The 144,179-nt window shown below is 34.8% G+C and overlaps 1 protein-coding gene across 2 annotated transcripts; it reads left to right on the top strand.

Moving 5' to 3' along the window:
* The first annotated feature begins 48,095 nt into the window (after window positions 1-48,095).
* LOC145663059 (uncharacterized) lies at window positions 48,096-131,844 on the top strand. 2 transcript variants are annotated; one of them, XM_081729220.1, is made up of 4 exons: window positions 48,096-48,622; window positions 59,713-59,913; window positions 70,760-71,040; window positions 126,577-131,844. In XM_081729220.1, the coding sequence occupies exons 1-4, from the start codon at window positions 48,449-48,451 to the stop codon at window positions 131,177-131,179; spliced, it is 5,259 nt and encodes a 1,752-aa protein (XP_081585346.1). In that variant the 5' UTR covers window positions 48,096-48,448; the 3' UTR covers window positions 131,180-131,844. The 2 variants fall into 2 exon arrangements, with proteins under 2 accessions (XP_081585346.1, XP_081585347.1); XM_081729221.1 differs by lacking the exon at window positions 126,577-131,844 and adding an exon at window positions 100,168-105,134 and having other exon boundaries at window positions 48,101-48,622.
* Window positions 131,845-144,179: the final 12,335 nt, after the last annotated feature.

Genomic DNA, 144,179 nt, shown 5'->3' with positions numbered 1-144,179 from the left:
TAATGTATTCATTAACACATGGTGAAATTTCACGTTTACGTTCCAAGAAAAAGGGAATAATTTATGCAACAAATTCCATGTTGTTTAAACATTCACGCGCTTTTCGTATAAAATTTATACTGGAGATTTCAGTATGTCGTTCTTCAAACACTTCAAACAAATCAATAAGTGTTATTTCGTTGAATAAATGTTCTACAGCAAAAGTTCCAATATCATGAAGAAATAAGCAGTGATGTTCAATATTCAACACGTAATGTTCACAAGAAATCTATATATATATAAAAGAGAACGTACAAATCCTTTGTCCGCTCATCACGCTAATACGGCTGAACCAATTTCTTTTATTTTTGGGGGGTTATTAGGATTTGGACCCTAGATGGTTTTTATCATATCACTTTAATTTTCAATTACCAGTGTCTTGAGATAATTGACCATTCAGGTGTCCATTACGTACAAATCCTTTGTTAGTTCATCATAGGTATAAAAATAAACGTATGTATATGCAACCCGCATGACCGTGTCACTCGGCGGGTTAACATAAATGACAGGCGTTATAATGGTTTTTATCATATCACTTGAAAGCGAAAAAGTAAAAATTATCTAAGTAACAAAGTTTATTGCGTTCGGGGGTGACCGCAGCGAAGCGGGGCGGGTTAACATAAATGACAGGCGATATAATGTTAACATTTACTGCAATCTTCTATGGTTTTTATCATATCACTTGAAAGCGAAAAAGTAAAAATTATCTAAGTAACAAAGTTTATTGCGTTCCGGGGTGACCGCAGCGAAGCGGGGTGAACGCTGCTAGTATTGTTTAAACGTAAGTATACACTTACGATTTTTAAAACTCAAACTTCACTAATATGTTCTTCACTACATAATACAAAGGCATTACCATCAAAATATATTTTGCACAGTACGTTTTCTTAACACACTTCACTATACTCGTTCGATCTTTCTTTTTCAAGAAAAATACGCAAAAGATCTTCTCTTGCATTCATATCAATTGTTAGTTCCTCATATCTAATATTAAAATAGTCTCTTATTAATGGTCCAATAGTATGTGTTTCTCCATAAATGTCAAACAATTCGTCCTGTACACGAGGACTCAACAGCACAGACCAAACACGTAAGCCTAAAATATCGCCATCGTAATAAAAGCGTTCATGAGCCCATTGAAATGTATCATCCCAATAGCATGCGTAACATATCAAATAATCATCTGGATTCCATTTCACAATGCAGTCTCTAAAGCAGTTAACATCCACGTAGTCAACACAACATTCACACTTCCAGCCTAATTCCGCTGAAGCAGGTTAAGGTAGCAGCGTACCCACATTTGATACAAGGGCTTCGTCTGATTCCGCCTCAGAATCCACGTTATTCTCCGGAAAATCGTACACTTCGTCATCGGGTAAATCATATGTCTCTTCCCTATCAGATGATAAACATGGGTAATCTTCTATATTATCATTTTTCATATCTTTCTAATTCCGTTTCGCTAAATGATGAATCCGGAGAATCTGGATAGTCTTCTATTTTTACTTTCTTTTTACAAAATTTATCATTCTCATCGTCTCCGACAAACTAACGGTTCTCCATCGCTAACAAAATTATACATGTAAATTTTAAAAATCAATATTTAAATAAAAAATTCAAATGACGTCACGCGTTTGCGTCCGCACACACGGGTGTTTTCCGTTCGCGCAGGCCTCCGCGTACCTCCCCGTCCCGCCCGCGCCGCGTTTCCGTCACCGGCCGCCGAGGTGCGTGTCCTAACAAGATTTTTTTTTAAAATTATAATAATAACCTCTATGTGTGTAGTCCATAGCTCAATTATTATTTTTTTCATAAACATCCCACCTGAAAAGCAATGTATACATATTATGTTCCCACGCTATCAACATCTGGTACTATTCTTTCTTTTTGTTTATAATTCATCTTTCGCAAGTCAACAAGTCTTCTCACTCCTCTTTTCTCAATTATTTTCTTAAAACATACATCTGCATAGCGTTTGTATACATTATTTCTGTTTTATCCTCTATTATCCTTTTCTTTTGTTTAGTGTTCAAGGGTCGCAAGTCAACAACAACCATTCCCCCCAAAAGCAGTGTATGCACGATTTCACTTTTACTATCTATTATTGTTCCTTTTTCTTTTTGTTTACATACGATCAAAGGACTCCCCACACCTACCATCACCATTTTCTATTTTTCTCTTTTGTTTACATGGTTTCATACTACTACAAGGCAGGTGCTTAATTTTGTCAATATTTCGCTATATAACTACTCTGCGCTGCACAAGGACTGCAGATCTTCAAACAAAACTTCATCATCGTCTTCTCATTTGTCTGCATTATTTGATTTACCCACAGATTTGTCATATACTTGTATATTGCATCTGTTGTTGCTTTTAACATTTTCAGGGAGAGTTTAAATTTGTTACAACCTGCAGGCTGGAAGCATTCAGCAGCTAAAAGAATTCCGGTGATTCCTTGTTTCTTATCTTTGTTTCATTAAATTGATTTTTAGGAAAACCCTCTCACATACTGCATTAGAATGAGGGAAAAACTAGTTCATTTAAGGCAAAGTGTCCAAATTATAAGAACACCTTTTCCCCTTATAAAGCTATTAAGATGCGAAATTCCCCAGAATTTGCCCACTTCTTAGTTACTCCATTCTTATACAAATTCATCGTCGGGTAACTTATTCCAAAATTATCCACTTTTTGGATCGTTTGTGGATAATTTGTGATGCGAAGAGGTGACATAGTAATCGAACAATTGACTCCAGTCTTACTTAGTCAGTACTACTTACAAGGGACGTATGCGAATCGTAACAGCTAGATATTTATGAAAATTGGTACCCTGACTAATTGCGGATTGCTAATCATCGTGGTGATAGTCACTCGGTGCGGTAATACTTTGTTTACCCGCTACGTATGATACCTATACCAAGCAGTAACCTGGTGAGGCTCTGCCGAGTTTTACCTCAAAAACGTCGGAAAAAGGCAGGAAATGAAACCTGTGTGCAAGTAACCTGATACCTACGTTAGGGGGACACGTGACTGAGAACACGACAGTAGTATCACACAAGCAGTGTTGCCACCCAACACAAACTTGTAGTTTGTCAAATAGAACGTATACCATTTTATGACATTAAAACCATTGGCATAAAACGCGAAAGAAAGTAAACAAAAGGTGGGCTATTAGTGTTGCCAAATAAGGGAGATATGATACTCTAAATTTGAAAAAATATTAGGTCCGTACAGAGAAATGAATAAATGTACAACAACAACACTATAGAAGGAATAAATGTGCTGGAGGGAGTAAAGTCAGCATGTTCAGCATCCAGTGACTAACGAGCTTGATAGAGGATTCACCCCCAAAAAAGGACACATGATATAGTACCGTAGAAAATATGGTCCCATGTGACATAATGCGGAAATGTGAGTAGCATGTCTTCCTGTAGCGGAGCAATTCCAATATCGTTTGTGTGAAATCGATGACTCAAACCGTTCCCGAAAGCAATCAAACGAACCGCCTTGGAGTTGCAACACTGCCTAAAACTTGGGGTGCATATCTTCCAAACCAGAAAGACGACGTTGTAGCGCCTAAAAAGAGTACAGAAAAGTTGTGGCACGAAAGGTAACAAATCTGTGACAAGAAAGTACGTCAGAATCGATTTGCAAAGATTAATGATTTTTGATAAGTGCCAGTCGAGAGTATAGGAAATATTAACATGTGAGACAACGATAAAGATAAAGCACACTGCACTCAGGTTATCAGTAATATACAAGCACAAAATATTTTAACATAATATACCAGCACATACTACAGAAAAGCCATAGATAGTGTGAAAAAATACATACATTTCTCGCTCTAGCCCACACTGGGTACGAGTATCAAGCCTGATAGTCACTGGATGTTGTACATGCTGATTTTTACTCTCCACTATTCATTTGTTCCTTCTCCAGTGCTGTTGTGGATTTGTTCGTTTCATTGTACGGACCCCATAATTTCTGAAATTTAGAGCCTCATATCTCCCTTATTTGGCAACACTGATAACCTACCTTTTGTTTATTTTTCTTTCGCGTTTTATACCAATTCTTTTAATGCCATAAAATAATATAGGTTCTATTTGAAAAAAACTATAAGTTTGTGTTGGGATGGCAACACCGCTTGTGTGACACTAGTGGCGTGTTCTTGGTCATGTGTTCCCCTCCTGTAGGTATCAGTTACCTGCGCACAGTTTTCATTTCCTGCCTTTTTCCGACGTTTTTGAGGTATAACTCGGCACAGCCTCTCCCTGTCACTGCTTGGTATAGGTATCATACGTAGCGGGTAAACAAGACATTTCCGCACCGAGTGACTATAACCACGATGATTAGCGATCCACAATTAGTCAGGGTACTAATTTTCATAAATATTTAGCTGTCACGATTCGCATACGTCCCTTGTTAGTAGGACTATGCGGAGTGTTAACCAACCCAATTTTTGAAGTACTGCATCCGCAAAACAATAAACTTTTTTTTTTACTTAGCTGGAGGTAATGATTAAAAATTTTCTGCATGTTTGTCTGAACTTAATAATGGCGTCACTGTCTTTCACTATATTTCCCAAAATGTTATTTATTTCTATTCCCAAATATATACAGGATGGCGCAAAAGTAGGTATACCCCTGCATTGATCAAGTACAACATTCTAGTTTATGTGCTTATTTTCTTCGGCTGTTCCGAGCTTAAGGTATAAGTAAGAAAAAAAAAACCTTTATAACAAATAATAAAGAAACTGATAGATAACAATAAGAAATGATATGAAATACAGTGAGCTGATCAGTACGGAACCGTATATCTACTTTTGGGCCACCCTGTATACTCCAATGTCCACTAATGCCAACTTTTGTATTCCTGATTTACATTTGTCAGTTCGACCCGTTGTAATTTCACATTATCCATACTGGTTCACATCAATTGATTTTTAGAGATTCCACATTCGAGAGTCTAATGCGTTAATAACTACTTTGTCACTTTGAAACAATTTTGTTCTCAGTGATAAATTTGGGCAAAGCGTAGGCCAAAAACCGAAAATATAATTTTGTAATTGAGTATTTTGAGTTGAAGAAGAAGGTGGTTTGCTTTTTTGATATTTTCAAAAGACTTCATTATGAAAAAATGCAGTTAATTCCTACCACTATTCAACTACTTGAAGCAGAGACAGCCAGCGAGTCTGAGAAGTTTCTAGAATTTTATAGATGTGTGTATCAAACAAATCTTGACAATTGAGCTTGCCGTTTGCTGCTATGTTTGAAATAAGCACAATCTCTTTATATGGTAGTTTGTTCGCAAAATTCTGAGTTAGTTAAAATTTGAATTTGAGGATGTCACACTACAACTAAATGAGTCCACAAAGTTCAATATGGCTCTCCTTCGCATATTTAAGTGGTACAAAATTTATATTATTGATATAAAAATACAAAATAGTATAAAATTTTGAGCTGGTTAATTTCGAAGATTTGCATCACGAAAAATTGGTCTGCTACTTTTAAAACGACCCTTCTTCGCTCATTTGAATGATATAAAATGTACAAAAATAGTACAAAATTCTGTGCTAGTTAAAATTTGAATTTGAAAATGTCGTAGCACAACTAAACAAGCCGTCTAAATTTTGAAATGATTCTCCTTTTTTTTTTTTTTTTTTTTGGAAATGTACATTTTTTGGTGGTACGATAATGTACAAAATTCAAATTTAAAGATATTGTACTATAGGTGATTGAAGTGGCTAAAATTTTGAAATATATCTCCTTCGTTTATTGAATAGTATGATTTTTCTTGGTGGTACAAAAAGGAAGAAAAGTAGTACAAAATTCCGAGCTAATTAAATTTCGAATTGCAGATTTGCACCACAAAAATTCATTTGCAGATTTTAAAATGACACTTCTCCGCTTACTTGAGTGGTACAAAAATAGTACAAAGATTTGAGTTAGTTAAAATTCGAATTTGAAGATGTTGCATCACAACTAAATGGTCATATTAAAAAATTCAACTTGTAGTAGTATTACTAACATTAGTAGCTGTAATTGTAAAAGGTACAAAAATATTGAACTGTTTGCGAACTGGTAAGTAATAGGAACAAATTAAACAAAATTAAGTTTGGTAAGACTTGGTGGTTGAAGGGCTTACTTCACAAGTATAGATGAAATAGAGTTACGAACGGGGATAAAGTTAATCAAAATAAACTCTAAGGAATGAACATACAGTAGTAACCAAGTTGTATAGATTTAGAGACTAAAAGTAGGCTCATTCAGAGGGAAAATTGACTTTCGGTAAGGGAGAAATATAGATTGGTATAGATACCTTAAAGAAGAAAGTAAGTTTTAGATTCTGTGTACCTAGCCAGTGACATACAGAAACACATGAATAGAGAAGCAAAAATGGCACCTTTACACACACACACACACAAACATACAACAACTTACACTCAAACTACGCGACTTATGGCCATAAAGTAATAATATAGTATAAGAGGTTTCAGCTGCTCTTCCCGCTGAAACTGTGGCGACTGTGGCGCCGCCATCCAAGGAAGTTGGGTACTACGAACTACTAAAAGCAAGAACGAATCAAATCATTCAGAGCGCGTGAGTCTGATAGAATTAGCCAATGATACACTTAGCTACTTCTAGTAGCAGACGATAAAGTTAGTTACAACTCCAGCCAGTAGTGTCGCCGAGTCACTTTTGTTGCATTGTGAGATAGATTTGAATTTCCATCACGAATAGGGAGTGGTTCATCAGAGTAATCTTATGGTGGTGTGTTACTGACATTACAGAAGAAGTGAAATGGTTCTTAAAACTGTGTGATCACTACGATATAGTGCTGTATGACCTATAATATGCTCTACTACTTTGGATTTTGATAGATCAGTATTAGAAACGATAAGGAAATTATAAGGGGAGATGTTCCATTTATTTTTACGATATTAAGGCCAAATGGGTACTAAGTAAAAAAAATGTCGTTAAGAGACTTCAGGGGACTTGGCTTTGTGGTTACAGGTCAAACTTGAAGACAATATGGAATAAGATGTGCACTTGGAATGGAAATTAACGTTAAGGGATATAAATAACATTGGCTACTATCTGAATTTCCAACCCTAGGTTCTTCGTTGTCTCCGCTTTTCAATGCCCTTCTACCAAATATGAAAACAGAATTTCAATGTTTCGATGTTTACAAGCTACACCTGATTAAATATTTGACCTTTGATGGATCTAAAACCTATATAAAGCGTGTCCAAAAGAGGCTTTATAGAATGTAATTTGTAGGAGTTAAAAATGAGACCAAGGCATTTTTAATGGCTGTATAGGAGTTGAAAGTTCGTTATCTCTGCTATGTTACATACAAGTCGTTAGAAGGGTTATAGTCTTTCTTGTGTACTCTCTGCCGTGTTAAAGAAAGGTTCCGAAAAAGAAAAACGAGGCTCTATATAAAAAGAGAACACAAACGCCGCTCACGTATCCCACAGTACGGTAATATTCGCCTTTTTGTATAATCTCTATTATGTTAAATATTGTTAGGTAAATGTTTCATACCCTTATAAAAGCTGACTTCAGGTCACCACTATTTGCTATCTTTATACCGAAAACTACAGAATGTTAATATGTTGCACTGTTTATGCGATATATGTGGTTAAATTTTTGACTTTTGATTTCGAGATCATAGATTTTTGACAAACTATTTCCTGACCTTATCTTAAAACTGCAAACAGAATTTTAATGTGTTTTACCGTTTACGAGTTTTTACGGTTAAATATTTCACCTTTGAACCTGAGGTCACCGTTTCTGTGGTATGTTGTAGTTAGTATCCCATTTCTAGATGTGAAAACAGAATTTTAATATGTTGCACCGTTTACGAGTTATACATTGTTAAATATTTAACCGTTGATCGAGGTCATGAGTTTTCTGGTAAGTAGTAGTCGATGTCACATTGCTGGATCTTGAAAACTGAATTTTAATATGTTGTACCATTTACAAGTTATATATGGTTAAATATTTGACTTTGACCTCGAAGTCACGACATTTGTGGTATGTAGTATTTTAGGTCCCATTGCTGGATGCAAAAACAGAATTTTAATATGTTGTACAGTTTACAAGTTATACATGTTTAAATATTTGAACTTTGACCTCAAGGTCACAACTTTTGTGGTATCTAGTAGTCAGTGTTTCATTGGTAAATGTGAAAACAGAATTTTAATATGTTTACCGTTTACGATTTATACATGGTGAAATATTTGACTTTGACCTCGAACTCACATCTTTTGAGGTATGTAGTAGTCCATGTCTCATTGCTGAATGTGGAATTAGAATTTCAATATATGGTACCGTTACGAGTTATATGGTTAAATATTTGACCTTTGACCTGGAGGTCACAACTTTTGTTGTATGTTGAAGTCGATGTCCCATTGCTGGATGGTGAAACAGAACGTTAATATGTTTTATCATTTACGATTAAAATGTTTATCGATTAGGAATGTTTCATACTGAGTTCGCAAGTTTGCAAACAGGTGACAGCAAACGTGGCACATTTACTCATCGAAGCGTCACACATATAGTGTTGTGAGAATGTCTGCCTGAAACACATACACATTTGTAAGCTGCTGTTGTCTGGATTGTTTACGAAGCATTTCACTTGCAGCTATATAAAACTGCATCGAAATACACAAATGAGGAGTATGCAGATATAACGTTTGTGTACTGCTTTTGTAATGGAAGTGTTCGCGCTTCTGTTGAAAAATAAAGGAGGCAATTTCCATTACGTAGGATAACAACTAAGATAGTTTTTGATAATACGTTTCATTCATTAAGAGAGCGTGGAACAGTTCCCACTACTAAAGTGACTTCCATAAATGAAACCAGACAATCTGTGGAAGAACAGAAGGAAATAATTCAACAAAGTCCTACTACAAGTAGCAGACAAATGTCAAGATGTCTAGGTATTCCACGTACCTGTGTGTAGCGGACATTACATGTGGGTAATTTGTACGCATTTTACCACCAACCGGTACAACATTTATATCCAGCTGATTACATTTCCTACCTTCAATTTTGATATTGGTTACTACACAATGCAGTTTAAGTACCATACATTTTATTCACTGATGAGTCGACCTTCACTCGTATCGGTGTGAGTAATAGCCGTAATAGACATGCTAGGGCTCAAAAAAACCTAACGCAATCCTTGCCATAAGGTACCAAAACAAATTTTCCATTAACGTAAGATGTGGCATGGTTGGCGACATTCCTGTTGGCCTCTTTACCCTTCACGAACGCATCAATGTAGATTTTTACATTATCTGCTACAGAATAATTTGACGGAGCAGTTAGACTATGTTCCTTTGCATACAAGGCGGCATCTCATCTTGCATCCTGACAGAGCACTGTCTCATGCCATTCGGTTGATCAGTGAACATCTCAATGCCATCCATCCTAAATGATGAATTCGCTGTGAAAGTCTGGTTACTTGCCCATCTCGTTCTCCTCACCTCACTTCTCTTTATTTCTGTTTATGGACTTATACGAAACACGAGGTCTACCAGGAAACCGTGAATAAAAGGGGTGAACTGAAAGTTCGCATTATGAATGCTAGTACGTTAATCCACAAACATTATCGGGAGTTTCGTAGTCCGATGTCCTTCGACGCGTTCAGAATGGCATTGATGTTGATAACGGCATATTTTAGAATCTGTTGTGATCTATTATCTGACCTTTCAAATATGCAAGTACTAGCCAGCACGTATTAACATTTTTTTCCCATTAATTATTAGCTTAATTACTTAATTATCATGTACTAACTACTGCCGTACCACAAATTAATGAAATAACAATTACTATCACCATGTCCCTTCTAATATGTACTTACACAAGTACTTCTACATGACTATGTTTTACAAAGGTTCCCTCAATTATGTTGAACCGAAGTCAGTGTCCACTGACACTGCCGTGAGATTCCACGAGGCAAGCAACTGTATCTCGTATTAGTCACATAGTAGATTGACTTGGTCGAAAGTAGTAGTATGATGTCGCCGAAAATCAACAGATTCTGGGAGGGGTTCATTTTTGTCCTTTCCGACGCTAAGTTCAGGGCGTCATGCGCTGTTGAGATGTGTCAAGTGCGTAATTTTCGTGTAGATAGTGCCACTAGGAATCGTATTATACGGAAATATATCTATGGCACAGAGTACTGGACCCACCACACCGACGACAGCAGCTAGAACTGTTTTCCAAAAGGATTCACGATTGTGGTCGGTTTCTCGTGCAAGAATTAACTGCGTCTTCGCAAGATGGAGCGAAATTTCAAAATCAATGCTGCGTACTCCCAGACTCATGTCCTGACTGAAAGGTACCAACGTGAAATCCTGCATTGTACCAACAAGACGTGAACCAGGTTGAACTGCACCAAGACAAGGCACAAGCCACACGGCGAAACTATCGCTGTAATTTTATTGGCTTATGGAACAGGAAACTGTAATTTCGGCAATTCATTTCTCTGACATCCCTGTCAAGAGTCCAGATGCCGGCCGAATGAATTATTGTGCTTTCGAACTCCTAAGCAGCTATTATCCTGGAATCCGCACCGCCATCGGCCTGTTGAAAGCCTGTAGAGAGAAGTGGATGCAATACACACAGTTCAGTTGCAACGCAGTCTCTCGCAGTGGAAATTCCAATACCGGACAATAGTCAGTAGAGGTGGTCTGCAGATAGAACACAACCAGTGGTAAAAGCATAACAGTGGCACAATCAAATTCGTCTCAACATATGTAAATCGTGTTACAAGCTTTGTTTACGTTTTACTACTTAATTTTTGTTCCTGTTCATATTTTGTTTATTGTTCAAAATCGAATATATGTCCATATAAACTTTTAAATTCATACTACCATTTCCCAAAGTATTGCCACACAGAAATTAAAGAAGAAAATTTAACACCTTCGAAATGTGTTGTTTGAGGTAATTGGAGAAGACAAAATGGACAGAGAATGAAAAGTGACCATGTTGAAAAACAGATAGGAGAGAAGAGGATGTTCCTTCATGGGAAGGTGAACTGGATTGGACATAGGAAAGAAATTTTCTTCATAACGCCAAAGAAGGAAAACGGAAAGGAAAGTGAAGAATAGGAAGAACATAACTGATCGATGACTTGATAATTAGAGGAAATATTGGGAATTAAAAGAGAAAACTGAAGATAAGAAAATCCCCAGATCCAACCTAAGAGAGAAGAATAAAAAAATCTCAGTCATAAACCTACAGAACACATAATAATAATAATAATAATAATAATAATAATAATAATAATAATAATAATAATAATAATAATAATAATAATAATAATAAAATTTTGGAAGTTTTCATTGTTTTGGAATGCGAAACGGAACACTTTTCTATAGATCTATGATAATACTAAAGGTCTTACCTCGTAGAATAAATTTGGTAGCCAAGAAGTTAAGACAAACACTTTTCCTGGTAAAACCCAAATATGATTCAGATGTGTCTTGATGGTCAGCACTCTCTTCTTTTTATGCATGGAACTTTTTTATCGTTTCCATTATCGCAGACCGAACGAAACATTGTCGCTGATCACCATTTGGTCATCACTGGTTGAAAACACGAGCTGTGTAGGGAATATGGTGACGTCAAATAAACCGCCTGAAAAACGAACCTGATCAATTGCAATTAAGTAATAAAAATCCATCACTAATATAGTAATATTAATTACATAATTAATACATATAAACTATACAAGAAATGGGTATTCTTTTATCATGATACAAGAATACTAAAGAAAGAACTTTAAAAATTCATGTCAAAGTTGTCCTTTTTATCTGTTGCAAAGGAGAAAGAGGAAACCAGAATTCGTTATAGACATATATATATATATATATATATATATATATATATATATATATATATATATATATATATATATATATATATATATATATATATATATATATATTCGACTCACTTTTAAAAATTTTTAAATTATTTTTAACAGGCGAAAGAAGAAGAAATTTGTTAAGCACAAAACGTACATTTTTATCTAACTTTCAGGAAACGGAAACGAAGAGAGATAACTCCTTCAACCTTTCGTTTATCTCCTGAGACCACAACAGAGGTCAAACAGGGGATGTGGCAGTTGAGAAATGATCCAAGAAACGCCTTTCATTCCTAACAAATAAGTAAAATATAAGGAACTATCGTATTAACACTACGATTTCCGAGAGAATGACTTGCCTAGAATGCCCCATGGAGTAATTTCGACCAGTGATGCCAACCTGAAATACTATAAAATCCCATCTTGAGAGGCAAAAACTCCCATTCTGCATCTTAGTTTCCCACGTTGTATTATTATTATTATTATTATTATTATTATTATTATTATTATTATTATTATTATTATTATTATTATTATTATTATTAAAATTATTATTATTATTATTATTATTATTATATTTATTATTATTATTATTATTATTATTATTATTATTATTATTATTAATAATAATAATAATAATAATAATAATAATAATAATAATAATAATAATCAGTGGCTTGCTTATTTAAGGTGGGCTTCCGAGCTTAAGGCCTCCGAAATTTTATTTACTATTTTAAAGTAAATGAAATATCTTGCGGAATTTTCACATTTCCAGGAATAAAGTTAGCAAAGCCCTTCCCGAAACAAAATCGTAAATACATCACTGATAATAATAATAATAATAATAATAATAATAATAATAATAATAATAATAATAATAATAATAATAATAATAATAATAATAAACTAAATTTCTGTATGTTGTGGGGTATTTTTTTTTTAATTTTGGAGTGAATTATCAATAAATTTCGATCTTCCATGTTTATAAAACAGTTTGTGAACTACTGTTTTTCTTAATAAAAAACAAGCATATTTTTAATGTCAGAATTCCGTCATACCTTTGTATGTACCATCAGTTTATACCGAACCGATTGATAGTACAAAACTGTTTTCCACACATATCCTGCGGAACATTTGAAAATTGATTCATTCTTGTTTGATCTTTTAGTTCCTTTCATTCATTCATTGTTTGTTTTCTTCTTTCTTAAATACAATGCACAGATTTCGTTTCTTGTACTTGATTTGTATGAATCACTCCCATGATTAAGTCGCTCCCATTACTATAGACTTAATGGGCTTAACTAGTGTGGACTTTGTCGATAAGAAAGGAAAGACTTCAGACTAACAGTTGAAACATTGGCACGGTTGTTGATGACATTACGTCTAGTTCCCACTCGTAGAGAATTTTGTAGACGTGGATTATAGATATAGTGAAAAATCCCATATATGTTGCCAATTTCAACGAAAATTCCCTTTATCCCATTCCGAACAGTTATTTAAAAATTCCCACAACATAGAATTTTTCCCACGGGTTGGCATCACTGATTTCGATTGCCTCGGCAATTCGTTGATTTCAGATTGAAGTTTGTCCTCTATCTTTTTTTTTTTTTTTTTTTTTTTTTTACTAAATTCATAAAGTTCTTACAATCATCGTATTTCATAGAATTCAGATACAATTTTTATAATTTTGAATTTGATTTGATTCTTTATATATAAAAAAAATAAAGTCTACAGAAGTATGACATCTTGCTTTTTTTTTAGAATGATATATTCAAATGTGAACACGGAAGCAAATCCACTTATTATTAATCATTTCAATATAACTGAGTTATAAATTGATGAAATTACTCAGAACATTTAATATAATAATAATAATAATAATAATAATAATAATAATAATAATAATAATAATAATAATAATAATAATAATAATAATAATAATAACTCACTTACTAAAACCTTTCCTTACATGCGGGTACAAAAGTCACTTACTGAATCTAACAATATTTAATTAAATTTAGCAAAGAATAATGTATTGCATAAACAAGACTCATAACTGTACACATACATTGAAAATATCTTCTATAAACTATTTCTATATCTTTTTCTGGTCTGAAATTACTAGTGATGCCTACGAGACTAGACGAGCCAGGATGTTTGTGACGATATACGAGACGAGACACCACTTTCACGACACCTTTTCGAACCAAGATAGCTCAAAATCTCATCTCTTGGAAAAACTACAAATCCCACACGTTTCCTTTCTTCTGCATTGTGTTGCACAATTACATTAAACATCATATTCACTTGTGTCAGCTACATTCTTAGTAACTTGATGAATACCTGGCTTCTAGTAATTTTCTCGTTATTCAATTATGGAGTAATGAACTGTTTTGGCTGCTAGATCCTCGTTCTGAAATGAATAAACACACCATATTATAGGCCCTGTTTTTACTGAGTATTTCCTTGGAAGCAGGTTGACAATGTCCACAACAAATGCGTAGCTGTAATGTTTCACTGTGTCTGGAGTTCCCTTTACGTTGTTTGAAATATCAAGATGTAAGTATATTGTACGTACACATTCCAACATGTTTCTAAAACACAGTGGAATACAAATGAATTTTGTTAACTTTTAGAACAGTATGACCTTCGACCACCTGCTTTGGAAATCGGAAAGAAATAGGCCAGTTATTTCTATTGTTCTATTGTTTTCTTTTGTTGACAAGATTCTCGTACAATAGTTCTTTTTTGATAAGGTGTTCGTACAAAAGTTGAAAGATTTTGAGTGCACACACGTGTGCGTGGATAAAGGATAGTTTTCTTTGATTTTTATTGACAAGATTCTCGTACAATAGTTCTTTCGTTGACAAGAATGTCGTACAAAATGTGAGTGACATTGTGTGGAGATACCTGTGCGTCACGGTGACCAGACGTCCCGTTTTAGCCGGGACAGTCTCTTATTTTCAACCGCTGTCCCGTTTTTTCTGAATCTCAAACGAGACGCCTAATGTCCCGTTTTTAAGCAAAAATGACCCTTTTGTCCCGTAATTATTATTCAAAATATAAATGGTCAATGCAAATTCTACGCCCTTCCGTACCGACACTCATTGGGAAGGTTCAGCCGTGCCTAGAACTTCTGAATGTTCCAATGGGAATTGACTGTTCTGTGGTTCAAGTGGAAATTGAGTTGGAATTCTGAGTGTTCAAGTAGTTAAAAGTATTGTTGTGCTGTACTTAAGTTGGAAACGCTGTGTTATCACTCTTACTTGTATATTTTGTAAATTGAAAACTGCTGAGTCCCAAAATGCAATGTGAAATTCCCTATCCGCCCCCCTCTCCCCCGTCGCCGATTCGTATGCGTCCCGTTTTTTAAAGTAAAAGTTCTGGTCACCTTGGTATGCGTGGGAACATGCCAGTTTTATTTGTTCTTTGTTGACAAGAGTCTCGTATAATAGTTCTTTTGTTGACAAAATTATCATTTGAATTTTCGAGAATAGGGTGGATTTCTTTATACATTGTTGACAAGATTCTCGTACAATAGTTCTTTTATCGACAAGAATATCGTTTGAATTTCGGAGAACAGGTCGGATTCCTTTGTTCTTTGTTGACAAGATTCTCGTACAATGGATGGAAAACTTGTATGAACTTGTTGTTAGGGCACCATTTTGTTCTGATCCAAATGCTTAAATACACAGTTTGAGAAGAATGTTGAATGTAATTCACTATGAAACCAGTGAAAAAGTTAGTTTTCACAGGCATTGACAACGAAAAGACGTTATCCTCTCCTCCAAAGGAGAAGCAGAAGTCCGAAGGTCCGGAATCACTGGGCTGTGCAGAAGTTGTATATATATCTTCGGATGACAAAATTTATTCATGATCGTCAGATGAAGAAGACGAACTTGAAGAACCAGAAACACCATCAACGACGGTTTCTCATTCACCACCGGCATCATCATCAGTGAAATTTTGGAGCTTAAACTGTTCATGAAGTAGCCAGAAAGAGGATCTCAAACGTATTACATTAGCAATAAAGGTATGGGAAACAAATAGAACATTATTTTGACTCGGATGTGTTAAGGGTTACGAGAACCAGCTTGGTCACGACTTTGTCTTTATGACAAGCGAAGAATTACGAGAAGCGGCAATAAAGGCAATATCTAACATTGATATAGAAGATATTTTCTACACGAATCCTAAGACTCAGTTACACTCAAGAAATTTTTTTAAAACATTTTTCGATTTATTACATGAAAAAGACAGTGAATTTGTATGTGACAAGCATTCTTCCGGTTAAAGACATGAAGAAAGGTTTTGATAAAATGTGAAGCGATAATATTCTTTTGACTATGAATGTGTAAATAATTTTTTGTGTAAATAGTTTTTTCTTGTTTTAAAATGTATTCATATATTAGTGGACTTGGTGATAGTGGTCATCATATGTGTGTATCTTGTATTGACAATGATGTTAGTGACCTATGAGTTTTCAAAATTATAAATCTATACTTACGTTTAAATATAATTTCCTTTGAACAATGTATATTGAATCTTCAACATCAGTGCTTGTTTCTTCATCATACTGGAACTTTTGCTGCACAGCATTTATCAAATGAGAGAACTCTTGTTGAATTGTTTGAAGAAAGACATAGAGAAATCTCAATCATATACTTTAAACGAAAAACATGTAAGTATTTAAAGAACACTGAATTTATCGGACAAATTATTCCATTTTTCATGCGTTGCTTGTGTGAAATTTCATCATGTTTTAATCAATATATTATAACATACAACGATCTAAGATTTCAAACAACGAATTTATTTTCCGTGAATTTTCTTTAACTGCATGTGATGATACAGTAAACTTAAATTGTATAGTAAAATCCCAGTTTGAATAAAATCAATTATTTTACGATATCAAAAACAAATTGATTGATGAACAAATAAATTGCATGGAAACTGGTATATTGTATCACACATACATAACCTTGTATATCAATTATGTTTGCAAAATTTAACCTTTTATTGTAAAGTGCAGAGAAATCCATTTACATAAAGAAACTATTTCTGTTAGATAATGCTGTTGATCGTGAATCGAAACAATGTCCACCATTAAATGAATTATGAGGTAATGTTTCGAATGAATGTTGCTCTTTTCATGAACAAATTGTAAAAGTTGAGGAAAATCAGGTTGTGCATATGAAAATACACAAAGTAATTGTTGGTGGAAGTTCCAGTGATCAACACCATTTACTAACGCATTTTCAATGCTCTAACATTGCCTTTTCTTTTTCATGATTGATAATGGACATGAAACAGAAGAATTAAAAAGATAAAAACCATTCATTTAAAAAATCTTTTGACTTTATATTTATGTACATAAAATATATAGACAAATAAACTTATTATTTCAGATAAATATTTAGTTTTATTTTTAAAAATTAATTTACATGGTTAATACAATCTTATTATTCTATTTATTTTTTCTTATGAAACAAAGTTTTTCAAATGAATTATTGCGTACTATATGATACACGAAAAATAATACGAAATATCCACACAAAATGGATTCTTCATGTTGGTATGCTTGACCATTTACATAATAAACTTTACTAGTTTTACATAAGAATGAATGTATATTTTTTGACGTTGACTCGCGTAAAGTATCAAAGTAAAATTCTTCATGATTTTTGTTTATCTTGTAATGAAACCATGAACTAAGAATTTAAAAAATCATTTTTATTCATAAAAATCATAATGGCAATTTGGTAGGTGAAAATTGTTTTTTGTGGTAGGTTTTTTGTAATATCTTAGCTGTTGGATACGTGTGTAACATTAATTTTAAAAATCATATTGACAGTATTTGTAATCAAGAAATCGTTGGAAGCAGAAGCAAAATAGTCAAGAATCACCTGTAGTCAAATAACAATGCTTGTCAGTAGTAATTAACAATTCGGATAAAATCACGAAAAGGATAAAAGCAAACTCCAGGATAAATTAAATTTCAAAAATAATTATTTTTACATCATTAGATAATATTTTTCAGAAAATGTAATTAGGAATTTCCTAAGATTTCGTAAATTTTTATATTGGCTTTTGGCAAAGTAAAAAGCAAAAATAATTAAGGCAAACAAGGACAATAGTCCATATAAAATGACCAAGTTTGCAACTAAAAACTCATTATGCATTGTGGGTCCTGCATACTACATCGCAATGGAAAGGTCTATAAGAAATTATAAATGCCGCAAACGGGACCATTGTTTGGTCAAAACCAAGCGAAATATGCACTAAGGTAAAGTATGACTACAGATAACTTTATCTGTATATTTTACATGTAACATGATATTAGGTCTCTGAAAATGACAGGCAAATTTGAATACTTGAATAGTCCACTTATTTATGTCAAAATTGGCTAAGCATTGAGTAAATTTATAGTTATATGTTATGCAGTTAAGATAACATACTATGTCTCGTTATGAACTCAATACTCTTGAATATTTATAGTTGACTAATTTATATTGTTACAAAAATGTCCACTATTTTACCATTATAAGTCAGTTGTTTCATTAATAAAACATTGTCACTTGTGACAATAAGAGATTGCAACCATTCGTTTAATTTCACTCTCCAATTTGATTCACTAAATCACTGTTTCCTTTTTAATTATTGATCTTTATTTAAATTTACATTTTATTCTCTTTTTCGAGGTACGGTACAATGTCCATCCCAATCAGTTCCTGCTTAATCTGATGTGTCGAGTTGATGAGTAGTCCAACACGAATTTCAGCTGTTTGTGGAATTGTATCTATAGAATAAATGCCACTCACATAGGTTTCAGTTATTTTATCACTTAGTAGAACTTTTAAAATTTTATCAATGAACATTTTGCACTTTATTCCTTTATCGGAGTTGGAATATATTTATTACTTGTATTGTTCACAAACAAGATTTAGTCCTATACCTTCACATATTCACTGTATAACAAGGCTTCATGTATGATCTGTCAGGAAAGTAAATGTACACCTATTTTTCGAGTCTGGCATTCCTGCGCTCCATCCGTGGAGAGTATGAGAATTAAATCAATCAAATGTTTACTGAGGGGCAAAAAGAAAAGCTTAATCTGAATAAGACATTGCAGAGGGGCACAAGCTGTGAATACGAATAGTGCATTGTGTAAATAAAGGACGACACCGAAAGAGAAAGCCAGAAACAGCTGTTAAACTTACAAAAAAAGAGTAAAAATTGTCGAAGTGGGAACATAAAACAAATACAACAAATACGCCGACAACTAAACGGTCACCATGCCATGATCTTGGTGTAGTGGTTAAGGTGCTGGCTTACAAATGCAAAGGACGCAAGTTCGAATCCTTGGCAAGGACATTTTAAAAAATTTTTGTTAATAATACATACAACTCATGAGAGATGGTAAAAGAGGTCGTATTTAGTTTTTCGTAGCAATTATTATTGGTAATGTTTAGTACTGATAATACTTTTTGTCTTTGCGTATTGCTTTTATTCTTTTCTTCATTTCCAAAGAGAAGAATATCCGAACAAATGCCACCAAAATTCCTCATATTTTGAATGTAAACGCCATTTGCAATTAGTAAAGAATAAAAATTGAACGTTCCGAAGTAGCTGCAAAAAGTAAAAGGAAAAACATGGAAGTCGACCATACTCATGGTTACTAAAAATACAATTTCTACATGCCTTACACCTCCCGACCACGTTTCTACGTTAGCAAGTAAGAGGTTTGTGTTTAGGTTAGGTTGGTCAATACGTTTTGCAAAGGGGCCCGGTTTAGCTCTGACGCACCACAGGTGCGAGAAGGGAGAGAAACGCTTTTTCTCTCTCCCTCTGTGTGTCTATTTATCTATCTATTTGTATATATATAACGCTATTTGTGAATGCCATAACCACCCTAATTTTCAGCGGATTGAGACGAAACTTGGCACAAACATTAATTGTTGAAATATCTTGATGAGTTCGTTAACCAGAATAATCAGATGAAAATGTTCAAAATGGTGGCCCTTCAAACTCTTAAAAAGTTCCAAGGGAACCAAATTTCGCCCATAAATAGGTATTCAGAAACTTTGAATAAATTTTCCTCTTTTACTGAAATATTTGTGTGCAGAAACTTATTGAAATATTGGACCCGATTAATCGCCTAAAGAAGGTTCACGCCCTTTCGCTACGGTCAGGTTTTTTTTTTTTTTTTTTGCAGGAGGGGGTTATTTTCCTATTGGAACAAGATGATTGTTAGTGATGATATGAAATTACACATTGAAAGTGAAGTAACTTGTGACACGTGTTATTTGAAAGAGTAATATAATAAATGTGCATTCCTCTAACACAGAGAACTGTAAATCATGTATTTCGAGTTCGGGAGCCTGAATGGCGAGGAGTGTTATTTGATTTGCTTTTTAGTAACACATTGCATTGCAAATAAAGGTAGGCAACATTAGTGGTAAGTAAAACAATAATAATAATAATAATAATAATAATAATAATAATAATAATAATAATAATAATAATAATAATAATAATAATAATAGGTGTTGTTTGTGGCAAGGTAATATCTTAATCAATTCTTCTTCAAACGTAATGATTGTAACGCCATATCTCCCTTACAAACAAAATATTAGCAATTTATATCGAGAGAACGGGAAACTGTAGAGCGATGGGAGCAACGTTGGACAGTATGCACTCATAGTACTCAGAAAAGTAAGCGATTTCAATGCAAAATGAACGAAGAGTCATTGTCATGGGTACTCATGGGGCCACGGCAGAGCCCTCTTTAGGCAAAATGTCGATAGCTTATATCGAGAAAACAGGAGGTGATACTGGGATGGGACCAACGTTGGACACCGTGGACCCATAAGGCGTATCGAAAAAATTAGGGAGGCGGGCGCCAGCCAGCCTTACTTATTTCCACATAATAATATAAAATTATGTTGTCGAAATACACACACGAGTTAGCTACTAATATTTCATATTATTATTATTATTATTATTATTATTATTATTATCATCTACAGCGTCTTTTCATTACGTGAGCATGTTTGACATGAAACCAAAGAGAAAATCCATCCTGTAGCGAAAAGAAACAATACTTTCTCTCAAATGGATAAAATATCAAGCCGAGATTGATTCGAACTCGCATGGACGGCGCGAAAAGCCAGTGCTTTGTCCACTATTTTTTTAACTGACTCACCGAACGCGTTTCAGTAACTTACTTATTGCTAATTTTACTTGCTTTACTCGTTTAACTTGCTTTTTCTAATAACTTACAACGACAGGGACACCAACACAGAAACATCGAGAACAGTTAAAAATCATAGATGCTCTCCCGCCGGGAATCGAACCCGAGACTCCATACACCCAAGGCTCACGTGCTAGCCTCTACACCAGCGGCGATGGCGTCGCTCACTTCCTGTGTCGTTAGGGATTACGACCACTGTATTGCCAGCTATCACTTCTGTGGGTTGTATACTATGATCACATGTTTCTTCTTTGCTGGAAGAGTAAAACCTACATTATATGTAATACATGAGGTATTTAGACCTACATGCTCTTCATATAATGTAATAAAAGGGTCATGGTGTCGGATTTTAATACCTGACGTATTGCAGTATACAACATGCTTTGCATTACTTGTTTGTTTGTAGACAGCTACTAGCTTAGTGTTCTGAAAGGTTGTGTATAAACTAGGGATAGCCCGTTCCGGAATTATTAGTTTTCGGACTCCCGAAAGTAAAGCCGGACAAATTCCGGAATTCGGAAAATTCCAATTTTGTAATAATTTCGGAATTCGGAAAAATCCGGAATTTAGAAATTTCTGATTTCGTTAACATTCTGGAATTCGGAAAATCCGGATTTTTTCGAAAGTCGGGGTTTTTCTCAATTCCGGAATTTTCTAAATTCCGGATTCTTTCCGAGTTCCGAAATTCTTCTGAATTCCGGAGTATAACTGAATTCCATAATTTTGCGAAATCCGGAAAGTGAAAGTTCCGCTCCCGAAAAATGAATTTATTTTGGTTAATATGAATCGTGGCGGAAATAAGTCTTTGACCAGGTAATGGCGACTGCTTTGAAAGAAATGGGGAGTATGAAAATTCAATCTGTCATATTTGTAGTTTCGTGTGGAGAAAGAACGAACTTGTGAACCAGTGGTTTAAGAAAAACTCAAGTTATTGATATAAACTTTGCCGACTTCATAAAAGAAATACAAAAGACATTTTGAATCGAAAAATATAACATACAAGTTTGCAAGCCGAGACAAAGAAACCTAACGTAACCAGTCTAAAGACGGATCGTTTACCGCGTAGCGATCGCGGTTCAGTGGTCAAGGTGCTTCTACGAATGCACGTTGCAATTTTTTTTCTTACTTTAGAATTTTTGATGGCGATTGATCAGCGATAACATACGTTTTATTATATTCAGATATTTGAATACTCGGATGTTTCAATACTTGAACTATCAAATCTTCAGGAATAATAATAGTAATAATAATAATTATTATTATCTCGTAGAAGATTAAGAGCTAGAAGCTAAATTATCGCTCAGGTCATACCATTACAAGGAGAAACGTGACATTTGGAAAGAATAATTCGGTTTGGTTTAATGTTGCTCACGAGAAGAGGAGTTTCTCATCTCGTTTCTAAAACAAATAAAATAACATGAGAATTAACATTTTACATTCGAGACGGGTCAGGGCTAAATCAAAATTTTCGTCTCTCTTTGGAGATGAGAATCGAGACGAGACGAAAAGTATCGTAAACATTTCCCGTCTTGTCTCGATTCTCGAAATAGTGTATGTCCATTCTTTAAGTAACAATTGCTCTGTAGACTGAATCTCATAGGCTATTTCGTTACATTGTATTTCAGAGCTCATTGAATTATGCTCTGTGTAGGTATTTTTGTAGCAAAGCTTTTATATTTACCTCTGCATATTCTAAAAATTAGTTTATTATATGCCTTACTGTCGCGTGATATTCAGTTATATTTATTACAGTTATTTTCCTCAAAACATACTTTCTACATGAAACTTCAATAAAAGGTTCTAGTTTAAAATGTTGGTAGTTGCAGAGGTGTGTCTTGAAGGTACGGAACCCTTTCCCCGAAATCTCTACTTTTAAGTAAGTTTTGCCAAATTTCAGGGCAAGTTTAAAACTATTATTATTATTATTATTATTATTATTATTATTATTATTATTATTATTATTATTATTATTATTATTATTATTATTATTATTATTATTATATCAACTCCATGTATAATCTTTAAAAGATATACGGTTTGTATCTGAATAGTAAAAGCTAATTGACTGTCGATCTCGGTCGTCTGGAAGTCTTCAGGAGGCAAGGACATCGGTCACGTTCTGGGTTTGAGTTCCGAAGGGGCAAGTATTCGGGCTCGAGCAAAAAATTGTTAAAAGTTATAGGCTTCATCCAAACATATTCAAAACAGCTGGGACCGGGTTTGGGCTTCTCAACGGCTCGAGCGGCTCGGCTTACAGCTCATTCAATATCGAACCGAATCGAGAAGTGAGCCGAGCCAACAGCTCACCACACCGAGCCGATTTGAGCCATCGGCTTAGTTGAGCTGAGTCGAAACGTGCCGATGAACTAGTTTCAACTTAGCTGGCTCGAACCGGTTCACATGAGCCGAGTAGGTGACCCATCCCAACCGAGAAAGCTCGAGCCATCGGCTCAATTGAGCTGAGTCGATGGCTTGTTCCAACTAAGCCGGCTCGGGTCATCGGCTCATCCCAACCGAGCCTTCTCGAGCTGTTCGCTCAGTTGATACGAGCCGAGTCGGTTGATATCACTACCCGAGTTGGTCTTCTGCTTGGGCTCAAGAATTCGACCGTGCAGATCTCAGCCTTGATTGTAAGAACTACAGTATATACTTATATTGGTGATTACGACATTTAAGGCTGTCTCGTAATAATAATAATAATAATAAACTCTTGTCTTCTCGTTATCTAGACGAGACGAGATACACTAAAATTGCCCCACGAGATGCACTAAAATTACGAGATGAGACGCACCTCTGTCATGAGCAACACTAAAAGTATTCCACATTACTGCTTACATTTCTCATTGCTTTTGCTTTCCAGTCTGATCAGGCCAATATTTCAAAACGAGTTAAAACGAGCTGAACGAGCGAGATAGCCATTATCAAACTCAACTCAACTCGAAACTCGACCTCGAAAACAGCGACTTGGCTCGGAAATCAATTCAAGAAAATTACCTTTGACTCGACTCAAATTGTACTCGAGTCGAATTGAATTTTGGCTCGACTTGTGCTCATCCCTATTCGTGTTTGTATTTTATGTTTCCACTTCAACAATGTCTACACTTTTTTCTCCTTTTACCTGCTGTTTCTGAATTTCTCTTTCGGTGTCGTCCTTTATTTACACCGTGCACTATTCTTATTCCCAGCTTGTGACCCGCTTCAATGTCTTATTCAATTTAGGCTTTTCTTCTTACATTGACTTCACATGTGATTGATTTAATGCTCACTTTCCGCGCACGACCGATGAAAATGTTTTATTATTATTATTATTATTATTATTATTATTATTATTATTATTATTATTATTATTATTATTATTATACTATTGAACTTGCACGGCGAAATTACTGTATAATACGATATCATTTCTGTAATTTTACTCCATTGTATGTTATTTAGTTTATTAATGGGCACTAAATTGTCTCCAGATCGACGAATAAATTAACTACGGCTTGCACTTTGGTGGAAATATCATTGCAATAAGATTATTGGTTCGTTCCAAACATGTTCATGTAATGATATTTCCACCAAAGTGCATGCCGTAGTTAATTTATTCGTTGATCTGGAGACAATTTAGTGCCCATTAATAAATTAAATAAGATATAATGGAATAAAATTACTGAAATGATATCGTATTATACAGTAATTTCGCCGTGCAAGTTCAATAGTATAATAATAATAATAATAATAATAATAATAATAATAATAATAATAATAATAATAATAATAATAATAATAAAACATTTTCATCGGTCGTGCGCGGAAAGTGAGAATTAAATCAATCACATGTCAAGTCAGTGTAAGGAGAAAAGCCTAAACTGAATAAGACATTGAAGCGGGTCACAAGCTGGGAATAAGAATAGTGCATGGTGTTAATAAAGGACGACACCGACAGAGAAATCCAGTAACAATAGGTAAACGAAGAAAAAAAAGAGTAGAAATTGTTGAAGTGGAAACAAAATACAAATACGAATAGGGATGAGCAGGAGTCGAGCCAAAATTCGACTCGACTCGAGTTCAATCCGAGTCGAGTCAAAGATATTTTTCTTGAGTTGAGTTCCAAGCCAAGGCGCTGTTTTCGAGGTCGAGTTTCGAGTTGAGTCGAGTTTTATAATGGCTCTCTCGCTCGTTCAGCTCGTTTTAACTCGTTTTGAAATAATGGACTGATTAGACTGGAAACCGAAAGCCATGAGAAATGTAGACAGTAATGTGGGATACTTTTAGTGTTGCTCACGGCAAGGGTGCGTCTCCTCTCGTAATTTTGGTGCATCTCGAGGGGCAATTTTAGTGTATCTCGTCTCGTCTAGATAACGAGAAGACAAGAGTTTTATTATTATTATTACGAGACAGCCTCAAATGTCGTAATCACCAATATAAGTATATACTGTAGTTCTTAAAATTAAGGCTGAGACCTGCACGGTCGAATTCTTGAGCCCAAGCAGAAGACCAACTCGGGTAGTGATATCAACCGGCTTGGCTCGTATCAACTGAGCAAAGTTGTTGTATTACTATATATCTGCTTCCGCCCCTGTCAAATCTGGTCGATCTCGTTGACGCGACATATTTGCTTTTTTATACCCCTTTCTTCGTTTACTGAACAAAACAGTAACTATTCTGAAATATACTACTGCGCATGCCTCGTAGATAAATATTTCTGATGCCAATAGTTTCCGTTTTGTCCAAGGAATGTTCTTTTTCTTATTCCCAGCATGACCCTTTTATTACATTATATGAAGAGCATGTAGATCTAAATACCTCATGTATTACATATAATGTAGGTTTTACTCTTCCAGCAGAGAAGAAACATGTGATCATAGTATACAACCCACAGAAGTGATTGCTGGCAAGACAGTGGTCGTAATCCCTAACGACACAGGGAGAGAGTGGTGCCCTTCCCGCTGGTCTAGTCGCTAGCACGTGCGCCTTTGGTGTATGGAGTTCCGGGTTCGATTCCCGGCGGGAGAGCATCTATGATTTTTAACTGTTCTCGATGTTTCTGTGTTCGTGTCCCTGTCGTTATAAGTTATTAGAAAAAGCAAGTTAAACGAGTGAAGCAAGTAAAATTAGCAATAAGTAAGTTACTGAAACACGTTCAGTGAGTCAGTTAAAAAAAAAGTGGACAAAGCACTGGCTTTTCGCGCCGTCCATGCGAGTTCGAATCAATCTCGGCTTGATTTTTTTATCCATTTGAGAGAAAATATTGCTTCTTTACGCTACAGGTAGTCAACTCTTTTCGTATTTTTCGCTGTCGTTCACAGTTAAAGTAACTGACTATTATTCTTTCTACGAATGATGGATCTTCTCTTTGGCTTCATGTTAAACACGCACACGTAATGAAAAGACGCTGTCGATAATAATAATAAGAATATGAAATATTAGTAGCTTACTCGTGTGTGTATTTCGACAACATAATTTTATATTATTATGTGGAAATAAGTAAGGCTGGCTGGCCTCCCACGTCCTGTTTTCTCGATATAAGCTATCGACATTTTGCCTAAAGAGGGCTCTGCCGTGGCCCCATGAGTACCCATGACAATGACTCTTCGTTCATTTTGCATTGAAATCGCTTACTTTTCTGAGTACTATGAGTGCATACTGTCCAACGTTGCTCCCATCGCTCTACAGTTTCTCGTTCTCTCGATATAAATTGCTAATATTTTGTTTGTAAGGGAGATATGGCGTTACAATCATTACGTTTGAAGAAGAATTGATTAAGATATTACCTTGCAACAAACAACACCTATTATTATTATTATTATTATTATTATTATTATTATTATTATTATTATTATTATTATTATTATTATTATTATTATTATTATTGTTGTTGTTGTTTTACTTACCACTAATGTTGCCTACCTTTATTTGCAATGCAATGTGTTACTAAAAAGCAAATCAAATAACACTCCTCGCCATTCAGGCTCCCGAACTCGAAATACATGATTTACAGTTCTCTGTGTTAGAGGAATGCACATTTATTATATTACTCTTTCAAATAACACGTGTCACAAGTTACTTCACTTTCAATGTGTAATTTCATATCATCACTAACAATCATCTTGTTCTAATAGGAAAATAACCCCCTCCTGCAAAAAAAAAAAAAAAAAACCTGACCGTAGCGAAAGGGCGTGAGCCTTCTTTAGGCGATTAATCGGGTCCAATATTTCAATAAGTTTCTGCACACAAATATTTCAGTAAAAGAGGAAAATTTATTCAAAGTTTCTGAATACCTATTTATGGGCGAAATTTGGTTCCCTTGGAACTTTTTAAGAGTTTGAAGGGCCACCATTTTGAACATTTTCATCTGATTATTCTGGTTAACGAACTCATCAAGATATTTCAACAATTAATGTTTGTGCCAAGTTTCGTCTCAATCCGCTGAAAATTAGGGTGGTTATGGCATTCACAAATAGCGTTATATATATACAAATAGATAGATAAGTAGACACACAGAGGGAGAGAGAAAAAGCGTTTCTCTCCCTTCTCGCACCTGTGGTGCGTCAGAGCTAAACCGGGCCCCTTTGCAAAACGTATTGACCAACCTAACCTAAACACAAACCTCTTACTTGCTAACGTAGAAACGTGGTCGGGAGGTGTAAGGCATGTAGAAATTGTATTTTTAATAACCATGAGTATGGTCCACTTCCATGTTTTTCTTTTTACTTTTTGCAGCTACATCGGAACGTTCAATTTTTATTCTTCACTAATTGCAAATGGCGTTTACATTCAAAATATGAGGAATTTTGGTGGCATTTGTTCGGATATTCTTCTCTTTGGAAATGAAGAAAAGAATAAAAGCAATACGCAAAGACAAAAAGTATTATCAGTACTAAACATTACCAATAATAATTGCTACGAAAAACTAAATACGACCTCTTTTACCATCTCTCATGAGTTGTATGTATTATTAACAAAAATTTTTAAAATGTCCTCGCTTAAGATTCGAACTGGCGACCTTTGCGTTTGTAATCCAGCACCTTAACCACTACACCAAGATCATGGCATGGTGACTGTTTAGTTGTCGGCGTATTTGTTGTATTTGTGTTTTATGTTCCCACTTCGACAATTTTTACTCTTTTTTTGTAAGTTTAACAGCTGTTTCTGGCTTTCTCTTTCGGTTTCGTCCTTTATTTACACAATGCTCATGCTACTAAACCGATCAAATTTTAAAATTAATTATGACTTGTGCATATTCGTATTCACAGCTTGTGCCCCTCTGCAATGTCTTATTCAGATTAAGCTTTTCTTTTTGCTCCTCAGTAAACATTTGATTGATTTAATTCTCATACTCTCCACGGATGGAGCGCAGGAATGCCAGACTCGAAAAATAGGTGTACATTTACTTTCCTGACAGATCATACACTACACTTGTAATAGCAAATGGCAGTTTTTATAATGTGCACACTTTGAAATATGGAAGCCTAGAAATGTGTACCTGGGACAGTCCAAATCTTCGAAATTAAGTGTCACGTCCTAGAGCTTCCTGCAAAAAAGTTCCCGCGAGTTCTGCCAAAAGTATAAACTGATGTAATTTTCGTACATTTGCGAAGAATTTCCTTAAGTTGTGAATATTCGACAGGTACTTCATGCCATTGAATACCATAAAAATTATCACATAAGTATATGTTTGCGTCTATTTTTTGTTTCACAAAGTTCAGTAATAGCGCACGGAGGTTTAAATATTTAGCTTTGTATGAATGGAATATTTGGATTAGCTATTGCTAACTCTTTAACAATAAGTTTTGCATCATCTTCACCACAAAAAGCAGAGAAGTGAATAACAACCCTCATGCTACTAAACCGATCAAATTTTAAAATTAATTATGACTATATACATTTCTATCTATATCTATTTCTATGAGAGAATCAAATTGTGCATATTCAATGCAAGTGATTGCTTGTGCCGATGATACTTTAAGTGATAATTCTAAATTAATTGACGCGACATGTACAACGTCCCAAGTATTATCATCTAATGTAGCAGTAGGGGACAGAGCGTAAACAGTGTATTTAAGCAGAAATTTATCATATGTAACATTATGGTTATCATCTTTTTAAAATATCCCTGTACTGGAGAACAGAGTATGGTAACTTAGAAAATATAAATTATTTTTAAAATCAGGGGGAGAGAGTTGAGAGGAAATGATTTTGAATCTACTTGTAGTTGCAACCGGTTAACGTTAAAGATTTGAAATTCAAGAGTTAACTTCTGATTTCCCATTAAAGGCTGCGTTACTGATAAATCCAATAAGAATCGTTTTAGGTACATTTCCAAGGAACAGATTATCGAGATTGTGTTAATTTATTTGTTGAGGTTTTGTATAAGATCTAGTATCGACTCTTGTCAAAGATAATTTGGCCATTTCATTCACCATTTGTGTATTTATTTCCATAACAACTTATGCAGACATATCAACATGTCTTGCAAGCATCGTAACTTCTTCAAGCACTATTTTATAAGTTGCATTTGAAGCATGCATTAAACAAAACACATCTTTTGTACGATTTAATTTAATACGAAGACCAACTTTTTTTGGAAGAAAACCAGCTAAACTGGCAATATCAAACGAAATACGACCATACATTTCAAATGGTTTACTATTTTTAACAAAAGCAGGACGTTTATTAAAACCAGTATTTGTGTCATCTAATTTATTAAGTTGTTTTGTGGTCCATAAAGAAGATGTCAAACGTGTTTGCGATGCAACATTCGAATAAGTTAACAAGGTTTCAATGTATGCGAAATAAGAATATGATCCCCATGATGAACTAATTAATTTATTTAATGAAATATAAATTTGACTAAATAATGAATGTAGAAAATTGTTTACTGGTGCAACCAGATTATTTCATCGAAATTGTTAGCATTAGATTTTGTAATTTTAAAACGTACGTTAAGCCAAAGGTCTGCTGGACAAATAAATTCCATCGTTTCACCAGGAGTAACAAATTTGATAAGTCGTTCAGAAGGTAGTGTAGAAATTGGACGATATTCCACATGCGTAGTTGTGTCTATAGCAGTTTGTGTCATTGGAATGGAAAGTAAGTCAAATTCCGAAGTACAACACAAATGGCAATATGAATTAAGTAGAGTCATTATGAAAATATGTCTATAGATGTCCTTTTTGTTTTGCGTTTAACACTACGAGAACGTTTGCGCTTGATCGGTGGTCAAATCGTATTGCGGGAGCTTTACGTTTTCGTGGCCATCTGTTACCGCTACCTGATAGTAAGTGACCAACTTTATTAGCAGCTTTTGTTTTTAATGTTTCACCAACCTCTTTTACACGCGTACTAACACGTTCCTTTAACAGACGATTAACTAATACGTCCTCCGCAATCTAAGTTCCAATTTTTAATGCTTGTAGGCCTAATACTTTGGCACCTTGGCTAAGGAACGGTAATGCAATGCATGCTAGGTCTTTTAAGAAATTACCAATACCATGCCACCATTGATAAAAAAGACTTGAAAAATAAGGCATACCTCGACCGCGTTGATGGCATATACGTCTATATTTGAATTCTTCTTAGCAACAGCAGCAGCAGCAGCGTGTTTAAAATTAGAGCTACTGTCAGTATCCCGGAAAGGTATGACGAATTTCGCCGTGCATGGTCCTTTAGTAGTATTTCGATAGTGTTAAAATTGTGCAACTGGTAAATAATGAATATCTTGAAATGTGATTGTTTGGACTTTACTGTATGTTACATCACAAATTGTGCAATACGTAATAATGATGCTTTGGTATCACCCAAAAATTGATATTGTACATCACTATACACGAAAATTTGATGTGGATATCCAATATTAACGTAAAGTTTTTTATATCCACGTTTATGTAAAAGAAGATCTTCATTTTCGGGGAAAGCTAATTTTAAAGATAATGTTGGTGACAATGTAAGTGATTCAACGCGATGATCACAATCTACAAATACTGCACTTGACACACTAGGTCTTATGAATTTGGGAACTTTATTTAATTCTTCGATTAAATGCTACACACTCGGATAATACCCAGGTGCAATTCTACTTTTCTGAGGTTGTGTATCTTTCAGTGTAAGCCAAACAACATTTTCCCCATCGGCAATGTTATAACACGTTTATGGATTATGTATTTCACTTAAACCGACACCAATCAGATTCAGATAAACGGATAGTATTATTTAATTAATTAATAAACGTGATAGATAATTTTTAGGAAATACATCACTACTAGCGTTTGAAACTAGTGTAATGTAAAAAACTATCATCGATACTATCAGAAATCATTATTGCTATAAGTGTAGTGTTAAGTTTGGAGTTCCGAATTGCAAGGGCAGTTTTCGTCCATGTTCATCTTCTAAGTTTACATTTATCGTGTCAAAATACATTCTCTCTACTTTAACGTAGTGCGGTGTGTGAAACAGAAAAATATTATGTGTGCATGCTCTTCGTCATAAACAGTTAGTTTTCGAAGTAAAGGTGAAACGTCTTTGTTTTACATCATCAACATATACATTTACTTTAATTCGAAAAAATATAATTTTCACGGGAATTATCCACATAGAAGTATTCTATCTTTGTATTTTCAGGTTTTAAGTATACAACAGGAGAAAAATATGTTGAATATTCATTAATAGATACTAAAACATGTTGTAATTCTTTTGTAATAGCAATTATACATTGATCGGCTACTTTTAAAATATGAGATAGAAATATTTAAATTTTATTTTTATATCTTACTTTACGTAAATGCTCAGGTATCATATCTAAAATACTTTTAATAGAAGAATAATATACTGGCGTGATGTTAATTTCGTGACGTTCATATTTACATTCAATTACATTATTTATGATAATTATATCGTTTTCACCTACATTATAAAATCTTCATGGAATATTAAGTCCATGACAACACTCCATTAACCATCCCTTAAATCAATAGGTTGTGCAAGTTTTACTATATAGAATGGTGTTGTATTATTCAAAAGTTAAATACTTGCATTTGAAGGAAGACTAACGTTAAAATCGTGTCGAATTCATTTTGAAGACTGAACAGACTTCGTTATAATCCACGAATTTATACTAGACGGATAACCTAACCACATTACATAGATCCATTCCTTTTTCCGTTTAAGTACTTTTTCAATCAAATATTTTTTGTTTGAATTGATTATTACTTTTTATAATTCTTGTGCATAAAATATTCCTTTAATTTTATCACCATTCCAATCTTTTAATTTATAAATTACTGGATTCAATTTAATATAACGATTTACAACAAATATCTCTTGTCACCATTCTAGCAAATATTCTTTTCAAATTGATGTTTGTATTTACTAACACGAACATAATCACCCGGATTAAATTTACATGTAAATTTATTTTGTTGTTCCCAGTGCCGGATTTACGTATAAGCTAAACAAGTTATAGCTTATGGCCTCCACTCTGCTGGGACCCCAAAACATTAAAGAAAAAAGGAACAGGATATCCAATTTCAAAACATACTGAATAATTAAAAAACAAATAAAAGACAACTTAAATTTAGCAGCAGTAATTTGTATTGTGTAGGCACGTATGAAGTAAGCAATGGAGCTCCCTTGTTCTCCCTAAAATATCATTCGTTAGCTCAGTGGCGTAGGGAAGGGGGGGCTCGGAGGGGCCGGGCCCCCCCCAAAGAGGTCCGACAATCTACTTTGGTACTTAGATGTTTGTAATTTTTTACATATTTTTATGTTTATATATTGTTTTGTTTGTAATTTTTCTATATTTACCTATAACAGCACTTGCCCCCCCCCAAACACACATCCTGGCTACGCTACTGCGTTAGCTCATTTCTGTATATAGTGTCCCTACGTTCTGCATGGACTCGTTGCGAAACTGGACATACAGAGGGCACAATTTCCTTAAAGAGCTTAGGGCCTCATCAAATTTAAATAGGACTCTTGTTGTTCTGTATAATGTATTTTTACTTGATTAATGTTTGAATCATTTACTTCTGCCGGTGCCATTTTAATATTTCTGTAATAAGAATAATTATAGTTATGTTAAATTTTGTTCAGAATATCAATGTAGCGATAATTATTTTTTGCTGTAAAGTATCGAAACAGTTTTTAATGTTTGTATAATACGTTTTGCTAATGCACAATTGATTTCCGAATATACACTATAATGATTAGTTTCGTTTTCTTGAAACAACCCTTTTACATGTTGATTATAAAATACACCTCCTAAATCGGTTTTCACATAAAACACGGGTAACGTTAATTTTTATTTTTGACTTTTTTAACCATATAGAAAATAGACGTTTTAAAAGGAACATAATACGCATAATCTGCAAAATATCAATACAACTTAAAATATATTTATAATTATTATTATATTTACAATATTTTTCATATATGCTAAATCCATTTGTAATGTTTCATTCGGCGCTTTAACATAATATTTCTTTCGCTCGGAAACTTCACATGCTGGTGCATACAATGCATACGCATCTCGTGATGCTAACCATCCTTCTTTCTTTTGTGATAACACGGATATATTTTGAAATTTAATTTCATGAAAATGGCTTATCTTTATGTTGTCGGGTGTCCTGAAACCGAAAATGCAATCTGTCTTTCTCCATCAAGTACAGTTTTTTTCAAAAGCCTACACACACACACACACACATATATATATATATATATATATATATATATATATATATATATATATATATATATATATATATATATTAAATTTGTAACAGATTGTGTTTACAATTATAATTAATTTAATTGATAAATTAAATGATAACTGAATAAATAAATAAAGTTGTTTCATCTTCAATATCTTGACACCAACTAAACATGAACTGCAATAGCTTTGTTTTTTTACATTTCTGTAGAGGTACATTGTTTCATCGGGAAATATATTTATAAAACATGTAATGCATCTTTTGTTTTCTGTGTTAAATAATTAATAAATGTGAAGTGAACGTGTTACTTTATGAAACAAATCCAGTATATGTTTACTTTGCGTGGCATGATTTGTCTCGCTAAACACTAAATTTGTAATTCATCAGTGGATTTTTAAATACCATAATATAAAGTGCATTTAAACTAATATCATGCGTGTGTTTTCCTTTTGGAAATAAGTTTTATACTATAAATATTACAGTTAATGTTTTATGATGTGCATATTTTGTAAATAAATTTGCAACATCACCATTTGTTTCAGACATTAAATAATCTAATAATAATAATGAATTTTCTTCTATGTGGAAAGTATTCATATCTGGAATACCATGACATGACAGATATTTTTTAGTTTTACGTCCCACGGTTATGCCGGTTAGGCTAAAGGAGACTGTGATGATGAGAGGTGAATGAAAATGGTGGAATGAAGAAAGTGGGAGGAAACGGGAGAACCCCCTAGAAAACCCACGCGTGTTTGTCCACCATAAAGTTCACTTGGCAGAAGCAGGGTTTGAACCTGGGACCTCAAGCACCAGAGGTGAACGCTCTACCACTGAGCCAACGCGCCCCTGGAATACCGAACCGAATACCTGCACAAACCGATACCTCTACAAACCGAATACTGCACATGAATCTAAGTTTGGTATTACTGCACCATAGCACCACACAAAATAATCATTTGATTACGTTCATTCAATAATTAATTTACAAAACAAGTTTTACTAGCCCTTGAAAGACCAGCAATTAAAATGGTAGAGGGATGATTAAACTTTAATAGCTTGATGTCAAGTGAATAGATGCAATAGATGCAATAGAAAGCACATCTTTTCTACATTAACTCATCCACACACTCACGCATAAAACAGTATACACAGGAAGCAAACCAACTAAGTTAAAATGACTAGAATTTTAACTACTAGTTATTGGAAGAAAATAAAGTAATTAAAGCTTTTCATGACTAAAATTTATTTACTCATACGAAACAGTTTCCACTGAGCTTCAACAGGAATTACTTAACATCGATCTTCTGCAGGAATTATTTATCACTGATAACAGCAATTTTATAAAGATCGAAAACATTGTCTTTTCAAGAGCTTCTATAGGACGCGATTCGTGAAAGATTAACATTTGACGTTTGTGGGTCAAGCTTATGTCTTGAAAAGATCTGGGACCAGCGTTTCCGAATAATATTTGTGGGACTTTCAATCACCATGGAATCAATTTTTTCCCGTACTAACGCGTAGAAACGTTCAAAATTATTCCTTTCAGAGGTTCTTTGGTTCAGTATAATCCTACTAATTTTGTAAATGTGCTGAAACTTACGAGAGGAATTTCTAAGCCCCACAAAATAACGTTTGGGTCCAAGAGCAATAAGAGTGATGAATCCTCATCCCACATCTATTTCATCTGTTAAGTCCCCAAGGAAATCACCCACTGTAACAAGTTCCTCATCCACAGTAAATGGCTCGATCCGATCCTACAGCAGTCAGGGCGTATGTTCCAAGTCTGGCCCACGAAGTAATAAGCCTGGCCAAGACGACATTGGAAAATCCTAAGGGAGTGTTGTAATTTTCCAAGTCCTTGTAGTTCAGTGAGGTGCCTAGCACTGACTGGAATCGCAGAATGAACTTCATGTCTTGCCGATGAATGGTACAGAAAAGTCTATGGAGTTCTTAAGGATTGTAAACTGAATTGTATCGGGGTGTTGAGCTCGTCTCCCATGCAATAAATTAAAACATAATTTCGCTGTGGAGCGCAATCCCGGGTTCTTCCCAATATTATTATAATTTAATGCCTTCATGGTCACACTATTCATCCATATATTTTCGTTTGTCTTCTTCAGTGGAACAATAAGCATGAAAACCTGAGGTTTCATGCTTCATCTGAAGAAAGGAGTGCAATTAAGTCCCGAACAGACAAAATGAATTGCCCTCTTCAGGAACCATGATTTCAAATTCCAAAATTTCATGAATATCGATAATTGTATAACATTCTTTAAGAGCGAGGTAAAGCTCAGGGCTACAAAACGGACTTGTTATTGCGCTATCCATATCATCATGTGTACAATCAATATCAACTCGATTCTCTTCTTCCATACATGCTCGACAATATTCAAAAAGTAAACATACACCAGTCACATACGGAAGAATGGGAAAACAGATTTGAAGATGACGTAACGGTACATTTGACAATCCCACGATTATTTCCACTTCTGGAAAATCCAGCCCTTATGAAACTTAGGCATTCCAATCGGCATCGTTCTACGTGCCATTACGAATGGATATAACGATGTAATATCGAATGGTCTCAATATCCTTACAGTTTAATTACAAACGAAACCCTTCAGAACGATCCCCTTGATACGGCATCCTTGGAACAATATAATCCGCTAGATTTTTGCTTTGTTCTTTAAGGAACTTATGTAAAACTTTATTTGTCTTCACTATATTGTCCCAAATACCTAAGCGAATATCGTGTGACATTACACCAAAATTTTGAATGTATTCTCTGCGAGCATTGGTTTGTTCGTACCGTTTTTCGTACGTATCGCAAGAATCCTGAGAACGGTGAATGATTTCGTCAAGGTTGGGATTAATACACGAGATAGCCAAGATTTTAACTTCCAAAAAATTCATAGGCTGTATTGAGCTCCTCATTAAATTCGTCAGCATTCTATTTACCGAAACGTACCTCTCGACCAGCACTGGAGTACGGGGTATTCGTCCCAACTTGATTTTCAACATATTTTAACCATAGCAATGCTTTTGCACTTTGTTGTTCATTATGCTGAAAACTATTGAGGGAATTACTGCAATAGTATTTTCCGATATGTACAAAGTACGGTACGTTTTAATACTTAACCCTGCAACCGATAAAACACAGGAGACCTTTCATTTTATCTTCCATAATTTTATTAAATTTAATGATAGCTTCTGTAAAAATTCTAACACTCTTTAAAAGCAAACATTTCCTTCTGCATATTATACTGCTCACCGCTTACAACACGCTCTTGGTGCCAAAGGATAAGTTGCATTCATCTTTCCGTGCTCTGCGAATGAGGGTAAAAGTATACTAAATCGGGTACTGAACCAACATAATTTTGAAGTGTTAAATAAGTATGGGAAATAACCCTCGTTGAAGCCTAAATTCTTCGGGAGTTTCGACAGCTTAATTCCCAAGAACAAGTACGTTGCATGGAAGAAAAATCTGTTCGAAATTTACATACAAAATATGTTTGACTCTGTACTACTTCTTTAAATCTCAATAAACAAGAGTAGCTCTTAAGAATGTTGAATACCTGCATCATCATTAATTTATATGAGAAAACTATTTATTTTTTGAAATAAACAAGAATTTTAGCCAGTTAATTTTACTGACTTCTTCTTGAGATCTTTAAATGTATTCTATGCGAAAGCTAACTACTGTATTATGTAATTTTTAATATTTATAAATAAAAACAAAAACAATATTACTTTAACATGTAAAAATATTTTTAAAGCAAGGAACACTTAAATAGGCCAGAAGGAGAAATTAGTAAATTTGAACTACTAAAATCTCGTATATTTATAAGAAAAATACTTCCTCATATAAGTCAGTGGACTAGGAATAAAAGAAGAAAGATAGCAATTCAATATCCAAGAAAGTACACACACACACAAGCGACTCAAGATCCAAGAAAATAACACACACACACCTCCTTTCGTTAAATTCTTTTTCGAAAGTTACCCTGAAACGATGGCGTGTCTTTTGTTACAACGAGAGGTAAAAGTGAGGGAAACCAGGAGGACGTGGTCCTCCACTTCCAAAAATGTCTATGACGTCCCTCCATTTCCTAAAACTATAATGGGCAGATAGGCACAGTGGACGGTGAAACGTCATTTTCCCCCCAACCTTTTTAGATCCATTTCTACCCCTGGTTACATTTTTAGTGTTGTTTGACACAATATTTTCATTGCGGATTTAACAAATCTTATTACCGTGAAGATTAGAACATACCTGACGAAATACCTAAGGGTTGCCAGGCACTTATTCACATTGATTCACTGTGAATAAGTGATAAATATTCTCATCTTCCAGATGAACGAGGTCTCATATAATCTCACTGCCGAAAAAGAATATTAAACTACAAACAAACGCACATAAAACATTCTAAATTTTACGATAGTTTCGTAAATTGACATAATTACATTTCCTCTTTTAACTCAATCCTTAATATTACCTCATTTTATATAATGTCCTACTTTTCCGTTTTGGTATGTGATTAAAGAACCGGCTTTAAATATACTTAAGGAAATGTACCGAAGAATCGAAAACTAGAACCACACTATGTTTACCATATTCAAAAGTATTACACATCTTGACTCAAACTGATGTTATGACGTCAATTCCATTCATATAAATCTTAATTGAGCTTTCATTAACTTTTAATTTTCTTATAATACGGGCTATAATCACGCATACTTTCAAATTTTCAGTTTTAATACTCTTGGCCAAAATTAAGAAATGAACATATTTAATGTATTTTAGCTGGACAATACGTCTTCAAATACATAATTAAAAGTAGAGGCTGTTCCTGGGGGAAATCACACCGTTAAAAAGTTAAAGTTTTCTTGCTTCAAAGCGAGGAGGAATAGTATAATGGACTTAGAAGATGCGGGCCCAATTGGGAGTACTATTGTGGGGCTCCAGATTTAAAAAAAAACATTTAAAGGAATCGCACTAAGACTACTATCCAGGTATTCATGGAGGTGTAATATCACTTAATAGCCTTATTTTTAATCAGAAGTTGGAAACGTAAAGAAATAAAGAAACTACCGCAGAATTAACTTTTAAAATATTGATTGTTTCCAGAAACACCATATTTGAACCCTCTGAAGATTCTGTTGAAGTTTTACGCAGTCATCAATTGAACTTATTTTGGAGTATAATTTAAGATCGTCGGCGAGAAGATCTTGAGAAGTTTTTATATACATAGTAATATCATTACTAACAAGAAGAAACAACGGGGGACCTAGATTAGACTCTTGAGGAACTCCCGATAGAGTATTGAACTTTTGAACTTTTCAGTTGCAAATTCTTTGTATGAAACATTGTTTCCGGTCATGCAAGTTAGATACAAGATACTCCATTGTTTGTTTCGAAAATTTCAGAGATGCTACTTTTAGTAGCAAGACGTCATGATCAATGTCAAATGTCTTGCTAAAATCAATATGGGCGACATCTACTTGACCGCCTATATCTAATTTTGTTGCTATAAAATTTGTTAAAATTGATAAATTTTTCGAAGTAGATCTATTACCTAAGAAGTCGTGTTGATAAGTTGAAAAAACGGATTTTACATTATTTAAAATTCACGCACATGATATACTTTCAAGAATTTTGGCAAAGGGTGCCAATAGCTATTGGCCTGAAATGTTCTATTTCTCTCTTGTTTCCAGATTCTTGTAACGGACAAACTAAACTTTCTTTACATTTACGTGGGAAAGTGTTCTGGTAGAAATATTAAATATAATGCGGAGTGGGTATTTAATACATCAGTGTAACCTTTCACAACAATAAGGAAGAATGTTATCAGGACCAAAAGATGCTTTTGGTTTCAACGGGCGTATTGGAGTTTTATTTCATCTCATTGAAAGTTGTTTAATATATTACATTCGGTCTGATTAGAAAGCAGAGTCAACATTTGATGTGGCGGGTACATTGTTGTAAAGTGAATGATAATAATGTACAAATGCCTATGCTATTTCATTGGCATGGTGGATATCATGGACATTGTATGTAAGGGTGATTGATGAGAAATGTGTTTTGCGTTTAATAAAACAACAGATCTGGCTTGAGTCTTTTCCGATAGAGCATTCTGAGTTTAAAATAAAAGTTTTGTAGGCTATTTTGTATCAGATTTTATTTCTTTAGGCAGTCTTTCAAATGATAAAGTACATTTATTGATCCATTTTCCACTAGTGATGGTGGTACGTCTTGAATTTTATTTTCTTAATTATATTATACGTAAACCAACATATGGATAACTTCCGCTGATATGGCCTTTGGTTGGAACACAGAAGGAAAACATGTTAATCATTTGATAGAAGTTTGTTAATGCAATATTTCCATCATTCTATTGCGAAAGGCAATCCGAGTTTACTTTAGAGTTCTATGAACAACTTTTAGAAATCTGCTTTTCTAAAATTAAAACCGGATTCCTTAACTTCTTTCGTATGTTTCTGCAGGTGTTTAAACAGGAAAGAGATAAGTAAAGCTGGGTGATGCCTGTCTTCACTAGAGACAAGAGAACACTTTTTTTATCACAGAAACGTCATTAAGATTTGAAAGTACTAAGTCTAATCTTCTACCATTACTATTTTGAATGTCATTATGGGACATTGTCATAATGACATGAAGTTATTTAAGTCTACATTTATTTGTTGAAAGTAGGTCAAAATTAGAACATGTTATTCGATTTATATTAAAGTACCCTATGCAAAGAATGGTACTTCCTATTGGAACATTACTCAATAATTCATAAAGCAATTCATATGTCGTTACAGTTGTATTCAGAGGAATGTATACTGAACAAATAAACATCTGTAGTGAGTGACTGGAAAGCTTGAAAATTACACAAAATTTAGATCAAGAGTTTATATAGGACGTATTGTAATTTTGATGTACTTCTATTATTATAACCCTTCTCTTACAATTATTTGATAGTTCAGGATTTCTGACTTGACAAAAAAGTAGGCATCTTTTATCAAAGAATTACCCATCATCAATATGACAGTCTGTTAAATAAAACTGTTAGTGATTGTGATTACATCATATTTATTTGATAGGGCTTTGGATGTAAGACAAAAGTATTTTAATAAAAGACTGAAAACAATTTAAAGTATGGTTTTGAAGCATGGTTTCGGATACATAGCTATTATCTACATAGCACGACAATAAATGAGCCTCGGGGCTTTGTAATACAAAAAACTTGAAGGTGAAGGTCTGCTTTTAACACACCTGGGATTTACTAATTTTCTTGTACTTACGAATTGATGCAGTTCCTGAGCACAAACTTTACATCGGTTGTAGGTCGATTTCTGCTTCACTGACTAGAGGTTGGGTAGTTGGTTTCTTAACAATGGGGTTAGGACGGGGGAGGGTTATCATTCTTCGGAGCACTAACACTTTCACTTTGAATGGCTTAGGCTGACTTGGTGGTTCAGAGGGTGTAAGCTGGATTATGGACCACACAATGGTTCAATACTTGCACTATCAATACTATCAGTATATCATACTATAATTTGGACATCTTCGTTACGCTGATTAAACGATAACAAAATCGGCTATAATTTATTCTTAATAAAAATCATTAGACAACAGTATTACAAGCCATCCCCACTGGTCTAGTGGCTAGCACGCTTGTTTTGGTGATCGATTCCCGGTGGGAGTGTATTGAACGACAATGGTACAAAATTCCAAGTTAAAACTAAGTCCACGTCTCATATAGCCTCGCTGATGAAAGGAGACGCTAAGCGATTATCAACCAATCAATTAATCAATCAATAGTATTGCAAATTTCAGCTGCATAAATAATCTATGACTTGTGGAAGTGGTTAAATTTAGTTTGTTAAAGCAGTTGTTTTAACGAAAGTTCAGTATTAACGTGTCAGGTATTTCTATGAGATAAGAAAAAACATTATTTTGTAACTAAATGACAGCTCTATCCACGCAGTTCCTCCAAGCAGGAACAATAAAAATCGATACAATAGTGACTAACATTATTTTAACAAGTCGATAGGTGTAGTTTGGACTGTCGCAAAAAATAGTAAAAGTTAGAAAATTCCGATTAATTTTAACAACTGTATCAGGGGTGGAAATTGGAGCGCAGAGTACGCCACTAATAAGCCCATTTGATAGATGTCCAAACTCCCGAACCCGACGCTCGCGCTCAACCGGCCTCGGACTCAATAATTGAGCACGAGCCCGAGTAAGCCCGAGATCCAGTGAAATAAGTCAGCGCGATTCCAACTGAGAGAAGTGAGTCCGAGAGCAAGTGAGCGCGAGCCCCAATGAAATACGTGAGCGCGAGCCCAATTGAGGAACAGCCCGAGCACGAATAAGCGCGAGCCAAGTTGAGAGTAATGAGCCTGAGCGTGAGCGCAAGCCGAGTCCAGAAAAGGGAGCGTGAGCCCGAGTGAGTGTGAGCCCAGATAAGATTAATGAGTGCGAGCGTGAGTGAGCGGGATTTCAGTTGAGAGAAGTGATAGCGAGCGCTAGTGAGTGCGAGCCCAGCTGAGACAGGTGAGCGCAAGCCCGAGTGAGTGCGAGTCCAGCTGAGACAGGTGAGCGCAAGCCCGATTGAGTGCGAGCCCAGTCAAAATACATGAGCGCGAGCCCAAGTGAGTGAGAGTCCTGTTGAGACAGGTGAGTCCAAGCCCGGGTGAGTGCGAGCCCAGTCGAGCGAGATGAGCGCGAACCACTCGAGACAGGAGCGCGAACCAGTCGAGACAAGAACGCGAGCCCGTATGAGTTTGAGCTTGGTTGAGAGAAGTGATCTTGAGTGCGAAAGAGGGGGAGTCCAGTTGAGACAGGTGAACGTGAGCCCAAGCGAGCCCAGTGGAAAATGGCCATCTATGGTAGTAACATATTCAAGCTATGTAATACTCGTCTATATCTTCTGCGCATAATTTATACGTAGCATTGTCTGCTGCAGAACAACAATTAAGTGCGTACTTGCTACGTGCCGCCGATATTTACTTTAGATTGAGTACAAGAGAATTTCGTAAATTGGTATTTCAAGTTACTAAAGCAAATGCCGTCAAAATGGCGTGAAAATAAAATGGCTGGTGCAGATTGGTTGACTGCTTTTCTGAAAAGGCATCCTGAACTAGCTCTTTGTGTACCAGAGACAACTAGTTTAGCAAGAACTTAAGCGTTCAACCGCACAAATGTAGAACATTATTCTCGCAGTCTTTCTGACGTCTTGAAACAGGCACAAGTTTCTGTCGCAAGATATTTAGAATATGGATGAAACAGAAGTAAGAACGCTGCAGAGGCCAAAGGGATCGCACGACGGGGATTCAAGCATGTGGGAACCATGGTTTCGGCCGAAAGGGAAAACTTAGTAACTTGACTACAGCAGTGTTGGCAGTCGGAAATCACATACCACCTTTCGTTGACTTTCAGCGTGTTCCCTTCGAGGATAATTTTATTACAGGTGGATCTCCAGGCTTCAAGGGATGTGCTAACCTGTCTGGATGTCTGGATGAATGACAGAATCACATTTTGTTACATTTCTTCAACACTTTGTTTCTGTAGTTAAATGTTCACCTGGGAAACCAGTTTTGTTGTTCCTGGACAACCACACTTCCCACCTAAGCATTGAAGGTCTTGGCTTCGCAAAGGAACACGGTGTAATCATGTTATTGATCTTCCCACATTGTTCCCACCGCCTATAGCCCGTGGACAGAATTGTGTTTGGACCACTAAAAAAGTACATTAATTCTGCATATGACTCTTGGACGCGCAACAATCCTAGTAAGATGATGACTATTTATGGCATGCCTAAGATAATGGCTACTTCTTATCCCCTTAATATGACACCAGCAAACATTCAATGTGGTTTTCAATGCACTGGCATTTACCATTATAATGAACATAGTTTCTTTCTGAAGCCGACTTCCTTCCATTGTATGTAACTGATCGACCAGAATCACAAATGGAATTACCTCATAATACTTCCAACCAAATTTATTCTGACGTTGGACCCAATCCTGATCTTTCAACTGATGGCAACCTTGGTATATCCTACCGATCAACCTCAACCTAGTAAGAACTCTGAAATACATAGCCCTGCCCAGTCTGATGTAGTTCGGCCGAAGATAACCAGTCCAGTTGGAAGCTCTATTGGTGGAGTAAACCAACCTCTACAAAATTCCTCTGAAATGATTAGGCCACTGCAAAAAGCAGAATAACATAGTACAAATAATAATAATAATAATAATAATAATAATAATAATAATAATAATAATAATAATAATAAACATTCGCAAAAGAAAAACTATCTTGACAGACACACAAGTGAAGAGAAAATTGGAAAATGAACAAAAGAAAAGAGAGCACAAAATTAAAAGGATTCAAATCAGACACTTCCAACGAACAAGGACAAAAATCCAAAGAGAGAATGACTGAAAGTTCACAACAACGTTTAGGAAAACAGTTGCTTTCCGAAAATGGAAGTTTACATAAATCTGCAGCCACTTCGGGCAGAAGAGGTAGGCCTAGGACAAAATCCGACATGACAATGACACTGGGTGAAAGTGACGAAGAATGTTATTGTTTAGTTTTCTAGAACCATTTTCAAATAGTTTGCCCAAAGAATGTTGGGTGCAATGTATTGAATATAAAGAATGTTCGTACGACCAGTGTATCCCTGATCCAGGATCTAGTTGTTATGTTTGTCATAACTGTGAGTCCTCTATTTCTTGCGCAGAATCTGACTAATGGGCTAAATCACAGCTTTTCGTTCTTCTTTCGTACTTATATTTCAGTTGCGTTCATAGGCGGCGATTAGGGGAGACAAGGGGGGGGGGGCAATTGTCCCCCACTTTTTGAAGTGATCCCTTAATACATATAGTTTCATTTGGAAATATACCGCCTTATGCAGAGTCGTTTTGAGGTATGATTAGCGTCATACTAAAGGCATTACTACTGCAGGGAACATAAGTTAGTAGAACACTTTAGTATGACACTAATCGATCGTCGGAACGACTCTGCATAAAGCCCATAAAGTTTTTGTATGTATTACTGGTTCATAGAAAAAAGTTGTGCCATATACTTGCGGTTGCGTGAGTAAATACTGGTTATTTGTCTTCCCGCGGAGTTGAGAAAGCTACAAGAATTTCCTTTTAATTGCAATTCATAATAATTACTGTTGCAATTGCATATTTCTTTAAATGTAGTAGCATAAGATTGTAGTATTTACTGTCTTTCATTTTCTGAGTAATAACATACATTTAATAGCATGTGTGAAATTAAAAATATGTTGTTCATTAATCCTCAGTTTCAATGTAACTTCTACAAAACAAGTCTCATTATTCATTACTATTATTAACATTATCCTTTCTATTTATTTGTTTTGCAACTTCGTTATTAAATAATCTGATCACTCAATTTTCCGGACAGAATTTTAAGATGTTCATGAGCAACGAACCAAATCTCTTCTTACACTTTCGTTGTTTCAGAATACAAATGGCTAGTACCTACTTCCGTTGCCCTTGTCAATTTACGTAATAAAATATAAAATACGATATACGGTATTTTAACTGAAAAAGATAGCATCCATTATTAGTTATTAGTTATACAATCTTTCCTCGTACAAAGTGTTCGAAACAATCAGGAAAACGGACATTGATATACAAATATTTAGATCATGTCTTGCCCCCCCTACTTTCAACGTCCAATCACCGTCAGTGGTTGCGTTAGTAGGCCTATGAATTAGGTAACACCAAGTTATTTTGTCTTTAAATTCTAATACATATTATTTGTCCTTCTACGAACTGTATTATATGTAATTCACATTTATTATTATTGTAGGCCTACAATTTACTGGTTTCTTGAAGTATACTTTTCCATTATTGTCTTAATGAAGGTCAAGTACAATTTAAGATCTCTAATAACGGAAACAACTGCCCTTGCACAAAGCATGTCTTTTCTATTATATTTTATAGTTTAAAATTTCTTACGGGTGAACAATTTTATGAGTTTTCTTTGCCGTACTTTTGAAATAGATTATTTTGTTTCAAGTTAAAATTTACTGAATTTTCCATTTAAAATAGCTGGGACAACCGACCCTGTTCCGTGAGACAACCAACCCAGAGACGGGGCAGGTTGTCACATATGGAATACATTTTTCAAACTTTCAAAATGACTCTTTCGTAATAAAATTTATCAAGAAAACCATGGTGTTGTGTAAAGGAGATAACAAACTTAACAGAACAATTGATACTTTCATAACTTTCTTTCCTGGGAAGTTACATTCCGAAAAACAAAAACTGTGACAAATAGTCCGGTCTCCCCTAATAAAAGCCATTCTTCTCATTGCAGAAATATCACAACGACTGGAAAAATTGAAGATCAACTTACTCTACTGTAATATGTATACAGTAAAATAAATGCTATAATATGTATACAGTGTATCCGTAAAGCTGGGCAACTCAAAATTTGATTCTGTATATCTTTTGAACCAAGGGAGATAAAGACCTGGGACTTGAAACAAATGTAAGCGTATTCTATGTAGATATTTTTGAGATCATTACCAATATTGGTTTTTGTGGCATTTTTTGTGTAGTAAAAAAAGAAAATACCGAAAGTGTGAAATAAAAAATGTACAAAAGGAAGAAAATCAATATTCAGTTGCAGAAAACTGATATCCTGCGGGTGAATCCCTGTGTATATGAGCAGTATGCATCAACATTTATCCATTGGTGTCAAAATGTTACAAAGTTGCTGCAGTGTTTCCATGTACAAAGGCTATTGAATGCAAATCCGTAAAATGGATTTTTTTTTTTTTTTACAGAAACGTGGCCCTTTCAAAAGTGTTGTCCTAAAATTACTGCAACAAGTGTGTTTTAGGTTAATTAATGATAAGCGATGAGAATTTGTACATAATTGATAACTTGAATTTTTATACAAAAATTTACGATAAAAATACTCACCTACAGCTGGCATCCCTGGAATCCCCGTGGAAAGGGAAGGGCGCTTTAGAGCAAATGCTCAAAATGGCTGCCATGTTCTTGTAAACACCAATTTACACAGTCTACCATGTTTCTTGACACCTTTTTAAGAGTGCTCCTGGTGATTGATTGACTTTCTGTTTCAATTTTCGTCTTCAGTTCAGAACTTAACCCAATGAATTTCGTCTCTTTTTCAAATACTGATTACTATCAGTGATTTTTCTTTATTCCATTGATATATGGGGCCGCGGTGGCTCAGTGGTAGACGGTTCACCTCTGGTGCTTGGGGTCCCAGGGTCGATCCCAGCTCGTACCAAGTGGACTTTGTGATCAACAAACACCCTGTGCATGGGTTTCTTCGTGGTTCTCCCGTTTCTTCCCACTTCCTCCATTCCACCATTTTCATTCATTTCCCATCATCACCATCTCCTTTAGCCTAACCAGCATAACTCTGGAACGTAAAACTCGTGGGTTCACATTTCGAAACTGTCTTTGTAAAACTTCCAGTACCGGTACAGCAAAACATCGGAGAAATACAAAAAGTCATTATAACTGCTCTGCAAATTTCGCAAATTTTCCGTTGCGTTGATGTAAACCGTTGCCGAATGTGCCCAGTAGAGTTCGGATGCGCCTCCATTATATCCAAATGCGATTTCGATGGTTCACACTCTCTAGTGCCTACACTGGAACCGAAAACCTTAGAGCAAGGGCGCCAATTTCTCTGTAAATGGAGGAGGGGGCATTCAGATGCAGAAGTTATATATATGAGAATTTTAAGACAAATTGCATTCAAATTATGCCAAATATTGTATATTCATAAATACAATATGGGGCCTTATGAGTTTTGGAGGGCCAGGTCCCCCAGGATCGGCGCCCTTGCCGAGAGAGCGTTTTAGTTCAACGCAGAGATGCACGCTGGGAATTTGGTCCGAACCATACAGAAACCTACTAACTCTACGTACGTTTGTACATTTTCTTAATAAAACTATACTTATTTAGCAGATACATAAATTATCTGGATTGAAGATTTGACTTTACTCATTATCAGTATTATTTCTCTTCCAAATTCATTTATATGTGTTGGGAAATTCAACACATATAAATGGGAGCATTCACATTCGCAATCGCATTAGAACGCAAAGTAGGCGCCCTTGTACGGAGCGAGCTACTTGTAATTTAGTATAGGTCCACAAAGTATTCCAATCAGAAGTAATATTTGTTATTGTGTCCACTGTTCTGGTCAGCATTGCCAGGGGTTGTCAAAATTATGTCGAGTATCCTGTGGTACTAAAGTAACAACCAACCCTGCAAGTGGTAATGGAGTAAGAGGAGGGAAAATATATTCAGGGTTGGGGTTCCAATAATGAATAATGAGAAAAATTCTACAAATGCCGGATTTTCATAAGTATGGTATAACTTGAGACTCCAAATTTACTGCAGATAAAATATTTTTGAATTTTGTTTCTTCGAAATTTCAAAGTTAAGAATCTGGGGTCCATCGAAGTTCGAGGCGTCGGCATATTCGAATTGCCTCTATGAAGAGGGGAATTATTGATTTACTAAACTTTCTTCATTATTTTTTGAGATGAATATTATTATGAATAGAGGTTCTTTAGACGACAGCATGTCACTTGTGACAAATTGGATTAATTCTTGTCGTTTATGTTTAATGGATGACGGTATTCAGCTGGAAATATTTGGAGAAGAAGGTGTATCTAGGGAAGTTGCTCATAAAATACAAGCTTGTTTTCCAATTGTGGTAAGTATAAATCCAATTTAATTATGTATGGTTGCTTTGTATGTAGTTAGTGATTTCTGTGTGATAAAATGCTGATATACTGCGGAATATTACAATCGCGCGCTATTAGTGCGCGTGGGTTTGGATCCTACGGCCTGTAATATACTGACCTAGTATTTAGGGATATTGTTTCGCAATGGAGGGCCAGCTTTTTCACCTACTTTTGTTTGGGATATTCTCCTCAGATTTGTTCATTTTATGGTTCTATACGTTAAATAAAGTTAGGTTACCAATACTTAATTCACACTATTGTCGAGCGAGCATTAGCGAGTGAGGGCGGGTTAGTACTCGCAGGGCACATTGTTTTATGTCTTCGTTACAAATAGTTTACTTTCTTTTCCCACATGAATCACTTCTACTTACATTTACGGTTTGTCAGGTGCCCTACGATATTTTCTTGAGTGATTGAACATCGAAACAGGAATTTCAACTAACTTCTGTAAATCGCCCTGTTATTCTTTACTAATTTTGGCTCCCCATCTGGAAAGTGTTACCGTATTTGGTTTCCGTTGTTGATACAGCACCAAAATCACAAGGGTCTTTCTTACCTACTTGGAGAATACTTTGATGCAGATTAAGAATAGTCCGTCAAATTACGAAAGCGTTTTTCTTTCACTTGTCTTGCTTTAAACGATTCCCAAAGACATTTTGAAATAGTGTTATCCTAGCACATGTCCAAATGATTCAGTACAGATTGATAATATTCTTGTAACTGATTGTGTTCTTAAAATTAATACATGATTTAATTTTTTTTTTTTTTTTGCTATCCTATTATATTCAGTTATTTTATAATGGAACTCACTTGTAGTGCCTTAGAAAATGTTTCGGCCTATGTTTAGCAGAAGGGGTCCAGCTCTTTTCTCTAAAAAATGTTACAAATTTTGGTAATTTCTGTTCACATTCGGTTAGTTTAGGGTAGGATTGGTTAGTTTAAGTTAGGCTAGGCAAGTTTAGGTTACGTTAGGTTAGTTTAGTTTACGTTATATTAGTATAGGAATCCCGCAAAATTTTCCAAAAAATCATAGAATTTCGCTTATTTCTACTAATATTACGTTAGTTTAGGTTAATTCAGGTTAGTTTACGTTAGTTTGTGTTAGGTTAGGTTAGATTTGGTTATGTTATGTTACGTCTAAGCACTTGCATCACTCATTTCTCCTGTAAATTTTGTGTGCTTCTGGACCCCTTGTACTAAACATACCCCAATGTTTCTTACGGTAGGAGCATCCGTGCAGATTGAGAATAGGTCGTAAAATTAAAACATAACTTCCTTTCACTTCTGTGGCTTTAAGTGATTCTTTAAGACATTCCGCACTCTTATTTCTTTGACAAATGCGCAAATAATTGAACAGCTTGGTAGTTGATAGTATGATAGTAAATGCAAACGGATGTGCTATGAATACGATTATTGATGCAAACTTGCACCAGCATGTTATAGTACGATAGAAGAGCTGAAGTTAGTAATATAGGGATAGGTTAGATTAGGTTAGGTAAACATAAAATACAGCTTTTATACACAGTGCAGGAATTATTTACAGGCGAAAAATAATACCTACTGTTGTCGTGTTTCATATGCACTCAGTCATTTTAACCGCACTAAAGCACTTGTCATGGTTTCATACAAATAACCATACCGTACACTTGTAAACATAAGTTAAGCTCTGCTACACTGTGCAACAATACTCTGCTCGTAAAAATTAATATCTACTGCAGTCCTTTTTCATATGCAATGTCTCATTTTTAGACGGACGGTCTGTTCTTAATCAGTACCGAGATTTTCATTCAGGCAGCCCATTTTATTATAGAGAGGAACGTTTAGTAGTTGTTTTATAATTATGACAAAGTCTAATCCAACTTAACCTTAAACAGTCTCTCTACGAGTCAGGGAATTTCATTGCGTGTCAGGGTAAAATCTTTCGCAGGCTGTGAGAGTTGAAGGTATGCCACTAATAATAGTCACAAATTACAGGTAAATGAACTGGTTCGTTTGTACGTTCGTAGAATATTGTATAAGCATATAAACAATGATGAAAACTTACAGTTCACTTTAAATATAAGTTATTTTTCATGAGTTATACTAAGAAGAAAAGGATGACAGGGAAAATTATAATTTTGTCAGGGAATTTGGTTATGCTTGCTTGATAGACACCCTGTTAAATTATCGAGATATTGATATGAGTATTTACTTTAATGTTACCGGCTAAAAACGGTTGAGTGTCATTTAGTTTCTCCTCCAAATTACTTGATGGTGATTACGGTTCGTTATTTATAATTGTGATGTGATGTGTATAAACAAAATGTGAACGTATGGCATAAAAGCTACAGTGCATAAAACTGTACTATATAGGCCCCCGAACAAACTTGCACTAGTGACCACTAAATATACGGATTTATCTAACCGAGTCAGAGTAGAAGCGCAGCTAGGGAGCCCGAACGGCAGCGACGGAGTGCGTCCGTACGAGAAGGCACCTCAACAACGGTGAGTATGCGCATAAATAAGATCATTTACAACGACTCACTATAAGTTATAGTACCGGCTCCGGAGCGTTGATGGTTTTGAGGGAGATACTAAATGCCATCTGGTCGGTTAATCATAGATTAACAGTAACAGGAAGAAGTATATATTTCCTGGAATATTGACTCGCTATCTTCAACAGTCGTTTAAACAACGTTGCATTCCTCAGGCATGCTGTAGGGTGGCATAAGTATTGTGATTGTAAATTCAGCATTTTCTGGCCAAAATTATTAACTTTTATCCATCTTTTACTAGGGTACAACTATATAATATTGGAGTATGGAATTAGTTTAGTGCTCCAGCGGAGAGTGTAGGAATCCGAGTGCCCCAGAGATTTTGAAATCTGCGACGGGCCGTATTTACAATCAATTATATTTAAAATACAGTTGCTTATCTACTCTAGTTACTGTTCCTGTGTGTTTTTCCGCACAGAATACACCTTTCATTGAAACTTACATTTTATTTATTTTTGTGTACACATTACTACGTTAAACGATTAACATAATAAACTTTAATAGGTTAGATCTTGATTACATTTCACGAGATCTTGGAGTCCTGATTTACATTTTGAACGCTTGAAGGTTTCGAACAGTATTTCGAAACAGAAAGGAATAAAGCACGTTCATTCTTCATAGAGCACATTGTCTTGCTTATTTTTTTAAAAAATCCATCGTATTTATTGAGTTTTTTCTTTTTTAATATTAGTTCACAGACTGTCACATGCATGAATTAATGCTTACCCAATTATCTTTTCTTCTGCTTCATCACATAGCGTCATTTCAGATTTTGTCCGAAAGAGGGGAGTTTATCCACCAACAGAAGGGTTTAACGTTTTTTATTAATATACAGATATACAATTTATTAAAAAGCGTGTGCTCTGAAACTCCGGGAGGGTTACTCCGTGCCTTCCTCAAGTGACGTCTTCTGTATGTCACTTACAAATTCAAATATTGACGAAACTGTTCTTTATTGTTACCACCAGTGAAATGACTGAATTATGTGATATCTGAAGACGACTTGGATTACAATTTTCGGGGTTTAAAGCCAGAAATAACATGGAAGTGATTAGGTTTATAGGCTGCTTATGAACAAGTAAGGAAGTAGTCTGGCTCAAAATGTCGAAGGGACACAGGATTTTGTGGACTTAATTTGTAATGGAGCTTTCAGTAAAGTAGTTTAGTGTATTGTCTATGCAGCAACGATTATTTGTATATCCTACCAATAACACTAGTTAACAAATTTAAACTTTTTGTTTGTTACATGAGAAAAATCACCTGATCTTAAAGGAACTTTTTGCGCTGAATTCGAATATGCACTCGGTTTCTCTCCATCACGTACAGTTTTCCCGTAACAGAGGGATTTTCGGGAAATTCCCTCAAAAATTTCCCTTTTTCAGATATTTTATTCCCCCAGCTCCTGTCCCCTTACATATAGTAACAGAAATTATACCTAAGTATACCTTGATTTATATTTAATAAACCCTAAAAGTTTCCTAAAAATCGCTTTGTTCTTTCTAGAGAAATAAACATATTTGTATGTATACTGTGTGCACTGTTTATTGCACCTGATAGTAATGCTTTCAGATCTCCTGAGTTGGGGTAAAAATGATTTGCTTTATTACTACAAACACAGACATAAAAATGAATATTTACAATAGTCAACAACACACTTGTATTGCTCTCTAGAAACGTGTATAAAAATAGAATGTACTTCCAACGTATATTTTTTTTAAACGTACAGTATATGTATATCTTAATACATATATATACAATTCTCCAAGTTTTTTCGTTTTGTTCATGAAATGGTTATCAATATTTGTTATCAAATGTAACAGAATGCAAAAGAAAGAAAGAAGCTGATGACAAACATTATGAAGTGAAGGAATGGGAACCTAGAGTGAATTACGTACCTGGAGAATGCAACGTCAAATACGCTCCTTTGGTAGATCCTAATAAGATATTACTACCGCCACTTCATATCAAGTTAGGACTTATGAAAAACTTTGTCAAAGCCATGGACACATCTGGTGAAGGTTTCAAGTATTTCCGAGATAAGTTCCCTAACCTGAGTGATGCTAAGATTTCAGCGGGAGTGTTTATTGGTCCCCAAATTAGGAAATTAATGCTTGATGATAGCTTTGACAGCAAGTTTAACAGTGCTGAGCTAGCTGCCTGGACAGCATTTAAGTGTGTTGTGCGCAACTTTCTGGGCAATAACAAAGCTGAGAGTTACACAGAAATCGTACAGGACATGATACAGAAATACAAAGAGTTGGGTTGTAGGATGTCTTTAAAAATCTACTTTTTGCACTCCCACCTCAGCTTCTTTCCTGCTAACCTAGGTGCTCTCAGCGACGAACAGGGGGAAAGATTCCACCAAGATATAATGGCAATGGAGAAAAGGTACCAGGGACGATGGGATCCTTCAATGATGGGGGACTATTGTTGGGGTCTTGTTAGAGAATGCAACATTTCTTACAAAAGAAGGAAGTAGTGTACGTTTTTGTAACCCAATGGAAGTTTCATATATTGTGATAGTTTTGATTGTCTTTTCATGACCTTTTGGTACATTTCTATTATTGTTTATTGTAAATTGTCACACTTGTAAATTATATTGTATTATATTTTATATATGTGTTTGTGGTAATAAAGCAAAACGTTTTACCTCAACTTAAGAGATCTGAAAGCATTTCCAAGGTGCAATAAACAGTACACACAGTATACATACAAACATATTTATTTCTCTAGAAAGAATAAAGCGATTATTACGAAACTTGGAGGGTTTGTTAAATATGAATCAAAATATACTTAGGTATAATTTCTATGTTAGTATATGCAAGGGGACAAGATCTTGGGGTGTAAAATAAACGAAAAGGGAAATTTTTGAGGGATTTTCCCGAAAATCCCTCTGTTACGGGAAAATCGTACGTGATGGAGAAAAACCGAGTGCATATTCGAATTCAGCGCAAAAAGTTCCTTTAAGAACAGGTATTTCCTTTTATGTAATAAAACCTTTGTTAACTAGTGTAGTTACACTTGTTTCCGTTTTCCTTCCTTACTCCCCACTTTTCTTCCATAATATGCGTTGTTATTAGGTTTCTGTGTATTCTGATTTAATATTCATGCCACTATATTATATAATTGCATAATGGTAGTGCCCTTGAGCTGTTTCCAACATATGGCCTACTGTTCTTTCAAATTGACCGAATTACTTACTTTGAGAGAAATTACAAGAGTGATTTCTTTACCTCTTTATTATTGTGATGCAGAACCGAACTTCGAAAATGCTAACAAAATTTCGTGAAAATAATTAACCTTGATACATAAAGGGTGGAAAATTGCACGACTGAACCGGAAACTAGCTACTCGACCTGCGTTTTTGACCTATCGTGCCAATGTATTACCACTACGCTACACAATCTGTTCTTTGAGTGGCCTTACATTGTACCACTCTAAAATCAGTGTTCAAACCAGTTAGATTGTGCTACAATTCCTATTGTGCTCGAATATCTGTGCACATTCAGAACACCTCTTATGATTGAATCACATATTATATTGTTAAATGTAGAATCCAACGGATTTTGTATCACAGAGAATTTCAGTGATTGAATAGGTATGGAAATATAGTGTGTTTGTCAGGAGCGAAGTGTATAGGTTTTGTAAAAAAGTAGAACAAAATATAAAATCAGCGATTTGATTGACTCTTTAAAATACTGTTACCTGGATGATTGTCAGCAGATAAATAAAACATCGAAATTATCGGTAGAATTAAGAACTCCAACATGTATAAGGTAAAATAATACATTTTCCGTATACACATAAATTCGTCTTCAAGTACAGTAATCGGGGGGGCGGGGTTCGAATGTCAGTACAGTCGTGCGTTATTTTACTGTGTATCAGTGAACGCACTTAAAGGAAGTTGGTATAGTATATAATTATTGTTTTCCCCCTTTGTCAATACAATATGTGATTCAACCACAAACACAACTGGAGTTGACTTAATTGAGCATCAGTTTCAAGAATGATAGAATGTATGGCTACTTAAGGGAACGGACTGGTTGGTCTAATTGTTAACGTATTGGCACGGTAAGCCAGAAACCCTAGCTCGAATCTCGGTTGCGTCGTGCATTTTTCACCCATTTCTGTGTATCAATAAATTCGCACTTAAAGAAGAATTGGTTATTACCTCAGTTTATCAATATAGGATTAATTTTGTTCATTTTATGTTTGAAGAGGCAGTTCTTTTAACGTGGTGTTTACGCTTAACTTCGAGGGTTTGGACGGAACCCTCTCCCCCGAAAAGAAGTATATGTCCTATGTTTGAAAAGCTACTCTTTTTATGTAGCTGTTCTGTTTTAAAGCAAGGTTTGGGGAGCATAGTCCCAATTAACCACTACGTGCAAGTTTACATTATACCTGCTTTAAGAAAAGTCTCAGATGCAACTTTGTTATGTTATGAATTATGGACATAAGAGACCTCTTAATCTATTCACAGTATCCATTGTATAGTAATATTCTTTGATCTAATTCAGATTTAGATTCCAATTGACTTGTGATGTCCTCCTCGAATGAAACCAATCTACACAGTCGAAGGAAGAAATCTGGTTTTATGAACGATTATTTTGTGTAGTAATTCCTTGATGTTTGTTTTCCAAATAATTAGGGATGAATTTATCGTTTGACGACTGAATTTCATATAAAAAATTGAAAATACTATTATTTTGAAATTCAATTGTAAATTTAATTTTTGGATGTATTTGATTTAAAATGTAACAAAAGTATTATCTGGCAATCTCGTTTCCGTAACACTACCTAATCTGTATTATGTCATAATATTTAACAGGATGGAGTTATTTTGAGAGCCATTTTTCCTGTCTTCATCTGTCGCATTGTTACGGTGAACGCTTCCGAAGAACTCACATTCGTGTTTGTTCTTTTCTAACACTACACCTAAAGTGGGTCGTTCTATTAAAAACTAGCTAGCCAGGTGGATCTGTTCTTTAGTACGGACACTAATAACTCTTTGCGAACGTATTTTAAAGTAGTGTTCTTCAGGCATGGAGAAATTTTGGTATTTACAAAAATTTGTTTAAAACAATTCGTTTAATTTGCTTTTATTGTAAAAGCATTATCTTTCAAAAGATATATAGCTTGTTTTACTTAAAATAATTATTGTAACATTTAAAATTCTTCGTTAATACCTTTTGAGAAAGGAAAAACAAATGTAACATTGTATTAGAATTTATTATACAGGTATTGGCAATAATAACACAAATAATTGATACGAATATCTTAAAAATTGAATGTATTTTTCACTGTTCATTACAAACTTATCAGAACCAGAATCCTCGTGAATAAGTTCCAAAATCTTATCAGGTCAATCCGATTTTCAACAGCATAAACATGAACACGATATACCAAGTAGGTTTTTCCTGTGAAAAAAGGAAAGGAAGAAAGTACTACCTAGCGGCTAAAATTTAAACAAAGTAGTACCAATAAGTGTACCGAGAATATACACTGTCAATATATCCTTAGTTCATTTGCAATAGATAGTTAAATCACTCGTCAAAAAACTGTTAAAACAAACCGAAAGACAGAATATAACGAAGTTATATTTAATTTGCGTAGAATAAATGTTGCCAAGTCCCATACGCTATAAGCAAGTTGCTCGTATGTAGTGCCTTCCAGCTTAAATGGGAAAAGATAATGCTAATGGAACTATTAGCAACACAGTTTAGGTACTTATCAAGGGTATCATCGTCCGAATTTAACGTAGCTTTTTTTTTTTTTTTTTTTTTGTTCTGATATAATAAGACTCAGAAACGATTCTTTCGGAAATATTGTTTAGATGAGTCACAAACTGCTAATGTTAGATCCTTGGCGTCTCTATATGCTACCTTATTCTGCCATCGATATTCTTAGTCATACCAATATCACCAGTCTATATAGGCCTATAGTACCTTAGTATAAATTTGAAGTGTTATTTTTCAAAAAAAAAAAAAAAAAAAAAAAAAATATTAGACTCGTGCTGATCTATCTCATACATTGTATCAAACGAAGCAAGATCTTTTAAAAAACATGCAATGTCATTCGAACTTTCCTTTCTTTCATATAAATGTTTGCATTCATGACGTCTATCGTTGCAGTTTCTTCCTTCTGACTATTTTTTTTTTCTCTCTCTCCAGTTCCTCCCTTCAGTATAAGTTTCTCCACTAATTAAATTTCGCTTCAACCAGCATCATTTCCGTTAACGTTTCCTCAAAATCTTGGATGAAATAAGCAGTTTTTTACAGTATTAGTTTCATTATGAATTTTATTTTGAGGTAGTTACTTTCTTATAAGCAGCAGCGGTGTTTCTATTTTCCTGCAGAATTATTGAGATGCTCTTGTTGATCATAAGAATCGCAGCAGAAAGTTTCTTTGCTGATTTTGTTTATTTTCATGTATAAAATTGATCACGTTCACTATTCCATCCACACTGTAAGTAAACAGTAACGTACGCCGAGAGTAATAAAATAGTTCCCGCTTTATGTCTGTTCTTTCAGAGTTGCTGTTGATTATATTGTTTAGTGGTTTGTGTCTCGGACTGGTATAGTAATTCCCTAAAAGGAGTGTGTTGAATATTCACACTTTGATTCTTTTAGCTGTTTAAAATTATTTTACTTCCTTGCTTTACAACAACTTACTACTATCTTCGGTGAGAACGTTTCGTAATGAAATGAACCTTCGATCTTTCATCTGGTGGATGTTCCAACCGGCTAAATATAATAGCTGCATCTGTTGTGTATGAAACTAAAGACTTATCAGCCTTCTGCAAACTATTCTGTAATTGTTACTTTCTTGTTCGTATTTGAAACTAGAGCATTTCTTCCAAAGCAAATTCTTAAGTTCCTTGAAATTAGGAAAAAAGTTCCTTTCAAGACATCCAGCTTCAAAAAAAAAGAATCTGAAAACAACCAATTCCAATAATTGATCTTGCCTAAATTCTTCTAGATACGAAAAATGTCAAGGAAATTCTAGGAGTTGAAGCCTAACACTCTCTACCCATTTTTCCAAGCTACAATTAGGCTGTACAGGGCGAGTACCCTCTTTTAACAAAGCATGCATTGACCCATCTGCTCTCGTTAATTCGTTTATTTTGATACTTCCTTTGTGATAACCTCATCATTGTATTCGAGTCTAAGTACTTCCCAAATTGCTTCCGTATCTAATTCTGTTGCCATGTTTGTGTTTTTTCACTAACACAATTCCACAAATCAATACTTTCCTGAATTTTTATTAAATGTATTTTCTTGTTATCAGTTACACTGTGTCCCTGTTCGGGCGCCTATCTATGTAAAAACAAATCGCTTGAGTATATATATTTATTTTTCACAGTGTTTTTTTTAAATATATTCATAAATGTAGGTTTAAATATATTGGTAGCTCCTTCCGAGTTCGATCCGCGTAAAGAATAACCCAAATTGTTCCAAATTGAGCCATTCAGAAATACTAATTTACACAGCTATTACTAAAGCAAACCTAATTTCTGGGGAAGTTCTTTAAAATTCTGTAATTAAGTTTCGTGTTTGAAATATTACGATATTTTATCTTGAAAGAGGTCTGTATGAATATTTAAAAATACATAATATGTATATAAAGTGTTTTTGTTTTTATTTTGTTTTATTTATCGATTGAAGAATACAGATAATTGTCTCTCTCTCTTTCTTTCTAACGTCAACTCATTTAACCGAGCGACATATCTGGAAAATTCCCGTTTGAAGACTTTCAGTCCCCGCAGGATAAAAGTTGCTCTAATTCTCCCTGCTTTTAGATGGCCAGCTTACACTACTAAACGTCTTTTATTAAATCCAAATCGAAGACTTCATCGGTTTCTGACTGTCAAAAAGAAAAAAGAAAACTGCTGCTGTAAGAATGTCTAACCGTACCTATTATCTGGCATGTGATCATGTCAAAGCGCTGCCTCATGGTGACTACGAGAACTTGACGCGGATTTCTATGCATATGGTACAGGCAACTTTATCTGCCATTGTGATAAGCGGTTGAACAAAATCTGTGATTACATCGAGGACTACTTTTTAGTGCCCTCTATCATCAGGTGTGTTGATCTTCTAACTCTGTCTCACACATAAGCCATAATAGGTTTTGTAACATTTTTTCGATCATCCATCGTATGTTTATTAGTTGAATACCGATGACTATAAAACTGGTATTTGTTAAATATCGTAGGAATTATATTAACTTCCATTTTGGAGAAAAACTGGGACGTTTTGAGTTGTGGACAATTTTTGAGGGTCAGATTATATAAAGACTGTTGAGACCAAACCGGAACGTCTAGGAACCTTTTCAATGTTAGAAGGAGTTGTATTGATGGCATAAAATTCTAGCACTGTTAGGATGTTGTTGATGACATTTAAGTAAAATTTTCACATGAAAAAAAATAATAATAAATGCTATGTAGCATATAACTTGTAAAATTAGTGTTGTTTTCTTATTTTCTGTTAATATAATTATTATTTCTACTTTTCCTTCATTTCCAGCTGTACAAATCGGACCCGCTACCAAAGAAAATCTGCCATAGATGTCTTTTCAAATTGGAAACAGTATATGAGTTTCGGAAACAATGTGTTGAAATTAACAACGCCTTATTAAGTCATTTATCATCTCTGAAGCATTTGGTGGAAGTACGGAAGTATTTTAGATGTTTAAAAGAATCCGGAACTTCGGCTTCATCGTCTGTGGTAGGTTGTATTATTAGTAATAAATAGTATGGAAAAATGTGGTTACTTTGTTGGTAGAAATTCAAACCCAATAATTCCACTTGTGTGATTGCACTCTTATTGAGTAGCCAGGGACATGTTCAGTCTTGTCTTATTAGTGCTTAAGAGTCTTCATCCCGGCGAAATTAAAATACCGCTAATTTTACAGTAATTATGTGATATCTTCAAACAGATAAAATATAATTGAAATATGGAACAAGAGCGCCCTAGACGATATTATTTGGCGTGAGATACCGTTATCACAAGTCACCTAGCGGCTTTCCGTTTTCAGCTGTTTAGAAACGCGAAAATAAATGCCGATTTTCAAAATGGCTCGAAATCGAAAGCAGATAAGTGAGTCGTGATAACGGTTTCTCATGTAAAATAATATTGTCTAGGGCGCTCTTGTTCCACATTTCGATTATCTTTTATCTATTTGAAGATATCACATACTGTAAAATTAGCGGTATTTTAATTTCGCCGGGATGAAGACTCTTAAATTGTTCCAGATTTTACTGACCCGCTGTCTGTTGTTAATTTGCAGAACTAGATCAAAAAGAGTTTATAATTGAATACTTTATTTGCATTAAACATCAACACACAATAGTAAGCGCTTATTGGTACCTAATGCATATAAACAACACTAAAGATTCCTCAACTGATGTACTCATTAGGATTGGCTAGTTTAAATCATAACGTTTCAATGAAAATCGACCTTTTTTTTAACTTAGAACACTAAACTTCCTTTGAGTTAGGTTATTACTAAACATTCGTAAAATTTAGTGCTCAGTATATTTTATTGCACTACAATATTTATTCCAGAATAAGTTGCAGGTAAGTTCCAGAATAGCACAGGCTAAGCAAGCATCCAATAGAAAAAGAGGACTGCTAACATTAAGAAATGTGTCGTTGGACATTCGAAAACGATTTATTAAGACTCAGATATGAAGCGTGGCGCTTTACGTATCAGAGACGTGGACATTGAGAAAAGCTGAAATATCCAAGCTGGAAGCATTTCAATTGTGGTGTTGAAATGATGGTTTTTTGTTAAGAATTGGTAGTATGGCTACGCATATCATGGGTCGAAAGGAAAAGTAACGAAGACGTACTAAAATTAGTTAATGAAAGACGACAGATCATGAAGATAAAAGGAAAAAGAAGAAACAGCATGCTTGGCCATCTTATTCAGCACACCGATTGGATCACCGTGTTGATAGAGGGAAAGGCAGAAGGAAAACTAGGAAGAGGAAGACCAAGGATAGAATATCTAGATGCAGTTCTGAAGAAAAGACCTTATCAAACTATTAAACAGCTCTTCCAAGAGAGAGAAAAGTTTTAAAATTTCCATGTCGCCCACCAACCTATGGTTGAGGTGAGAAAGAAGAAGATGATAGTATTTATTTTGATTAAACATGTAATTAAGTAAAACATACTGTTGGTGGGTTCTTTTTTTTTTTTTTTTCTCTAATTAGCTTTTAAAAGCAGGAGTTTCTCATCAATTAAACTTTTCTCAGTAACTTTGGAAGGACGTTAAACAAAGAAAGAAAATGGTTTGCACTACTTTAGAAATATGTAGATCTTAAAATATACGGAAATGACAATTACAAAATTTTGGCAGAAAGTTACACACCAGGGCTGCATTTTGTGTAAAATATTAATGTCCTTGTAATGGCAATAGCAGTCAGAACGGGTGTTCAGTGTTCAAAACCACAACACTGGCATTAACACTTGAATAATCGTGAAAACGATACCTGTTGTGAAGTACAAATCTTACGTCCGGTGAAACAGCAACTGAAACAATGAAATGGCACCACCCTTAGTTTGCTAAACAAATGAAGGTACCTCGATCGTCAGGGGGAACGCATGTGCGGGAATATGTGAAACACGTAATGCAACAGTTGTCAGTCGTCAAATTAACGAGTGTTTAGTATTCTAAGGTTAGAAAAAGGTGTACAGGATATGGGTACGCATTTGCTATATGACAGGCACTTGTTATTTTAGTTAGAACCCTAATGATAGTGAAGGTCTGTGCCTTGAAGAGCAAGGCGAGGACGTATTTCTCGGGTATCTTCAAAATTATGAAAATTGAGTTATCTAGCTACGAAGAAAGCCCATATTCTTCCACACCGGTGGCCATAGAGTAGTAATGGCCAGAAAGTTCCGGTTCCGGCGGAACCGCTTCCGCGCGAAACTGATTCTTGGAGATTTGGTTTCCAGAACCGGTTCCAGACTTGGATCCGAAAAACCCGGTTGTGGAACCGGTTCCAGACCTGGATCCGCAAACCTAGTACCGGAACCGAATCCGTTCAGAGCCGAAAATCGGTTCCACGAGTATCCGGTTCTGGCCATCTTTAAAAACAATCAGCAGAAGGTGAATTTTGTGTCAGAAAGGTTTTATATTTTTTAGATATACATGTTTGTGAATAGGTACATGTTTCTGTATAAAAATATTTGTTGGATGCACAAATACTGAAGTTTAGTGCAGTGTGACAACAAAAATGGCTAGGTTTTATTTTTTCTGTAGCTGTAATTTTGCTTTACAGTGCAATGTATTTAGAATTTGCAAGGAATTAAAATTATCCGTAGATACATTATTATGGTAATTTTTCATCGGAAGTACTTAAATACACAGAGGAAAAGTAAAAGTTACTTGAGTAGTGAAAGCTGGAATGAGTCCGAGCTATTTATATTCAGGAGTGATTTTATATTACTCCATTTGTTTCAGAACTCGTTTGCGAAAAAGAAATTCAGTTGTAGCTTACACACACACACACACAAAAAAAAAATCCTGTTCGAATACGTTCACACGATCGTCCTTACGAAACGACATTGTACATAAATTCAGAACCGGTTCCAAACCTGTATCCGAAAAACCGGTTCCGGAACCAGATCCGTTCAGAGCTGAAAACCGGTGGTTCGGGCCATCCCTATTATAGAGCGGTATCTCATACCGCGACTGATTCAAAGGAACTTGACGGTGTTTCTTTATAACTGCGCGATTATATGAAGTTCATCACTTTGAGGCCCATTTATCTCAAAATCAAATTTTTGGAGTTACTTCACACTATACACCACCCGAAATTTCATTGTGGGAATAACCAATAAGCGTATCTCAAAAATTGTGATTTTGAGTTAACATCAGTGTTTTGTATGATTTAGACAACATAGAATTCATGCCTGAGTTATCGAGTTGATGACAAGGCGGAACTTACCGAAGGGTAATGAAGTCGAGGTAATGAAAACTGAGATACGCCTATTGGTTATCCTAGTGATGGTTTACTTACCAAACAAGCTTCCAGATACAGCCTGCGAGGCCAATTAACAACTGAAACGAATAACACAGAGTGAAAAAAAAATGACTGACTGGATCGGGACTCAAACCCGGGATTTCCGGCATACCGTACAGATACGTTACCCACTACCCCACCCCGTCCACTCACTCTCTTACTCAAGAGGCCGGTGCTCTCATCTCGGACGACGTATGAGTAGTCGTCCGTCCGAGTATTCTTCTTCGAGGCTAAGTCTTAGGAATATCTTCTACGCTGTTACGAAGAGTTGGGATATATATATATATATATATATATATATATATATATATATATATATATATATATATATATATATATATATATATGGAACGCAGATTGCAGGACTAGAATATATATATATATATATATATACAGAGGGAAGACAAAAAAATCAAAAAACGCTTCATACAGGACATAAATTTGGCCCTCCACTGTACAACGCGTGTTGTGGTTGCCGATCGTTTTTTGTTTTCAATGTGTCATGTGGACCTTCCTCTTCCGTCAGCAGTAACCAGTTCACCTGTGTGTCCTGGTGTGAAAGTGGTGCGGTAAAATGGTCGACCTGACAGACTTTCAAAGAGGCATGATCATTGGTGCCCGTCTGGTTGGAGCGTCAGTGGCAACAATGGCGAACATTGTGGTGGTATCGAAAGGCACTGTGTCCAATGTCACGAGGACATACACAATTCATGGGCAAACGACGTCTGCAAAGCACAACAGTGGTCAAAAGACAATCCTGTCATTATTGGGGACCGGAGGGCATTAAAACGGATTGTAGCAGCTAAAAAGAAGACCACTGCAATGAAAATTACGTCTGAACTCAATTCCGGCCTACAGAACCTGGTTTCATCGAAAGCAGTGCGACAGGAACTTCATAAAATGAAAATTCATGGCGGGGCCACTATCGCCAAGCCCCTGGTCACAGCAGTAAATGTGAAGAGGCGTATCCAGTGGTGCAAGGACCACAAGGCGTGGACTCATGAGCAGTGGAAATACGTAATGTGGTCCGATGAATCGACCTTCACCTTGTTTCCAACAACCGATCGTGTTTACGTATGGAGAACACCGTCGCAGACCTATGATACAGACTGTCTGCTCCCAACTGTAAAGCATCGGGGTGGTTCTGTTACAGTATGGGCAGTGATATCGTCGTTTTCCGCAGGTCCCATCATAGCCCTGCATGAAATGATGAATGCTAAGGCGTATGAGGCCATTGAACCAGGTTCTACTCATGGCCCAGATATTGTTCCCTGATGGTGATGGTATCTACCAAGATGATTTGGCACCCTGTCACGCTGCAAAAACGGTGAAATCATGGTTTGAGGAACATGACCAGGAGCTATCACACCTCCCCTGGGTCCTACAATCACCAGATCTGAACATCATTGAGCCATTGTAGTCTGAGTTAGAAAGGCGTGTTCGGTCTCATTACCCTCCACCAGCATCCCTTAAGGAACTGGAGCATGTTTTGGAGGAACAATGGTACAAAATTCCACACACCAGGATTCAGGAGCTGTATACGTCCATTCCACGTCGGATCCAAGCTGTTTTGGACGCATAAAGAGGCCCCACATCATACTAGGTGTGATTTTCACACTTTTGCAAACGTTTTAGATTTTTTTGTCCAACCCCTTATATATAGATATTTAGATATACTGTATATAGATAGATAGAATATGTGGCATTTAGGGTTAGTCCACTAACTATTATAATAAGAGTTTGTATATATTTTCACACTAGTGTTAGTCATAAAACATGTGAATAACAGCAGAGAAGATATTCTTGTCTTAGCCATGGGACTTACTGGAAATATCGGCTAAAAAATCATTAAAAAGGAACATGGTAGTGGTAGTTTATATATATAGGGTGTTTCAAAACAATATCAACGTTTGAGAGGTGATTCCTGACACCAAGTCAAGACAAAAAGTATAGACCAACTGGGTGCACAAATACTTCCTTTCGGAATTATGGGCTGCCGAAATCATAGGTCCAAAACTATGGGTACTACCGTAGTCGGGTCAAGACTTCACTTAGGAACTAGTATGTGCTCTATCCAAAAATCCATGTTTCAAAATCTTGCGGTACTTCCACAACACTTTTTATAGAGGGAGTTTGGCTAAAGGCATATAATTTGAAGTACTCACCAACTGCCTCTAAAAAAAATGTTGCAGAAGTATCGCAGGATTCTGAAACATGGATATTTGGATAGGGCACATAGTAATTCCTAAGTGAAGTTTTGACCCGACTACGGTAGGTCCCAGTTTTGGAGCTATGGATATTTAAAATTCAATTTTTCATGATTTCGGCAGCCTATAACTCCTAAAGGAAGCATTTGTGCACCCAAATTGGTATATACTTTTTGTCTTATCTTGTCAGGAATCACCTCCCAAACGTTGTCGGTGTTGTTTTGAAACACCCTATATATATAGTGTATGTGTGTATGTGTTTCATACGCTCAATCATCAGTTATCCGGGATGATCAATATAGGTCTATTGTATAGAATAAATAGCCAAAACAGAGAAAAGTTGCCCATGTTGCTGACAGCTAGATTGATAGATAAAGTATTGCCACGTGAGAGGTCTGGTTTTAATCGTAAGCAAGTCCATCGGTCATCATATTTTTGACAGTAACTTCGACATGGTATAACAATAATGTTCGTGGCTAAGTAACAATTTGCTAACGAACGTAGCTACGTTTTGGTGTCATAACAGATAAGATTTTTTTAAAAAACGGTATATTGTCTGAAAATCGGACTTGAATCCATTAACGCACTTATTTATCTGCTTTTCTTATTTTAATGAAACATGACTAACTAATAACTCTATGGTCTAAAGCTCTCCACTGACTTCTATCCTTGGCCAACTGGATTCAGCTTCTACTTTGTATTCCTATCTGTGCGAGATCCATCTTAATATTGTCCTCCCATCTGCGCCTAGGTCTTCCTAATGGTCGTTTTGCGGCTGGTCTTTCAGTTAAGACTTTGAAAGCGTTCCTACTTTCTAAGAAAACCTGACACTGCTTTCAATAAATGTCAGTTGATATGAAACGAAAAGCTCTTATTCAGTTTTGAAGCAGCACCGTTACCATTAATCAATGTTGTATTCCTAGTTAATGTTAGAGACCTCATGTGTTATTTTAATATATGTTGTTTTTAATTATGAAGAAGCTAAAATGGTTTAAAATATTCGCTGCCACTGGCCACTAAGCACTGTGCAGCAGGTTAACCCCATCTATAGTGACAATTTGATTGAAAAGCTGTAACAAAGTAATATATTTTGTATACTCAGATCTTTTTTAATAATATATTTACGATCATGGTGCTGTTTATCCATGTAGTGGTTGTGTAATACAAAATGACTTATGCTTTTCCAGATGTATAACCATACATTGAATCCTGTGTCTCTTAAACACTCCCTACTAGGGATGCCCCTACAGAAGGGTTTTGAGATGCAGGTTGCGTTTTTTCTTTTTTTTTTTAAATATATATAGTGGAAAGGGGCATAATTTAATTGAAATTAGCACATAACTTTACCGTAATGATGCTCTTAAGAAAGGCAAAATGTTCCGACATTGAATGAAATGTGATCTGCAAAGCAAATCAAATTATCTTGGTTAAAAAAAATGAAATGAAATCTTTAAATTTTACGTTCTACTGTTATGTCGGCTAGGCTGTAGGAGACGACGATGATGAGAAATGAATGAAATGGTGGAATGAATAAAGTGGGAGGAAAAGGGAGAACCCGAGAAAACCCACGCACACGCTATTTGTCCACCACAGAGTTCACGACGCGAGCTGGGATCGAAACAAGGGCGCCATGCACCTGAGGTAAACTCTACCACTGAGCCCCAGCGGCCTCCAAATTATCTTGGTGTTGGCACAACCAACTTCACTTGGCTACTTTTTATTATTATTATTATTTTATAGAAGGAAGATATGGTAAATTTTGGGGATGGTGGTCCAAGCATATGGGAGGGATAGACACTGCTGCTTCCTCCTTAAGTTCATTTAAACAATGCCCAATGTGGTGAACTATGTTTCTGTGAAGTGTTGTGCTTGAAATTGAAATATGAGGAACTCATGTCTGTGGAACCAAGTAGATAGCATACTTGTGTCTGTACTCATGTTACTGGTTATATTCTCGCGGAGGTACTTGTGTTTCCAATCTTATCACATATAGCTTCAGTACTTAAAGGGCATGAAATCCCGAATTGATTAAACAATAGAACATATCTACTTATACATTGCCGATAATGTTTTAGATGAAGAAAGGCTAAGCTCAATTCCTCGTCTTTCATTTTGTCACAATGACTAATAAAAATTAGACTTTCCGGTATGTTTGCCAGGAATAGTTGGGAGTTAAAAATTCCAAATATGAACAGTTTAAAACAAAAGTAGATAATTTCAGTAATATTATCTTTTTTTTGTCAATTATTGTACATTGTGCCTTCTCACAATGACAAATTAATAAATTTTCTCGGAAGACCTTATTCTGACAAGTATTAATTTTATACACTCAGCGGCTGCAATTCTAACGGTAAGAACGGATATACCGATACAAAACATAGGATTTGTCCATTCTCTGTCATAGGTAACCGAAGCTGGGTGGTGTAATTGGAAAGTAATTAGTCTCAAGGCAGAATAATTTTCGGGAATCCACTACTTAGTATAATCATATTCGATAACATTTTTTTACTGGTTTTTAAATTTTGTACATTGAGTTTTATATTCAGCAGACTAGCCTCCTGCTAGCTGGAGGCTCATCCCCCAGCCCCCGTGATTGTTCGGTCTACGGCCTCACATCTCGTATGTGTAAGCCTTTGCATCAAGAGTGAATTTCGTGCATTTGCTCTTAATATTTCCTGAATTTGGCCGGCTAGAGGATTCGCCCTCAGACCTCTGCGTTTGCTCGGCCTACTGCTTCGCACCTCTTAAACCCACAATTTTACCGAATTTCAAGTTTCATTTACTATTTCAACTGTCTAAAAGATAAAATTTTGTATCCCAAGAAACAAAATTTAAATAATATGGGAATTTCTTCATCCCTCCTTTAGACCCCTTAAAAACTAAAAATATTCACTTTTAGCAAATTTTTCTGTGAGTTAGTCCAGGAAGGCTATAATCATGCTAAATTTCATCATTCTATTCCTACCGGAAATGCTTAAATATTTTGGGGTGTAGAAGATGTCACATATAAATAACACGAGAAAGCTTTTTCAGTTCCCCAGGAAACCACTCTGAAGTTGATAATTTTTATTTTTGGTGATTTACTTGGGTAACGCTAACGGAAAGGTACAAGCATACCGAATTTCAAGTTTTTAATCGAATTCCAAGTACCTAAATTATGAGAGAATAAGTCCAAAAAAAGATTCATTTAAATAACACGGGGAATTTCTTCATTTCACTTTTAGACCCCCTAAAAATTAAAAATATACACTTTCGGCAATTTTCCTGTGGGTTAGTCCCGAAAAGCTATAATCATGCCATCATGCCAGATTTTATCATTGAAACCGTACAGGAAGTGCCCAATAAGTTTGGGGTGTAGATGTCCCATATAAATAACGGGAAGATTTTTCAGTTCTCCATAAAATCACTCTAAATTTTTCTTTTCTTTTTTTTTCTTTTTTTTTAATTTTTAGTGATTTTGTTAAACAATCCTATGAAAAATGTATTAAAAATATTCACTTTCCGCAATTTTCCTGTGGGTTATTCTCAAAAAGCTACAATCATACCAAATTTCAACTTGCCACGTCAACCAGTAGTCGTTATTTTATGTCAGTGAGTGAATTCATATAGTTATATAATACATATAGTTAGGATTGTACCAGATAATATGTTTTGATAAATTTGACTCAAGTCGTTGTCTTATGATAGATAGGGACTAAACAAGTGTGTACAATCATTTTATCTAATATAGAATTTTCAAATACCATAGTATGTGATTGTCAGTTGTTCTGAGAAGTTTCGTTATTTTTATGTTACGTTATCACTATAATTAGCATAGAAATTAACCTGTAAATAAAATAGGGAGCACAGAGATTAGTGAAGAGCACGTATCTGTGGTGTAAAGGATCCTGGTTCGTTCTAGGTCATGTGATTCTAAGCATTAAATTGTTCTTATGTCTAATAATTATTAACTGATCATGACTGATACATGTTTTATCAGATAAAAGAATAAGATACTCCCCAGCTGTGCCCTCCAAATTTGTATATGGTTATTATACATGAAGACTGAAGAAGAATCGGCGGCAGGCGCTTTGGAAGCAATGCTAAAGCCACTGAAGCTGTTCGACACTTCTTCCATATGCAGAGCCCCGAATTTTTCATGGAAGGGTTTTTGAAGCTTATAGACCGGTATAACAAATATCTCAAAGTATGTACAGGGTGTCTATCGGTCACGAAAAAGTCACGAAATCAGAAAACGGTCATAAAAGTCACGAAATTTAGCTTTTGGGTCACGATTTTTTTAAACTGTGCAAATGTAAGTACAGATTGGAAAATGTTGTTCTATAAAACGTCAAAATTCACCATCAAAAATATCTATGGCCGACTTTAGACGCTACTAAATCGCAAGCAAAGTACGTTTCTATAACACGGATGAAAATTCGGCCTAATTCGCTCTTGGAAATGTTAGGAAATCTTATGATTTGGTAAAGAAAAGGTCACGAAAAAGTCACTAAATTTCATTTTGGAATCTTAGTAGACACTCTGATGTAGTACTTACATGGAAAAATAAAAGTACGTCTGATCTTGAATGTCACATGCTATTTTTGGTCTTGCATCCCCACCTCTGTCCACATTCGTCTAGGAAAACTTATTTTCGGTCTCCTCTCGTATATTTGTCAATTTAATGGAAACCTAAAGTTGGGAGCATCATATGTCTAGGTTGGCAACAATCAGGTAGCGACCACAGCTCCAGACTTTGTGGTAGTGTATTATGGCAAACTCCGTACTACATGAGGTGTGGTAGAATTGCAGTATGCAGTGAACTGAGCAGACTGGTGATAGTGTAAAATGGGCGACCTCTCTGATGTCCAAAGAGGACAAATTTTTGGCGCTCGGTTATGTGGTGTGAGTGGGACGAAAGTAACAGATGTGTTGGGTATGTTGCGAGGCACCGTGTCCAAGGTGACAATTAGGGCTTGCCCATGTCTCACAACATCTGTGACTCCATTGCATCAGAGCAGTTCAGAGGGCGAAAGATGGTCCAACGCCATATTAATCTGGTAAGTTTTACTATTTCAGGTGTTCCTATTGAATTCATATAAGTATGTGCTCATACAGAAATAATCCGCACATTCTATACGGAAAAAATTACTATGGCGAGAATTTTGTCCTGGCGAAGCTTTATCGAGGCGAGGTTTTCTACCCAAACCTTAACAGAGATGTCAGATGAAGGCAGCAGTCTGTTACTGAAATGATAATCATATGCGAATTTGGAAGGCACAATTGTCCTTGAGTAGTTTATTCTTATATGTGTCTCTATTACTCTATCTTCTAATTCTCATGTTTTTTAAATAGCGCTTTGGCGAAGAGTCCCCTCGACCTGTTCGTCGTTCCTCGAAGGATGGAGAGGAACAGAAGAAAGTGCAGACGGAGGAAGGGAAACAGCCGACGCAGGATGAAGAAGACGACAACGATGAAGAAGCGCGAACCGAATTTCAGGGTGTGTTTCTGGAGGAAGGCTCTGCAAATATATTTCTGAGCGAAAATGTCAATGATGATGATGATGATATTCAGATCATTGGAGAAGATACTATCGTGCGAACTGTTACGATAAATGATGATGATGGAAGAAATCCGTAAGTTCAGCAAATTTTTCAATAGTTTACACTAATTCGCCTTTTTTGTTTATGTTCTAATTTTGTGCTAGTAACTTTGATATTCTTGTATCTTCGTTATGGGCACGACTGTATACTGTAAAGAAGGCTTCTTGCTTAATGGTAGCTTCTAACTATACTTGCTCAACTGTAGGATTTTTTTTTCCTGGTAGTAATGAGAGTCGAGTTCTGGTATGACTCTTACTATTCTGTGCATTCCGTGCATCTGCTGTTTCTGACTAACCTTTGGAATTTTCCAGCAATTTTAAGAAAACACAGGGGAATAATTAAAAATAAGCACCGAACTTTAGACACCTATGTTACTAAGTTAGAAACATCAAGTTCTATATATCCAAGTTAGAAACATCAATATATTCAAATCCCTTCTCAATTTGCACACAAACACACTAATATGTAATTTTACATTTGAATGTATCTTGCTTCATGGGTGAGGTAGAAATGGAGAGCAATTTATATTTATCTTTCATATAATATACAAAAAATACGGTTTAAAATTTAAAATAAAATTTTAAAAGAAACTCAGAATTGAGTCTTTCAAATTGATCCAAACTCAACATTCACGCAATCTCAAATTAATCGTAAAATATAATTTGCGAATCATCATGGATTTTTGAGATATGAAAAAGTAACATTGGTACATACACACACACACACACACACACATATATATATATATATATATATATATATATATATATATATATATATATATATATATATATATATATATATATATATATATAATATAAAACCTGTCTATCTTGGAAGTTGAAGCAATGTTTATCCTATGTTGATAATGATAAATTTACCTGCATATCTTGGCCACGCGAATAGTTTTGTTATTTTTCTTAACTCTTTTGTATTCCCATATGAGAGTCAAATGTTCTGTATTTGTGACTGGAGACAGAGAAGCATAGATTCCCATGATATGTTCTTGGAGGTCAATGGCCAGAACACTACTCTGACAAAGTGGTGGTGAAGGAAGATGTGAATAAGAAAAAAACATGTACAGGAATTCAGGAAATGTTTGTACGTATTTGTTTACCCTGTCTGTTTTAGTAAAACTATTAGCTATATCGTCTCCTTTCATCAGTGGGGGGCTTTAGTAATTCCGGAAAATTCTCAAGGTTAAAGCTAACCATCTCAATTGTCACTTATTGGCACCTGACTGCATGTCAAAAGGTAGCGGAGGTTTTGAGATATGAATTCCCTTAAGATTTTCTCAAAACATCTTTCGCTCCAAGGGAAACAGAATGTGCATATGTGACGTATGTCTAGAATGAACCGATGGTGGCCAACATAGACAGGTTTCACTGTGTATATATATACTAAAGCTCCCCACTGATGAAAGGGGCAGATATAGCTAATGGTGTTACCAAAACAGACAGGGTAAACAAATACGTACAACCATTTCCTGAATTCTGTACGTGCTTTTTCGTATTCACATCTTCCTTCACCACCCCTTTATGAGGGTAGCGTTCTGGCCATTGACCTCCAAGAACAAAACGTGGGAATCTATGCTTCCTTGTCCCTAATCACAAATACAGAACATCTGCCTCGCATATGGAAATACGAAAGAGTTAGGGAAAATAACAAAACGTTATTTTGCGTGGCCAAGATACGCAGGTAAATTTATCATTATTATCATAGGGTAAACATTGCTGCAATGCGGCCAACTTACAGAGTAATAAGTAATGAATGTCTTATGGGAAAAATTCAGGTTCAAGCTGAACCATGCGAAGATGAGCAGGTGGCCAACTTGAAGAGGTGGCCAAGTTGACAGGTTTTACTGTATATATAAAGAAATAAAGAGAAAATGACGTTATGAGTCTTGAATAGAAACCAAATTCACGAAACGTACGAAACATCTATTAGATCTTATCCATTTTTTTCTGTCATGAAATTATAAATATTAGCTCCGGAATCCTTATATTTGTCTCGAAACATTAATTTACATATATATGAATTAAATGGGTGAAATATTCAATTGAAATATGCGAACAGCAAACTTGTTTGATAGTCTTAAGTCAGTGAGCTCTAATAACAGCCGGACAGATAGACCCGTGGTAAAGTAATAGGAAAAATAAAAGTAATAAAGTCAAAGATCGAAGATTCAAATCTTCACCAAGTAGTTTTTTTTTTTTTTTTTCGTTCTTTAGTAAATTAGGAAATAAGTAAATTAAAATAAAATAACCACTGATAGCAACACGTGAAACAAATCAGAAAAGAACACAACATTGAGATAGTCATAGAGTGACACTATACACACCAAGAAACGTCTCGCTTGATGTAAAAATATCGCTTGTGCGACACAATAGTTGTCAGCGTTCGTCAGTAGTTAAATCGTAAATTATTCTGCGTTAAGAAATATAGGCCCTTGAATATATTTCATGTTCCATGAAAAATGTCGTTTCTTTGGTATGCATTGTAAAAGGCTTCGATTGAAGTAAAACGTATTTTTAAACTAGCTAATGAAAATTCAAATCAATAAATAATTCCTTTGTGTATAAATAGATGTTGATTATTTTGAAATACATTCTAATTATTTGGAATTAATCATATGATTTAATTCATGAGAGACGTGGTAGAAAGCATGGTGGCAGGAAATAGAGGATATGATTTAAGAATCTTGAAGGATTATTGCCATAAAAACAAAAACTTCTTAACCAAATTTTGTTGTTTCGAAAAGTTCCTAATATAAGTATCACGACTAATCACATAGCTGTTTTCGATAAGAGAAACTGCATAATGCCATTTGCAGTAATTTATCTGAAACCTTTCCGGAAACCTGGGGGCCGCGGTGGCTCAGTGGTAGAGCGTTCACCTCTGGTGCTTGGGATCTCGGGTTCAAACCCTGCTCCCGCCAAGTGAACTTTGTGGTGGACAAACACCGTGTGCGTGGGTTTTCTCGGGGTTCTCCCGTTTCCTCCCACTTTCTTCATTCCACCATTTCATTCATCTCTCATCATCACCGAAGAAAGTCAAATTTTCAATTTCTTGTAACTTTATTTATATTTGTTAGAAACACATCATACTATGGTGAAAGTATTCGACACAGAGATACTTGATTTGCATTACCATGTATGTCTATCTGCGTCATTACTGTTTTAAGGACGGGGCACGGTGAATCAGTGGCAGAGTGTTTACCTCTGGTGCGTGGGGTTCCTTTTTTGTTCTCCAACCAAGTAAGTTTGTGGTGGACAACATCGTGTTTGTGAGTTCTCTCGGGGTGCTCGCGTTTCCTCCCACTTTCTTATTCCACCAATTCGTCCATCATTCACTTGCTTCAGTCGTCTCCCTTAGCCTAACGGGCATAATTGTAACGTTAAACTGATTTTTTTTTAAAAAGAGACCTCCAGATTTTTTTAAAAATTTGTGATACTGTAGCATCCTTAGTTTGTAGCACTGGTTAATCAATGTAGAACTGTAAGTTTTCGTAACATGTAGAACTGAAATATACAATTATGTTGAGTTGGCAACCCTGTTAATCTGGTTGTATCGCAGAGTATGGTAAACTATACTAGGAATGCAATGGATATACCCGATTGCAATGAAATGAGCTGAGCGAGCTTAAACTACGTAATCAGGAAGCGTTTTTCGGTGATTATTCCTCGATGGTACATCGGATTTTTGATTTCGACCTATGTTGTCACTCAGCACGACATACTCTATCAGCGTGCTAAGTTTGGTTGAGATCGGCCAAACGGTCTAGGAGGAAGCGTTTTTCGGTGATTATTCCTCGATGGTACATCGGATTTTTGATTTCGACCTATGTTGTCACTCAGCACGACATACTCTATCAGCGTGCTAAGTTTGGTTGAGATCGGCCAAACGGTCTAGGAGGAAGCGTTTTTCGGTGATTATTCCTCGATGGTACATCGGATTTTTGATTTCGACCTATGTTGTCACTCAGCACGACATACTCTATCAGCGTGCTAAGTTTGGTTGAGATCGGCCAAACGGTCTAGGAGGAAGCGTTTTTCGGTGATTATTCCTCGATGGTACATCGGATTTTTGATTTCGACCTATGTTGTCACTCAGCACGACATACTCTATCAGCGTGCTAAGTTTGGTTGAGATCGGCCAAACGGTCTAGGAGGAGTTCGCGGACAACCAAACGGCTAACCCGAGTATAAGAGCTTCGCTTCGCTCAGCTCAATCACTTAGTCGGTATTTGCATGGTACAAAATTTCATCGATTTTTGTGAGTTAATTAAAAGTTACAAGCCAAAGGACGTTTGCCAAAGGACCAGATTGTGTCACATGATCAGGTCAAACCTCATGATGCGTGCTAAATCGAGTCTGGAGATTCCAAATCAGGGTGGAAAAAAATCATGATTTTTTTAAAAAAATCATTTTTGTTGATTTTTTTGATTTAAATCGATTTTTTTGATTTAAATCAAATCTTTCTCCTCGTAAATTACAAGTCGCGAACTGAAGAAAAAGCATTAGGAATTAATATTAAATGCTAATTATGCCATTTAAGTGAAAGTATTAGGATTGAATTTTGAATTAATCCCCAATTGTTAACCTCTGTTAATCCCAATCATTGTTTCTTAACCCTTTTAAATTATGGCTTTTTTAAAAGGAAAATTATAGACTTTCAGTCAAGCAGCTACATCATCATCCCTATTTATCCTAGGATCATGGTTCATACCTAATTCTCTTCAGAATAGAAGAGCTTTTGAAACGGTAACATTCAGATTTCCCTATCATGCCCCTGAAGCGGGAAATTTTGAGAGAAAGTGTTTTTTTTTTTTACTTTTTTTTAAAAATTTTGATCCCCTCTGGAGTCCCTTGTGTTAACGCACATATCTCAAAATGAACTGGGAAATACTAAGGGGTGTACTAAATGTGTGTATAAAATTTCAAGCTATCTTGAATAGTAAGGGCGGGGAAAATATTTAACAATGAGCTAAGAACATCCCCACAATGTCCCAGATAACACGCATGTAATATAGAAATTTTCTCAGACATCTCTATTTATCCTAGGGTCGTGATTTGTATATTATTCTCTTCAGAATAAAGAAGATTTTCAATCGTATCATTCAAATGTCTCCATGGTGTATCTGAGGCGGAAAAATCAAGAAAAAAGAGATTTTCTGTTAAAAAAAATCCTTTTATCCTTTTTTACTTTTTACCCCTCTGGACCAACCCCCTGTTTTAAGGTAGAGATCTGAAACACTGAAAAATACTAACGGGTGCATTGAATAAATGTGCAAAATTTCAATTTTCTAGGTGCAAATGTAAGCCCGCGAAAAATATCTCCCAAATCCCCTTATAAAACAGGATCTCAGGCAACAGTTTCCTGAAACATCCCTATTTATCCTAGGATCATTGTTTGTACGTCATTCTCTTCAGAATAGAACAACGTTTCAAACGGTATCGTTCATATGTCCCCAGCTGAATCGCGGAAAAAGCTTTTATTATTTTATTTATTATTATTATTATTATTATTATTATTATTATTATTATTATTATTATTATTATTATTATTATTATTATTTACATTTTCCCTCTGGACCTCCCTGTTTTCACGCAGAGATCTGAAAACATCTGAAAAATACTAAGGGGTGCACTGAACAAGTGTGCAAAATTTCAGTCTTTTGAATGCAAAATGTAAGCCTGCCGAAAAATAATAATAATAGGCATAAAAAATATCTTTTTAAATTTATGATGTCATCACACACTATGTCTCGACGCAGAAAGGCATGAAAGCATATGTAATATATACTACAGTGCCTTCAGTCTTGAAAAAAAAAAAAAAACCGAAGTAAAAAGGTTCATTGGTACTTTTTTAATCGAATAATGAAGATTCGATTTTTAATAGGATAAAAATTGGTAATATAATTTAAAAGGTTAAGCATTAAGGAAAAAGTATAGCAACATTTATGAAAATGTCACTTTTTTTCATAAAAAGTTACTGATATTTGGTAGGGGCATATTTTTAAAAAAATGGAACTAGCTTGAGGTACGAACTAGCTTGAGATACATAAATTTCACCTAAAATTATAAATCTTTAAAAAAAATCGGAGAGGGGATAGGACCCCTCTATATACGCCCTATTATCTGGGAACAAACAAGCAGACGCGCACGCCAAAGAATTTTCGTCTCAAATGTCGATGGTGATTTCCCCGTTGGAATAGTTAACGATTTAAAAACCCAAACCCATTGTTACGAAGGAGAGAAAGCAGTATTCGTTGCCCGTTCAAAACGGGATTTCCTCTAATCATCCTGTGCATGACACGTTTTCATACTATGCTGTACATACTGTACATTTGAGTCTCATTGTATTATAATTATTAACTTCCATAACCGAAATAATACAACAGAAACGGGATTTTTACTTATTTTCACTTTAAATTATTTTATTTCGGAATTTGATTTAAATCAGCGATTTTTATTTAAAAAATCAAGTGATTTAAATCTTGATTTAAATCAGACTGATTTAAATCAATCCACCCTGTTCCAAATCCAGATGTGAAATATTTCAAGCACGTAACCTCCGCGCCGGGCGCCCTGGATAATTCGAAGAAGATGCATATACTTTATCATTATTATTGATTTCACTTTAAACACTTGGCTTTTGACAATGTTCTATCCATATTTACTTTATGTGCTATACATAGTTTTTAAGCTCTTCATTATGTCTTTGCAATAAGCTTTCAATTAGCCATCTCCTTCTTATAGTTTTTGAGATATGTGAACGACTTCATATTTTTCATTGATTTTAATGTTTGTTTCGTGATCTTTTTACTATGTTCTATCCATTTTAGAACAATTTCTTTTTTGATTCTAGAATCTACATAGTCTGTTCTATATTTAACCTGAATTTCAGCCATCTCCTTCTTTTAGTTTTTGAGATTATGGAGGAATTATTTGTTTTTCATTGATTTTCCATTGGCATTATTATTATTATTATTATTATTATTATTATTATTATTATTATTATTATTATTATTATTATTATTATTATTTTATGTTCCATCCATTTTAGGATAATTTGCTTTTGAAATATTGGATCTACATATTCTCTTCTACATTTGAGCTGAATTTGTCATCTTCCCCAAAGTCTGTTCACATCATTGCAACCGGATAGGCCTTTACCAGTATTTACTATATCTCCAGAATGGTTTGAGATATTAAATTACTGTAAACAACATTATCTTCACACTTATTCAAAACCATCAGTGCGATTGAAAATAATTATCTAAGCAGTTTTTCGAAACGTTCAATTTTGAAAAAGGTCAAATTTTCAGTCCCTTGTAACCTTGTTCCTATTCTTTTGAGATTCGTCATATCACGATCATAGTAGTAACACTAAATTAAATTTGAATGTGCATTGCCCCATTCGTTTCACTTGCGTTACTACTGCTGCAAATGCCACCAAAATTTCGATGTCTGTGTTACTGTAGCGTCCTTAGTTTGCAACACTGAATAGCAAATGTAATATTGTAAGTTTTCGTTTAACATGTAGATTTGAAAAATGTAATAACTTTGTATTGTGTTGGCAACACAGTTAACCTAGTGGTATCGCAGAGTATCGCAAACAATTGCCCTTGCCGATATTTACATGGTACAAAATTTCAGCATTTTTTGTGTATTAGCTTAAGTTAATAGTTTATCAAGATAAATGGTCCATCCATATATACACCGGTAGTCATTGTGAAAGTAGTGTTTCCTCTTTTAAAAAAATTGTGAAGAAGGAAGAATTGGAAATTTCGTGTGAAAATAGATACATATATGCTGAGTATCTGTTAATATTGTCCTTTATTCTCGATACATTTCTGTCTCGTTAGATCCAATACTGAAATTCGCTTCGGCAAACTTTCGGAGCTTGATTTGTCGTGGAGACAGCAATTTTAATGTCTTCCAGGTTTTGAAAATTCTATCCTCAGTTTAAGAGAGGCAAACAAAGAAAAGTCAGGTGCGGCTAAATTGGTACTATAAGAAGGTTGAGGCATTACTAACTACCCCGTTTTGACAATAGGCTTAGACGTTTCATTTGATATGTGGGGACGGTCGTTATTGTGGTGAAAACAACACTGTCCAATAGCATATTCTTTGTTTTAGATCGAATAGCTTTCCTCAACTTCTTTCAACGTGTTCATTTACTGAATACTGTTCATTGTTCCAGATAAGACCTATTCCGGAGGAGACACTCGACCCCAAAAGGTATAAGATTTTCAGACCAGCCATTCTGAGAGGTTTTCCTGAGTTTTCCTCACTCATATCAGGCAAATACCAGATGGTACCTTACATAATGGTCCCAGACCGCTCGCTTCCTTCCCTTTTCTCGGATAGTGTGATCGCGAAGGGACGTCATCTCTCGTACGGGACGGGCTGATATGACCATAGATGCCGAAAGCTCAGAAATGTAATCCTAATCCTAAGTAAGACCTAGAATAAGATAAGAAATGTATCGACACCAAATTATCTAATGAAACCTCCGGATAACGGACACCAATGGAACGTGATTATTTGACCGCGAATGAGATTTTTTGTTACGTATATGCTATACAAATTAAGATTACTGGTAACTACGTGGCAATTGTATGCAATATACAGTAAATACAGTATAGTTACAGACTAATTTCGAATTACTGTACTCAGTGTTCAAATTATTTCTGATAACCGCCTTCTTTAAGGAAACGAAAGCATCGCTAGAAGTTGTGTTCATATTGGCATGTACTACATAATGCACTGTGTGTTTATATAAGTAATTTTCTTCTTAAGTATGTATCGTCCTTTGTAAAAATCCCTTACTTTGCATACTAACCGTACCAAAAGTAAAAGAAACGCAGGAGAAAACCTGAAATAATATTACAAAACTCACTAATCGTAACGATTTAAAAATTTCATAGGGAAAATCTGCAATAGTTGTCCGCCATGTACACTCATGTCCAAAATGATTGTCGCATATCTATAACTGTCTTCTTGTCAGAATATAATTTGATGCTGATTTTGCAGGGTAGTTTTAATACTGATACTATCTGTATAATCGGGAAATGTATATTTGTGGTAAATTTCATAGGAAAAGGATTATAAATACGAAAATTAGAATGAGTAAAACAAGATGTTGCTAAATGGACAAGAAAGTTTTATTTTCGTTTTATTGTTCTTATTTACTGCTCTTTTGACATGAAATTTTCCAAATACATGTCTTTCCCAATTATACACATACTAACATTATAAGAAATACCGGGCGAATTCATTATCAAATTATGTTGCTACAACAACATATTTATAGACATGCGACAATAATTTTGGACATGAGTGTACATCCTGCGGACATTAGTTTCTGTTCGAAATTTGCTTATAACTGCTGGATCAATTGAAAAAATATTTTCAAATTGTAGAAAATATTTTGTGTACTAAATATGTATGAATTGAGAATAATAATTCCTCTCCATTATGAAGAGGTTACCGAAACACTAAGGGAGAGAAAAGACTGCGAATGTTCGTGAAAGGGAGAGTTTAGTCCCGTAATAGTACGTATTTTTATCGGGACCAAAAAAAGAAAAAAAAGTTCGTAAGGTGAGTCTCATTGTACCATTGTCATTGGCAGTCGTAATTCCTGCCAGTTACTAGTTTGTCCCGGTTTATAATACTTCCATGATCCCTAAATTCTGTTTTGTTGGTAGATTCATAACCGAGGTTTATTTTGTTTTATTTATTTTTTAAATATTAAAATGTAATATTTTTCGAAAATCCGATATCTGAAAAATTTTGCTCATTTTACCATTAGAATTACGTATAACTTATATAAAAATAAAACCTTACTAAAGTTTGCACTTATATTACTATGTTCCTCCATTTTCGGCATTATATCAGTGCCTTTATGTGACACATCGTCCTACAAAATTTTATACAATTTTGATCTTTTTTAAAAGTTACGATACGAAACTACAGTTAAACTGCTTTAAAAGGATTTTTTTTTCTTTTTTGGTAATTCAGTTGATAACCACTTTATAATTAATAGAACATTCGTTCATTGGTGAATTTACGCTGTAAATTTTCGAATTACAACACTGTCCAATAGAATATGCTTTGTTTTAGGTCGAATAGCTTTAGAAAGGTACGCTGTAAATTATCCTTCTTTTAGTCTCGCAACTAAATTTTTATATTCGGTATAATTTCGTACAATGAATAATTGTTGAAAATTACCTCAAAGGGTGATGTGAGAGTTTTTTACTAAATTATATTGATTTGACATAGAATGGCCCGTAGGCGTTCTCATATGCGGTATTGCTTTCAGAATCTGAATGCCCAGCACGTTGTTCCTTCGTGTGTGTGTGTGTGTGTGTATGTGTGTATACGTCGCTCATGCTACCCATACGCTTTGTCGCTCAGTTCATTGTTGGAAATTTTTATTGAAAGCATCTTGTATGATTTGCGCTGCTATTTTTATATTTTTAATTTCATTGCTTTACATTTTTATTTAAATATTATTGTTAGTATTTTACCTTAAAATCCAGTATATTTAGTGCGAAAATCATTTTGAAAATTCGAGTTCATGAGATCCAGGAACGATTAATCGAGTTGGTAGTAATTTAAAGCGAAAAAAGAAGTCTTGCAAATCGAACGGAATTCTGGACTGGATTAAGTTCAGATTCCAAGATGTCACTGTAGTTTGTTTTTTTTCACGTTCAAAAATAACGGAGAACGTTAAACGAATAGCTTCAGCCGCTTACGCCAAAACATGAAATATACAAGAGCAAAATTATCAAACATAGACCTTACATAATATTTCTTGGTTCGTAAATTGACATATTATTTTCTTCAATATTTTTTTCACTGATTATTTTTATATTAATTTATTTTGCCTATCTGTTCAATGTTGTATATAATTTCTTGTTATGATGTGGTTCGTTTTCATTTAGAGACATTTAAAGTATATGCTTACGTGCTCAGGAATTTTAATATTCATTTTACGTGAAATTTTGACTTCTAAAAGTATCATACACTTTCTAGCTTCCGGCTCTGCCCTGGAAAATTATTTAAGGAAGATAAAAGTACGAGAAAAAGTAATAAAAACATCAAGGAAATCAAAAGGAACAGACATATCAGGATAGAGATGTGCAGGAACATTTTGTAGATAACCGCCCGTCATATGACAAATGGTAATGCAGCAAGTTGTATAATGATCGGCTCAAGTTATATGTTGTTTATTCGGAAAGGAAAAGATTACAGCTCATGTTAATCTTTCTCTTTTTGTACCAGTACTGTACGTTGTTTTAAGTACTGTCTCCTACTCCTTGCTTAACTAACTTTTTTAGAGAGAGAAAATAAATTTTCAAGAAGTCTTTGTACTTCATTCTTGACTCCAAATAAAATTCTTGAGTCTATTATATTGTGCTTCTTTTAAGTGTCTTTTTTAAAGACCTGAAATCGGGTGTTCTGCTTTAGCATCTCTAGATGTTTCATGATCTATACCTTTAAATTTCTTTTCGTCATGCTTATACAAGCCTTCAAGCAAGTGCACTTTTGTAGACTCCCGTGTAGGAGCTCTTATTTTCTAAAATTTTTATTTATTTATTGTCAAATTTTTTATGTGTTTGAATGTTATGTGCAAACCATACTCAGTAAATTTTCATTGAATGCAATTGTTTTGGGAATATAGGTAGTCCAACTTTTTTAAATTCTCTAGTCTTGGTGTGTACTAAATGTTAACACACAGTTTCAAGTCTTTGAAAACATTTGAAAGAAGCACAACATAATATTGTAGAGTAAAAACTTCTATTTGGAGTCAGAAATAAAATAGAAAGACCTGATCTAAAACTATCGAAAACTTAACAGAAATAACAGTTTCTTAAGCAAGGAATGGAAGACAGTTGTTTAAAAAATATAGAGTATTATTATAACGATAAAGACATTGCCATAAGCTAACAACCTTTTCTGCCTTAACAAAACAACGCACAATTTTAGCTCACCATTTTACAACGTGCTGCGCTACCATTTGACTTATGACCGGAGCTATTGACTAAGTATTTTTGCACTGCTCTGACATGATAACTCTGTTCCTTTTTATTTCCTTCATGTGTATATTATTATTATTATTATTATTATTATTATTATTATTATTATTATTATTATTATTATTATTATTATTATTATTATTATTTCTATTTCTATTTTTATCGCCCGTGAACAAGGCTCCGGGGGGAGTGCCGAAAGCTGAGAAGTTCAGATATTTCCTGGAATCAGAATTTCCAATAAGTAAAATAGGGAGATTTAGTTGTATTGCTATAATGGCTTTTTGTCTGGTGGATTCGTTTCATGTGATGTAATATACTAAAAGTTTTGTTGATTGATAGAAAATTACTGCAATGAAATATTCGTCATGAAATGTGGGATTGTCATAATGGAAAAGCGATCCCACTTTTTCGTCAGTTTCGTATCAAGGTCCGCCGCTTTTCATGAAAATTAGGTCTGGTTTCCTGAGGCTACTGTAATTAGGAAGAAGATAGTATTTACGTTGTAGATTATAAAATAAATATTTTGTTCGTACAAAATCGTAGACTATAAACTTGATGTTGCAATTAATAAACAAATGTGTGTTTTGACTTGATTTTCTATTGACAAAAGTAGATTTTCTTGAACTGTGGAACTATTAATTTAGGGCATTTGTAACCCTTATCGCGTTACATTAGCTTGTCAACAAGGAGTTGCATAGAAAGAGTGATCCAATATAAATGAGACTTTTCAGTAGAAATCGGATAATTTAACTTTTATGGCAGTAATTTGTTCGTAAGTAGGTGTGGGTGAATTGTTCTGGGCTGTATGTGCGTGCCTACAATTGCTTGTGTAGTGGTAAATACGATGAGTGAATAAAATGGTATTTATCGCGGTTGCGGGTCACATGGTGATTAAAATGTTACTATTGCAATAACAAAGAAAAATTTTGTCGATATTACTTCTGTAGTTTTCAGTCAGACACTTGAAGGTTCCAAGTATGTAAGTGGCATTAAGAACTGTTATTCGTTACATGCCCTTTCAATAAGGTTGCAAATTTGTAAATGGCCATTAGCTAGTTAGGTGCTCGCCTTGGATTATCATGTGCCGAAACTTACAATTTCTTCATATGACAAGTGGTTTTTAAAACCATCAGCTCCTTTCGCAGTTAATTACTGTTGTACTGTACTCGTTACACAACTGCGAAAGGCCTCTCCATTCATTCATCGTGCTTACTACTATAGTCTCCTGAACAGCCAAGAGTTGGCAAAATATTCAGACCAGGAATCTACTAGTTTTGCAACAACTTGTACTAACGTGTCAGGTTGGACTTGCTGGAATATATATGTTAAAAAGGAACAGGAGTAGATATAGCTAGTGTAGATTAAGCGCTTTAATGTAACATGAGTCATTTTCACATGTTACATTTCACATTTTATTTTATGTCGTGAGTCTGAGTTTTTTGTTCTCCTTTTTTTAATATCAGTGTAAAAGATGGGTACGTTAATGTAGCTGTATGGATGAAAACCTCACGAGCATATATATGTTAAGGAGGAACAGGAGTGGATATAGCTAGTGTAGATTAAGCGCTTCAATGTAACATGAGTCATAAACACATTTAATTTTATGTCGTGAGTCTTGAGTTTTTTTCCTCCTTTTTTAAATATCAGTGTAAAAGACAGGTGCGTTAATGTAGCTGTACGGATGAAAATCTCACGAGCATATTTAAGAGCCTGACATACTTTAAAAAAATTGCTTGTTTTCCATAATTGAAAGGAGATAAGGAAATGCAACTTACCACAATCATAGATAATGTTATTCTACAACAGAAAATATGAACCTGAAGAATTTTCAATGTTGCCATCCATTGGCAACGAGTTAAGGCGACCAGTAGAGAAACGAACTCAACTGCATTTGATTACGTATCGTGTTGTTTTGGAATCCTGTGAACTACTTTTTAAATAACATTACTATTTAATTTTAATAACTGTATGCTATATTTAGTTTGTAATAAACAAATAGTTTTAACTATTATTTTAAAATACTGCATGATACGTAATCAAATGCAGTTGAATTCATTCCTCTAGTCGCTGCCTGAACTCAGATTTTAGGGGAAATGTTATTCTGGTAACACTGTAATTTCTGTGGATGGCAACACTGAAAATTCTCCAGGTTCATATTTTCTGTTGTAGAATAACATTATGGATGACTGTGGTAAATTGCATTTCATTATGTCCTTTCACTTATGAAAAAACAAACAAAAGACAAATGGTAAATTTTGTATTATTTTTAGTATACCAGACTCTTAATCGAAAAGTCCATAAGGAAATTGTTTATTAATATAAAATATATTACAAATTTAATATGCCCATGAAGCTTTCATGGGTATATTAATGTACTTGTTTACATTCAACTATTGCTACTTAAAAATAAAATAAAAATGTGGTAATGGCCCATGTTAAAATGAAGCTTTCAGCCCATACTCGTGCTCCTATTAAGGAAAAGGAATACCACTAATTCATATGCGTATTTCAGATATTGCTAGTATATCATTAACATATTAGATAATTCATTTTCCTGATACTTTTAAGTTTATACGTTTCGGTAATTTACTGTTGTTGCGTTACTATTCCAAATAGTAATTTCTAAATTTAATTCTTCATTCTCAATTGACCTTACAGTGTTAAATTATGTGAGACACTCATGGACGCATTATCGCTTGCTTTAATGCTTGGGTTGTATGTAAATGTCTGTTGCACATGTACACCGTACAGAGTTATGCTTCAGAGGAGAAATTTGCAGGACATACAAAATCAATACAGTATATCGTTACAGTATACAACTTGTAAATATTGGATAGTGATGTAACAAAATATGTCGAACTGGGTAACACCTTATATGTTTATTGCAGAATAATAAAAATTGTTGCACTAGGAAGCGGATCGGTAAGGAATCAAACGTACGTTTTCCAGTTAACAGAGCGAACACTATAACCCCGTTTGTCTTCAAAATATTTTTCCAATAGACTATTTGTATTTGCGATGCACCCGTTTTGCATGAGGAAACATTCGATTCTACGCCAGTTTCATTATGGTATGGTCCCCAATATAAGACGGGGTTAAATGGATTAACGTATTTCAGAAAATAGTTGAAGACAAAGAGAAGCACCTGTACTTTCGTCGCACCGGAAATTGTCTCATATTTTCAAGAACTTCGCCAACTTGGAGAGTCCTGAAGATTAGATTAAGGTGAGTAACATATAGGTAGGTCCAAAGCGAAATTATTACGTCTAAATTAAACATTTTTATAATAAAATATCGCGATTCTTCCTACAGTATTAAACTTAGTACTCCATATGTTTAGTAGGGCGAAGTAATCAATTAATTATTAAAGGATGATATATTTTTCGCACAGTAATCTTTGGACTATCTATCAATAGAAGTAAATTAGTCTAGCACGATTAAGTATATGGTTGTTAAAGAGAAACTTCTTTTTTTCTTCCTTTTAAATCGCGCTATAAGCGTACTGGAGTTACTCTCAGCACCTTGTTTTTTAACTGATAGCAGGAGATCCCAGGAAGATTTAGATGTAGTGATTGCAGGTTGTAATTCAGAAAGTTTTACTTCGGACCCGGTGAGAAAAATCTGAAATAGGTTTCAAATCGGGTTTTATAGTCGTACTGACGATGACAAGTATATCCATTAGTACTAACACCTGCTTCTGTCCGTACATGTGTGCCAAAACCGTATATTGTATGGAAGGTAAAATATAAAGATTTTTATACACAAATAAGTAGAAGTCAATAAGATTCAATAATAAAGAAGTCGTCATATTAAAATTGAAATTCAGAACTTACCATTTCTTATCAGAACTTAACATCGTGATTGTTTCCCGCCATGCTTCTTCTTATTCCTACAGACCTTGTGTCTTTAAATTTGTTTGGTAAAAATGGTATCATTATCATCATCTTTATCTTTATAGACATTTTGACAGTGGCTTATTCTGCGGTCACTCCCGTCACTTAATCACAAATGGAAAGTGTTTTTCATTCAGGGAAAGATGATGAGGACTGCAAAGTAAATTGGCAAAAGTTGCTGTTTAAAGGATTACACAAATATATGTTGGGATCAGTACTGGAAATTTATTTTTTCAGTGTACGATATTTTTCACACAACACTTAACACGTATTTAGCTACCTGCAATCGCCTTAAGTGGGCACTATGAACAAGAATCCAATGACCTTTGACGTCAATTGCAAAGGAAATGTGAAGAGAAACAATTGACGTGATTTGTCGATGTTAATGCAGATTTCTGTGTAATTGGATGGTAGTGGCCCCGCGTAGTGTGGTCGCTAACCCCTCGCCTTCGGTGTGAGCTTCCTCGGGTTTGATTCCCGGTGGGGGCACTCGGTCGAAAAAGTGTAAAAACTTTTCTAGGCCAGCAGTGAATGAGATTTCCCTGGATTTTCCTCGTTTACACCAGGCAAATGCCGGAGTAGTACTTAACTTATAGGTTCAAGGCCGCATGCTTCCTTCCCCAATCCTTTCTTCCTTCCTTTTCCCTGGATAGTGTGCTCGCCGAGGGACGTTTTAATCGTATAAGTCACTAAGCTATTAGGTTTTTGCTTTCTTTCTGGAATGCTTATGCAGCATTATTGGCAGGCCAAAGTTTCAGAACAGGAAAGATTTCTGGTCGAATTTCGAAGTACAGTTTTTATACAATATTTCGAAGATAGTAAAGATCAACAGTTCAAAAGTTCAAAACACTTTAAAAAATCGACATATAACTTTTATAGTTATTTTTGTGGAGAAATTGATTTTACTTCAAACCAAGTTACCGCCTTCTTCTATTTTTATATAGACGCTGTGGTAGTTCAGTGATAGAGCGTTCACCTCTGGTGCATGGGGTCCTGGTTCGATCCCAGCTCGCGCCAAGTGAACTTTGTGGTGGACAAACACCGTGTGCGTGGGTTTCCTCGGAGTTCTTCCGTTTCCTCCCACTATTCATTCCACTGTTTCATTTATTTCTCATCATCACTGTCTCCTTTAGCCTACTCAGCACACCCATGGGACGTAAAACTCAAAGATTTCATTTCCTTTTCTATTTTTATATATATCGTCGGCGTTCATGCGGAAGTCACAAATTCCAAAAACGTACGAATAGAGTTAGGTACTTCTTCTAGTATGATAACAATACATAAGGTGAAATACAGGACGTTCTAACATTGTCAGGCTAGATGCAGCAAGTGAAATTGTGATGCTAAGCGTACTTATCCTTAACTTACCAATGCCATCTGCTACATCTAACCTCACAATATGTATCAAAATGTCGTATATTTCACCTTATATATAGTCCTCGTACTAAAAGAAGTGTCTATCTCCATTCGTATATTTTTGGAATTAGTGATTTCTGCCTGAACGCCGACGATATATGTGTGATTAGTAAAATGACCATTACATAATCTCTTAGGAAATCATGGTCGATGTGTTGTTAGCCCGTATAATTTTCCAAATAATGAAAGAAAATGTAAGCACATTATAAAATTTGAAAAGTATTCTTAGAAATTATTGTATATGAAAAAAAAATATATATATATATCATTTGTTCCAAGATATTATTGACTTGTCTAACGAGCAATGGTCTTTCTAGCACTGAATCTTTATGAGATGTTGGAATGCAGTTTAAAATGAAACTACCTACATTAACTCCTGCCTTGAATTAGAACCAATTTCCCACCTCTCTCAATAAGAAATTGAGCTGTTCAGTCATCACGAAGTTTGAAACTGAGTAATTTGTCAGCTACTTAATTGTAATGTCAAAGACTGGGTGTTATATAAGAAATGAAAGGAACAACCGGTTTTTTATACATTTCTTTTAAAGTGTGGCTGGATGTTCATCCCTAATCCAGGATCACTTTTTCGTTCCTTGAATTTCACTATATGCCATAGACTAGAATTTGAAATCTTTTGAAGTCTTCCTTGTTATCTATATATCGAATACGTTATTTCCTGGTAAAGTGTACTGCAAACCCATACCTCGTTCGATGTATAATGAGTTGCATAACTATTCAATTATATTACTTTGATCTGTAATTCTAGTTTGAGATTAGTGTTGGTTATTTTTTTAAACGAAATTTAAGTAGTTATTTAAAATATGTCATGCAAATTCCTCCATTTTTATGCCATTTATGTGCTTCGTGAAATTTCATTTTGTGTGCTCACCGTTTATCTCGGAAATGGAGATGCAAATAAAATTAATGTTATTGTCAACTGTTCATCCACATAAATTGTGGTCGTTCGCTAAATAACGAGGTTACGTGTAGTGTAGTAGTTTTATGATACATCCTGTAATCGATTTCATGTAATTATGTAATCCTGTTTGAAGTTTTTTTTTTTTTTTTTAATCATACGATTATGTTCGTCTTTATAGCTACATCTAACTGTAATTGTCATGGATATAAGCTTTGAAGTTCGTTATGCACAGAAAAAGATGATCGGGAAAGAAAGTAAATGGCACACGTTAAAGATGCCAGTGGTTTCCGTAATTAAATTCTGGAAAATCTTAACGGTTTCAACCTGATCGATCGATAGGTAATAAAGTATCCGGATTTTTTTTTTCAAACAGAGGAAGCGACCCATCATAAGAACGATTAAAAGCGCCGCGAGTCATCTGTAGTGTACCAGGTGCAAGTTTCAACATGATCAGACTAGCAGTCGACCAGTAAAATAACAGTACTATACGCTGCCCATAACTCTGTCATGTGTTCAGTATGGAGCAAAGGCCTGTAAGTCGTACTTGGCTCGGAGAACATATTCTAATGCTTTCCACATCAGACCAATAGCCAACTGATATTCCTTCAGAATTATGATCTGTGGCCCTAATTAAAGGTCAAAGTCCGTGCTATTGCTTCTCTAAAATACGTCCCGGAGCTAGCAGTGGCAGTTTTCTCTTGATAATGAGCACGTGTGTGAGCTACTCGAAGGAATAGGTAACAGGACGAATTCAAGAAAGTTTCCGAAACTTCAAATCCTTTTATGTATCTTCGTTCAATAAGTATTTCGTCATGTAATCTTCTAAAAATCTCTAATTGTTTGTTTTGAAGACGACTATGGCTAAAATCAAAATGTCAAGCAAGTTATAATTTTGTAGCATCATTAGAAAGGGTATCTGAAAACTCAGCATGTAGACTCACACCTCATTTGTGTGTTTATTGAAAGTTCGTTATAAATTTTGATTTTCATTGCTTTTCATACCTATTGCAATTTGTTGTGCATTAAATTAAAACTTGGTCAGATGAAGGAAACTCGGAAAGCAGATGGAGATTATTTGTGACGCGAATGATGGAAGTATTTTAAACAGCTATTTTATTAAAAGTAGGTATTGATATCACATTCTTTTATTCTTGTGGCGAGTTAATATCTAAATCACTGTAGCATATTGAAATTATTTTGCTTATATTGTATTATTTGCATGGGGTGGAAATAATGCTTACTTGACGATAAAATGATATTACGTCGGACGCAGAACTTTTCATACACATGTGTCTATACATGTTAGAGTCCGATACGTGTGGAAATGAATTAAACGTAGATTTAATGTAAACGTCGAGATATTGGCAACAAAATTAAAAATGAAGTGTCACCCTCTAAATTTCTACCACTTTGCGCTGACGCAAGTTTTTCACTAGCGAACCGGTCACTCGGGAGAAATGTGAGATGTGCCCCAGTGTCGGTACCAGTATGGTCACATCCATATTTAAAGCAAAGCACTGATATTTGTTTCACTTTCGTAATTTACAGGGTGAAGGCTTTGATCTTTATCAAAATAAAATTTGTAAATATTCTTGAACAGTTGTATGAGTCTCTTTTCCTTAACGACAAAAAAACCTTTTCTTAAAAGATGAATATAGCAATTCAACGATAAAATCCATGTTAAATTTCCATAACATGAAGAAGTGACCTCGTTCATTATACTTGTGATTTCGTGCAACGTTTTCATGGTAATAACTTTCAAAGCGCATCTTTCGGTAAAGTGTTATATAGATAAACTTCTCTCCTATTATGATATGAAGAATCTGCTTAAGGGATATGCTGCAAACATTGTAGAACTTAATAAACTATAAGCTATGTAGTCTTAATTTGTTACATTGTAAGTGGAGACTTGGTTAAGAGTTGTGCTTTTTGATGTATTTCTTGACAGCTAGACAGTAAGTATTGTTTGTAAATGGATGTATCGTTTTCATTGTGTAGTTAAAATATTGAGGTCTAATAACTAATATTTAATTTAGTATAAAGAAAATAACACAAGAAATCGTAATTGTGTAATTAATTATTAATCGGTAGAGTTTATTGTGTTAGGTACTATACAGCCTTTCATATTACTCTTAAAATATTGTAGCTACAGGAAACCAGATTCAGATTTGAGTTCTGAGATTGTAGGCGTGTACCAAGTGTTGACGTGAAGAGTATTGCTGTTCTGATCCTTTAGAGATCTTATATCTTAGTATTCTGTTCGTGGTATATGTTTATATTATTTATGGACGAAGAGTCTGTTTCCTACAAACACGAGGATTGTTCAATAAAGAATGATTTTGTTTTTAAACATTTCTTTACTCATCCTCATATTTGTAAGTAATCTCCATTCGATGCGATTTCTTCCGATCGTCAACGATGTTGGAAGTCATTTTGGACAGATCCTTGAGTACTGCCTCCGATGCTTTGATCACGTGTTCTGATGACGCAAAAATATTACCACGAAGGTGTTTCTTCAAAGTGGAAAATAGAAAAAAAAAAAGTCATATCTGGACTAGGAAGGGTGGAGAGTATTTTTCACATTCTAAGTTCATCACACTCAACAATTACCACATGTGAGTGAGCGTTGTCATGGTGCAGGGTCACATCATTGCACAGTGAATGCGTCCTTTTTCGCCTAATGTGGTCTTAACAAGATCTTCGATACAGTATTGTATTGTCCAGTTAAAGTTGTTTTTGCGCGTACTAAGTTTTGATACATCTTTCCATGAATATCTAAGATGATAACCATAACCATTCTAAGAGAAGCTTCTATTGCTGCTTTCTTTGGTATTGGTGGTGACAGGATCTCCATGCAGACCTCCGGTGTTTACTCTCAAGATCAAAATGAGGGAGTCATGTAGCTGCGATTATCTTCTTCCTCTAACATTCATTCCAAGTTTCAGACAAGCCTGCAGCGAACGCCATTTGTTTTGGAGTGAGCAGTCTGAGAACCCAACGAGTACAAATACACGTCTCATGTTCAGTTTTTCTGTTACTAAGATGTGGGTAGCCTAATATCTTCAATATGTTTGTTAATGTTCTTAAGATTATACCTTTTCTTACAATTATGGCAGCTGTAGGGACGTTTTCTTCCACTAAAGGAACTACTGAAGGCCAGATTCACCTGCGTTTCAAGTTAATTGTTTTCCATCTGTAGATCTCCTTTGAACTGTGCTGTAATGAAAAGCAGCTTCGCCATAGACTCCTTGAAACATTGCATGTGTCTCAGCTGCCGTTTTCGTAAGGCAAACAAAACTTTAGTTCAGCGTAATTTTTACTTCCTGGATACCTTCAATTTTACCGTAGGCAGCGAGTCAGCTCTTACGTCCGGTTTCCACATCTGTTACAGATGCGGATTTTGTAACGAATGAAGTGTAAATTTTACTGTTGGTACGTTTTATATTGGGCTATACATATGATAGAAAATTAGTTTTATCTTATCTGCAGCATATATATTACATATAATCATTATTTATTGACCAATCTCCGTATTTGCAAAACATTCGGGAAATTGTACCTTACTCTGTCAAAATAATTTAAATAGGTTTTTTTTTTTTTTTTTTTTTTTTTTTTTTTTTTTTTTTTTTTTACATTAACAGAAGTTAAACCGATAATTAGTAATATAGTTAAGCTTTGTAGAGTATAAAATACATTGAATAATGTATTTCGCCTGAACACATTGTTTTCAAGAAGTTTTACCAGTAGAACCAAATGCTTTTTCGTTTATATAAAAACATAACTTTTACAAACTGTTACTAGGTTTAAAGTTGTTAAGACAAGATTGCAGGATATACACGGTTTTTTCGTCACAATTTCAAAATGATAACAATAAGGACACGTTGGAGAGAGATAACCTTTGGTGGGAAGGTTCCTTGGTTCGATCCAGGCCATATGAGTTGATAATATCGTGACCTTGTGTTTACTTGGTGCTATCTCACATGCCATCAATTATTGTATCATAATTCACTTCCAATTAGCCTCCTTTTCTTTTAATCTATAGATCATAATAAGAACATTTAGCTAGGGATGCGCACGAGACGAGTCGAGACAGGATTTTTCTGACAAAATTCGAGTCGAGACACGGCTCTTCCAATAGTGAAATATACAATTTTCGAGTCGAGACATCACTTTTACAACACAGTTTCGAGACGAGACAGCCACAAATCTTGTCTTGTGCGCATCCCTACATTTAGCTGAAAGTTTTATTTAATTTTTCAATGAAAACGTAACTAAAAGTTAAAACCTAGTGGTCTGGTAGCTTTTTCGAATGGAACAAATTAATGTCGTCCTTCGAGCCGCATTAATTATTTCGGAGATATTTATTAGCTTAATGTATACCGTTCTGACCAAGTAGCTGACAAATTACTCAGTAGTAAACAGTGTATCGAAGACAGTGCTGCTTTATTTCACAGTATTTTTCAATTACCAGTTTTGATTCCCAAATTTCCTTAATTTGTGTTCGTATTCAATAGTGGCGTAAGCATTGCGGGGTCTGACCCGGTTCAAGCAAGCCCCTAATATAATGATATCGATAATCGATTCTGCTTACATGCAGTATGTACCATTGCTAATCCCAATGTTATGTCGTCTTATTACGTGTAATTTATAAAAAAAAGGGGGGGAGAGAAAACTATTGTACTATTATGTTCAGAAAACTTACTTCTGAGAAGGTATGTCTCTAACCCTACGTTAGAATTCAGCAGATGAATTATATATTGATTCTTCATTCTTTCGAACTCTTTTTCGTTAGCATATGGATCAAAATATATGATTTGTGGATGCGAGTAGAGACCATTAAAAAGGTAGTTTCTAAAACTATTATTGAGTTCCTGCTTATCCAAATTGTTGGCAAGATCGACTTCGGCGTGCGAAATCCCTGGTCCTATTCCCGGTGGGAGCATTAACATGTTCCGCTTTGACCCAGCATTATGAGGCAGTTGAAGAGCTTCTTGAATTAAAATAGCAAACCCCGAACCGGAAATAATGGCGCCTGGGAGCCGATACTTCCACCACGCATCACCGAATTCAACGTGCACCTTCTAATCAGCCATATCGTCGCTGCTCTTCGAAGAAACGCTATGTGACAATTTTGCCGAAAATGAGTGATACCGTGCAAATAAACCTGAAAACTATCAGGGAGCGTCCCTTATAATGTAAGTGGATATTCAATTGTTTCGCCAGAACAATGAAAAAAAAAAAAGCCACAGACCAGAAAAAATATAAGCACGTAGAGGTATAAAAATCCTCTATATACTTATAGAGGCACAAAAAGTAAACCAACATGTGTACGTAAACACGAAAATAATAATATACAGGGTGGCCCAAAAGTAAGTATACAGTACCGTACTGATAATCTCATTGCATTTTATATCATTTTTTATTGTTATCCATCAGATAAACTTAGTTTCTTTATTTTTCTTTCTTAATGTGTTTTTACTTACATCTTCAGCTCGGAAGAGCCGAAGCAAATAAACCCATAAACTAGAATGTTATACTTGATCAATGTAGGAATGTATACCTGCTTTTGGGCCACCCTATAGCAAGCTACAACAATGTTCAGTGCATAATATATGTAGAATTAATTTTATTATATTTTCCAAGTGTTTCCTTGTATATTTGGCGAAATTTTAAGAGTTCGAAATGTTTTTGCTTCTCCTGAAAAGTTGTGGTTTTAACACACAGCGGTTCTTCCAGGTACATTCATTTGTACACTTCTTCGACATGCCAATTATTATTATTTACTACGCTAGTAGTATTCAATACTGGTAGGTATGGAATAATGATGGCATATCACAAAAATATATTATTTTTGAACTCAAACATTAGATGCGTGTTTGAGTCCCTGCCAGTTCATCGGCTCCAGATTCTTATGTTATTCCATTCTTACCGTCTCAAATGATATTCAGTGCAAATGTGGAAATGTAATTAATTGGATATTCGTTATATAAAAGCCTCCTCAAACGAAATATCAACCGTTGTTGGATTACCTCGACAATTGCTAGCAGATTGATTGCTTAATTGAGATTTGAGAACTGGGTTTCCAAGAGCACAGAAAACTGTCGTGTCAGCTCAAAGGGTTGCTTTCCTCACCTTCCCATGATCCCTTAGTCGGTATTTAAATCACTATTCTGCTTCCCTTAGCCCTTTTAAATTTTAAACGTTTACAAAATCAGGCCTGTAAAAAAAGAAAACAGACATCATAAATATTAAATGAGAACTGAACTACGTCTTTACGCTTACACACGTCAAACTCACTGCGCTTCGTTCAGCATGACATATGAATACGTTTTAGTGGTTAATAGAGCATGCAGCTCGCAAGCGGAAGTTGAAGTCAGTTGAAGCCAATCTAGCAGTCAGATTTTATTTATTTATTTATTTATTATACTTATTGCCATTTCATATCATCGTAGAAAGGAATAATTATTCAGGTGCACGTTGTGCGATTTTCTTGAGATTAAGCAGCATATGGTTGTCACATGTGTGAACCCTTCGCCTTTGGCCCATATCATGTATTCGGTGATTGTAGGTTCAAATCCGCTACGGCGATTGCAGCTCGAGTTGTAGTTCAGATTCCGTCTTAATAGTTATCATGATCTTGCGATTACATTATCTCCTTTACTCTTGGGAATATAGCACTGTTATTATTTTACTGTATGATACCTGTTGTGCTTATTACATGCATTAAAATAATTTACTGTTGGAACAGCTGTAGGTTTAATTTAAAACGGCCGGAGCTTCACATTGTAATGGGAGGGAATACATTGTAATGTTAGTTAGTATTACTTGTAGCTGAATAATCGTTTAGCAAAAATATTTGAAAAGCAACGATAGAGCACGACGAGAAAAAATTAAGTAATCTTTGTATCTATAAATACTTCCTTCTTGTTCTTTCGCTTGTAAGTGAATTATCTTTTTCCATTATTTAATTCTATATATCTTCATAAACACACAAATAGCTAGTGCATGATTTTGATCACCTCTATTTGCGAACGAAGATAGTATTAAAAATGGTCTCGTCTCTTATGTCACCTGTGTGATTGTTAAAAACTTTGAGAATTATGTGTAGTGCTGGTCTTTACTGTGCGAAATTATTTCCGTATAATTAATTGATCACATAGACCCTATAATGGTTAAAGACTAAATATAACTGAAGACTGCATTCTAAACATAGTAAATGTAAATCATTAATAAATACTGAAATTTCTTAGCAGGAAAAAGGGAATTTGAAGTAGAAGTTAATAGTTGATTATTTTTTTTTAACTGAAAATCCATCATTTAATAGTTTTAAATAGTTAATCACTTAATAGTTAACACTATATGGATGCATATAATGAGAATGTAAAATTTATGTATCTGATAGTTGATTTAAATTATTGTTCTAAGGTACATTGCTTAAACATGTGAACGTGTTTATACCAAATTATGCGTCATAACTTTAGATTTCATACTTCTCCGTATTGCAAATTTAGTTAAAAGCTGTTTGTTCTTTTCCTTGCCGGAACGAGGAGTATGCTAAGTAAAAGTAAATAATTTTCCGAAATAGAAGTGTTTCTATATATATATATATATATATATATAAGGTGTTCTTAAATAATAAAAACTTCTTAGATTTCTTTTGCACCAGCCCTCTTTATCCTTTTAGGGTTTCCACTTTTTGAGGTAAATTTTAGACTTTCAGTCAAACAGCTACTGTTTCCGTACTATTCATCGTAGGATAATGGTTCATACCTTTTTTTTTTTTTTTTTTTTTTTCTCCTCCAGAATAGAGCATCCTTTCCAGCGGTACCACTTGCTTGTCCGTATTACACACCAGAAACGGAAAAATCATGGGAAACAGGAAATTTTTCGAAAAAACTTTTTTCAAAAATTTTGCGCCTCTCTGCCCCGAGCCTGGGTTCATAGGGATCTGATTTAAAAAAAAAAAAAAAAAAATACGTTGTTGTGTACACAGTGCGTGTGCAAAATTTCAATCTTGTATCTTAAAAACTAAGGGCGGGAAAAGTTTTGAAAGTGAAGGTGAGCCATATATATGTTATAAAAATTCACTGCGTCATTACTATTTAGGCTAGAGTCATGGTTCAAACGCCATTTACTTTAGTATAACGAGCCCTTTTCAGTGGTACCACTCATATGTCCGTATTATGCATCTGAACCAAAAAATTCGAGAAAAACCGTAAATTTTTCTGAAAAAAAAAAAAACCTCGGAATAGTTGAGCCCTTGGGCCCGGGCTCGGGTTCAGGTAGGGATCTTAAAAAAAAATAAATAAATAAATAAAAAACCCTCATAGGTGCACATAATCCGTATGCAAAATTTCAATCTGATATCTTGAAAACTAAGGGCGTGAAAATTTTTTGAAATTTGCCTTAAGAAAAAGGTCACGCCCTCCGCTCCCACCTTAAAGGGTTAATGGTTGTAATCTGTAATTGAGTACCGTATTTTTAGTTGTTACAGAAGTTTATAGACGTGCTCAGTACACGTCCACTTAGCTCTTTGCGTTGCTTGTAGGATATCTACGCGATAGTTAGTTGCAGATTACGTACAGAAGAATATTGTGCGGTATGTAGATAAAGGTTGTAGTAATGCTGTCCTTGAGGTACGTCATATTTGTGACATAGGCAGCCAATGCCTTTGGTAACTCTCATAAGAGAAATCACTGAAGTGTTATATCTGAAAACCAGGCTGACCATTGCATTTCGTTCTCATATATTCTGCTGAGAGGGGAAATGCTTTTACAAACAGCACTAACTTTCGCAGACCAATGAGGATGAGCCTCATTATGTTGGAATATGACAGCTGGACTCTGTATAATGTCGAGGTACGCCATAGTTATCGTTGATTTAACGGGTAGAAAGCAAGTTATTTGTCCTTCATTATTTCGCACCACATTTTAACTTCAGAGCTGTCTCGTGTTTCATTACAGCATGGGGACTTTTCGAATCCAAATTCGATTCGTCAGTAGGCTTATTGCCTTCGTGGAAAACATGGAGGATCGACTAAAACATTCGTGATAAGAGTGTAGAATTACCATTATTGCAATCAAGCATCTCTACAGTAAACGCTGCACAACATGATTTGGCATTCCGATGTAGTGTGGCCCAAGTTATTGTTTGGAAGATACAGAGCAAGACGGTTTGCGCAGAACTTTAAAAATTGTTACGGGAGGTAATCGAAGTATGTGACTGGCTGAATTAATTGACTTCCGGAGATATCTGACGCACAGTCTTCACAATTTCTTGGAAGCAGACGATCTGGTACTGATCTTTCACTTTCAAGACACTTTCAGTAGCTTTGAATTTTCCACTCACTGTTTGCTGGTCCTGAATGTTGTGGTGTAATTTTTACTCACTCGCCAAATTTTTTTCTGAGTTTAGATCAGTCATGTTATCCCCGCAAACTATATTACGCAATCAGCTTTATCCTGTGGGATCATCATTGTTGCTTGACCTGTCCACTCTGGCCTATAGAATATCCAACGCTACTTGCGTTAGGAAAAAATTTAAAGCTGTTGAATATTATTCAGAAATTGCAGGACCCTGTTCAAATATCTTCACGAACTTTGAATTTTTATCATTAATGAACACTATATATGTATGACAGGAGGCCTAAAAATGTATGCGGAAAAGGTAATACCATTGGTCTTAAAAGATGCCAATAGGTGCAAGACTGCTAGGGAAACCGTATGAGCCATCGTCTGAAGTCAGTCATCAGTAAACACTATGTTGAATGGACATAGAGGTGGTTTAGAATTCCGGTGACTTTTAGTGGCATTGCACGCCTCGAGTTCCACTTGCGGAGAACCGTAAAAGATATATATTGTAGAAGAACTCGAACTGTAGACATTGTAATCAATTTGTTCGTACACTAGTTGAGCGGAATCAGTGATAATGGTAACTACTGTTAGTTGGATTGGAATTCAGCACAGAGACTGTATAAAAAGTGGACGTACAGTTTAAGGTAGAAACCTAACTACCGAGAATTGAACCCGGAACCAAAAGCACAGGCTAGCCATTAGATCAGTAGAGAGAGCTTGATAGTTACTTCGAGTAACTAATGTTATTACAAAAGTGAAATATGAATTTGCTACAGGCCATTTGATATATCGTATTTCTGATGATTGTGACTCTTCACACAAAATCGGCTCCTTTTATGAGTTAGTGCTTTGCAATGTGTGGAAGAATAATCTCGAGACTATATAGCTTTAGTAGATTTCCAGGAGGCAGTGTAGAAAATCTTAGAGAAAACTAAACTTTATTTAATAAATAGTACCGTAATTCTGAACGCTATTAAGAATGCTGGTCAAGGAATTTTTCGTATTAAAAATTATCCGGGATTCATTGAAAGCTTCGGAGTGTCCATAAAATTCTAAATTGGATACAGATAGTTAGTTCGTGCATGATTTTTTTTTCTAAAATTATCCTTATTGTTTCCTGTAAAGTTAATACATGCAGTGACTACTTATATTGTCAAGAAGTCAGATGATAGGCGTTATGTACTGTTACAGTAAAAATAATATTAAAATAATCTGAAGATGAAAGTGCAAAGGAAGTAAACGTTGGTCAAAGATGTACAGCTATAAGAGTCCTTTGTTTGCTATTTATATAGCATTTTGTTTTATTTATATTGCTTAATAGTACAGCTTATGGCAAATTCCCTTTTTCCTCAGATGCAGTAACGAAAAGAGTATGTGTGATAAGTGTTAGTTATGTTTGTTAATGTATGATAATAAGCGTACTGATTTTTTTTTTTTTTTTTGATATAGTCAATAATTACTTAAGTACAATTTATAAGTTACGAAATATTAAATGCAGTGCTGATTTGTTGATTCGTATATTCTTTACAGGGATCCCCTGTATTCAGACAATGGACACAAGGATATTCCTACTCTAAGCGAAGAAATGGAAATGCTTCCAATTGAATGTATGTTATGTACTAAAAAGTTCAGTAGAAAGTCAACGTTGTTGAAGCATATGCAGGGCCATAAAGAGGAAAACGAGAAGGACGAACCTAATGCCGTATTAAGTGAACAGAAGAACGAAAGCTCAACAGTATTGGATCATGTGCAAGACAGTAAAGAAGACAAAGAAGACCAAAATGAGAAGAATGAAGCAGCAACCGAAGCAGCAATAAGTGACCACAAGGACAACAGCACTGATAATAGAGATGCTGACACCACAAGTACAAATAATGCGGAAGTCAATTCAGAAAGTAAAAATGAAAGTGATCGTAGTTTCTCGCATGATTCAAATGTAGTTCCAAAAGAAGAAGTTACACAACGTGAAAAATCTCACAGATCGAAAATGTATTCTTGCAGAATGTGCCCCGTTACTTTTCATGACGAAGTGAAATTCAAGGGTCATGCTCATGAACAACCAAAATTTAAATGTTCCGTGTGTAGGGTAAAGTTTGTAAAAGCAGAAAATACCAAATATCACATTTGTCCTGGCAGACCTTTGTCAAAAAGTACTATGATCTTATGTGAGATTTGTAAAATTCAGTACTGTACATACAAAACTCTTCGCTTGCACGCAAAAATGAAACATCCGGAAGGTCTGAACAAGTGTGAGGTATGTAAGAAACAGTTTATGTTCAGGACTGATTTATCCAAACACTTCTTGATGCATCTCCAAGTATTGGTCTCGGTTGAAGGCAAAACTCTATATCCCTGTGAATGTGGAAGAAGCTTTGTGGATGAGGGAATGTTTAAGTTGCATCAAAATACTCATTTAAAAGCAGAACCTCAGCAAGATGACTTGTTGAATGAAACAGGCGATAAATTAAGCCACATTTCGATACAGGGTGACGTATATACGTGTGAAATTTGTTCTGATGTGTTTATCAATTACAAAAAATACAAAATACACGCAGCGAAACATAAGACAGCTTTGGAAATTAAAGATTCAATAGAAAATAGGGCTAAAAAGGCAAAGGTTGAGTATGTTGAATCGAGTGGGAACGAGAGTGAAAGTAGTGGTCTGACTGCAATATGCTTTGAGTGCGATAAATGCGGGAGCAGATACAGTAGTTACAATAGATTGCAGATCCACAAAGATGTAATACATAGGAAAAAGAAGCGTAGCACAATCGAAAAAAAAGGAGTCGTTTCTGGTGTCAACTATATTGGTAAAGTTATCCCAAAGAGCAATAAAAAAATGAATATACTCAAGTCAAAAGGTGATACAAAAGTTCAAATAAATATTCAAGGAAAAGAAGATAGCGTCAAGAAAAAGATGAGGTATTCTTGTAAGTACTGTGGAGAGAAATTTACAACTGCAGATTTATTCCGGAAGCATATGAAGGAAGTTCATACTGGAAATACACCTTATAAGTGTAGTGTATGCCCAGAAGCGTTTAGTTTAATTTCTGCTCTAATGAGTCACAGAAAAATTCACAAAAGAAGGAAACGTCATACGTGCAAATTGTGCGGGAAGAGTTTTGCTGAGAAATCATCTCTTACAAAGCACAAACAAGTTTACGCTGACCAGAAATGTGCAACGCCTCGTCAGTGTGATATTTGTATGAAGAAATTCACCAACACGTACGCGTGGTCAATACACGTTGAAGTTCACGAAGAACTTGTGAAAAGAAACCCAGAATTGGTAGAAATATACAAAGATACCGTTACATTAAATGATAAGAAGAATTCGGCTGAGAAGGAAGGGCTAATTTTGTGTGATTTCTGCAGTGAATCATTTGCTGGAGCAGTGGAATTAGTAACACATTTGCAAACCCATGCTTCCGAAATGTATAACTTGGACAGTGAAGAACCTAATGTGAAAAATGAAGTTAATGATGGTGAGTGTGCAGATGATATACTCCATAATGAAATTGAATGCACGATCTGTGGAAAGCAGTTTACGGGTAAACATGCAAAAAAGAGTTATTTCAGTCATATTGCTACACATGAAGAGTTGCAAGTGGTAGCATGCGATCTATGTAACAAACGTTTTCGGACTGAACGTTCTTTGGGTGTCCATAAATTAAAAAAGCACTCTCAGAGCGTCCAAAACCAATGTGAGGAAGACAATAATACTAGTGCAGCCGGAAGTAAAAAGTTGATAGCATGCAATCTCTGTAACAAACGTTTTCCGAATAAATTTTCTTTGCGTGTACATAAAGGGATGAAGCACGCTGAAAGTGTTCAAGGCGCATTCAAGACGCTCAAAAAAACGACGACACATTTGCAACCCGATGCTTCCGAAATGTATAATTTGGACAGTGAAGAAGCTAATGTGAAAAATGAAATTAATGATGTTGAGTGTGCAGATGAGAAACTCAATAGTGAGATTAAATGCACGATCTGTGGAAAGCAATTTACGGGTAAATATGCAAGAAAGAATTATTTCGGTCATATTGCTACACATAAAGAGTTGCAGGTGGTAGCATGCGATCTATGTAATAAAGGTTTTCGAACTGAACGTTCTTTGAGTTTCCATAAATTGAAAAAACACTCACAGGGCATCCAATACAAATGCGAGGAAGGCAATAATACCAGCGCAGCCGGAAGTAATCATACTGATGTTACTACTGCTGACAATACAAAGAAAAATAAAAAGAAATCGATACCTTGCGGAGAAGTAGTGAAACAAACGAATCAAGAAGCTTCTGTAAAGAAGGATTTGCTGCTAGAAAATAGTATAAAGAAAAATTACGCAGTTATTAGTAAAAATATTAAGAAAAAACCAAAAGGAAGGACCGTTGATGATTGGCGTAAAAAGAAAATCAAATTCATTATTAAGAAGAAAGAAGGTAATAAGATTAGCTCAGCCAAGCCTACAAGCGCATTAGTACGTGGAAGTAAAACTATTAGTTCGAAGGGGAAGAAAGTAACGACTGCGTCGGCGAAAGGTAGCATAAAATTACAAGTAGGAAAGGTAAAAAGTCTCAAGTCAAAGATAGCGATGAAAGTGAAGACAAATAATGACTATCAGTGTAAGGTGTGCAACATGACGTTCCCCATTCAGCAATCTCTTGCGTCTCATTACAAAATACATGTTGAGAATAAACCATTTACTTGTAAATTTTGTCCAGCCAAGTACACAGCGAAATGTAAACTAATGGACCATGTGAAAAGAAAGCATCCAGAAAAATTCAAAGCAGAGAAGCTGCTAGAGCTGAAAAGAAGGGATAAGAAGAAAACAATTAAACAAAAGGATTTGTATAGTAAGATGGTGAGCGAGGATGCGCTTGAGTCTGTGGTTGCAAGTAGTAATGATAATATTGAATCAAAAGGAATGGACATTGGTGTTGAATCTGAGAGATCAGATATAGTGGGAGAGAATGACAGTTGTGCTGAAAAGTCAGAGAATATGAAGGACGCCAAATCCTTGCATGTGATACTACCAAGTGCTGAACCAACCAATGTAGTAACAAATGGGAAGAACGAAAGTACGAGTGGGTTTGTTGCTGAAGAGCAGTCGGAGCCATCTGAAGTAAAGAGTGGAGAAAATAACAAGACGTGTGAGACCAGCTCAATTGATAACTTAGTAGAAAGTGAATCATCGCGAAAAGTTTTAAGTGAAACAGATAGTGAAAAACCAGAAAGAAATAACACAGTTAGCCAAGAAGACTCTTTGCTCCGAGCGCTGTTAACGCCAGATCGGGAGAATTGAATATACACCTTGAATATAGAAAGAAACAAAGAAAAGTGAGTTAACACTTGATATTTAATAAAACATCAAAATTAGCATAATTAGACGTAAAAAAAACTGAAACGAAGTTAAACGTATATTTTCAGATGATGATGTAAGAAGTAACCAATCAGTCCGTACCGTATTAAAATAAGTGACTGTATTAAGACTACATTTTCTATTAGTTAAAAATCAGTTTAACTTATTTGTCATAGTGTGCCGTGCTTTCTGTTAATTACAAAAAATTTTGGTACTATTAAGAGTATCCTGTACAAGTAGTAATGAAATTATCCGACCGAAAATGAGTGAATGTTTGTTCGTGATTAAAAAAAAAAAAGAAAAAAAGAAAAAGAAAAGAAAAGAAATGAATTTTTATACTATATTCGTTGTAATGCTGTAGTGAACGAAACTGTTTTTCTGCATACGTCAGTGTCATTATTTTTTAAGTGTTTGTATAGATAGCTTTAAAATCTGAAAGAAACTGCTTAGATCCTTTTGTTTGAATCTAGTTGAAAACTTGTCATTCAGTCAATGATTAATTTTATTTGTAATAGAAGAGTACATTTGTTGTTCTTTATTGTAGACGTGATTTAGATAAATGAATGATTTTATTACAGTAGAAAGCGCTTTTTGAGATAAATATTTGAAGGATTTGTTTTATTAATAATTTCCAGCTTGTATTACTTTTCACTGAATAAACTTTTTTTTTTTTGTATGAAAACCAAAGGAAAATATCAACGAATGCATTTTTAATAAACTAATAAGGGTATTTTTAATAAGTTCAATGATCTATTTATGCAGACGAGCAACTTCTAGCCAGTTGGCACGAAAATCTAGTTGCTAATAATTTTGCATTAAGAATATGAAGTGGCAGGACAAACGCAGATCTCTCGTACGAGATATGTTTGTTTTCTCGTAGATACACAAGTAATAACTAAGATGTTTGTTTATAGATGGTTTCTGTGTTTCATCTGTTTTATTTTATTTGAAGTTAATTATAATGGTATTTCAAAAACTGTAATTGCGTTCGTTTTCGATGCAATGGTATTTCAAAAATTAATTAAAACACTGTATTAAATCAAGCAGTTAGTTACATTAACAAAGATTTTTAAGATATGAGAAATAAATTATAAAGGTTTCTTATATATTCTTCTGCTGTACAAGATGTTCCTAAATGAATATCAGGGTTTTAATTAAGTGTATCTTCTTTATTACGTATACAGTACAGAAATGAAACAGCTTAAAAGGAATGGTAACGCCGACAGTTTTTCTCACAAGTTACTGGGATCAGTCACAAGTTCAGTGTCGGATCCTATTGTGACGCGGCACACGCCTAGTTTGTAGTAATTTTTTTCCCTATTTTTGTTCTAACAGATTCCACTGCTATAACAATCCTGTATCGCAGTTCAGGAAGTTTGGTTAGTATCCATGGCACGTAAACACGGTCCTGTACATACCCGCACAAAAAGAAGTCGCAAGGAGTGAAGTCAGGAAATCTTGGGGGCCAAACGACACAAAAATATCCATGTCCATCAGTTTTTCGCAAAGATTGGCACGGGTCACATTATCTTCAGAACTTACATCTTGTAACAATTGCAGACGGTGCGACCTCAATTCCAATCTCTTTTGAAACATCTTTCAAATAATGGTGGTATGCATTGCTAGACTTTGACTCGCCCACTTTACAAATATCCTGGGACTCCAAACGAAACTTGTTTGACTTTATCTGATACATGCGGTTTTTCGGAGCTCCTTCCCTTACACAGGCATCTCGTATTCTAAAATTGCTTGTACTGTAAGCAACAAAAAATATCTTCCCACTGACTGCTATAACTCCATTAGCTGATATCAAGTACGTTTACTGCTATCAGAAACGTCTGGATAGATGCAATCCAATTTATACATAACATTTCAACCAACAGATGACAGTTGGTAAGCCTGCAGAACACTCAAACAGACCTTTTCTGTTTATTTGATGGACGAAGAAATTCCTCCATTTTGAGATTAATCTCAATTGTTTGAAGTGTGATGTCCAAAGAGTACTATAAAGGGTGTTAAAAATGTGTCACGATATTTTGGAATAAGAAAAATAAAAAAAAAATCATATGGACCTGTGCTCAAAAGTGGATCCTACGGAGTTATAGGGTGCTGAAAACGTGAAAAAAGTGAACTTTGAAAGTTCATAACTCCATTACTATGAGATCTATCGTAGTCGGGTCAAGACATCACTGAGGAACTGCTATGTGAATTATTCAAATATTCATGTGTAAGAATGCTCCAGTACTTACACCACAATAATTTTCAGAGAGGTAGGTGGAGAGTGATCAGGTACTCCCAAACAGTCTCTCTAAAATGATTGTGCAAGTACCGATGGATATTTGGATAGTTCACATACTAGTTTCTCAGTGATGTCTTGATCCGACTACGATCGGTCCTATAGTAGTGGAACTATGGACTTTAAAGTTCATTTTTTTCACGTTTTCGGCACCCAATAATTACGAAACTATGCACTTCCGACCACAGGTTCATATGAACTCTTTTCTCTTATTTTGCTGTGAGGAATCTATTCTCAAAATATCGTACCAATTTTTTGTAACACCCTGTATATCAATAATAATATAATTCGTTGTATGCGTAATGTATTATTTCACTGCATTCTGCATCTGAGAAGAAAGAAAGAAAGAAAGAAAAAGCATTGATCATTAATGAGTTGGTTGAAAAACTAACTGAAAATATCAAATCTAGAACGAATGAAGGACATTTGTACATCTTTGTCTCTCTATTCGTGAACTTACTCCAACTTCCCGCCATTCTCATCATTAAAATATCTCTTTCCTTCTTCACAGGAGATCTATCATATCACACAAAGTATGGATAGAAATAGAAATTGAAGCACGTCAAAAATATCAGATCTGGGAGGAATCGAACCCAAGCCACCTTTGTAGAAAACTGATGCGGTAATCACTTGCCTACGCCGACCACTTATTTGATGTTGCACAAAAAATGTAAGCTACTTGAAAATCGTTCACCTAAGACTAGTCTAGATACTAAGGCCTGTATGAAGAGACGATTATTAGTTGAATTACTCATTATTTCGTTCTTTCAGTGGACCTTTCTAAATGAGGAAAATGTCACGAAACCATCCTTGAGCTTGAGACAGGCTTTAACGTTGGTTCCGCATCCTAGGGAAGAAAAAAAAATGGCAGACGTTATTTTGTAATTATTTCAATTGTATCAAGACTTCCAGGAATGTTAGTTAGATTTCGAGATATTTTAAGGGGCATCGGTGGCTTGGTGATAGATCGTTCACCTCTGGTGCATGGGGTTCTTGGTTCGAACCCGGCTCGCGCCAAGTGAACTGTGGTGGACAGACATCATGTGCATGGGTTTTCTCGGGTACTCCCACTTTCTTCATTCCCCATTTCATTTATTTCTCATCATCACTGTCTCCTTTAGCCTAACCGCCATAATCGAGGGACGTAAAAGTAAGATTTCATTTCATTTCATTTCGAGATGTTTTAAAGGAATTACCCCGTACCTAGTACTTAAATGTATTACTTTTACTTGTAGTGTAGCGGTATCGTACGAAACTACCAAGCGGCAGATCAGGGTTCAAGTCCTATAGTGTTAATTTTTCTTCAGATTTTACTATTAAGGTAATTGTTATTGTAATTCTATTATTGTTTATTATTATTATTATTTAAAAGAGCCAGTAGATTTCTAGCTGTTTTTAATAATAGAAATGATTAACTCAACTAGCGATCGTCTCTTCTTACAGGAGTTTTAGACACGTGAAAGATAAGTAGCTAACAGGTTTTTTTTGCAACGTCAAGTAAGTGATTGGCGTAAGCAATTGGTTACCGCATCGGTTTTGTACAAAGGTGGCCTCGATTCGAATTCTCTTTTTAACGTGCTTCATCCATGCATATTCTGTAATATATGCAATTTTTCTTGTTGAGAAGGAAAGAGATGTTCGAATGACGGGAAGTTGGAATAGATCCATGAGTTCAGAGAAAAATTCATCAACGTATTTCCTTCAGTTGTTCCAGATTCATTATTTTCGATATGTTTCAACAGTTTTTTTAACTCATGTATGATCAGTTTTTTCTCTTTCTTGCATGCAGAATGTAGTAAAATAATACATTATACACACATCGAATTATAATATTGCAATGTTCTGTTCTGTAGAGTCTAAATAACGAAGTCCGGAGGTTTCAACCCTTCATTTTTTATTACAAAATTCGTCTTATAAACAGTTTACGAAGTTCCTTTATGAATATGAAACATGTTTCCAGGGTTAAAATAAATCCTTGGCACCCCAAAGCGGTCTCGGAAAAGGTTCCATTTGCCTTTAGGTAGTGTGGATGATTCCTTTGCTCAGTGTAGTCCCAGGAGTAGGTTGTTAGAGAATGTCCCCTTTGCTCATAGCAGCTTCGGGAGAATGATTACAGAATATCTCCTTTGCTCATTGCAGCCTTAGGAGATGGATTTTAAAGGAGCTCTCGGTAGCTCATAGCGGCTCCAGGACAAAGGTGTTGATAGGTGACTGATACTTTTGTCCTCTTGAGGTCCTCTTTTATAGACAACTTCTTGATGGGGAGGTGGTCAGTCTTCCGAATCCTCTTCGTGTCTTTCTGGTAGTTTCTTTCCGTCACCTGCTGTTGTTTGTGTTTGAACACAATAACATGTGCTCGTAGTAAGACCAGACAGTTGCTGTATGTGAGGGTCTGGAACCTTACACCCTCACAGAAGCGTCATTTGTGCTGTAGCACAGCATGTGCGTTTAAGAGTGAAACATTATAATTACTGAAGATTATGTGCACTATTTAAGTACTGTATAAACACTATAAACATTAAAATAACACTGAAAACATTTGTTACGAAGTACTGAGTGAAGTAGCATTAATAACATTGCGAGTCTGTTCCAACTAAGCAGAATCAATCCATAGACATCATTTCCCTCAAAGTGGGCAAGTATTTTATTATTGGAGTTGATAAAGGTATACTGTCACTAATCATGTGATCGTGATGAGGTTCTTTTATGTGAGGTATTTCCTGTTTCTTAGAAGCATCTGTATTGGGAACTTCTGTACTGTAGAAATGTCTATATTAAGAGCATACGCAGGCGAAGCTATTCTTTCTAAAGGAAATGAGTATCTGGTCGAAATGATGGATCCTCACTAATAGGACCGGATTTACGGAGAATGTGGCACAAGTAACGCTATGATCGATATTAGAATTATAAAAGTTGGAATCAGGATCGGAAACATCTTTCTGAAAAGAAAAAAAACAAGGCTTTTAAATTTGTAAAGGAAATGTAAAGTAAAAATATAATACAGTACATGATTAAAGAGTCCAAGGAAAGGAATGATGTAAATATAACTCAGAAAAATGAGTGAGAAGATTATTGCGTTCTCCCTGAAGAAGAGCATGTAAAGTCGTAACCGTTTGTTGGATGGTTTGCAGATCAAAGATGAAGTTAAAATTGTAATCAGCTGCAAGAGTGCCATATTCCAAAGTAAAATTCGCCGCAGGTCTGGTAGGTAAATTTAAAATATCGGTTTTAATATATTCATAATCTTCATATCGAAGAAATGTAAGAGAATGTGCCATCTCATCTGCGACAGTGATGATTTCGCTATTGTGTTATGCGGGCAGATCTAGTAAGTAAGAAACAAGCTGATGTGTATAAATAAAATTCTTCCACTTTTGATAAAGATGGTTTTGTATGACAAGTTGTAGTAAGATTTTGAAAAATAAGGTCATATAAATAGTATTTCGTGGCCTAGCTTGTAAAATTTACAAATTTCAAACATACGATGTTTTCCGCATAGTGATGTGTAATTCGAAAATTCCAGACAAAATCCAGATTTTCAAATTGTGGCGGCTGCAAATAAAGATAGAAAGTATCCGTCAGAAATCCGTTATTGAAGATGCTATATAGAAAGTGATAGTTGCTATAATGAATAATAGAAATTTGTAAGATAATATCCAAATTTGCTTTTACTTAATCAAGAGATACAAGGTAGGCTTTTGAACATTTTTAAGAGTGTCTCAGAGCCTTTTCCATTAAGGTGTCTCGTAGTTTTGGGTTAATCTATGTAATTTTATTTGCGAGTTGTGGTTTAATCAAAGCGTCATTAATTTTGTTGTCTAATATAATTCGTGTGAGGTCGAAGTGTTGCTCTATTAACTGAAAATTTAGAAGTGTAATTAAAATTATTTCATTCGTCGCTGTAGTACATATAAGATTTTATGATGAGTTTGAGTGACCAACGTTTCAACAGCGACAGTAAAATTTGAGATTATATGAGTGAGTTTAAAATTGCTTTCTTCAATCTCCTGAATTTGTGAGTTTAAGTAGTCTGGTCTTTCAGATTAATTGAACCATTCAATTTATGCACTTCATAAAGCAAAATACCAATAAAAGCCATATTTGTTAGTCCCATTAAAAGGCTAAAAATCATTCTTTTTTGTCTTCGTGAACATCCTTCGTGGAAATCACATGAAATGATAATCGTAATTTTATCGTTAAATTGTGCTTCTTTATCGTGCAGGATTTGGATTAGATTTTCATAACCGGAACAAGATTCATTTGTAAGTTTAACTGTCGTAAAATCAAGATGTTAGCTGTACGGTAGAAATTTTGTGTCCTCATAGTTTATTATTGATTTGAAACGAGCTGTGGATAAGCCAATCTGTTGAGAAGTACGAATTCATTGACAACAGTCGTATAACTTAATAGTAGAATGGTGAAAAGCGCTGATATTGCTGTTTGATTCTTCTACAAGAAGAGAGAAAAATGCTTAAAAGTTCTAATACAAGTGAATAAACTCAGGTTGACGAAAGAGAATTAGTATGATGAAAATAGTGGTGGTGAATAAATCAGTAATAAAGGTCTAAAATTCTAAAAAAAATAATAATGTGAAAAAAATTCACAGAAGTTTATATCAGATCTCAAATACGTGAAGAAGATACGAAGTTAACAATTAAAAAGTCACTATGTCATTCATACATGAATAGAAAAGAGTAACGAGAGATAGAAGACGTAGAGAAATCGTAATTTGGGTAAATAAAAGTTATAAACAGAAAACACAATATATATTCTTTAGTGTGTATTAGGTAAGTACTCCCTGTCCACTGAAATGTCCTGGATTCGTTTTTTAAATGTCGGTGGTAACTTCACATGGTATGGATTAGGATGAAATTTTTCTCGAGAATTTTTGCTGGACCCTGATATGAGGAAATGAGTACTTCTGCCTGACCCCTTCTTCGTGATGGATACTACACCAAAATTAGGTCACCTGGCCCATAAGTAGTCTCCTTCTGCAGTTTATCGTAGAATTTCTTTTGTTGTTGATGAGCTTTCTCTAAGTGCTTTTTAACTTTGTTTCTTATCGTGATCAATTTTACTCATCTACTCGGTGTCCTTATCTCCCACAGTACATTCAGCTAATGTACGCTGTTCTTAGCCGAATAATAAACTGGAAGAGTATTTCGTCCTGCTCTGTATGTATGTACGTACGTATTAATTGCGATTGTAATATATGGAAGCCATTTTTGCCAGTCTGCTTGATTTTCTTGAACGAAAAATTTTAAACAACCCTGTACAATTTTATTAGATGTTTAACCCAGCCCCAGAACGAAATGACGCCATTTTGAGATCGCTCTGTGTTGTGTGTCGTTCGTAGTGATTGTTTATAATGACAATGTTGATAAAAAATCCCCCTGCTTGTGAAATTAGAGCTGTGATTCATTTTCTGAATGCGAAGAACATAAAACCAAGTGACATTCATCGATAAATCTACGAGGTTTACGGAGAAAATGCAATGAGTGATTTAATGGTGAGAAGATGGGTTCGACCAATTTAAGGAAGGCCGTGATCAAGTGCATGACGAAGAACGATGTGGGCGTCCATCTGCGGTTTCCAATGAACTGGTGAGTGTAGTTGAAGAAAGGATTAAGAACTACTGTAGATTTACGATTAATGCTCTTTGTCTTGAATTTCCACAAATTTCACCAACAGTATTTTACGAGATTGTTACTGAAAACTTGGATTTTCGTAAACTTTGCGCACGTTGGGTGCCTAAACTTCGTACTGAAGAACACAAAGAAACAACGGATGGGCAGCGCACTTGATTTTCTGACGTTATCATGATAATGGCGAGAACTTTTTATCGCAGATAAACACGAGGGATAAAATTAGGACTGCTTTTGACACCCCTGAAACGAAACGGCAATTCATAGAATGGAAGCACACTTCGTCCCCAATAAAGGTTAAAAAAAAAAAAAAAAAAAAACAATTCTTGACACCCCGAAAAGTCATGTGCACAGTGCTTTGGGACAGAGAAAGACACTTTACTGATTGAAATTTTACCAGGAGGTGCAACAATCAATAAAGATGTTTATTGCGAGACACTTAAAAAACTGCGCCGTGTAATACAGAACAAGCTCAGAGGAATGCTCTCCAAAGGTGTGGTTTTCATGCACAACGCCGAACCACACACTGCGAATGTGATCAAACAACTCCTTCAAAGCTTTGGTTGGGACGTTTTTGGCCATCCTCCGTTTAGTGCCGACCTCTCTTTTAGCGATTTCCATCTTTTTCTGCATCTGAAGTTTTTCTTTGGTGGTAAGCGCTTCAAAAACGATGAAGAGTTAAAAGAACATGTTACTTCATAGTTGGCAATATTCTATGATGCAGAAATACATAAATTTATACCATGCTATGAAAAATGCCTGGAAAATTACGGGAGCTATGTGGAAAAGTAGCGTGTTTTGTTGATTTTTGTACAATATATTGCTTTCTTTATCTATACTCGATTTCTTTCTTTTACTACCAAATGGAACTTACTTTCCGAACAAACTTCATAATATGTATAACCAATTTATAGATATTCCGTAGTTTGGATACTATTCCATAATTAGGAATATAACAAAACTATATGATCCTAATTATTCCATAATTAGGATCGTATAGTATTGTTATAAGATGGCATTGGAAATGGATATCCTTTTTAAGTTCCTCTCGTTTTATTCCGTCAGGTCCTATATCCTTTTGTTCGTGTTGAATTTAGTATATATTTCTGCTTTTTCATTTATTAATATTTCGAACTTGTTTTGATCTAGTTTCACACTTTTCTGATTCTTATTACTGCATATTCTGTCGTATTAGATTTCGTATTATCGTCTAATAATATAAAGTTCGCATTAAATCTTTTTATAGCAATTTTTATTATAATTACTACCTTCCTTTCTAAATTTTGTTCAAGTTATTGAACATTTGATATTTAATTCAAAATGTTACTCATGGGTCAGTGTGCAAGTTGTCTTCAACAAAATTTCTCCAATGGGTTTCTTTTAATGCATTATATATATATATATATATATATTGGACTATTTATGTTGACTTTTAAACACTGTCACTTTTAAACTGATGGGAAAACCGTTGAAATTTTGTATCATGCAGATATCGGCAGGAGAACATTATTTGGAATACTGTGAGGTATTACAACGTTAAAATGGTGCTAACTCATCATAAAGTTGTATTTTATAAAATGGGACTACGTCAGGTTGTTACAAATTTCAAATATACATGTAAAAGGAAAACATACAATACCATATTTGGCATGCAATGTGTAATTTCGTTTCCACTTTCTATAATGCTTCAGTCTCGTTATCGGAACATTTTTCTTCTGATTTCCTCTTTGCTCTGTTAATCTGTTTAGCCTGTTTTATTTTCTCGTTCAAGCCTTTTATTTTAAAATCAACGATTTTCTTGCGATTAGTACGGAAAGTTTTGTCTTCTGCCAATTAGTCAGGTCCTTCTTGTACCCAGTCATGCCATAAATACTATTATACAAAGTTTCGGAGACTACAATACTGTTTGCTATAAAAAGAGGACTCGTTGTGAGTGCTGCTAGAGACACGTAACCTGTACAGACAGGGATCACGAAAATTGGGAATCAGTGATGGCGTTACACAAAGTTGAAAGCCAGCGTGTGAAATTATCAACACGCTTAATCAACTGAAAATGAGTCGTGTGTTCGTGTACCGCACTATTCGGCGCTTTCACGATACTGACTCCGTTCAGAATCACCCGAGAGAGGGCCGTCCACGTAGTGCAAGGACTCCAGAAGCTGCTAAAGCAGTGGCGGCGCGTGTAAGGAGAAATCCCGTACAGAAACGGACAGTGATGCCCCTAGGAAATGTCCAACCTACTCAGATGATTTTTATGTTCGAGTGTACCGACTGTCAATGGGACACTTTCTAACGTCGCGTCTGAAAGGAAACTTAAATATGAACGCCTGCTTCAGCGGTGCGCGAACAATGGGGACAGACACCGATAAGATCGAAGAGAGTTTCAATCGTCGAAATGATGAGGTGTACGCCTCATCATCTCAAAAAATCAGAGGTACTGTTCCAAAAATCTAGTGAGGCCCATCATTCTACGACAGTCATGATATGGCGAGTGATTTTTTTTTTTTTTTGTGTGTGTGTGTGTGTGTGTGTGTGTGTGTGTGTGTGTGTGTGTGTGTGTGTGTGTGTGTGTGTGTGTGTGTGTGTGTGTGTGTGTGTGTGTGTGGTGAAAATGACGTAAAAGCTGGTGCTCGGATGTACCAAAACACTGTGTTGAAGCTTATAGTGAAGAACTTGGCCATATTGGATTTTCCAACGATGCTGCTCCCTTCCATGAGGTGAAATCAAACCAAGAGTGGTTGGAGCACAATATACTTGACTTCATAACCACTGATGACTTGCCGTCTAACAGTCGTGATCTTAACGTCTGTATTACAAGATGTGGGCAGTGCTTGGAGAGTATTGGCTGCAAGAAGAGTCACCCATAGTTTGAAGGGCTTTTTACTGGCTACGGAGACAACATTTCCTCTGGAGACTGTGTGTGCTGCAATACACAAGTGACCTGCCAGACTTATAACGTGTTGTGCGTGCTAATGGTGGTGAAGTATGATTGGTGCAGTCTGGTGTCAGATCATGTATGGTTCACATCCTTTATGCAATTAAATTACCTTACACCATATTGCTGATTTTCGCTTTTTTCCTCTAACAGTATTTTTGGACAGATATGTTTACATACATATACAGAGCGTTTCAAAACAACACCGACAACGTTTGGAAGGTGATTCCTGACACCAAGATAAGACAAAAAAAAAAAAAAAGTATAGACCAACCTGGGTGCATAGATGCTTCCTTTCAGAGTTATAGACTGCCAAAAACGTCAGAAAATGAAATTTAGAGATCCATAGCTCCAAAACTATGGGACCTACCGTAGTCGGATCAAGACTTCACTTAGGAATTGGTGTGGTCCTATCCAAATATTCAAGTTTCAGAATCCTGCGGTACTTCCACAACAATTTTTATAGATGTAGTTGATGAGTACTTCAAATTATATCCCCGTAGCCAAACTCCCTCTATAAAAATTGTTGCGTGAGTACCTTAGGATTCTGAAACATGTATTTTTGGATAGCGCACATATTAGTTCCTAAGTGAAGTCTTGACCAATCACGGTAGGTCCCATAGTATTGGAACTATGGCCTTTAAAAAAATTTTTTTTTCATATTTTCGGCAGCCTATAAATGTAATTTTAGTTGTGGTATTGGTAACACTGCTGTCATGATCACAGACAGCACTCTGGTGTGTGTGCTTTAAAAGCACTGTCTGGTATTTCTGCGTTCCAGGTCACGTGGAGCATTTCAATTGTGAAGCCATGCTGATGTGGTTCCAGTTTCACAAGGAACCTTTAGTAGTGTGTGTGTGGTTGCACGAATGACCACATACATGGTAAGAATGACACAAATATGACTGGTTTAGAGATAGCTTTGGCAAGGACCCTCTCATAAAGCAACCTATCTTGATTGGGAGAAACGTACCTAAAAAAGACCTTATCAAAGACAGGTTGCGTAGTGGATGTAAGGAGACACATGAGGAAAACACTTACTGATGTCGCTTGGTGACTTGCAATGCCTCCAAGTAAATCGCTTCGTAAAAGAGTAGCTGAAATATACCTCGTACAGAACAGAGCTTGACCACATTAAAAAAGATTTGCATATAAAAATATTTCAAACCTAGGGGGCATAGGGACTTCTCGGGTATCCTGTATTGCGTTGTGATTTCATATTGTAGAAATGTTCACGTAAGTCCTTAGTGGTCACTTGCTGCATTATTAATTACTTTCTAATTAATCTTATGTGCAGTATCGAGTAAAACGATAGTAACGACACTTGCTTTCCGTGCTATTTTCATCTCTTTATGCCGGTGGATTTGCACTGATATCAGAGCTTGTACTATACTAAGATAATAAAATACAAGTAAATATAGCATCTAGTTTATTCACCATTAACTTATTTACCGAAGCACATAATGAGATATATTTCAGGAGTGTAGCCTGGAGCTAAAAAAATGTTACTTATTTTGTAGTAACATATGAATATCAAATTTGATTCTCGCATTGTTTTGAAATATTTCTATATTTGCACTAGGGATAAAATATAAATTAACTACTGGTCACTGGAACACGAATACAAATTTACTTATGCACGTAGAATTAAGTAACCTTTTAAAAAATTTGAATAATGTGAGTTCCCAAGGTCAGAGTTTTTTTCTTCGGGTGTTTGTTTCCTAACGTAAGTTGTCATTAATTTATATTTACATCTACTATTTTAAGAAACAAAGCAGCGAACTTATTAAAACTATTAAGGGATTTTCGGGAAGTTGTTGGGCGCGGCGCTATAGTTGTATTCACTTTTACCTGTGTCATCTCTTCATTTTTTGTGGACTTAGCGTCTCACCTAAAGTTCTGTAAGCGTCAAGCAATAGTTGGATATATGGGATATTCAGGTTGTAAATATCTTGAAGTCATACATGGATAGTATTCAATACAGTCTAAACTAGCGGTTCCTTAACTTCGTTATTCAGGTACCCCTTTGATATGATGTGCATTTTGCCAGACTCCTAACAATTTATTTAATAGAAGGTAAGAAAATATTTTCGTGTATACGATGTTTTTTGTTTCAGTATACAAATTGTTACATTCTCAGATTTTGTGCTTACATTACAATGATAGCAAAAAATCTACTTCATTAATTTGAAAAAAATAAAACATCATCATATCGCATAACATGATTATACTCTTATGTTTAATAATGGTGCTAAATAAAATTTAGTTTACAGACCCGAAAGTATACGCGCAAGGACCCCAGGGATCCGCAAACCACAGTTTAAATGACTGGTCCAAGGCAACCAACAAGTTATGAAGCAATATTTAAATACTTCCATAGATTAGAAGTTATGATGTAAAAGAGGAGTCGCTAAGAAAGATATTTTTTTAAAAAAACTAGTAGTTTCGATGGCATGAACACTAGTACAAAGATTGCATGAAAAAAATACCCTATTTATTTATTTATTTATTTACGTTCGTAAACTGTATTAATTACGTATTTATTATCATTATGCTGGAAATCGTCCACTGAATTAATACTACTTGCCTTTCTAAAGTCAGTAAAACTTGATTCCTGGGGATAGTCTCCTTTGCGAAATTACAGCAGTGGTATAAAAATAATTATTTGTTATGGTATTTTAACCCTTTGTATTCCATCTTTATGCCACAGAAAAAAAAAAAAACTTCAAGTATTGTTATTTTCAAAGGCGCCGATTTCTCTGGAAATTTGGGAAGGGAGGGGGGAACATTCAGATGCAGAAGGCATATATGAGGATTTTTAAGACAAATTGTGTTCAAATTATGTCAAATATTGTATATTCATAAATACAATGCGGGGCTCACATGAGCTTTGGGGGGGGGGTCGGCGCCCTTGGTTATTTTCGCAAATTCCGACTATGCCTAGGTAAAATTTTCCAAATACTGCCGCGGAAACAATGAGCTATGGAGTGCAGTGATAACATTTGTGTATATGCAGTTTTAGGGCAAAAAGTGTTTTTAACTGGAAGAAAAAGAAAGTTAGTTTAAAATGCACTGATTAATATCGATTTGTTTGTTGATTATTCCAAGTTTGTATGTTGACTTGTGTATTTTACTCGTTGTTATGGCAACGATTCACGGTATCTACGTACTTGTTTGTTTATTATAATGAAGATACAACGAGTTAGAACGCTGAACTACAAGGACGCATGTGGGTTTGCTGTTGTATATAAGGCAAATATATATAATATATTGAATCTTAAAGCTGCTCTAGTCAATTGTGTAATTATTTCTAGTCTGAATAGTGCATATTAGTGTGAATATTGATTATTCCAATATTGAAATAAATAAACTGTGGCAAATACATGGTTATAGGGGAGAATACAAGCAAGTTAGCAGAGATATCATAACGGATTTCAAACTATTTTCAACTTGTTTTAAATAATTGATTTTGTTTAAAACAAATTTTATATACGTTTTAAACATTTTGTTTTAAACACGTGTATTTTTTAAGTCTTGTTTTAAACATATGTTTATTTTTATTTTATTTTTGTAAAAAAAATTGACAGAGAAAGAAAATTACAAAAAAAGTGATCCCGTTCAGAATGCTACTTTCTTCCTGTACAGTGTTGCCACATTTGGTACAATTACTAAACTCAGCCCTTTTTGTCATTCATCGGCCCGTTGATACCACGCTGGCATTTTCAGCCCCTTTTGTGAAAAAAGTTGGTACAATTCTATCCAATTCAGCACCATGTAACAGATACTTGTCATTTTCAAAAGTGTCAGTAAGACTTTTCCTACATCTCATGATTGATTGATTTTTTCCTCGTTTTATATATTTTTCTCATACATGGCCATAATACTGTTTTGGTCTATTGGTCACTGAAATAGAGGAGCGTTTGATTTCCTTACAATACATACCGAAGATGATAACTGTTTTCCCTTTTAATTTGCGGGCTCTATTATACTTCCTACGCGCGAGAAAAGTTTCATCTACTTCCACAATTGTTCGGGGTCTTCATATTTGGATGTTTTTAAAAAGTTAATTTTTAAAAAGAGGAATTTGTTGATGTGAACTCTTGGAGAAAGGGGGCGGAGTGTTCTAGAACTTTACTTCTTTCAGTTTCGTGTTATAGAGCCATGTAATTATTACACTGTGATAAAATAATGAATTCAGCCCTTTTTGTTTTAATTTGGTACTATTTTTCAGCCCATTCCAGAGCTAGGACTGTGGCAACACTGTTCCCGTGTGAATGTTTTGATTTCTCGTGGCTACAGCAGATCGATGTGGTGATCCACAATTTATTTCGTCTCTCTTTTCCTTGTTTTTTTTTTTTCCGTCTATTGTATTATTTAAATGCTTATTAGTTAACTTGCGAGAAAGTGTTGTAGTCGAAGATTGGACTACTTGTAGAAATGATAATAAACAATAAATAAAAGAATTATCATTGAAACAAGTTTTTGTGTTGTATTCAGAAAACAAAGGGCTCTTTACTAAATTGCGGTTCTGAAATTAAAATATCGTAGGCATTCGTTAATACATACCGTACATGTTGGTTCTCAGTCTTCGCACAACTTGAAATCGTTTAACATGACTTTTACGGGAAGAAAAAAGGACATCATTTCGAGTAAACCGAAGAAACTAATTTTATACTTTTCGAACAAACTTGGATTGCAGGATAAATTTGGCTCCAACTTAGGGCTTTTTAAAAATATTTTTAGATATGGGTCGTTCAGAGCACAAGGATCCAAGTCCATTGTCAAAAAAGGTTCATTTTTGCTCAGCAAACATAGTATCTTCGTAGCGAAGAGTCCGAAATAAATAAACCAAAAACCACGTGAAAAGCTGTAATGGGGGCTAGAGTTTCATAGGACAACCGCTATACAAGGGCGTTTCTAGAACGGGGGAACAGGAGGGCTAATTTCCCCATCCCTGCTCATAAATTTAAGATGAGAAAGATTAATAAGTTAAGTTCCGAATTTCATAGTCAATGATGCATAATTACATTAAATAAATGCAGGGTATGTCTAAAAGAATACACCGACGGAAATGTCAAATATTCGGAACCGAATCCGAAAAGAAAGAAAGAAAAAAACTATGTGACAAGGTGCAATCTAGAGCTTTTATATGATTACCGCTAGAGAGGGGCGTCCATTTAGAGATCATCCGCCCTCCTACCGCCTACCCTAAATTTCAAATTTTGGGACAGCAATGCAGATTTAGAAACCTTTTGCTGAGCAAAGTCCAACAGAACAAAAATGAAGTCCTTACGCCGAATAAATACGGAGTTTGATCAGTTAAATTCCATTTCCATTGACCGCAAGGAGCTATAGGCTTATATTGCTCTTTTGTATTTTTTTTCTTTTTGACCTAAGGATTTCAAAGGTGGCTCTACTTTCGAGTTTCAGGCCTGCTTAAAATTCTGGAAATTGTGCCTAATCAACTTCTCAGTTTTGATCATCTATATTTCCTCCGTATTTATTCGGTGTAAGGACTTCAAACTTGTTCTGTTGGACTTTGCTTATCAAAAAGTTTCTAAATCTGCTTTACTGCCCCCAAACTCTGAAATTCAGAGTTGGGGTGGGCGCGGCTGCCCTCCTGCCCCCACTGACGCCCCTGTCTAGCGCCCGTCATATGAAACTAGCCCACGCCCTTTCACGTGGTTTTAGTTTAATTTATTTCGTACTCTTGACTGCTAAGATATTACGTTTTAAGTTGCGTTCATTTGCTGAGCACAACTGAACATTATTGCAAATGTACTTGGATCCATTGTGCTCTGAATGTCCCAAATATTGTTTCTCTTCAACACAATTATTGATTTAAACAACAACCAATACACAGGCTTGCAGAAAATATTCTAAAGTTAGCACAACATTAAGTGTGCTTGAAACATCACTTTTCGAAAATGTATTATTTTAAAATAATTTTATTAGCATCATTATTCCGAAATAGCAATCAAATTTTTGCAGCTACAATTTCACCCAGCTCCAGGTGATCAGTTGAGTAAAAATTATGTACATGTGTACAAAATTCCAATAATAATACAATTATTTGAGCCAAATACCGTAAATAATGTCATATTAAACCCAACGGTCATTCGAAAGTCACTTTGCAAACCACTGGTGTTACACAAATTAAATTAGATACAAATAAAAGTGCGCTATCAGTGAAGCTTACGGAAATACAAAGTCAGCATTATGAATCCGATACGGCAGTCAAAAGTCATTTCCAAAACCGCTGATGCTCGAAATTTGATATATTAAGGTGCATTATCACCAGTGTGCTACGAAAATATTTAATCTTTTTTCGAAAACCATCTTGAACAACAAGTGGCCAATAAAAATTCATTACAAAAACTATATAAAAGCCATTTTTAGTAAAACGATTTTATTTTTGTTATCAATGTTCCACTAATCTGTATATACAGGATGAATTTGTAATACTGGTTGCAAGTAAGGAGTAAAAAGTCTTAACAAATAAGTTATTATACGATTTTGAAATATGTTTTAAACTGTTCAAAATGTGTAAAACATTTTTTTTTGTTCGTGTTTTAAAACATTTTGAACATCTTTTTCATGTTTTAAACACATGTTTTGTTCTTTTTTTTTTTTTTAATATTTTTTCCAACCCTGATTCCTGTATACATATTATAAGAATGAAATTGAAGTTCTCTGTTATGTCATAACGGAAAAGTAGCTGAATCGTTTGAAATGAATTTTTGAATATAGTACTTATCTCATATAACTTTTAGTGAAATGAATATCCTAAGAGAGGGGAGGAATTCAAAATCAGTGCCAAAAATAGAGTATCTGAAAAATGAGACTCGGTGTATGTAAACTCTTCGTTTAAAAAATGAGTGGAATCGTGTGGCAGCGTTTCTGAAAATTCCGCTTTTAAGGGAGGAAGGAGGAAATTTTTATATAGTTTTCCTTTGGCGTGGGAGACCCGGGTTTGATTCCTGGCGGGAGCTCATGTGATCCGGATCCCATGTTAAGCTAAGCTGAAAGTCCACGTCTCATAGCCTCGCTATTGAAAGGGACGCTAAACTGAAAATTAAATCAAAATCAAATATATTTTTCCCTCACATTCAAATTGAAATTGTCTGCCTCGTCATGACATAAAAACGGTTGAACCGTTTGAAATGAATTTCGGAACATAGCACTTGACTCAAGCCAGGTTTTGCGTTATTTTTATTTAGTTATTAAAATGCGTATCCTGTGGGGGCAAGGGGTTTAAATACGCCTTTCAAATATTTTCAATAAACCTATAATTCCAGTGCAAGGAACAGGCATTCCAGCTAGTCAGTTTTAACTCAATTTAATTCATTCTGTTAGTATGTTGCTAGTTGAGAAAAACATTATTTTCACAAGGCCATTTTAAGAGAGACCACTGTGTACGATCATTCTTTCCAGATGTTTTCGTATTAGTTATGTCCTTTTGAAGTAGATTTACTATAATACAATTTTCTGTCAATATTGGATGAATACATACAAGTATTATTATTGTATTCTTACTCATTATAATTATGATTTTCGTTTCACAAGTCTATTGTTTACTTTTAAAAAATTCAAACAAATACTATTAAACAATATTAACAAGTTTAAACTAGTAGACTAAAAGAGATTCGTTTGACTAATCTCCCTTTTAAACAAAAATACGAGGTTATATCTATTTATTTATTTATTTATTTATTTATTTTTTACTCAAGAAAATGCTAAAATTATATGTTATGTTAACTGGGGTTATTTGTAATCCTCTCTTGTAATGTCCATTGCAAAACCTACATTCTCATTTTTGAGAGTTTGCAAAGTTAGATTGTAAACTTCAGATTAGAAATCAAGAAAAATGTAGAAATATTAAGTAATAAACGTATTTGTTTAATTGATATATCAGTGAAAATTTATTTTTGGTATATATTTGAAAAAAAGGAACATTCCTGAGTCTGATTCGAAAACATTTGGTGGAAAGTGTTTGCTGCATAATATATATCGTAAATAAAATGCAGGATATTATTATTATTTTTTTTTATTTTATTTTTTTTATTTTTATTTTTTTTATTTTTTTTATTTTTATTTTTTTATTATTTTTTTTTACTGACACAAATATTTTTAATTATGATCTTTTATCTTCATCGATCTCGAAGACTAGTTGTTTTTCGTGACGAAATATGAGTAATAATGTTGTTAAGAAATAAAACTATTACTACGTTGTCTGGGTGGGTTGAGATCGAAAGCGGCGAAGTGATATTTAAGAGTTCATTTATTTATTTTCTTACCAGTAGTGACGTCATTTTCATGGTTCTACTCTACAACCATCTAAGTTGGAAACCTGAAATTTCTAACTTAAAATTTGTACAGGGTAGAGCAGAAGAAACGCATGTTTCCTAAAACTCGGCGACGAGTAGGGATATCGATTTTGAGCCATCATTGGCAGACAGTTCAGACAATACAGTTTCAGTCACTAGCGAGCATTGGAGCATACAGGATCGTGTGTTCGCGGTCGAGCAGTTTTTTTAAGAAACAATGATTTTGTGGTCACGGTTCATTGTCTTTTCCGTCGAAAGTTTAATGTCGAACATTGAGATTCAGTTCCAGATCGAAACACTATAGTCCGATGGGTTGCAGCGTTCAGAAGTACTGGATCTGTGATGAAGAAGAAACCACTTAGTCTTCCCCGTTCAGTTCTAATTCCGGATAACGTAGACAGAGTGAAAAGGCAGTTCTTGCTAGTCCGAAACGATCCGCTAGGCGACAGGCTGTATCGCTGGGTATGTCACGTCGTTCGCTTTATCGCATCTTACATGATCTCAAATTTTCTTTTTCATCACAGATCCAGTACTTCTGAACGCTACATCCCATCGAAGTATAATGTTTCGATTTGGGACTGTACCTTGATGTTTGACATTAAACTGTCGACGGAAAAGAAGTTGAACCGTGACCACAGAATTATTGTTTCTAAGAAAACTGCTCGACCACGAACACACGATGCTCTACGCTCCAATGCTCCATAGCGACTGAGATTGCATTGTATGAACTGTCTGCCAACGGTCGCTCAAAATCAATACCCCTATTCGTCGCCGAGCACTAGCGGTTTAAAAAACATTGCTCCACCCTGTATTATGGACACAGTTGAAGATTGATAGCGAACAGAAATGAAACATAATTATATATACACTCCAATAAATAGTAATAATTTAATTTAATTTCATATTTAAACTGCTAAGAACAGCGTTGCCCAAGTATAACACTGTACGGTGGTAATCAAATATACATGGTAAGTAGATACATTTGCATCTAATATTGGTGAGAAGTATAAAATTATGTATTGAATATCGCAGAGAAATACTATATCGTATTAAAAAAGTAGAGTCATATAAAGTAAAATAAAATAAGATAGAAATTAAATGAAAGCACTAAAATAGCTCGAACCATCAGGATTTGGTTTGTCTAATGCTAAAATATACGAGTAAATATAAATCTATATTATAAAATTGACGGTTTGTGACTTTTCAATCAATCTCTTGAATCACCCAACCGATCTCGATCAAATTTTCTTCAACACAGATCAATTTCAATTATTTTACTTTGACGATGCAACTTAAGGAAGGGGGAAAGACATTTACGAATGATCGAAAATGACAGATATTAGAGTTGAATCCATAGTTTTCGGGGTCGCTGAATAGAACAGTGACATTTCCAATCCTGTTTACATCCAAATTCAGCCCCGCAACATGGGGGAGGAAAAGGAGAGAGAAATATAAAAATGATCTAAAATGGCCGATATCAGAGAGCGCTTTAGTAATGGTAAAAAATGACTGACTATCGGAATATATTACTATTTTTCTTAATTTAACCCAGCGAAGCGAGTAATTGATGCTATTTACGTATAAAATAAAGGCGTATACGAACTATTTGTTCAAGAAGTTAATATATAGTAGTAAAAATTCATCGTAGCTCTAACCTCTTGGGCTGTGTTGTTCTGTTATTAGAAATACTAAGTAAATTTCTTATAAATGAGAACTGACTATGTGTAGACAACAGGTTTGCTGTTCTTATTTCGTGAGTTGGTACTTTGAGTGAGATTTAACTTGACTGTATAGTTGGTTTTCTATTCGTGACAAAAAATTAGTTTAAAGACCTCTAATAATCGCTCTGTAGTCACAGTAATATTGATATAAATGAAAGTGAAAATATACATATGTTAAAAACTTTTTCTGAACTCTTTCTGTTTTGTCATTATTTGTTCCACTAATGTTTGTTCTTTTGCTCTAAATTTGAAAATTCAGGTTTAGATCTGACAATAGTTTTGTACAGCCTTATATGTGTATTCTCAAAGCTAGACCAGTTTCTAAATAAATTGCCAATTACTATCAATCATATAAAGGCTGAATTTGAGTTGAGAATCAAATATCCTCAAGATCCTTGACGGATTCTGCCTTATCTATAGTTTTACCATTTATGCTATATTTAGTCGTTATATAATGAGTTCTCTTTGTGTATGATACATGTTTGCATTTACTACTATTTATACTCATACCATTATACAAGCCCATTTATAGATACCATCTAATGCCTTGTGAATGCATGTTATGTCATTTATATTGATCACCATTCTAGGAAGTTGTATATCGTCAGCAAATAATAATAATAAAAAAAGTATGACTGACAATTGTGCAAATCGCACTATAGGTTCAAATTTATTGAAGCACAGTACTTTTATATAGTGAAGTTTTCTAAAGTCATCATCATAGGTATTCTGCCCTTATAGGCAGGTCACTTTCCGCAGCTGCGAATCTTCCATGCTCCACGCTCCTCCGCTAACCTCTTCGTCTTCACGTATGAACTTTCTGCTTTTATATCGTTCATTAATTGTAGCCTCCTTCGCCCTTTCCCTCACTTTCGTGCCACCATATCCTCTAGCACGTCCCTCATGATACAATTTCTTCTCAGGCAATGTCCCAACCAGTTTCTCTTCCTCTTCTTAGTAATATCTACGTGTTCCTTTCTTCTCCCTACCATTTCTAACACTCTCTCATTCGTTTTCCGCTCGACCCAACTAATTCTTTCCATTCTTCTCCACACCCACATTTCGAAGGCTTCCAGTCGATTTTCGTCACCTTTACGTAATGTCCATGTTTCCGCCCCATACAGTACAACACTCCACACGAAGCATTTTATGAGTCTTTTTCTCAACTCTTTATTCAAGGCCCACAAATAAACTTTTCTTCTTAAAGGCTTCTTTCGCCATTCCTATCGTTTCTTTTATTTCGCGTTCGCACTTCATGTCATTATTAAGACACTTTTATATTTGACACAGACCGCTTCGTTTCAGTCACCATGGCTTTTGTCTTTCTAACATTTATTTTCATCTCATATTCTTCAAAGCCCTTCTTCAAGTTTTCTAACTTGCTATTGGAAATACAATTCTGTTAGCAATTTGCTGAAACTGTAAAGAAAGAGTGGGACATCATATACTAAATTTTGAATTTTTAAAATTATTATTAGTATTACAAAGTATTTCGAATGCAACTTGTTGTAATTCGGTAATAAAGCGTATTAGATCGTTCCAGTATATCAGGCTTCAAACTCTAGTAAAATTACATTTATCTTTCATATGTATTGACAATAAGGAGTAGTCAGTATTAATGAACGAATATCTTAAATTTTCGTTTTCTTTTCTTTGCAGGGCTTCAGAACCAAAACAGTCTGCAGGTATTAAGATGCCAACAAGAAAAGAAGATTCGGAAAGATCCACCTATATGTGCACTGTGTGTAGTGAAACGTTTAATATAAAAGCGAATTTACTTGATCATTTACAAAGTCATGAAGCAGAGAAAATCAAGGAACAAACCAAGTCAGCTTATAACCAAAAGAAACGTGAAAGTGAAGATCGAAAATGGTTAGATTATCAAACAAAAGAAGCTTATCATGATACTCCGAAGAACGCTACAAACGTTAATACCTCAGATGTTAAAGTCAAGGTTGAGTTATTCAAACAAGAACCACGTGAAAAATTCTATTGCTCATCTTGTCCTGCTGTTTACGATGAAGAAGTGACATTGAGAGAACATAAAAGGCTTCACGAACCAATTCGGCCTGTAACGCTCAGTGACAAAGCTCAACGAAAACGTCACGAACCAATTGGGCCACACTGTTCGTTGTGTAAAGTAAGATTTAAACAACCAGAAAGCAGGAAATATCATATTTGCCCTGGGAGTCCCATTAAGAGTTATACTCGTATTGTATGTGAATTGTGTAGGTTAAAATACAAACAGTTGTCTATTCTTATTAATCACGCTAAACATCAACATCCATACGGTCTGAACATGTGTGAGTTATGTAAAAAACAGTTTATGCATAGGAAAGACCTGTATAGGCATTCTGCGAATCATCTCCGTGTTCTCTTAACTGTGAAAGAAAAACATTTTTATCCTTGTAAATGTGGCAGAAAATTTTTGGATAAGAGAATGTTAAAAATACATCAAAACAATGACTGCAAAGGAGAATCTAAATCTTCATTTGAATCCAACGTAGATGCAAAGATTGACAAGTCAAGTAATGCTTCACTTGAAACTAGCAACTATAAATGCAAAATTTGCCGTGATACTTTTTCAAATAGTTTACAATATAATGCACATAAATTGAAACATAAGAGGCCTCGTGATGAAGATGATTCTGTAGAACATCGATCAAAAGCAGCGAGAGTTGGTGACGCAGATAAAAGTATCTCTGAAAGTGACAAGAAAAGGACGCTATATTTCAGGTGTAAAACTTGCGGTAAGAAATACAGTACATTTAGTGTGATGCGAATTCATGAGAAGAGGCGTCATGAAAGGGAAAAACATAGAAAAGGAGAAAACGATAAAGAATCAAAGAGGTCAGGAACTGATGGAAATGGGGAGAAAGAGAAGGAACTTAGATCAACTAAAGAAAATGTAGAAAAAAGTTCGAATAAACCAAGGAGCAGCAATGATAAGGAACACAATCGGGAAGAAAAGTTAAATAAATCATTAGATGATAATATTAATTCAAATACACATAAAAAGAAGCACCATAATGAAAGTGATGAAGTAAGGAAAAAGAAGAAATATCATCACCATCATCATCATCATCGTTCTGAATCCGAAAGTAAGAAGTCTTCTGGAGCAAGTGCCGTTGCTCAAGACATATTAGAGCAGTTTAAACCGAAAGACACCAGCTCGTGTGGTAGAGACAATATTACCGTTCAACGATTGCAGTCAAGTGAGAGTGCCAAGCGTATTAGTGATGAAAAAGGCTTGAGAAATAGTGAAAACAAAGATAATTCAGTAAAACACAATAATAAGGAAACGACAGAAAGTAAATCAAAATCATTGAAGGAAAAGCGCCATCATGAAAATAATGAAAAAGCACAAGGGAAGAAGGTGAAACATCATGAACATTCTTCAGTGTCTGAAAATAAGAAAAATGTTGTAGCAAGTGGTCAGAACAAATTGGAACAGTGTAAAACAAAGGAGAGTAATGTTAGGGAGAAAACTATTAGTATAGAACAAGCGAAAACAGGTGACAATAACAAGTGTGTTGCGACCAAAGAAAGTTTGAAAACCTCTCAAAGTAAAAGCGGTCTACTAGAAGGTAGTAAAGAGTCTCAAACAATGGAAATGAAACCAAAGACTTTTAAAGAGAAACATCATGAAGATGAACGAATCAGAGAAGAGAAAAGGAAACATCATCATACCTCTTCTATACCTGAAAGCATGAAAGATTTCGCAGTAAGTACAGTGAAAGAAGCACATGACGAAAGCAGTTCAAAACAGTCAAAAACGAACGATAAGAGTAAGTGTACCGATGACAGAATTACTTGTGAAGAGCCATCGGAAACAGGTGAAATTGCCACTAGTGCTACTGAGGAAGAAGACTTGGGATGGTCTGGAACCCAAAGTAATCCACAAGATAGCAGTAAAGAAGGACAAACGATGGAAGTCTCAGATAGTAAATCTAGTGTCCCGGACGGTAATAAGAGCACTGATAAAAGTAAAGAAAATAGTGACGAAAAGTCTTCAGATCACATGTATGTATGTAAGTGCACTAAAATATTCACTAGTTACCGCAAATTCGTTAAACATAAAGAAAGTCACATGGAAAAAAAGAGGTTCCCATGCAAATACTGTGGAGAGAAATTTGCACATTCAGATTTATTGTGGTATCACATGAAGGATGTGCACATTGGAAAATATACTCACAAGTGTAGTGTTTGTCATAAAACTTTCGACCAAGTCGATGCGTTAATAAGTCATAAGAAAACAACTCATAAGACGGTTAAGGAGTATCTGTGTAAAATTTGTGGGAAAAAATTCAAAGAGAAGTCTGATTTTAAAGAACACCATCGCAAGTATAACGGTAAGTGTTTAAAGATACAGAAATGTGATATTTGTAAAAAGAAATTCAGTAGTACAAATGCGTGGTCTATTCACGTGGACATTCATAACACACTCCTGAATAAACACCCAGAAATGAAAGAAATATACGCAGATTTTACAGCTTTAAAGGAGAAACGGATTGCTGCAGAAAAGAAAGGGTTAATTTGCTGTGACTTTTGTAATGAAGGCTTTGCAGGAGCCGTGGAATTGGTATCGCATTTAAAAGATCACGCTTTAGACACGCTCGACGAAGAAGACACTGAGGAATCTAATGATGTCGATGATGATACAAAAGAAGGAAACAGCAAGTACAGAACAGAGTGTGAGATATGTGGGAGAGCATTTTATGGTAAAACTTCCAAGGTAGCACTCGCACAGCATTCTCGCGTTCACAAACAACATAATATCCCATGCGACATATGTAATAAATTGTTTTTTTCTGAGAGAGGACTTATTCTTCATAATGCCAAAATGCACCCAAGTAGAGCTACAAAATATAAGCAAGGTGTAAGGTGCAGTAGCAGATCTTTCATTACAGATGATGTAGGGATGAAAAATGAGTTAGATGATAATAGTGAAGACGATACAATTTCTTTACGGTCGATAGCAGGAAGTGAAAATTTTCAGAATAACGATGACAATGTGGAAGAAACTGTGAGGGACGTTGTTAATGAATTAATTAGGAAGTGTGTAGGTGATAGTGATTGTAATAAAGGTAGTAAGGTCCAAATGCAAGTGATACGAAATGGGAATGATAGGGAAAAGAGTGAAGTAATGGCAGTGAATTGTACACAGAGCAATAAACCAGCGAACGAATCCGCTGTACAATTCTCTGAGAAACTTAAACCTGGAAAAGAACCTGACGTTGAAAGTAAAAACAAGAAAAGCACAGAATGTGGCAATGAAAGCATTAAAAAGAATGTTAACCAATATAAATGTTTTGATTGTAATGAAACCTTTACCATTGAAGAAGCAGATACCTCTCGTTATAAGGGCCCTCCATATAAATGTAAGTTGTGTACATTAGCATCTGAAAATAAAATACTAACAGACGAGGAGTGTAAACAAGTAACTGATGCACTTCAAGAAATATTATTGACTTCTCATGTGGCTAAGGATAATATTCAACTTGAGTGTAAAAATATCTCGGATCGTAGATTGATCGACGACAGTCAGTTAGAAGTTGTAGAAAATAATCCTTTAATAAGTCAAATCAGCAAAATTCAACCTGATGTTTCCTCACAAAATAAGAATACTACGAGTGTTCCGTGCGAACTGCTAGCAAAGAATCGTAGCTTATCTGTGAAACCTATTTGTGAATTTTCAGTTACAAATATTTTACCTCAATTGCCCTCGTCAGTACTTACGAAGACAAGTGAAAAAGAAGGTGAGAATAAAGTTGATAAAAGAATTTCTGAGAATTTAAGAAAGGCAGAAGAAACATTAGAAGCGATCGGAATAAGGAAAGAAGAAAGGACAATTAAAATCAATAAATTTCCTGTTGTAAGTGAGAAAACATTTAATAGTAGAAAGGACATAAATGAAGAATTGGAACAAAGGGTAGGCAATACAAGAGAAGGAACTCTCAATTCTTGTAAAGAAAAACTTGCCTTCGATCAGGTGAATATAGAATGTAGGTCAGAAAGAACACAAGTTCTATCCTCAAGAAAATGTGAAATGAACCAAATTACGGAAAACAAATCACCAGTTTTAGAAGTGGAAAACAGTTCAACAAAAATACCCTCAGGTAGCAATAGTTTAGACGGTTTTACAGACGATGAAGAGGAAACAGAGAGTGGTAACAATATTGTTAATGAAAATCTAGACCTCATAATACAAAAGCAAATCCTTTCTGGCTTAGAGCTGCTTCAAGAAAGTGATTCTGATTAGAGGGGAAACAGATACTTGTCAATTTTAGTAACCATAAAGTGTAAATGCATTGAATGCAATACATACAATTTGTCATTAGGAATTGCAAAATAATGAAATTTGCCTTTATCTTAATAAATTTGCTGTGCTGTCTTAAATGATGTACTGTACTGTCTGTTTTGAAAAAAGTGACAGCCAGTTCTCTTAAAGCGAACACTGATACACGATGAATGAATGAATATATAAAGGTAAACCTCTGCTCTGGTTAGAAGTGAAACGATTTTAATAGATGCAATGGCAGAGTGACCGAATTGTGAAAACTCTGTTAAATGAGTTGTTTACGAAAGAATGAAGTACTTAGTGTGTCTAAGAGCTTTAAAAAATGTTTCGATTTTAATATCATAAACTGTTATTTTTTTTTAAATGTAAAATATCTTTACGGATGTTGTTCATTTTGTACTATTTATAGTGATAAGTTGTAACGAGAATATAATAGAAGTTGAATGTTATGCCATGTACGTACAGTATATATTCGTACAGCCTATTAAGTAAAGGCAGAATTTATCGAGTACAAAGCAGTGTATATGTGGATCCGTACCAGACTCGTGTAGTCCTTTTAGCAAAAATAAGGGTCATTAATGTATAGTGTTGCATTCTTTGTTGTTAGTATCAAGATCTTTTTTTTTTTTTTTTAAATAAAAAAAAAATGTGGGGAAATATTTGTATAGAAGACTGATCCGTTCCGAAGAGTTTATGAAACGTGACAGGATTAATGATACTATGTAATTCCAAGACTAGTTTACAAGTATTCACTGCCATTTTCACCTTTTCATCTTGATTCTAAGTTTTCTGTTTATATTTTTATTTTAATTATAGTATGGAAGAATGATTTGAGAGTAATAGTTTTCGCATAATGATGAGTGATTTTATGTAAATTGTATTTCTGGGTTAGCGATAATGATAATCTGTATAATTTAAGTTTTGAGAAAAGCACACAGCTTCAACATTTTCTTGTATGATTTATTTAAGTAAATTGTTTGGTTTGTTGTTGCGTGTATGTATGTGTGTGTGTGTGTTTGAATGTGCGAATACACATTAAAAATTCAAAACTTTTTGTAAGTGGTGCATGTGTAATTTTTTTTTAATAAGTATTTTGTGTGTACAAAATCACTGTCCGTCATGTTTATGTTTCATTCAACTTTGTTTGTTTGTCTTCTATGAGAATTTTGTTTAGCAGCAAGTATACTAGGTGTACTCTAAACTCTCTTGTAGAATTATGTATGTTTTACGTATAAAAATTCGATTAACAATTGTTTCAATATGTGTATCTTGAAAAAAAAATGTTCCATTTCTAAATTAATAATGTAGAGCAAATAATCGATTTGCTGTGTCGAGTAGTCAATTAGGAGAAAGGATTGAAAAAATGTAATAATACTTTTAGTTTCCCGTCATTTTCTTTCGTCTGTTTCTAGCTGTGAAAAGTGTACCACTTACCGCCTTTTCCCGTATAATAATGTAGATATTTGCAGATTTTACAAATTGTTGCCAAATTATAATTTCAAAATTGATGGGTGTGAACAATTAGAAACGCTTTGATGCTAATTTGAAAGAAATGGAAGAATATTTAAAAATTTTAGACAAATAGTATACTATTGTAACAACATTTCGAATATAGGCTTCAAATGCTTATTGTCATTAACGTTGTAGGGCACCGTTTATTTCTGTTATACGCAAGAGAGATTGTGCTGATAATTTGCATATTTTCTATGGTTGTTTTCAGTGCATGGTTTAATACACAGGATGTTCGACAAGAACACCAAAAAAACTTTGGAAAATGAATCCTCACACGAAAACATGAATTATATATATATATATATATGAAGGGTAAGGGGAAAAAACAAGGAATATCCATGTATGTGCTTTATCGGGTGCTTTGTCCTATCTGTTGGTGACTCTTGGTACTATTTGACTGTATATGCCATGCATGCGTAGATGCGTCCATGTAAAAAGGGGCAAAAATTTAACTAACCTTATTCCCTTTACGCAGTTTTCAATATTAAAACACAGTTTTCTCGAAAATGCAGTTTTGTGACATTCCTTCTTTTTTCCCCTTACCCTTCATATATATATATATATATATATATATATATATATATATATATATATATATATATATATATATATATATATATATATATATATATATATACACCAATCTGGGAGCACAAGTGAGTCATTCGAAGGTATTGCCCGCCGAAAATGGACCAAAACTGTAAAATACATCGTAACTCGAGAACGAATTGCTGGGTAAAAGAGCATGGTACTTATTTGAGCCCAGGTTTCATTAATATACTAGTAGATGTAGAATAGGACGACACGGCTAGCCTCGAAGCATAGAAGGAGATTCATGAGATTCTCTAGAAACGAAAAGTAATAGATCAGAAATTAAAAACTCTCATTCATTCCATATCTGCTGGGACGTTAAAGTATTCTAGGTACAAAGTAAGCACTTTGTTCTTTTACCTGATATATCGTTCTCAGAACATGACCCGACAATTTTTGGCGGGTTCCGGGAAGGTGCATTTGTGCAAATATACTAGTCTATAACATTTTCTCATGTTTTCGTATGAAGATTTATTTTCCAGGTTTTTATTTTATTTTTTATTTATTTTTTTTTAATTTAATTTTTTTATTTATTTATTTATTTATTTTTTGACATTGTGAAAACTATTATAGGCTGTAAGCGCTTGTGGTGCAGTATCTAATCATCATCAATGTATTGGTTTATATTTTATAAATAATATACAGTAAAAAATATCTATACTACATAAAAACACTGTTTGTAATAAATATAATTAATTTCTCTTTCGCCTACTGTTTTAAATGTTATAATTTCAGTATTATGAAACGCTACGGCACAATCTCTATTCTTTTCTGCCTTCCATTTATGGCAGTAGATCCAGACAAGATCATTAATTCAAAAAAAAAAAAAAAAAAAAAGTCAAGTCATCCATACAATCTCACCCTTCTTAGTAGTGAAACACCAAAATGACCTTGTTGTTGTATTATGCATTTGGAAACAACTGGTAATGTGTGTTGATCAGCAAGCAGCAGATTTAAAAGAAAAAGTCCTGTTTGTTATCTTATTTGTCTTTTTTGTTAACACTTTGCAACATGAATCCGATCGTCATTCGTTGTCATTTTCTTGGAAATCTTCCTGGGGGAAAAGGATGCAGGAAAAGGATGGGAAAAGCAATGTTTTCATATACTTGCCGACTATAAACTTGAAAGCAATAAACAGCACCATCACTTGCCATTTGTTTTCCTTCCACAAACACCGTGTGCGTGGGTTTTCTCGGGGTTCTCCCGTTTCCTCCCACTTTCTTCATTCCACCATTTCATTCGTTACTCATCATCACCGTCTCCTTTAGCCTAACCGGCATAACCGTGGGACGTAAAACTCAAAGATGTCATTTCATTTCATTTTTGTTTTCCTTCGGGTTCCATGATCTCCCAAAATATAAAAAGTATAAAGATGTTCTGAAAGGGTTTGAAAGAAAAATCACATAGTTGCACTTTTGTTTCTTTTAATCAGATTCAGATCAATGCTAAATTAGAAATATAAAAAATTATCAGTTCATTTTTTCGTTATGTTCAATATATGCATTAATTCCCTTGTTAGCTGTATACACACTCATCTAATACTTAAACTGGAAAAGAGAGAGTTCTCGTTCATTCGTATGCTGCACCTCGCAAAATTTAATATATGAATTGCAGTTAAAAAGACAACTGCTAAACTCCGTAAGGCGTCTGGAAACCTTAGGTCAGTATAGGATTTTCTAAAAAAGTAGATCTACACCGTGACCCCAGTGTTCTGTTGATCATAAGTTAATAAATGCACATTGTGGACTCAGACTCCGAAACTCAGGGAGAAAAAAATCAGTTTAATTTTATTGGATAAGGACAGTGAAATGTAAGGAATTTCAGTTACTTCGTATACTGGTTCAAACTTTGTACAATTTGCTACGTTAGTAACTTTGGCATGAACTAGTAAGTTTGGTTGTAGTTCCCTGTAACTTATAAAGAACTGGACTTTTTTATATAAGGCTAAGGAAACTGATACTAAAATGGACGAATTCATTCAGGAGATACTAACAAGGTAAACTGTATTAGCTCACTTGCACTGTAGACATCCGCTGCCTAATAATTTACTAACAAAGTTCCAGTTGTTACGTACGTTTAAAAATCCCTCACTCAAACTCAAAGGTATGAGCATAAATTGTGCATGTATAAAAGAACATGTAAAGTTTTTACATAAAAGTACAAAAATAGGGATTTTCGGAGCAGAATTTCAGCTGATTTGAAAATTACTTGCATAGCTACTTTGAAAATTAGTATATTTAAAATTACTACAACAGTATCTTTGAAAAAGTATTCGCATTATATGGTTCCCGCGCATATTTTCAACTCCACTCCATTCAAACCTTCCAAATTAGGTGGATGGATGAGTTCTGTATTGTGTTTGTAATTCAGCTGACTAAAGTCGTTTAAACCTTCCTAATAGCTTTATGTCAAACATTTTCCAATTTTTTGCTCAGAAGAAATTCTGTTTAACACAACATGGCAATTGAAATTTGGTATTTTCTGATAGTACTTGCCTGACGTTCATCATAGGTAGACTACTTACTTTCCAAGTAAAATTAATTCAAATACGGTACTCATAATTGGAAAAAAACTATAGTGGAAGAGAAGTGTGATTTCAGTGAATAAATTATATATATATATATATATATATATATATAGTATAACACTCAGTGTTGTACCCCACGATTGAAGTAGTATCAGCAGTAAAATGTTAAATCATATCTTTAAAAATAAAATAATAAATACAAGGGCACAAGTGGAGGTATTGAATTTAAATGCAAAACTCCTTAATTTCAATATTATGGCGTATTTGTCGCAACGTTAACATTAATGTTCAGCAGAAACATTTCAGTAAGCTTGAAAGACAATCTACGAAGCTTTATTTGCTCTTCAAATTCACGTGGCCAATGTTCACATCCTCTAACTTTCGAAATGGAACATTTTACTATATTAATCGGATTTAGTGCGTAAAATAGGTTTTATTGTATGCCAGCGATTTAAATATTCTCGCGTGTGTGTCAGTTTTCTCCGCTAAAATGTTAGTAAGTGATTGTGTTGTTATAAGTGAGGCTTTGTCTTTGTTGTGAATGGTACAGTCGTGAGCAAAAGTTGTTTCCCTTCAATGAACATTGTTTTTTGAATAATTTCTGTATACTTTAAACACTTGGAATTTTTGGATTACTGTTTACCGTGCTATATTGTTTTGTAATGGGTAAAAAGAGAAATAATTGTAAGTCCTGTATATTTATGCTCATATATATATTTTTATGGATGGAAATCAACTTTTAACAGTGACTGTGCAGGTAAATGTAATTAGCAATTAAAAGTATGTTGTAGTTATTAAGAATCTAAGACTGTCTTAAGTATTAGGTTTTCATGAAATGAAATAAACTTAATATATGAAATTAAAATTCGTGGTGTCTTTTCCTGATTCTTCTCTTGTAATTTTAAAGATTCAGTGTCAAGAATTCAAATCCAAAACTGCATTTGTAATTAAGAATGAAAGATGATTCAAGAAATCTGCAGAAGAAATTATCATCTTCAGGTGTGCGCAATTTTTAACCCCGGCGTAATCATAATGAAGCTCAGTTTTACGCCAAGTGTATGCGTATGTATGCATTTATTTATTTCTCAATAATTACTAAAAAGGTCTGAACCAATTTGGTGGGCAAGAAGTCCATCGGCTAAGGATTGGTTTTGAGTTTAGCGTCGCTTTCAGTAGTGAGGCTATTGAGGCTATATAGATGTGGACCTACACCTTATCGTGGGATCCGAACCACAGGCTCTTCTGCCAGGAATGTAATTCGGATCTCCCTTGCAAAAGACAGGTACACTATCTACATAGCCAGACAAAAGATTGATATATTTCGTGACCGGGCTCTGACAAGCTCAGTTTGGCTCGATTGGGTTTGTATGTACAGGGTGTCTATCGGTCACGAAATCAGAAAACGGTTATGAAAGTCAAGAAGTGTAGCTTTTGAGTCACTTTTTTTTAAATCTGTACAAATATAAGTAGAGATCGGAAAATTTTGTTCTATAAAACGTCAAAATTCACCGCTAAAAATGTCTGTGGTCGGCTTTAGACGCTACCAAAGCACATGCATGAAAATTCGGCCAAATTCGCAAGCAATTTTGCTCTTGAAATTGTCTTTCAGCTGGCATCATTGAGCAGTAGCGGTGCAAATCACATCGTATCGTCGAAACTACCTACGCTTCTAACCAGTTTATTCAACTGAAAAAAGACACCAATTTTTTATCGCCTTTGAAAGAAGAGATAAGATAAAGATAAGTGCTAAAGAATATAGGTAGTGTTATTAGTTTTTGAATATTACCAAACTTTATGGTTTGGTAGAAATAATAATAAAAAAAAAAATCACGAAATTTCATTTTGGAATTTTAGTAGACACCCTGATGTACTACTTTATTTCTCGGTGACTACTGATCGGGTCAAAACCAAGCCCATTGGCAGTATTCCACCGTCTACGGAATAAAGATCGGTGCCGAGCATATTTGGTTGCCGAGCTCGGCTAAGGACAGGCTCCACTTGGCAACAGAGGCGTGCTCCACAGCTTTGCACTCCGAGGATCTGAGTTCGGTTCACTCGGCTTGTATATTGACCAGTCAAGTTTTTGTCCGTGCTTCAGTATTCGCTTTATTGAACAGTCACCAATGCTTTGAAGAATAAAAGAGAATCTGCTTTTAACTCCGGATTCAGTGGTTTTTCATTTACAATTACATTCTTTACATTAGCTGCATTAAAAGATATTTAGTCTTTTGAAAAGAAGATCGTTCGTTAAATTGACATAAGAATTTTCAAAATTAAAAAAAAAAAAAAAAAACTAAATCTATTGTTTCATCATCTGATTAACATGATTAATATGTCCCTCGTGTAACATCATCAGTAAAATCAAATTTAAAACTGTTATAAAATGAATGTTTTACGCACTTACTACCATATACTTTGTAGTCTATAAATCCTATAGTAAGATGAGAATGAATTGGTGAAAGGAAAAAGATATTTAATTAATCATGATCGTAACACTGTAAATTTTTCATATTTTAAATGGAAAATAAAATACAACTTCCAAACTGGTGCTGTAGGTCGTTCACGTATCTTCAGAATAATTGAGGACATAGTAGTAACATAAAACTATATGCGGATAGAACATTCTTTCTAATAAGGAATAATAATAAGGAATAATACTCACATTATGTAGCTATGTGTTGACCTAAAAATATTAACGCTTCGGACTTCAAGCAATCAGGAAATTTTTTGTAATTGTTTAAGGTAAGTGAAAGAATAATCATGCCGCCAAAACTAGGAAGAAAATATAGGTGCACTGAAATGGCAGAGAACTCGAGATAGTGTGCTAGTATCTGGAGAAGAGACAAAAACTTTCGATGAACGAATTTTGGTGAGTACAGTGCTAGTCCATGACTTGATAAATGCTTTGCTTATATTCGACTATAACTGCAAAATCTTTTCTATCGTCATAATCTTGCTTCTTAATTGAGTATATTAAGACATTGTGTAAAATGATAGCCTAATCAGGCCACAGCATCAGTTTTGGATATTAAATTAATCTGATGTCCCTAGTTTTATAATTTAAGACATTACCTACTTAATGCATGACCCATATCTTAGATCAGGGTTTCATGAGGGTCGTAAAAATAAGTAGAAGAGTTAAATATAATTAGAATCTAATACCTGAAAATATTTTTAAATGTAATTTTGAATTTTGTTCTGATAAGGATATTTTGATTTTTATATATACTGTTAAGAACAACAAAAAAAAAGTCTACTAAACAATTTCAACAGGTGCAGAATTGTTTTAAAAAATAATTTAAATGAAAGAGGTACGGTATGAAACTAATGAGAACTGCATGTTGAAATACCAGAAAAATACGAATGCAACAAAAATTGCATATTGAAGTACAATTATTATTGAAAACTAATGAGATACCTAATCATGGTGTGATTTCACTAGTGCAGCAATGTCCAGTTCGATCTTCCTGACGCACATTATCAAGTCATTTTCAACTGATAAGCGATTTCTTGTCTTTGTTTTAATGCTTATCATGGAAGTAAAACCACTTTCGCACAGGTACGATGTAGCAAATGCAATTATTACTTTTAAAGCAGCAGGTGCCAGATAAAGATATTCACTCCTCTTCAGCCAGAACTTGTCCAAGTCTTCGTTACAGAAAACCAGTTAAAAGGACTTGTCGCACGATAATTCTAGTAGTTTGTCAAGAAGGTGTGCACTTAGATCAGCTAATTTGGTGGCCTCTTCAATGGCCTCTTCTATCCATCTTGAACCAGTGCTTTAATCGTAGGGAATATACAACTGTTACTGTAGCCACTATATACAAGAAATGAATTCTACTATTATAGAAATAGATGGATATCGTGAGATCTCCGCAGTAGGTATACTAAAATTCCCATACAAGCTTATCACAAACCAGAAATTATAAAGAGGTCACTGGCAAGAGAATGTAATAAAATGGGGCCGTGATAGGAATTAGAGAACCACGGTCTTAGATTAATGGTTAGTTCGTTAAGAGCGTATACTCACTAGCCCCCGTAACTGAGGTATGTTCATTAATTTCTGAGCTACAAAAATGGGTATATGTATGATATCAGTGTCCGGGTTCAATTCCAATTTGTGACACGTTACACTTATCAGAATCAAAGTGAAACAGTTTAAAGATAGTCTGACAAATAACGGATTATATTATTAGTCTTTGACCCTACTTTTAGATGACAAGATTTTGTGGAGGCCTCTAAATTAGTGTGCGTCGAATAAGCAATGAGAAATTTCCGTAATAGATACAAAATCGCAGTTAATAACATTGAAATCGAAAATTAATGGGACATTCCATGTATTTGCTCTTGAGTGTTATTTTATAAAAACTTTACTCAAGAAGTATCTTAATATTCACAATATAATTAATAAGAGAATTTCGTTTCACAGTGATAATACGGTAGACTTCCAATCTATGTGAATTCAATATTTAAACTTGAAATAGTACATCTACAAGATCAAAGATAGGTTTTATTTCTCGGATGCCGAACACACATTGAAAGGGCATTACTATCTCTTACTGTTGTTGCTCTATGGCGGTTAACATTAAAATCGAAAGTGGCAATTGATGTCTATCACTTCTGGTTACAATAAAAAACAGAAATGAAACATATTCTTGATACTGAATTCCTAAGAAAAATCTGCTTTTCGCTAACAATTTCCGTTTTATCCATTATGCGATCGATGTTCTAATCGAATAAACATCGATTTTCACCAAGCCGATTTCAACGTACAAGTCGAGACAAAATTCATTCTTGGGCCTTGAATCTGTGTCAAAAACCATGTTTTGATCCATTTTTGATACCTTTTTGGTCTGTGGAATTAGGTATTGAAACCGGAAACACTCGTAAATTTCAACCATTCTGGTTTTGACAGTGTGTTATGGATAATGATATGGAGACGCTGAATCGATTGCTGAAATGCTTGTCGCTATCTATTACCGTTTCTGTTCTATAGCGATGAACGTTAAAACCGGAAATGATTTCTACCGCTTTCGGTTTAAATAGAGGTTCAATGGAGGAGATGCAGCCTGTTCTTGGGACGTTGAATCGATTTCAAGACACCGCTTCTCGATATCATTTACCGTTTTTGGTTTGTTAAAATCAGGATTCTGAAACTGGAACTAGAAGTAAATTTCAACCACTCCCGATTTTGACTGTTGCGAGTGGTGATGATATGTTTCCTTAGACGCTGAATCGATTGCTTTAAAAAAAAAAAAAAAAAAAAAACTCTATTACTGTTTGTTTTACAGTGAAAAACATTGAAACCGGAAACGGCTAATTTCAAACACTTTCGGTTTGAATAACATGTTAATGGAGAAAATGGAACCTATTCTTGCGGTGCCGCATCGATTGAAAAAAAAAAAAAAAATGATACCATTTTTGCTCTAATGATGGACGGACATAGCCGTTCTATAAGACTCCTGACAATTATACATAGCATAGTTTGGAAGTCTTTATAGAATTACGAGCTGAATTATTTCTTACCAGCATGAAGAATGAAAGTACAACCTAAACGCAAGGGAAGACTCAAGATTTTTTACTTAGAAAATTCGTCCCAGAAAAAGCTTTCAGTAGAAAAAAAAAGCGAAATATCGGGCGGAAAGGAAAGTAAATATTACATATACGATTAGTCCTTATTTACTTAATTACTTGAAACTGTTAAATCATATTGCAGTTTTCTCCAAGTTATTGCTATAAAATTACTAAGATTTAGATTGCATACAGAAATAATACCAATGCCAGGGCTCATAACGAGTCATTTTTTTTTTAACTAAAAGTTACTTTTTTTCAAGTTGGTCACTAAAAGTTACTTTTTTTTTTCAAATTTGTCACTAAAAGTTACTTTTTTTGGGGGGGAGGTAAAGTGACTTTTTCGTGTGATTTATGTTTGCATTTGCAGTTTTCTAAGAAAAGTATTATAAAAATAAATAGAAAAAGGCAAAAACTTGTTACTCATTACTCTTCTGAAAGCTTCAATACTTGCTGCCACATGTGAAACAGTCAACTTTATTCTCACTTCAGCTTTGTATTCTTTCTAAAGCACAGTGGATAATTGGTGGATGCTTAAGCTCTAAGGTGGGGTTGAGAACCCTTCTGTGTCTATTCTTCTATCATAATAGTCTTTTAGTTTTCTCTCGTAATAGTTAACGCTCCGCTTAACGTTGTGTGTGTGTGTGTGTGTGTGTGTGTGTGTTTGTTTGTTTGTTTGTTTGTGTTTGTTTTATCATGTTCATGTTGTCGTATGTTTGTATATGTTCTTCTTAAGAGTAGGTGATGAATTTGAATATTTCATGGCTTTGAGAACTCTCAATGCTAAGTTAAATATAATGTCTGGGATGAAGAAATTCGGAAATAGGCTAGAAGTGGTTCCACTTACTCAGAAGCTTCTTACATCTGCTAAGTCTGCTTATCGTAAGCATACTTAGAAAACCTAAGAAAGGAGGAAGCTCAAAAAAGAAGTAGTAAAGAAGAAAAGATTAAACAAAACAAGAAAGAGAGAGGTGATGGAGAAATTGACAAAGGAAAAAAGGGACATGATGAGATTTTGGTCACTTTTTCGTGTGCTTTTGGTCACTTTTTGGTCACTTTTCAACTATTTTCAAGAGACCAGATCACTATGAGCCCTGCAATGCAATTATACAAAATCAAAAGGAGACATATTTCTAACTGCTGGTACAACGAGGCAATAGAAAACAGACCACGTAATATTTCAGTGTAATTTGACAAATTCCGAAAATATTTATAGAATTATTGTGCTAATATCAAGGATAGGATCACAAATTTTCTTGCTCTAAAGAAAATTGGTTTAAATAAATTCAGGCATGTAAGCAGCCTATTTCTTAGAGGGGAAGGGGGTGAAATTAATATTGAGAGATCAATAATAAAGACTTGAATAAGACTTACATCAAAATTGTTTATTATTTATGGCATCTCTGTAACAGAATTGTAGTTACTTTTACAAAGAATGCCACATACTGACAAATATTACCGCACATAAATCCAGGGTTCGTCATTAACATACAAATGTTTACAAAATACAATAGTATGTATTAATTCAATCCAAATAAATACTTTTTTAGTGTGTGTGTGTTTTGGGGGATGTTTAATGAGTAATGTTTCCTAATTCTTCTAACACATCTGATGGCTTTTTAGACTTAACATTTTACAGGAATCAGTACAAATTCTAAACTAAAATATACCAAAAAAAAAAACTATATCTAGTAATATCTATCTATACTTATCCAAAACATAATTGCACGTATAAAATTTTCTAAGCTCCTTAAAGTTGTCAGTTTGGCAACAACGCATTACGAGTAATAGGAAGGAAAGTGAAAGGAAAAGAATAATGAGGCTTCCGAACACAGCTTACAGTTTGATGTTTGAAATATTCAGCTCTTCTTTTATTACTTAACGCAATGATACTTTTAGAACAAAATAGTACCTTAGCAAATACAGAAAATTTTGTTAAAGAAAGACACACTCTTTTCTACCCCCCCTTCCCAAAAAAATCACGAAAAAAGAAGGTTGTTAATTGAACTAGAAAAAAACTGTCTAGTTGTTTCGATAGCTGTGCGTATTAAGTGGTTTGTTTTCATGTGATGTAATGCTTTTGAACCTAGTTCTAATTCCACTGGGTGACTTTATTTTTTCTAATTTTTGTTATTCCTGTACAGTTTTTTCTTTTCTTTTTTTTAATTGGATGTATTACGTGAGGATGATTGTCAATTTTCTAATTAGCCGAAAATAAGAAGTCGTACAGGCGTAAATTCTTTTCTACATTTCCTCCATAGTGCAAGTCACTTCTTACATCGATTCGCAAGATTTTTGTAAAAATAAATAAATAAATAAACAGGCGTAAATTCTTTTCTACATTTCCTCCATAGTGCAAGTCACTTCTTACATCGATTCGCAAGATTTTTGTAAAAATAAATAAATTAAATAAATAAATAAACAGGCGTAAATTCTTTTCTACATTTCCTCCATAGTGCAAGTCACTTCTTACATCGATTCGCAAGATTTTTGTAAAAATAAATAAATAAATAAATAAAAATAAAAATAAAAATAAATAGAAAATCACTATCTCCTCGTTTTCATCCTTCTATTCAAACTTAACGAGTAATACTTTTCTTTCTTTTCTTTTTTTTTTTTTTTTTTTTTTTTTTTTTTTTAGTTTCTCCACTGATTGCTATTAAAAAACACGATAATAGATAGCTGAAAGTAGGCTCTATATGGATTTAGTATCGTAGGAATAAGGCCTACTCCCCTTATCTTTATAGAAAAACTGGAAGC

The sequence above is a fragment of the Thermobia domestica genome, chromosome 10 (assembly GCF_964235325.1).
Source record: "Thermobia domestica chromosome 10, izTheDome1.hap1.1, whole genome shotgun sequence".
Taxonomy (NCBI): Eukaryota; Metazoa; Arthropoda; class Insecta; order Zygentoma; family Lepismatidae; genus Thermobia; species Thermobia domestica.
Note: the sequence above shows the minus strand (reverse complement) of the source record. Positions and strands in the feature narration are given on the sequence as shown.

What these genes read in the sequence shown, in the direction of transcription:
- LOC145663059 (XM_081729220.1), top strand. Translation starts at nt 48,449, where the DNA reads ATGAATATTATTATGAATAGAGGTTCTTTAGACGACAGCATGTCACTT. An exon ending in AAGCTTGTTTTCCAATTGTG is followed by an intron (nt 48,623 to 59,712) that starts GTAAGTATAAAT and finishes CTTCATTTCCAG; the next exon opens with CTGTACAAATCGGACCCGCT. An exon ending in CTTCGGCTTCATCGTCTGTG is followed by an intron (nt 59,914 to 70,759) that starts GTAGGTTGTATT and finishes TTTTTTAAATAG; the next exon opens with CGCTTTGGCGAAGAGTCCCC.